We start from the raw sequence: 144,179 nt of genomic DNA, 5'->3' as shown, positions 1-144,179 counted from the left end.
TCCAGAGATCTGAACCAATCTTGTGATGGTTTGTTAGGGATCATCAAAAATAAGTAATTTATTTTTGGCAAGATCATCATTTTTATAGTGGCGACCATTCCCATGAGTGATATGGGTAAAGATTTCCATCTAGTCAGATCGCCTTCTACTTTCTTTAGAAGTGGGATGTGGTTTAATTTAGTTAAGTCTGAAAGCTTAGGAGAAACATTAATACCTCAATATTTAATATTTCTGGATTGCAGTGGGGCAGAGGAAGAATTATGGAAGGAGCAGTTAATGGGGAGAACTGTAGATTTTGGCCAGTTAATTGAATAATCTGAAACTCTTGAAAACCAGTTTATTAGCGTAATTACCTCAGAGAGGTTGGTTTGTGTGTTTTGCAGAAAAAGCAACACATCATCCGCATAGAGACAGATTTTATGTTCTATGTTCTTACATTTTATGCCCTTAATTGTTGTAGCCTGTCTAAATGCTGCTGCTAGAGGTTCGATAAAAATTGCAAAAAGTGAAGGGGAGAGTGGGCATCCCTGCCTGGTGCCCCTCAGGAGACAGAAGCTGGAGGATGTCTGGTCATTTGTTCTGATACGAGCTGTTGGGGAATTGTATAATATTCTTATCCAGTTTATAAAAGAGTTTCCAAAACCAAATTTGTGTAAAGTTGCGAATAAAAATTTCCAGTTAACTCTGTCAAATGCTTTTTCTGCATCTAGAGATAATATTATGGTTTCGATGTTGACATTCCTGCTGTCAGCATGCCAATTGCACGCTCCCTCATTGCTTGTGGCATCTGTGGCATTTTGCTGTGAGACAAAACTGCACATTCCAGGGTGGCCTTTTGTTGTGGGCAGTCTGAGGTACACCTGTGCACTACTCATGATGTCAGATCAGCATCCTGATGTGGCACACCTGTGAGGTGGGATGGATTATCTCAATATAGCAGATGTGCCCACTACCACACATTTGGACTGATTTGTGACCACTGTTTGGGAGGGATGGTTATATTGTGTATCTGGAATGAATTTTAGGTCTCTACGTCCATCCCATGGGGAATGGGAGCAAAAACAAAAGTGTTGCGTTTATATTTTTGTTCAGTGTAGTTGTGTTTTCTTTATTTATTTTTAACTGGTTAGCTAGAAATCGACCTGATTTGTTACTGTGTTCAAAATTCTGCAAGCGAAGTCTTTGTATAAGGAATTGTGTTTTTTTATTAATAGTTTCATTTAATTCTAGTTTTGTCTTGCATATTTTGTTCAATGTTTCCTGATCTTGGTCGCACGTGTAGGCTTCTTCTAGTGATTTGATGTTTTTTTCTAATTCCTGAATATTTTTGTTTTCTTCTTTCTTTTTGTGTGATGAGAAAGAAATTATTTTACCTCTCATCACAGCTTTCCCTGCTTCCCATAGAACAGAAGCAGATATTCCGGGAGTGTCATTAAAGTCTAAATATGAAGTCCATTCCTTTTTAAAATATTTAATAAAGTCTTCATCTTTAAGCAGTGATGTATTAAATCTCCAGTTTTTACTTGGCGTAGTATTATTCTTGTGCATTAGTTTTAAAGATACAGGAGCATGATCGCTGACAGCTATAGGATGAATCTCAGTGTCTGAAATGTCACACAGCAGTGAGCTGCTGACCAGAAAATAATCCAGACGAGAGTAAGAGTGATGAACATGCGAGAAAAAAGTATATTCCTTACTGTTGGGTTGAAGGGAGCGCCATGCATCACAAAGGCCAAAGTCGCTCATATACTGTTTGATTATATTTGTGGATTGCCAATTGCGCTGAGTTCCTGTTGTGTTGAGCCTATCGATTTCTTCATTTAGTCCAAGGTTGAGGTCACCGCCAAGAATGAGTGTGCAATCGAGGTGTTCAGAGAGTGTACTAAAAAATCCGTGGAAGAATGAGGGTTCATCAACATTTGGACCATATATACTTACAATACATAGTTTTTTGTTCAATATTGATAGTTTAATAATTAGAAATCTACCCTCTGGATCTATAACTGTATCGAATACTGTAAAATTAACATTTTTATGTATTAAAATTGCTACTCCCCGTTGTCTAGAATTATAACAGGCTGCAAACACGTTAGGAAACTCAGGTGTTTTAAGTTCGTTTAAACCTGTGACAGGTCTGTGAGTTTCTTGTAATAAAACAACATCTGCCTGTAGTTTTTTAAGCTGGTTAAATATCTTTAACCTCTTTCCTCTGGTGCCAGCTCCATTTACATTCCATGTGACAAACCTCAGCATGCCCATAATTGTGTGTGTATGTCTAATGATGTACGCTGGGTGTTTCGTTTAGACAGGTGGAGAGAATGTGGAAACATCACTTGTTTGTAAATAGAAAGAGAGAGAGGAAAAAAAAGTGTGGTGAGAGGCTCCATAAGTCTGACTATGTGTGAATATTCACTAATATGAACAAGCGTGGCTTGCTTATGTGTCCTGCAAGTCTGTGCGTGCTGTGGAGCCTTTCTGGATGAAGCTACGTCGAACTGGGAACAGGACCTTGCGTCGTTCCAGGATCTCTTTGGGGAACTGGTCGTTCACGCTGAAGTCCGTTCCTTTCAGCTCTCTGCCGCGACTCTTCACCTGTTCCTTCTGTTTGAATTGACCGAATTTGGCCACAATAGGCCGTGGTCTCCCGGTCCGCGACCGCACGCCTCCCAGGCGATGTACTCTATCGAAGTCGATGTTCTTTACGGTGTCCTCCGGTAGCTTCAGGTGGATTTTGATGAAGCTTTTCACCGTTGCCTCCGCGTCCTCTCCGGCAGATTCTGGAATACCAGAAAACACAAGATTATCTCTCATGCTACGGGCTTGTAGATCGATAACGGACTCTTTTATTTTTTTATTTTCAATGTTTAGCTGGGTCACGTTATCGGTGAGAGATTTGACCGACTCCCGTAGCGTGGTATTTTCAGCGGCAAGCGTTTCCACCTGCTGCTGGCTGAATTCCAGGGATTCTTTTAGAGATTTAAATTCCCGGTGTAAAATCTCCACCAGGGCCAGCCTCGCATCGAAACTGGACAATCGCTTGTCGATTGACTCCAGGATGTCTGCGATGTCTTTGCCGGCAGGCGATGTTGTACCGGGGGAGTCTCCCGGCGACATCTCTTCGATGATGGCGTCTCAATTTTGGTCGGGGAGGATGTACTCTGGGCCTTCTTCATTACTAAATCTTGAAAACAGCGGTCGATGTAATCTTGGAGAGCGTCTAAACTCTCCCCGTTGTCCTCCAGGGTGTTAGAGATGATAGAACAGATGTTGTTAGTTATATGACAATTGATTAGTATATTTGGTAATACTGAAGCTTGAAAAACCTTTGTTAAACTCTATGCTACCATTTGCTTTTTTTTTTTTTTATTCCGCCAATTCTGCGGCGTTCTGCGTCTACAACAAGCGACCCATGTTGTAGGTGACCTACAACATGGGTCGCTTACCTTACTCGTCACTTCCGTCACTTACCGTCTCTCAAGCTTTCCAAAGTTCTACAAGTGCCTCCATCGCTTGTGTCCAGATCACACGCTGCACTGCACGTGCTGCTCCGTCTTTTTCACCGACGTTTATGTGTTTGCGCGTGCGCAATGTGAGCAGCTGCAGTGACACCCTCACGACGGTCATGAGGATCTCAAACCTCCCAACCAAGTGATTGATGATCGGGAGCTGGTCGTGAGGTGTTAATCGCTTCTTGTTACCCCACGTATACTACAGGATGCATGAGGCACGATGAAGGCCAAAATTGGGCCGATCACCAAAACGGTCGCACAACTGAAAATGGGCCAAAAATCGCACAGAGTAAGCCCAGCTTTACGTTGCTTGAAGATGTTTCACCCGTCATCTGAGAAGCTTCTTCAGTTCTAGGGTCAAATGGTGGAGAGTCCTAGATTCAAGCTCTGTGAGGCCCTCCAGCGGAGACGAGGAGGTGCTAGCCGGGCTGACCAGAGCCCCCAGCGGAAACGAGGAATGGCTGGAGAGGTTCTCCTGAACCCCCAGCGGAAACGAGGAATGGCTGGAGAGGTTCTCCTGAACCCCCAGCGGAAACGAGGAGCAGCTGGAGAGGTTCTCCTGAACCCCCAGCAGAAACGGATGCAGAGCCAGCAGGTGCGGGGACCTCTGGCCCAGCGGATGCTAACTGTAGCGGCACAGGGCACGCAGTCGGCTTAGGATGCAACGGCTGGGGCTGTGCAGGGCAAACAGTCTGTCCAAAGTGTGTCAGCACCATGCAGTCCCCAGCTGGCGGAGAAAGTTCACAAAAGCTTCCAGCTGAGGTGGGCAGTGTCTGAACGGGTTGCTGAGCAATGAACTGAGCTGATGACGGAGTTAATAACTGAGCTGATAACTGTGCTAGAGACTGACCTGAAGACAAAATAGGAAACCGGGCCGATAACTGGGCTAATGACTGTGCTATCGATTGAAGTGCAAGTTGTAGTTGTGGTTGTAGTGATGGTGGGACAGCAGGTAGTTGAACCGGTGACTGAACAGGTGACTGACTCTTGGCTGCTCTCCTCCGAGGAACAGGAACGGGTGCTGGGCCCGGCTGACTATATTAATTTCTGTGTGGATAACACCGTACCTACCAGGACTGTACGGTGTTTCTCCAACAACAAACCTTGGATTACCCCAGAAATTAAAGCTGTCCTCAAGCAGAAGAGGAGGGCCTTCAAATCCAAAGACAAAGAGGAGTTGAAAAGGGTGCAGAGAGAGTTGAGGGGACTGATAAGGAATGGGAAGGACAGCTACAGGCAGAAGATGGAGAACCAGCTTCAGCAAAACAACGTTGGTGAAGTCTGGAGAGGCCTCAGAACCATCTCAGGCCACAAACAGCAGAACTCTCTGCCTGGGAGGGATGTGAGGTGGGCAAATGAACTGAATCATTTCTTCAACAGATTTGATTCAACCATGAGACAGTCTACAACATCGGCTGCAGACTCACCCACCCCCACTGCTGCTGTTCCACCTCTGACACCTCAGACACTTCACACCTCCTCTATTCACCCTGCTCACTCCTCCCCACCCCCAACAACAGCATCCAATACACACTCAACACAAGGCTCCAGCCTGTCTCTCTCAACCACCCAGGTTAGGAGGGAACTGAGGAGGATTAATGGCAAGAAGGCAGCGGGCCCAGATGGCATCAGCTCGAGGGTCGTCAGGTCCTGCGCGGACCAACTGTGTGGGGTGATGGAGCACCTCTTCAACCTGAGCCTGAGGTTGGGAAGAGTCCCACAGCTCTGGAAAACCTCCTGTGTTGTACCAGTGCCAAAGACTTCACGCCCCAAGGACCTCAACAGCTACAGGCCGGTGGCTCTGACATCCCACCTCATGAAGACCCTGGAGCGGTTGGTCCTGGCTCAGCTTCGGCGCCTAACAAGCTCATCACTGGACCCACTTCAGTTTGCCTACCAGCCCGGCATTGGAGCGGATGATGCCGTCATTCACCTCCTACATCGTTCCCTCGCTCACCTGGAGACCGCTGGAAGCACTGTGAGAATCATGTTCTTTGATTTCTCCAGTGCCTTCAACACTATTCTTCCCTCGGTTCTGAAGGACAAGCTGGAGAACTCTGGAGTGGACCATCACCTCACTACCTGGATTTTGGACTACCTCACCGACCGACCACAGTATGTGAGGACTCAGGGCTGTGTGTCGGACAGGGTCGTCTGCAGTACGGGGGCCCCACAGGGAACGGTTCTGGCTCCGTTCCTCTTCACCATCTACACTGCAGACTTCTCCCACAATTCCACCCAGTGCTTCCTGCAGAAGTTCTCTGATGACTCTGCAATAGTCGGCCTCATCACTGATGGGGACGACAAGGAGTACAGAGGACTGACTCAAGACTTTGTGGACTGGTGCCAGCTGAACTACCTCCAGATCAACGCCAGTAAAACCAAGGAGCTGGTGGTAGACTTCCGCAGGCACAAGCATTCTCCACTGCAACCACTGAACATCCAGGGTATGGACATTGAGGCTGTGGACAGCTACAGGTACCTTGGTGTTCATCTGAACAACAGACTGGACTGGACTCATAACTCAGACGCCCTCTACAGGAAAGGGCAGAGCAGGTTGTACCTGCTGCAGAGACTCAGGTCGTTTGGGGTGGAGGGCCCACTCCTGAAGACCTTCTATGACTCTGTTGTGGCTTCTGCTATCTTTTATGGTGTGGTCTGCTGGGGCGGCAGCATCTCTGCTGGGGACAGGAAGAGACTGAACAGGGTGATCCGAAGGGCCAGCTCTGTTCTAGGATGCCCTCTGGACCCAGTGGAGGTGGTGAGTGACAGGAGAATGGCGGCTAAGCTGTCATCCCTGTTGGACAACGTCTCCCACCCCATGCAGCAGACTGTGACAGCACTGAGCAGCTCCTTCAGTGGGAGACTGCGGCACCCACGGTGTGGGACGGAGAGATTTCGCAGGTCTTTCCTCCCCACTGCTGTCAGACTCCACAACAAAGACTTTAACTGAACAAACACACACATCCACACATGTGCAATAACACTAAGTGCAATAATCCTTTCTGGCATCGTTGTATTTTTACTCAGTTGTATATAGCATTCGTATTCTATTTTTATCTTATTGTATATTTTTATTCTATTTTATTCTACTGTATATAGTATATTATTTTATTCTATTCTGTACAGCTGTGTACTGTATTTATTCTTATTGTATTCTAATTTTTGCGTCATAACTTTTGCACTGTCCACTTCCTGCTGTGACAAAACAAATTTCCCACGTGTGGGACTAATAAAGGTTATCTTATCTTATCTTATCAACCCCACCCGAGGGGCAGGTATGGGTGCCGGGACGAACGGCGCCTCTGCCAGGCTGGGGACAGAAGCAGGGACCAGCTGGACCTCAGCCACCCTCCCCCGAAGAACTGGTACGGGAGCAAGGGAAAGCTGGGCCCGCGCTGCCCTGGTTACAGGAACTGGAGGCGGAGAGCGAAGCACAGGAACAGAAACAGTCACTGGGTGAACCAAGTTGGTGGGGCCAAACACAGTGTCAGCAAACCGCGACTCATGGTGCGCTGGTGCCAGCAACGCTGCTGTACTTAAGTTGTCCATGTCATGATTAGCAGTTTTAGAAAGAGTGAGTCCAGGAGCAGCCACAGGTACAGGAAAACTCACACAAGCAGCGTCCGGATAATCTGGATGTGGAACCACACTACTCACAGTCGTACAGGACGTAGCCCGAGACGTAGTGCACATAGAGTCCATGAAACCTGGCCGAAAAGCATGGCGCACAGAGTTAAACCGACCTGACCGGGGAACAGAAAAGTTAACCTGTGCAAACAGCTCTGCAGTGCTCAAACTAAAATCTTTTGCCAGTCTATGTATAGCGGATGAAATCCTGCGACTCTTAACCTTAGCAGGCCTTGAATACACAGTTTCAGTGGGTATGTGTTTCTCAGCATGCACCGTCACATCTAGAGCTGATGATGCTAACGGTGTGTGGCTGAGCTCAGACTGGAAAACCTTAGAGTCTAAGGGCTGAAATAAACAGTTCTGCGGGGCTACGATGCTAGTAGCAGTACGTAGATGAGTCTGGTGTGAAGCAACAGTCCTAGGTTCAGTTAAATCAAAGAAAATACTGTGAGCATTACCAGAATCAGAGGGCTCAAAAACACAAAGGCTACTAGCGAGAGCAACCGGTGAATGATCTGACACTGAGGTGCCTCGCTGTACAGTGTCTATGGAGTCCAAACAAAAGGTGACGGAATTATCCAAGTCAGGTAACACAAAAACAGAGCCACTCACAGTAGTGCATAAGTCATGAAGTCCGGGTGCATAAGTCATGAAGTCCGGGTCCAGAAAACTTGGGCTGAGTATGTGACGCACGGTCACTCTCACCCAGGGATGAAAACTGCTCCGCTGCTCGGGAACGCCGTCGGCGTGAAAGCCGTTTTCTCCGGGAAGGGGAAGGAGGCAAGCCAGGCCGCGAATCCGTCAGCGGACCGGGCTGAACATCCTCCGGCTCTTCATACTGGAGCAGCTGCTCCAGGCGGATGCCTACAGTGGAGATGAGAAAGTCCTGGATGTGGGGGCGTAGCACGCCGAATAGCCACGGGAGTCCGGACACCATCCGCTGCAGACGGACGGCTACGATCTCCCGGTATTCGCCTCCTGGCAGCGCCACCCACTCCTGACAGTGATACTCCACTGTAAAAATCAAATCCTCCCGGAGCTCAGCGGAGGGGTTGTGAGTTTCTGGGTCCATTACTGGTTGCGTCGTACTGTCATGAACTGGCTGTGTGGAGGCAGAAGAGGACCCAAACGCAAAAACTCACGGAGACTGGAACTGAACTCAAAAATGCTGCTTTATTGCAGAAGTGCAAAGTAACAGAACAAAAACCGGGAATATAAACTGAAGACCGAGGGAACAGAAAGCCACACAGGTTCGGGGAAGACACATTGACGACGCAACACTGGACTGGGGGAGACATGCACATAAATACACAGAGGGTTAACGAGGGAAGTGGGAACACACGGGGACACAGCTGACACAGATAACCATAACGAGACAGGGCGGGGTGAACATAACATGACGTATACAGGCGCGAGAGTCACAAAGTAAAACAGGAAGTACACAGGGGTTCAGACAGGAGGAGAGAGAGAGCACAGGGAGAACATAGACATAACGGGCAGGGGAAACATGGAATAAACACAAAGAGAGACGAGGGCCCCCTGGCTGGGGGGCTCCCTGTTATAGTGTTTCCTCACTTGGCTCATGCGAGCCCAGCCCAATTTTTACTCTTTAAGTGTGCGCGTGTGTGTATGTGTGTGTGTGGGGGGGGGGGGGGGGATATATGTGTATTGAGAGTGTGGGGAGTGAGTTGGAGGGTGGGGTGGGCTGCTTTTAACTATGTAAAGCACTTTGTGCTACATTTTTTTCTGTATGAAAAGTGCTTTATAAATAAAGATTGATTGATTGATTGATTGATTGATTGATTGATTGATTGATTGATTGATAAATACACAGAGGGGCACATGGGGGTAAGAGTCACGAAGGGAAAACACTTAGGGAACAACACAACAAGGCAACTCAGGAAACATGGCCTAAATAAGGAACAAAATACAAAAATACAAGAAACTAAGAATACTGGGCCAACATAGCCCAGGATCATGACATGAGGACCCGGCCTTTGCGTTTTAAAGAAAGCCGGGCAGTACCTCACGAGCTCCCTCGGTGGAGTGAAACTGCCGTCTGCTCCTTGCTATCCAAAATATAACCATGTGCTGACTTAAATTCTTGACCATCTCGCACTTCTGTTTAATCAGTTTTCTTTTTGACGTTTATTCAGCTGTGTGAAAACCCCGGAGGAACCTCCTGAGGGATTAATAAAGTTACATTTAACTTAATCTAATCTAATAACTTTAATATCAGCCAAACCGATTTACCCACAAACAAATAAAACACTGAAAAAGCCAAACAATAACATTTTTAAGTTATCAAAGTGACTTATATATCATGTTTAACCCGAGTAATGCCGCGGGGGTTTGAAAACGATGTGTCGGTCGGCTCAGATATTTGAAGTTTACACAGCTGCATTCTTACCTGCAAATATGTTAAAAGTTTTTTTGCGACCCAGAAAGAGAAATAAGAGTAATATTAAAACTAAGTCGCTGCCTCCAAACTGGAATTGGCTGGGCCGCGCTATGAATTCTGCGATATGGATTTTCAACTTTGTTGTCCAGGTGGAAAATCGGGAAAAATTCGGGAGAATGGTGGCTCCGAGAGATTTTCGGGAGGGGCACTGAAATTCGGGATTCTCCCTGAAAAATCAGGAGGGTTGGCATGTATGGTTGTGGCAACATCACTAACCTTGTCAAACACCTCAGAGTAAAACATATGACAGAATATGACGAGCGTATGTTGAGGTGAACTGAAGAGAAGAGGACAGGTGCTGCTAGGGCGAGACAGACGTCTCTCATGGAGTCCTTTAGTGCTGCAGGCTGGCAACGTGTTCAAATAGCGCGCAACTTCAGTTTTTGTCACAGGCTGGGTCTCCGACCCAGCACTCTGAGTTTTCTTTGTATTTTTTGATATGTTATTAGTTTTTGTGTTATTTCCTATTTTGCCTTTAGTTTAGGCAGTTATTGGTTATTATTCCTGGGTTTTCTATGTTTTGGGGTTTGGTATTTATTCATCACGTATTAGGTCTGTTAAGTTGTGTTGTCATGTTTAGTTAGTATTTCCTGTTTTATTCTGACAGTGTCATGTGTTCTCTGTTTATTGTATTTAGCTTTTCTCTCCTGGTCCTGTCATTAGGTTTATGGCTGTCAGCTGTTTCCCCATATGTTTCCACTTCCCCTGATCACCTCATGTCTGTATTTAAGCCTTTTGTTTTCTTCATGCCATTGTCGGGTCGTCTGTTTATTCTGCCCTAGTTCTAGCCTGGTTCTGTTTATTTGACCTCAGTCTTAGTTTCGGTTTTCGTCTGTTATGTATTATTAGTCTTAGTCGTGGTCTTTGCTTGTCATTTTCCACCACAGTCATAGTTTAGGTTTTGGTCTCAGTACCGTTTTAGTATTTTGTTTCTTAGTGTCTTGTCAGTTTACTTTGGTTTCCTGGTTTACTTCTGCCGTCATTTAAATAAAGCCTCACCTTTCTGTTAAAACCTTACTACTCCTCGTCGTCATCTGCTTTTGGGTCCTGTTTCCACTCACATCGGCGCACCCCGCCGTGACAGAACGACCCGACCAGTATGGACCCAGCGGATGCAGCTCTCGTCGAGTGTCTGGAGGAGACGGCTCGTATCCAAGCGATCCTCGACCGCATCTTTATAGCGCCCGATTTGAAGAGCAAGCTGGTGATGGTTAACGTTGCTGAAGCTATTATGGAGAGGGATCCCCGCCTTCTCCAGCTCCCGGACTCACCTGCCATAGTTGCTGCCTTTACCAGGATAAAGGAGATGCTGCAGGCCCAGAAACTGTCGAGTCAGGAAATGGCTTCCAGCACCCACCAGTCACAACAACCCCACAATCAGTCATCTCCATCGCTGCCTCCGGAACCTGAGAGTGTTCGTGTCGGTTCGCTGAGATTCGCCACAGCGTCACCACCTCTCAGCTCACCAGTTTCCACGCCCTCATCACAGTCTCGCCATACTCCTGTCACAGTTCAGCGAGAGGTAGCACTGGACACCATAGACTTAGACCACGACGAGCGCCAGTCAATATTCTGCGCTCTGTTGGAGGAGGAGCTCCGGTGGAAGCCATGGCTCATTCCGGAGCACGAGCCCTCTTTCCGGGGAACTCGACTGGCTCTCGGGGGACCTCGGAGTTATCAGGGACTTCCACCCATCGCTCCGCCGTCTGCCACTTCAAAGAAGAAACGGCGTGCGCGCCACCGACGCTCCGTATCACAAACGCAAGTGAGTGATTACATTTTGGCTCCTCATGTTTTCTCTCAGGAGGTTGTTGAATTTGACACTACTTTTCTGGTTAATGAGCCCGGCTATAAAGAGACTGTTTGCCCTGGAAATGCTAGCCCTCAGGCTCAGCTAAGCTGCTGTGGGACTGCTATCCAGGCCGGTTTGGAGCCGGAGATGGAGGTACAGCTGGTGCAGCCAATTTCAGTGTCAGCCAGAGGGCCCGGGGAGCCCGTCCAGCCTCATGCTTCGTCTGCTGGAGGTTCAGAAGAACCCAGCCAGCTTCATGCTTCGTCTGCTGGAGGTTCAGGAGAACCCAGCCAGCTTTACGTCTCGTCTGCTGGAGGTTCAGGAGAACCCAGTTGGCTTTATGTCTCGTCTGCTGGAGGTTCTGGAGAACCCAGCCAGCTTTATGTCTAGTCTGCTGGAGGTTCAGGAGAACCCAGCCAGCTTTATGTCTCGTCCGCTGGAGGTTCTGGAGAACCCAGCCAGCTTTATGTCTCGTCTGCTGGAGGTTCTGGAGAACCCAGCCAGCTTTATGTCTCGTCCGCTGGAGGTTCAGGAGAACCCAGCCAGCTTCATGTCTCGTCTGCTGGAGGTTCGGGAGAACCCAGCCAGCCTCACGTCACGTCAGCTGGAGGGCCCGAGGAGCCCGTTCAGCCTCACGCCACGTCAGCTGGAGGGCCCGAGGAGCCCGTTCAGCCTCACGCCACGTCAGCTGGAGGGCCCGAGGAGCCCGTTCAGCCTCCTTCTGCTTCACCACCTGTGGCTGCAGCGCCACCTCCTGCGGCTCCCATGCCGCCACCTGCAGGACCACCACCTGCTGCACTACTGCTTGCTGCTTCTACGCCTCAGCCTGAGGACGACGCCTCGCCTGGTTCTGCCACACCTCAGTCTGAGAACACATATAAACTCATTTCACCCAATATAGACTGTGTATTGCTGCAACTTACGCAGCCTCCTGCCATGTCGGCTGGGGGGCCTGAGGAGCCCGTCCAGCCACCACCTGTGGCTGCCTCACTGTCACCTGGTTCTGCCTCTGCTACGCCAGGACCAGCTCCGGTCTGTGCTTCGCCTGGTCCAGCTTCAGCCTCAGCTTCTGCTTCGCCTGGACCAGCCTCAGCCTCGGCTTCTGCTTCGCCTGGTCCTGCTTCAGCCTGGGCTTCGTCTGCTGCAGCTCCAGCCTGTGCTTCGTCTGCTGCAGCTCCAGCCTGTGCTTCGTCTGCTGCAGCTCCCGTGTCTTCATCTTCGTCTGCTGCAGCTCCCGTGTCTTCATCTTCGCCTGGTCCGGCTCCCGTGTCTTCATCTTCGCCTGGTCCAGCTCCCGTGTCTTCATCTTCGCCTGGTCCGGCTTCTGCTTCGCCTGGACCAGCTTCAGCCTCAGCTTCTGCTTCGCCTGGACCAGCTTCAGCCTCAGCTTCTGCTTCGCCTGGTCCAGCCTCTGCTGCTGCCTCGTCTGGTCCAGCCTCTGTTGCTGCCTCGTCTGGTCCAGCCTCTGTTGCTGCCTCGTCTGGTCCAGCCTCTGCTGCTGCCTCGTCTGGTCCAGCCTCTGCTTTGACTACGCCTGGTCCAGCCTCTGCTTTGCCTCCGCCTGGTCCAGCTTCGGCCTCTGTTCCTGCTTCGCCTGGTCCGGCTTCAGCTTCTGCTTCACCTGGTCCGGCTTCGGCTTCTGCTTCACCTGGTCCGGCCTCGGTATCAGCTCCTGCTTCGCCTCTGTTTCTATGTTGGCCTCGCCTGGTTCTGCGGCTGTGTTGCTGCCGCCCAAGCCACGTTTTGCCCCTCGGAATCGCCGGCCGCTTTCCGGGCCGTCAGCTGGACTTCGTTGCCATCAGGGTCGGCCGCCTGAACTGATGACCTATGACCTGCTGTGCTCTCGACCTCCGGGTCGGCCCCCTGAGCTCATGGATTTTGGACTGCTGGACCGTTGGCCTCCTGGTCGGCCTCCTGAACTTTTGAACTTTCTTTTATTTTGCTGTCGACCTCCGGGGCGGCCACCTGAACTGCTTCGCCATTCGCTCCTGTTCTGCCGGGTTCATGGTCGCCCTCCTGAAGATGGGTCTCGGACTTTTTGTGCCTTTGTTGTGTTTGCTCTGGGTGTTTTCGCTTCTTTGTTTTTTGTGGTTTTGTTTCCAGATGTTAGAAAACTTTGTTTTTTATTTTAGTGGACACTCAAATGTTACAATAGACAGCTGCTGGGGTTTGGAAGAGAACTGAACAAATATTTAAAATAGAATCTGATCATTTTGAAGCAGCCTTCAAAATCTCCACGTATTAACATGCTGTTTTTGTTCCTGGTGAAAATGTTTCTGTTGGGTCTGTGCTTCAGCAGACCCACTAGTTCAGAGACTTATCACCCATGAAGAAAACAAGACAATAATGTAGCCGGGTTTTATTTGCTAGCAAGGGAGGCTGATCGGAACCTGGCTCTTCGAGCTGAATGCTCCTCAATGTGTGTGTGTGTACATGACTTCCTGCCACACAATATTTCCTTACAATTGTTTAACCACATTTCCTAGTTATCCAAATGTCATCTCCCCACACCCGTACACGGCTTAACTTTAATGGTTCACCATATGCAAGTATAGGTGAGCCCCTAAATGGCCGGGGTGGACATCCCTCAGAAGATAAGGAAACCAGAATCTCACATGGAATGTACCTGCAGTTAAACAGCTACAGCTAATTACTCCCCCAGCACCACAGATGTGTAGGGGAGGAACAGATGAATATCTAACCATGCAGTTTAAGGCATGGTTTACAAATTTGAGGGTACCTTCTGGAGTAGCACATGGAATAGACTCGTTCCCAGATGCTCCTCCGTGCAAAACTTAGAAACTTATTTTAACGGTCTCCTAATTCATCTTTCTCTTCGCAAAAAAGTCAACTATTGAAGCTTGTACTGTATACAACAAAAGATGCCCAGAAAACCTGTTAAACAGATTAACTCTTCATCACGAATTATGACTTCAGCCAACACTGCTAGCGCTGTGGCTAACCCTACTGTTAGCATTGGCTCTCCTGAGGGCAGAGATGACAACAATACTGAAGAGATGCCGCTATTATGGGAGAAGATCTCCAACAAAATTCTCCGTCATATAAACAAAAGGTTTGACAATTTGGAACATAATCTTCATGCAGTACAGGAATCCCAAATAGAACTGCTGGAGAAAGTTAAATCTATGGAAGAGCAGGCTCTAGATCAGGAAAATCGTCTGTCCCGCTTGGAGAAAGTGGTCTCCAACTTGGAAAGCAAGAATAAAGCACTGAAATTAAAAGTGGATGACTTGGAGGGTCGTTCGAGCTGAAACAACATTATGATCATTGGCATCCCTGAGAAAGCAGAGGGACCTAGACCGCATGAATTTATTCAAGATTTGATCCCTAAACTCCTCGGTGAGGATCATCTCAAATCCCCGGTTATTGTCGACCGAGCACACCGCTCGCTGAGACCTCTACCTGAAGGTCTTTTCTACACTGGGTGAGGTGTCCGTGTTTATAAACTCCGAGCTGAATAGTTTGGAATAGAGCTGTATGATTTATGCTTCTTCTGTAAAATACTCTTTAATGTTCTGAGAGACTAGTATATTGCATTTTTTTTACTATTTAATAGTTTGTTTGAGCACGGAGTCAAGCGTAGTAATTCTTTTTATTTCATTAGACACTCTGTGGAGGAATGTGTTGAAGGCCGTGTGCCCAGTGGCCTCTGGCAGAGAGGGACGCCAGTACTTCATCTCAGAAGTGCTTTATGCGGGGGTGGGGAGAGGATGGGGAGTGGGGGTTTTTATGGGTTTGTTTTAGGCTGCTTAAGTGTGTTTGGTTTTTGTGTGTGTGTGTGTGTGTGTGTGTGTGTGTGTGTGTGTGTGTGTGTGTGTGTGTGTGTGTGTGTGTGTGTGTGTGTGTGTGTGTGTGTGTTTGTGTGTGTGTGTGTGTACGCGGATGGGGATGGAAGTTGATATCTCATGGAGTTGATACATGATGTTTGGGTCAAACAATGAGGTGTGTTCTGAGGGAAACAATCTAAAAATAGTTTATTGGAATGTAAAAGGTCTCGGATATATAATTAAGAGGTGAAGTTCTCTCACACCTTAAATCAATCAGTGCAGATATAATATTCCTTCAGGAAACTCATATAAATATTAATAGGCAACAAAGATTAAGAGCGAGTTGGATATCTCAAATGTATCAAGCTCCTTTTACCAGTAAGGCCAGAGGAGTTGCAATTCTCCTTAAAAAGAATGTTTCATTTTGTTCAGACTTTGTGATTGCTGACCCATATGGCACATAGCTTATAGTCACCGGTCAAATTAATTCACTACCGATAACCTTGCTTAACATCTATGCTCCAAATGTGGATAATCCTGATTTTTTTTAAAGAAAGTTTTCAACTTAATGTCATGGTCCTGGGTTGGTGACCCAGTGCTTTTAGTTATCATTTTCTAGTTTATTATGATGATGATTATTATTATTGTTTGAGTTCTATGTGTTATATTCGGTCTGCCTTTGAGTCTGTGTCTCTGTCTGTCTATGGTGTCACCCCATCTATTTGTGAAGCTGTCTGTTTAGATCTGTGTCTTGTTTGGTTCCTCGTGTCTGAGTTCCCTGTTTTATTGTGAAGGTCTCTGTCTGATGTGAGTGTGTTCAGTTTACATTTCCCCTGTCCCATCAGCTCTGATTTCTCCCAGCTGTGTTGCCCTCCTGTCTCTCATCCCCTGAGAGATAAAATTTTTATCATTAGAGAAAAAATTACCAATAATCATCCCACAGATGTAATATTATCTACAGCTACTCTTAGTACCATTGATGTTAAGTTAGACTCTTTTTCTCCAATTGATCTTTCTGAGTTAACTTCAATAATTACTTCCTCCAAACCATCAACGTGTCTTTTAGACCCCATTCCTACAAAACTGCTCAAAGAAGTCCTGCCATTAATTAATTCTTCGATCTTAAATATGATCAACCTATCTCTAATAATCGGCTATGTACCACAGGCCTTCAAGCTGGCTGTAGTTAAACCTTTACTCAAAAAGCCATCTCTAGACCCAGCAGTCTTAGCTAATTATAGGCCAATCTCCAACCTTCCTTTCATATCAAAAATCCTTGAAAGAGTAGTTGTCAAACAGCTAACAGATCATCTGCAGAGGAATGGTTTATTTGAAGAGTTTCAGTCAGGTTTCAGAGCTCAGCACAGCACAGAAACAGCTTTAGTGAAGGTTACAAATGATCTTCTTATGGCCTCTGACAGTGGACTCATCTCTGTGCTTGTCCTGCTAGGCCTTAGCGCAGCGTTCGATACTGTTGACCATAATATCCTATTAGAGCGATTAGAACATGCTGTAGGTATTACAGGTACTGCGCTGCAGTGGTTTGTATCATATCTATCTAATAGACTCCAATTTGTGCATGTAAATGGAGAGTCCTCTTCACACACTGAGGTTAATTATGGAGTTCCACAGGGTTCAGTGCTAGGACCAATTCTGTTTACATTATACATGCTTCCCTTAGGCAGTATCATTAGAAGACATAGCACACATTTCCACTGCTATGCTGATGACACCCAGCTCTATCTGTCCATGAAGCCAGATGACACACACCAATTAGTTAAACTGCAGGAATGTCTTAAAGACATAAAGACCTGGATGGCCGCTAACTTTCTGCTTCTTAATTCAGATAAAACTGAGGTTATTGTACTCGGCCCTGAAAATCTTAGAAATATGGTATCTAACCAGATTCTTACTCTGGATGGCATTACCTTGGCCTCCAGTAACGCTGTGAGGAACCTTGGAGTCATTTTTGACCAGGACATGTCCTTCAACGCACATATTAAACAAATATGTAAGACTGCTTTCTTCCATTTGCGCAACATCTCTAAAATTAGAAATATCCTGTCTCAGAGTGACGCTGAAAAACTAGTTCATGCATTTATTACTTCCAGGCTGGACTACTGTAATTCATTATTATCAGGATGTCCAAAAAACTCGCTGAAAAGCCTTCAACTAATCCAAAATGCTGCAGCAAGAGTGCTGACAGGGACTAGAAAGAGAGAGCATATTTCTCCTGTTTTGGCTTCCCTTCATTGGCTTCCTGTTAAATCCAGAATTGAATTCAAAATCCTGCTCCTCACATACAAGGTCTTAAATAATCAGGCCCCATCTTATCTTAATGACCTTGTAGTACCATATCACCCTATTAGAGCACTTCGCTCTTGCTCTCCAGGCCTACTTGTTGTTCCTAGAGTATTTAAAAGTAGAATGGGAGGGAGAGCCTTCAGTTTTCAGGCCCCTCTTCTGTGGAACCAGCTTCCAGTTTGGATTCAGGAGACAGACACTATCTCTACTTTTAAGATTAGGCTTAAAACTTTCCTTTTTGCTAAAGCATATAGTTAGGGCTGGACCAGGTGACCCTGAATCCTCCCTTAGTTATGCAGCAATAGACATAGGCTGCCGGGGGATTCTCATGATGCATTGAGTTTTTCCTTTCCAGTCACCTTTCTCACTCACTATGTATTAATAGACCTCTCTGCATTGAATCATATCTGTTATTAACCTCTGTCTCTCTTCCACAGCATGTCTTTGTCTGGGGGTGGGGGCTGGTTGTTCTCCTGCCCTGCACCCAATCCTTTTGTTCATATTCAAAGACTGTTTTTCTGTATGTATTCTTACCCCCTAAAAGCCATTATAATGTTGCAAGCAATCACAAACTCTACAGTCTAACTCCAGTGTATACCAAGCAATCTATTATCCTCAACAGAGCTAAACTCAACATAAACTGCACCCACATTAAAGTTAGCTCGGTGCTTACCTTTAGATGAGCCCACAAACCGAGAGAAACTTCGTGATGAAGCTGGAAGTTTTTCCAAACACAGGGAGCAGAGACCCACGTGATTCACGCTGATCTCAGCTACGATCCAGGAGACAAGGGTGTGCAGATCGATGCAGATATCGATCCAAACGTTGCTAGTGGTATATGTTCCTGTAAGTTCACTACTTTACTCCCGTTTCATGAAAAAGCAGCTCTCTCTGCTCGACTCCTCCGCCTCCTTTCTTCTTCTTCTGTGTGTTTAACGGCGGTTGGCAACCAACGTAAAGGAGCATTACCGCCTCCTACTGTTGGGTCAGACCAATGGCTGTATCCCAATTCAGGGTCTGCAGCCTTAAAGTACGCAGCCCCAACGATCCTCAAGGGCCGCGTACTTAAAGACCGCTAAGGCCGGAAGTCCGAGCCTTGTGAAATGGGACGGTCTCCGTTGCGCTGCCCAGGTTGCCTAGCAACCATGATACTAACAGCTGGAAACGTGTCATACAGCTTTGTTTGACAGAAATGAAGGAGAAAATCTTTTGTTCATTTGTTTGTTTTTTTCTACATGAGCTTAGAGCTGGGCGATAGAACGATAACGATATGTATCGCGATATAACTTTTACTCGATAGAGAAATTAAGCTATCGCGATAGACCTCGCCGCTCTTGTCCTCTTAAAAAAAAAAAAAAAAAAGGTCAGCCAATCCAAATTAAGTAGCGCAGAGCCGAACCAATCACAGCCGCAGCGTCACGTCGCGTGACTTGTTACGTACAGCACAAGTGCCAAGCCGCACGTGCATTTGTTTGGGAAGCGGCCAGCGACCGTACCGCCTGGGTAATGGAGGAAATGAGTGTGCCGACTAGAAAAATCAACCGAGCTTGACTGAAGGTTACCGAAGAGAAAACAGATGATGGTTCCAATGCCGGAGAGATTGTCGAACGGAAGAGCCATAGAAGTTCCGTAGTGTGAAGGTATTTCGGCTATTTCAAGTCTGACAAAAAACAGAGTAGCGTGCACTGTAAATTGCACGCTACTCGGCACGAAAGCAAGTCTGGAAATACAATAAACTGGTGCATGCGTCACACTGTGCGCCACGTTATTGTTTCAGTGAAATGAATTTCTACAATACTGTTACTGTTAATTCTACTCTCTGCAGTGTTTAAATGCTTACATATACACACAGTTACTGTCCCTCCACACATACGACTCGGTTCTTCTTCTCTGCCCCAGCTTTGTTTACTTTTTCCCACCGAGGCTTCTAGACTTCTGATTGGCCAACATTTCTGCACGGTTAGGAATCTAGCTCCACCTGCTGATTTGGCATGTTCATAGCATCGTTTTCCTTCATTTCTGCCTTTATGTGTGGACGGGATTATTTTTTAAAATGAAAATGGAAAATCTCCGTTTTCAAAAATACCCGTGTACGTGTGGACGTAGCCTCAGTCTCTGACTGGAAGCGCTAATTCGTCATTTGGCTTTTGTCAGACTAAAGTAACTGTTAAAACTGTTTGAAAAGCTCAGCTATACAACAAGGAGAGATTGAGAATTTCCTTTTAGTTCTCAGTTTATTTGATATTGACAAAAGTTAGTCAGTTTTGTCTGTTCTTCTGTAAAACAAACTAAGATTTATTTTTAGAATTAATATTTTGTTTCTAAGTGGAATTGACAATTTAGTAGTCTGTTTCGTTTGGTCTATTTTGAAACGTAAACGCTTTAGCGGCTGCCTTTTGTGTAGTTTGCAATATTTGCCTTTATTTATCTGAAAAAGTCTCATGTTCCTTAAGTACATCTACCCTGTTGAACTTATTATGGGAAATAAATATTTAAATAAAAACAAGCTGCTGATTATTTCACATTTTACTTGTGAGCAACGGCACATTTAAATCTTAGAAATATAGTTATTTGGCTTATATCGTGATAGATATCGTTATCGCCTGAAATGAAAAAAAACATATCGTGATATGAAAAAATCTCATATCGCCCAGCTCTACATGAGCTTTGATCATTCTCTGTAGGATTAAGCTCAGCTATTGAACGGCGTATATTTTAAAGTAAAGGCTTTAAAACCAAGTACAAATGTCACTAATGTCAGATAACTTTGCCGACATGTGGCCAACAGTAATGTTTTAATGTTCTTTGTTAATAAACATTTGCACATAAATAAGTGACATAATATTCAGTACTTAAAGGTTCACTCTTCGGGCGCCCCTCATCCACCGTTTTTTTCGGCAAAAAATTATCCACACCCACCGCCGCGCTATGCATTCTGGGATATGTTGGGTCTTGAAGTCTACACCGCCACGTCCTTAAAATTCAGGGAAAGGAAGGACGCATTTGAGGGCCCCATTTCGAGCAGCCTTCGAATTGGGACAGCCTTCGTTGCGTCACGGTGACGTAATCGGCCTTAAAATGCGGCCTTCAAGGCTGCAGACCCTGAATTGGGATACAGCCAATGGCTGTGTCCCAATTAAGAGACTGCACACGGTCGATTTCCCCAAATATCAAGCGTGGTCCGGTGCACGCTTCGTGGTCCCATATATCTCACAATTCATAGCGTGTCGGTGGGTGTGGAGAATTGTGTCGCAAAATACGGCAGAAGGGAGCGGCCGAAGAGGTTTTTTTTTTTCCAAACTTTATTGAAATCATAAAGCGAACAGTCAGTCATTCCAGTTCAGTTTGTACAGTAGACATACAAGGCAAATAAGAGTAACAATATACAGTACAATGAAATAAGAAGGATAAATAAATAAAGGAGAAAAAAAGGGGGGAGGGGAATGTGACAGACAGTTGTGACAGGTCATTCGTTAAACATTACTGAATGAATTTCAATCAATGATAAACCTTTTTTATTGGAAGTTAATTTAAGAGAGTTTAAGTAATATTCAATTTCAATCAAAAACAAATTAAATGATGGGGTTGAGTTTTGAAATTTACATTTATCTATATGGCATTTCCCTAATAAGATGGAGCGGATGAAGAGTGAACTGTCAAAAGTACCGAATATGACGTCACTTATTTATGTGCGAATGTCTAATAATTAAAGTCAGTCATATATCCACCAACACAACATATATATATATATATATATATATATATATATATATATATAAGGAGGTGGCTGATATCCAGAAATCCTACCAGTGGCTGGACAAAGCTGGACTGAAAGACAGCACAGAGGCACTAATCATGGCAGCACAAGAACAAGCTCTGAGCACAAGATCCATAGAGGCTGGGGTCTATCACACCAGGCAAGACCCCAGGTGCAGGCTGTGTAAAGATGCCCCAGAGACAATCCAGCACATAACAGCAGGGTGCAAGATGCTAGCAGGCAAGGCATACATGGAACGCCATAACCAAGTGGCCGGCATAGTGTACAGGAACATCTGTGCGGAGTATAACCTGGAAGTCCCGAGGTCAAAATGGGAGATGCCCCCAAGGGTGGTGGAGAATGACCGAGCTAAGATCCTGTGGGACTTCCAGATACAGACGGACAAAATGGTGGTGGCTAACCAACCGGACATAGTGGTGGTAGACAAACAGAAGAAGACGGCCGTAGTGATCGATGCATAGTGCCTGTTCAACATCTAGCCAGGGCTCATCTAAGAAGGTATGTTTTGACCATTCTGAGATGAACTGAAGCCTGTTGGCTAAGAAGTATTGGTGAAAATCAGGCAGATCTAATCCTCCTCTACCCTTGGTTCTTTGTAGCGTTTTTAAGCTGATACGTGGGGGTTTATCTTTCCAAAGGAATTTGGAAATATATGAATCCAGAGATCTGAACCAATCTTGTGATGGTTTGTTAGGGATCATCAAAAATAAGTAATTTATTTTTGGCAAGATCATCATTTTTATAGTGGCGACCATTCCCATGAGTGATATGGGTAAAGATTTCCATCTAGTCAGATCGCCTTCTACTTTCTTTAGAAGTGGGATGTGGTTTAATTTAGTTAAGTCTGAAAGCTTAGGAGAAACATTAATACCTCAATATTTAATATTTCTGGATTGCAGTGGGGCAGAGGAAGAATTATGGAAGGAGCAGTTAATGGGGAGAACTGTAGATTTTGGCCAGTTAATTGAATAATCTGAAACTCTTGAAAACCAGTTTATTAGCGTAATTACCTCAGAGAGGTTGGTTTGTGTGTTTTGCAGAAAAAGCAACACATCATCCGCATAGAGACAGATTTTATGTTCTATGTTCTTACATTTTATGCCCTTAATTGTTGTAGCCTGTCTAAATGCTGCTGCTAGAGGTTCGATAAAAATTGCAAAAAGTGAAGGGGAGAGTGGGCATCCCTGCCTGGTGCCCCTCAGGAGACAGAAGCTGGAGGATGTCTGGTCATTTGTTCTGATACGAGCTGTTGGGGAATTGTATAATATTCTTATCCAGTTTATAAAAGAGTTTCCAAAACCAAATTTGTGTAAAGTTGCGAATAAAAATTTCCAGTTAACTCTGTCAAATGCTTTTTCTGCATCTAGAGATAATATTATGGTTTCGATGTTGACATTCCTGCTGTCAGCATGCCAATTGCACGCTCCCTCATTGCTTGTGGCATCTGTGGCATTTTGCTGTGAGACAAAACTGCACATTCCAGGGTGGCCTTTTGTTGTGGGCAGTCTGAGGTACACCTGTGCACTACTCATGATGTCAGATCAGCATCCTGATGTGGCACACCTGTGAGGTGGGATGGATTATCTCAATATAGCAGATGTGCCCACTACCACACATTTGGACTGATTTGTGACCACTGTTTGGGAGGGATGGTTATATTGTGTATCTGGAATGAATTTTAGGTCTCTACGTCCATCCCATGGGGAATGGGAGCAAAAACAAAAGTGTTGCGTTTATATTTTTGTTCAGTGTAGTTGTGTTTTCTTTATTTATTTTTAACTGGTTAGCTAGAAATCGACCTGATTTGTTACTGTGTTCAAAATTCTGCAAGCGAAGTCTTTGTATAAGGAATTGTGTTTTTTTATTAATAGTTTCATTTAATTCTAGTTTTGTCTTGCATATTTTGTTCAATGTTTCCTGATCTTGGTCGCACGCGTAGGCTTCTTCTAGTGATTTGATGTTTTTTTCTAATTCCTGAATATTTTTGTTTTCTTCTTTCTTTTTGTGTGATGAGAAAGAAATTATTTTACCTCTCATCACAGCTTTCCCTGCTTCCCATAGAACAGAAGCAGATATTCCGGGAGTGTCATTAAAGTCTAAATATGAAGTCCATTCCTTTTTAAAATATTTAATAAAGTCTTCATCTTTAAGCAGTGATGTATTAAATCTCCAGTTTTTACTTGGCGTAGTATTATTCTTGTGCATTAGTTTTAAAGATACAGGAGCATGATCGCTGACAGCTATAGGATGAATCTCAGTGTCTGAAATGTCACACAGCAGTGAGCTGCTGACCAGAAAATAATCCAGACGAGAGTAAGAGTGATGAACATGCGAGAAAAAAGTATATTCCTTACTGTTGGGTTGAAGGGAGCGCCATGCATCACAAAGGCCAAAGTCGCTCATATACTGTTTGATTATATTTGTGGATTGCCAATTGCGCTGAGTTCCTGTTGTGTTGAGCCTATCGATTTCTTCATTTAGTCCAAGGTTGAGGTCACCGCCAAGAATGAGTGTGCAATCGAGGTGTTCAGAGAGTGTACTAAAAAATCCGTGGAAGAATGAGGGTTCATCAACATTTGGACCATATATACTTACAATACATAGTTTTTTGTTCAATATTGATAGTTTAATAATTAGAAATCTACCCTCTGGATCTATAACTGTATCGAATACTGTAAAATTAACATTTTTATGTATTAAAATTGCTACTCCCCGTTGTCTAGAATTATAACAGGCTGCAAACACGTTAGGAAACTCAGGTGTTTTAAGTTCGTTTAAACCTGTGACAGGTCTGTGAGTTTCTTGTAATAAAACAACATCTGCCTGTAGTTTTTTAAGCTGGTTAAATATCTTTAACCTCTTTCCTCTGGTGCCAGCTCCATTTACATTCCATGTGACAAACCTCAGCATGCCCATAATTGTGTGTGTATGTCTAATGATGTACGCTGGGTGTTTCGTTTAGACAGGTGGAGAGAATGTGGAAACATCACTTGTTTGTAAATAGAAAGAGAGAGAGGAAAAAAAAGTGTGGTGAGAGGCTCCATAAGTCTGACTATGTGTGAATATTCACTAATATGAACAAGCGTGGCTTGCTTATGTGTCCTGCAAGTCTGTGCGTGCTGTGGAGCCTTTCTGGATGAAGCTACGTCGAACTGGGAACAGGACCTTGCGTCGTTCCAGGATCTCTTTGGGGAACTGGTCGTTCACGCTGAAGTCCGTTCCTTTCAGCTCTCTGCCGCGACTCTTCACCTGTTCCTTCTGTTTGAATTGACCGAATTTGGCCACAATAGGCCGTGGTCTCCCGGTCCGCGACCGCACGCCTCCCAGGCGATGTACTCTATCGAAGTCGATGTTCTTTACGGTGTCCTCCGGTAGCTTCAGGTGGATTTTGATGAAGCTTTTCACCGTTGCCTCCGCGTCCTCTCCGGCAGATTCTGGAATACCAGAAAACACAAGATTATCTCTCATGCTACGGGCTTGTAGATCGATAACGGACTCTTTTATTTTTTTATTTTCAATGTTTAGCTGGGTCACGTTATCGGTGAGAGATTTGACCGACTCCCGTAGCGTGGTATTTTCAGCGGCAAGCGTTTCCACCTGCTGCTGGCTGAATTCCAGGGATTCTTTTAGAGATTTAAATTCCCGGTGTAAAATCTCCACCAGGGCCAGCCTCGCATCGAAACTGGACAATCGCTTGTCGATTGACTCCAGGATGTCTGCGATGTCTTTGCCGGCAGGCGATGTTGTACCGGGGGAGTCTCCCGGCGACATCTCTTCGATGATGGCGTCTCAATTTTGGTCGGGGAGGATGTACTCTGGGCCTTCTTCATTACTAAATCTTGAAAACAGCGGTCGATGTAATCTTGGAGAGCGTCTAAACTCTCCCCGTTGTCCTCCAGGGTGTTAGAGATGATAGAACAGATGTTGTTAGTTATATGACAATTGATTAGTATATTTGGTAATACTGAAGCTTGAAAAACCTTTGTTAAACTCTATGCTACCATTTGCTTTTTTTTTTTTTTATTCCGCCAATTCTGCGGCGTTCTGCGTCTACAACAAGCGACCCATGTTGTAGGTGACCTACAACATGGGTCGCTTACCTTACTCGTCACTTCCGTCACTTACCGTCTCTCAAGCTTTCCAAAGTTCTACAAGTGCCTCCATCGCTTGTGTCCAGATCACACGCTGCACTGCACGTGCTGCTCCGTCTTTTTCACCGACGTTTATGTGTTTGCGCGTGCGCAATGTGAGCAGCTGCAGTGACACCCTCACGACGGTCATGAGGATCTCAAACCTCCCAACCAAGTGATTGATGATCGGGAGCTGGTCGTGAGGTGTTAATCGCTTCTTGTTACCCCACGTATACTACAGGATGCATGAGGCACGATGAAGGCCAAAATTGGGCCGATCACCAAAACGGTCGCACAACTGAAAATGGGCCAAAAATCGCACAGAGTAAGCCCAGCTTTACGTTGCTTGAAGATGTTTCACCCGTCATCTGAGAAGCTTCTTCAGTTCTAGGGTCAAATGGTGGAGAGTCCTAGATTCAAGCTCTGTGAGGCCCTCCAGCGGAGACGAGGAGGTGCTAGCCGGGCTGACCAGAGCCCCCAGCGGAAACGAGGAATGGCTGGAGAGGTTCTCCTGAACCCCCAGCGGAAACGAGGAATGGCTGGAGAGGTTCTCCTGAACCCCCAGCGGAAACGAGGAGCAGCTGGAGAGGTTCTCCTGAACCCCCAGCGGAAACGGATGCAGAGCCAGCAGGTGCGGGGACCTCTGGCCCAGCGGATGCTAACTGTAGCGGCACAGGGCACGCAGTCGGCTTAGGATGCAACGGCTGGGGCTGTGCAGGGCAAACAGTCTGTCCAAAGTGTGTCAGCACCATGCAGTCCCCAGCTGGCGGAGAAAGTTCACAAAAGCTTCCAGCTGAGGTGGGCAGTGTCTGAACGGGTTGCTGAGCAATGAACTGAGCTGATGACGGAGTTAATAACTGAGCTGATAACTGTGCTAGAGACTGACCTGAAGACAAAATAGGAAACCGGGCCGATAACTGGGCTAATGACTGTGCTATCGATTGAAGTGCAAGTTGTAGTTGTGGTTGTAGTGATGGTGGGACAGCAGGTAGTTGAACCGGTGACTGAACAGGTGACTGACTCTTGGCTGCTCTCCTCCGAGGAACAGGAACGGGTGCTGGGCCCGGCTGACTATATTAATTTCTGTGTGGATAACACCGTACCTACCAGGACTGTACGGTGTTTCTCCAACAACAAACCTTGGATTACCCCAGAAATTAAAGCTGTCCTCAAGCAGAAGAGGAGGGCCTTCAAATCCAAAGACAAAGAGGAGTTGAAAAGGGTGCAGAGAGAGTTGAGGGGACTGATAAGGAATGGGAAGGACAGCTACAGGCAGAAGATGGAGAACCAGCTTCAGCAAAACAACGTTGGTGAAGTCTGGAGAGGCCTCAGAACCATCTCAGGCCACAAACAGCAGAACTCTCTGCCTGGGAGGGATGTGAGGTGGGCAAATGAACTGAATCATTTCTTCAACAGATTTGATTCAACCATGAGACAGTCTACAACATCGGCTGCAGACTCACCCACCCCCACTGCTGCTGTTCCACCTCTGACACCTCAGACACTTCACACCTCCTCTATTCACCCTGCTCACTCCTCCCCACCCCCAACAACAGCATCCAATACACACTCAACACAAGGCTCCAGCCTGTCTCTCTCAACCACCCAGGTTAGGAGGGAACTGAGGAGGATTAATGGCAAGAAGGCAGCGGGCCCAGATGGCATCAGCTCGAGGGTCGTCAGGTCCTGCGCGGACCAACTGTGTGGGGTGATGGAGCACCTCTTCAACCTGAGCCTGAGGTTGGGAAGAGTCCCACAGCTCTGGAAAACCTCCTGTGTTGTACCAGTGCCAAAGACTTCACGCCCCAAGGACCTCAACAGCTACAGGCCGGTGGCTCTGACATCCCACCTCATGAAGACCCTGGAGCGGTTGGTCCTGGCTCAGCTTCGGCGCCTAACAAGCTCATCACTGGACCCACTTCAGTTTGCCTACCAGCCCGGCATTGGAGCGGATGATGCCGTCATTCACCTCCTACATCGTTCCCTCGCTCACCTGGAGACCGCTGGAAGCACTGTGAGAATCATGTTCTTTGATTTCTCCAGTGCCTTCAACACTATTCTTCCCTCGGTTCTGAAGGACAAGCTGGAGAACTCTGGAGTGGACCATCACCTCACTACCTGGATTTTGGACTACCTCACCGACCGACCACAGTATGTGAGGACTCAGGGCTGTGTGTCGGACAGGGTCGTCTGCAGTACGGGGGCCCCACAGGGAACGGTTCTGGCTCCGTTCCTCTTCACCATCTACACTGCAGACTTCTCCCACAATTCCACCCAGTGCTTCCTGCAGAAGTTCTCTGATGACTCTGCAATAGTCGGCCTCATCACTGATGGGGACGACAAGGAGTACAGAGGACTGACTCAAGACTTTGTGGACTGGTGCCAGCTGAACTACCTCCAGATCAACGCCAGTAAAACCAAGGAGCTGGTGGTAGACTTCCGCAGGCACAAGCATTCTCCACTGCAACCACTGAACATCCAGGGTATGGACATTGAGGCTGTGGACAGCTACAGGTACCTTGGTGTTCATCTGAACAACAGACTGGACTGGACTCATAACTCAGACGCCCTCTACAGGAAAGGGCAGAGCAGGTTGTACCTGCTGCAGAGACTCAGGTCGTTTGGGGTGGAGGGCCCACTCCTGAAGACCTTCTATGACTCTGTTGTGGCTTCTGCTATCTTTTATGGTGTGGTCTGCTGGGGCGGCAGCATCTCTGCTGGGGACAGGAAGAGACTGAACAGGGTGATCCGAAGGGCCAGCTCTGTTCTAGGATGCCCTCTGGACCCAGTGGAGGTGGTGAGTGACAGGAGAATGGCGGCTAAGCTGTCATCCCTGTTGGACAACGTCTCCCACCCCATGCAGCAGACTGTGACAGCACTGAGCAGCTCCTTCAGTGGGAGACTGCGGCACCCACGGTGTGGGACGGAGAGATTTCGCAGGTCTTTCCTCCCCACTGCTGTCAGACTCCACAACAAAGACTTTAACTGAACAAACACACACATCCACACATGTGCAATAACACTAAGTGCAATAATCCTTTCTGGCATCGTTGTATTTTTACTCAGTTGTATATAGCATTCGTATTCTATTTTTATCTTATTGTATATTTTTATTCTATTTTATTCTACTGTATATAGTATATTATTTTATTCTATTCTGTACAGCTGTGTACTGTATTTATTCTTATTGTATTCTAATTTTTGCGTCATAACTTTTGCACTGTCCACTTCCTGCTGTGACAAAACAAATTTCCCACGTGTGGGACTAATAAAGGTTATCTTATCTTATCTTATCAACCCCACCCGAGGGGCAGGTATGGGTGCCGGGACGAACGGCGCCTCTGCCAGGCTGGGGACAGAAGCAGGGACCAGCTGGACCTCAGCCACCCTCCCCCGAAGAACTGGTACGGGAGCAAGGGAAAGCTGGGCCCGCGCTGCCCTGGTTACAGGAACTGGAGGCGGAGAGCGAAGCACAGGAACAGAAACAGTCACTGGGTGAACCAAGTTGGTGGGGCCAAACACAGTGTCAGCAAACCGCGACTCATGGTGCGCTGGTGCCAGCAACGCTGCTGTACTTAAGTTGTCCATGTCATGATTAGCAGTTTTAGAAAGAGTGAGTCCAGGAGCAGCCACAGGTACAGGAAAACTCACACAAGCAGCGTCCGGATAATCTGGATGTGGAACCACACTACTCACAGTCGTACAGGACGTAGCCCGAGACGTAGTGCACATAGAGTCCATGAAACCTGGCCGAAAAGCATGGCGCACAGAGTTAAACCGACCTGACCGGGGAACAGAAAAGTTAACCTGTGCAAACAGCTCTGCAGTGCTCAAACTAAAATCTTTTGCCAGTCTATGTATAGCGGATGAAATCCTGCGACTCTTAACCTTAGCAGGCCTTGAATACACAGTTTCAGTGGGTATGTGTTTCTCAGCATGCACCGTCACATCTAGAGCTGATGATGCTAACGGTGTGTGGCTGAGCTCAGACTGGAAAACCTTAGAGTCTAAGGGCTGAAATAAACAGTTCTGCGGGGCTACGATGCTAGTAGCAGTACGTAGATGAGTCTGGTGTGAAGCAACAGTCCTAGGTTCAGTTAAATCAAAGAAAATACTGTGAGCATTACCAGAATCAGAGGGCTCAAAAACACAAAGGCTACTAGCGAGAGCAACCGGTGAATGATCTGACACTGAGGTGCCTCGCTGTACAGTGTCTATGGAGTCCAAACAAAAGGTGACGGAATTATCCAAGTCAGGTAACACAAAAACAGAGCCACTCACAGTAGTGCATAAGTCATGAAGTCCGGGTGCATAAGTCATGAAGTCCGGGTCCAGAAAACTTGGGCTGAGTATGTGACGCACGGTCACTCTCACCCAGGGATGAAAACTGCTCCGCTGCTCGGGAACGCCGTCGGCGTGAAAGCCGTTTTCTCCGGGAAGGGGAAGGAGGCAAGCCAGGCCGCGAATCCGTCAGCGGACCGGGCTGAACATCCTCCGGCTCTTCATACTGGAGCAGCTGCTCCAGGCGGATGCCTACAGTGGAGATGAGAAAGTCCTGGATGTGGGGGCGTAGCACGCCGAATAGCCACGGGAGTCCGGACACCATCCGCTGCAGACGGACGGCTACGATCTCCCGGTATTCGCCTCCTGGCAGCGCCACCCACTCCTGACAGTGATACTCCACTGTAAAAATCAAATCCTCCCGGAGCTCAGCGGAGGGGTTGTGAGTTTCTGGGTCCATTACTGGTTGCGTCGTACTGTCATGAACTGGCTGTGTGGAGGCAGAAGAGGACCCAAACGCAAAAACTCACGGAGACTGGAACTGAACTCAAAAATGCTGCTTTATTGCAGAAGTGCAAAGTAACAGAACAAAAACCGGGAATATAAACTGAAGACCGAGGGAACAGAAAGCCACACAGGTTCGGGGAAGACACATTGACGACGCAACACTGGACTGGGGGAGACATGCACATAAATACACAGAGGGTTAACGAGGGAAGTGGGAACACACGGGGACACAGCTGACACAGATAACCATAACGAGACAGGGCGGGGTGAACATAACATGACGTATACAGGCGCGAGAGTCACAAAGTAAAACAGGAAGTACACAGGGGTTCAGACAGGAGGAGAGAGAGAGCACAGGGAGAACATAGACATAACGGGCAGGGGAAACATGGAATAAACACAAAGAGAGACGAGGGCCCCCTGGCTGGGGGGCTCCCTGTTATAGTGTTTCCTCACTTGGCTCATGCGAGCCCAGCCCAATTTTTACTCTTTAAGTGTGCGCGTGTGTGTATGTGTGTGTGTGGGGGGGGGGGGGGGGATATATGTGTATTGAGAGTGTGGGGAGTGAGTTGGAGGGTGGGGTGGGCTGCTTTTAACTATGTAAAGCACTTTGTGCTACATTTTTTTCTGTATGAAAAGTGCTTTATAAATAAAGATTGATTGATTGATTGATTGATTGATAAATACACAGAGGGGCACATGGGGGTAAGAGTCACGAAGGGAAAACACTTAGGGAACAACACAACAAGGCAACTCAGGAAACATGGCCTAAATAAGGAACAAAATACAAAAATACAAGAAACTAAGAATACTGGGCCAACATAGCCCAGGATCATGACATGAGGACCCGGCCTTTGCGTTTTAAAGAAAGCCGGGCAGTACCTCACGAGCTCCCTCGGTGGAGTGAAACTGCCGTCTGCTCCTTGCTATCCAAAATATAACCATGTGCTGACTTAAATTCTTGACCATCTCGCACTTCTGTTTAATCAGTTTTCTTTTTGACGTTTATTCAGCTGTGTGAAAACCCCGGAGGAACCTCCTGAGGGATTAATAAAGTTACATTTAACTTAATCTAATCTAATAACTTTAATATCAGCCAAACCGATTTACCCACAAACAAATAAAACACTGAAAAAGCCAAACAATAACATTTTTAAGTTATCAAAGTGACTTATATATCATGTTTAACCCGAGTAATGCCGCGGGGGTTTGAAAACGATGTGTCGGTCGGCTCAGATATTTGAAGTTTACACAGCTGCATTCTTACCTGCAAATATGTTAAAAGTTTTTTTGCGACCCAGAAAGAGAAATAAGAGTAATATTAAAACTAAGTCGCTGCCTCCAAACTGGAATTGGCTGGGCCGCGCTATGAATTCTGCGATATGGATTTTCAACTTTGTTGTCCAGGTGGAAAATCGGGAAAAATTCGGGAGAATGGTGGCTCCGAGAGATTTTCGGGAGGGGCACTGAAATTCGGGATTCTCCCTGAAAAATCAGGAGGGTTGGCATGTATGGTTGTGGCAACATCACTAACCTTGTCAAACACCTCAGAGTAAAACATATGACAGAATATGACGAGCGTATGTTGAGGTGAACTGAAGAGAAGAGGACAGGTGCTGCTAGGGCGAGACAGACGTCTCTCATGGAGTCCTTTAGTGCTGCAGGCTGGCAACGTGTTCAAATAGCGCGCAACTTCAGTTTTTGTCACAGGCTGGGTCTCCGACCCAGCACTCTGAGTTTTCTTTGTATTTTTTGATATGTTATTAGTTTTTGTGTTATTTCCTATTTTGCCTTTAGTTTAGGCAGTTATTGGTTATTATTCCTGGGTTTTCTATGTTTTGGGGTTTGGTATTTATTCATCACGTATTAGGTCTGTTAAGTTGTGTTGTCATGTTTAGTTAGTATTTCCTGTTTTATTCTGACAGTGTCATGTGTTCTCTGTTTATTGTATTTAGCTTTTCTCTCCTGGTCCTGTCATTAGGTTTATGGCTGTCAGCTGTTTCCCCATATGTTTCCACTTCCCCTGATCACCTCATGTCTGTATTTAAGCCTTTTGTTTTCTTCATGCCATTGTCGGGTCGTCTGTTTATTCTGCCCTAGTTCTAGCCTGGTTCTGTTTATTTGACCTCAGTCTTAGTTTCGGTTTTCGTCTGTTATGTATTATTAGTCTTAGTCGTGGTCTTTGCTTGTCATTTTCCACCACAGTCATAGTTTAGGTTTTGGTCTCAGTACCGTTTTAGTATTTTGTTTCTTAGTGTCTTGTCAGTTTACTTTGGTTTCCTGGTTTACTTCTGCCGTCATTTAAATAAAGCCTCACCTTTCTGTTAAAACCTTACTACTCCTCGTCGTCATCTGCTTTTGGGTCCTGTTTCCACTCACATCGGCGCACCCCGCCGTGACAGAACGACCCGACCAGTATGGACCCAGCGGATGCAGCTCTCGTCGAGTGTCTGGAGGAGACGGCTCGTATCCAAGCGATCCTCGACCGCATCTTTATAGCGCCCGATTTGAAGAGCAAGCTGGTGATGGTTAACGTTGCTGAAGCTATTATGGAGAGGGATCCCCGCCTTCTCCAGCTCCCGGACTCACCTGCCATAGTTGCTGCCTTTACCAGGATAAAGGAGATGCTGCAGGCCCAGAAACTGTCGAGTCAGGAAATGGCTTCCAGCACCCACCAGTCACAACAACCCCACAATCAGTCATCTCCATCGCTGCCTCCGGAACCTGAGAGTGTTCGTGTCGGTTCGCTGAGATTCGCCACAGCGTCACCACCTCTCAGCTCACCAGTTTCCACGCCCTCATCACAGTCTCGCCATACTCCTGTCACAGTTCAGCGAGAGGTAGCACTGGACACCATAGACTTAGACCACGACGAGCGCCAGTCAATATTCTGCGCTCTGTTGGAGGAGGAGCTCCGGTGGAAGCCATGGCTCATTCCGGAGCACGAGCCCTCTTTCCGGGGAACTCGACTGGCTCTCGGGGGACCTCGGAGTTATCAGGGACTTCCACCCATCGCTCCGCCGTCTGCCACTTCAAAGAAGAAACGGCGTGCGCGCCACCGACGCTCCGTATCACAAACGCAAGTGAGTGATTACATTTTGGCTCCTCATGTTTTCTCTCAGGAGGTTGTTGAATTTGACACTACTTTTCTGGTTAATGAGCCCGGCTATAAAGAGACTGTTTGCCCTGGAAATGCTAGCCCTCAGGCTCAGCTAAGCTGCTGTGGGACTGCTATCCAGGCCGGTTTGGAGCCGGAGATGGAGGTACAGCTGGTGCAGCCAATTTCAGTGTCAGCCAGAGGGCCCGGGGAGCCCGTCCAGCCTCATGCTTCGTCTGCTGGAGGTTCAGAAGAACCCAGCCAGCTTCATGCTTCGTCTGCTGGAGGTTCAGGAGAACCCAGCCAGCTTTACGTCTCGTCTGCTGGAGGTTCAGGAGAACCCAGTTGGCTTTATGTCTCGTCTGCTGGAGGTTCTGGAGAACCCAGCCAGCTTTATGTCTAGTCTGCTGGAGGTTCAGGAGAACCCAGCCAGCTTTATGTCTCGTCCGCTGGAGGTTCTGGAGAACCCAGCCAGCTTTATGTCTCGTCTGCTGGAGGTTCTGGAGAACCCAGCCAGCTTTATGTCTCGTCCGCTGGAGGTTCAGGAGAACCCAGCCAGCTTCATGTCTCGTCTGCTGGAGGTTCGGGAGAACCCAGCCAGCCTCACGTCACGTCAGCTGGAGGGCCCGAGGAGCCCGTTCAGCCTCACGCCACGTCAGCTGGAGGGCCCGAGGAGCCCGTTCAGCCTCACGCCACGTCAGCTGGAGGGCCCGAGGAGCCCGTTCAGCCTCCTTCTGCTTCACCACCTGTGGCTGCAGCGCCACCTCCTGCGGCTCCCATGCCGCCACCTGCAGGACCACCACCTGCTGCACTACTGCTTGCTGCTTCTACGCCTCAGCCTGAGGACGACGCCTCGCCTGGTTCTGCCACACCTCAGTCTGAGAACACATATAAACTCATTTCACCCAATATAGACTGTGTATTGCTGCAACTTACGCAGCCTCCTGCCATGTCGGCTGGGGGGCCTGAGGAGCCCGTCCAGCCACCACCTGTGGCTGCCTCACTGTCACCTGGTTCTGCCTCTGCTACGCCAGGACCAGCTCCGGTCTGTGCTTCGCCTGGTCCAGCTTCAGCCTCAGCTTCTGCTTCGCCTGGACCAGCCTCAGCCTCGGCTTCTGCTTCGCCTGGTCCTGCTTCAGCCTGGGCTTCGTCTGCTGCAGCTCCAGCCTGTGCTTCGTCTGCTGCAGCTCCAGCCTGTGCTTCGTCTGCTGCAGCTCCAGCCTGTGCTTCGTCTGCTGCAGCTCCCGTGTCTTCATCTTCGTCTGCTGCAGCTCCCGTGTCTTCATCTTCGCCTGGTCCGGCTCCCGTGTCTTCATCTTCGCCTGGTCCAGCTCCCGTGTCTTCATCTTCGCCTGGTCCGGCTTCTGCTTCGCCTGGACCAGCTTCAGCCTCAGCTTCTGCTTCGCCTGGACCAGCTTCAGCCTCAGCTTCTGCTTCGCCTGGTCCAGCCTCTGCTGCTGCCTCGTCTGGTCCAGCCTCTGTTGCTGCCTCGTCTGGTCCAGCCTCTGTTGCTGCCTTGTCTGGTCCAGCCTCTGCTGCTGCCTCGTCTGGTCCAGCCTCTGCTTTGACTACGCCTGGTCCAGCCTCTGCTTTGCCTCCGCCTGGTCCAGCTTCGGCCTCTGTTCCTGCTTCGCCTGGTCCGGCTTCAGCTTCTGCTTCACCTGGTCCGGCTTCGGCTTCTGCTTCACCTGGTCCGGCCTCGGTATCAGCTCCTGCTTCGCCTCTGTTTCTATGTTGGCCTCGCCTGGTTCTGCGGCTGTGTTGCTGCCGCCCAAGCCACGTTTTGCCCCTCGGAATCGCCGGCCGCTTTCCGGGCCGTCAGCTGGACTTCGTTGCCATCAGGGTCGGCCGCCTGAACTGATGACCTATGACCTGCTGTGCTCTCGACCTCCGGGTCGGCCCCCTGAGCTCATGGATTTTGGACTGCTGGACCGTTGGCCTCCTGGTCGGCCTCCTGAACTTTTGAACTTTCTTTTATTTTGCTGTCGACCTCCGGGGCGGCCACCTGAACTGCTTCGCCATTCGCTCCTGTTCTGCCGGGTTCATGGTCGCCCTCCTGAAGATGGGTCTCGGACTTTTTGTGCCTTTGTTGTGTTTGCTCTGGGTGTTTTCGCTTCTTTGTTTTTTGTGGTTTTGTTTCCAGATGTTAGAAAACTTTGTTTTTTATTTTAGTGGACACTCAAATGTTACAATAGACAGCTGCTGGGGTTTGGAAGAGAACTGAACAAATATTTAAAATAGAATCTGATCATTTTGAAGCAGCCTTCAAAATCTCCACGTATTAACATGCTGTTTTTGTTCCTGGTGAAAATGTTTCTGTTGGGTCTGTGCTTCAGCAGACCCACTAGTTCAGAGACTTATCACCCATGAAGAAAACAAGACAATAATGTAGCCGGGTTTTATTTGCTAGCAAGGGAGGCTGATCGGAACCTGGCTCTTCGAGCTGAATGCTCCTCAATGTGTGTGTGTGTACATGACTTCCTGCCACACAATATTTCCTTACAATTGTTTAACCACATTTCCTAGTTATCCAAATGTCATCTCCCCACACCCGTACACGGCTTAACTTTAATGGTTCACCATATGCAAGTATAGGTGAGCCCCTAAATGGCCGGGGTGGACATCCCTCAGAAGATAAGGAAACCAGAATCTCACATGGAATGTACCTGCAGTTAAACAGCTACAGCTAATTACTCCCCCAGCACCACAGATGTGTAGGGGAGGAACAGATGAATATCTAACCATGCAGTTTAAGGCATGGTTTACAAATTTGAGGGTACCTTCTGGAGTAGCACATGGAATAGACTCGTTCCCAGATGCTCCTCCGTGCAAAACTTAGAAACTTATTTTAACGGTCTCCTAATTCATCTTTCTCTTCGCAAAAAAGTCAACTATTGAAGCTTGTACTGTATACAACAAAAGATGCCCAGAAAACCTGTTAAACAGATTAACTCTTCATCACGAATTATGACTTCAGCCAACACTGCTAGCGCTGTGGCTAACCCTACTGTTAGCATTGGCTCTCCTGAGGGCAGAGATGACAACAATACTGAAGAGATGCCGCTATTATGGGAGAAGATCTCCAACAAAATTCTCCGTCATATAAACAAAAGGTTTGACAATTTGGAACATAATCTTCATGCAGTACAGGAATCCCAAATAGAACTGCTGGAGAAAGTTAAATCTATGGAAGAGCAGGCTCTAGATCAGGAAAATCGTCTGTCCCGCTTGGAGAAAGTGGTCTCCAACTTGGAAAGCAAGAATAAAGCACTGAAATTAAAAGTGGATGACTTGGAGGGTCGTTCGAGCTGAAACAACATTATGATCATTGGCATCCCTGAGAAAGCAGAGGGACCTAGACCGCATGAATTTATTCAAGATTTGATCCCTAAACTCCTCGGTGAGGATCATCTCAAATCCCCGGTTATTGTCGACCGAGCACACCGCTCGCTGAGACCTCTACCTGAAGGTCTTTTCTACACTGGGTGAGGTGTCCGTGTTTATAAACTCCGAGCTGAATAGTTTGGAATAGAGCTGTATGATTTATGCTTCTTCTGTAAAATACTCTTTAATGTTCTGAGAGACTAGTATATTGCATTTTTTTTACTATTTAATAGTTTGTTTGAGCACGGAGTCAAGCGTAGTAATTCTTTTTATTTCATTAGACACTCTGTGGAGGAATGTGTTGAAGGCCGTGTGCCCAGTGGCCTCTGGCAGAGAGGGACGCCAGTACTTCATCTCAGAAGTGCTTTATGCGGGGGTGGGGAGAGGATGGGGAGTGGGGGTTTTTATGGGTTTGTTTTAGGCTGCTTAAGTGTGTTTGGTTTTTGTGTGTGTGTGTGTGTGTGTGTGTGTGTGTGTGTGTGTGTGTGTGTGTGTGTGTGTGTTTGTGTGTGTGTGTGTGTACGCGGATGGGGATGGAAGTTGATATCTCATGGAGTTGATACATGATGTTTGGGTCAAACAATGAGGTGTGTTCTGAGGGAAACAATCTAAAAATAGTTTATTGGAATGTAAAAGGTCTCGGATATATAATTAAGAGGTGAAGTTCTCTCACACCTTAAATCAATCAGTGCAGATATAATATTCCTTCAGGAAACTCATATAAATATTAATAGGCAACAAAGATTAAGAGCGAGTTGGATATCTCAAATGTATCAAGCTCCTTTTACCAGTAAGGCCAGAGGAGTTGCAATTCTCCTTAAAAAGAATGTTTCATTTTGTTCAGACTTTGTGATTGCTGACCCATATGGCACATAGCTTATAGTCACCGGTCAAATTAATTCACTACCGATAACCTTGCTTAACATCTATGCTCCAAATGTGGATAATCCTGATTTTTTTTAAAGAAAGTTTTCAACTTAATGTCATGGTCCTGGGTTGGTGACCCAGTGCTTTTAGTTATCATTTTCTAGTTTATTATGATGATGATTATTATTATTGTTTGAGTTCTATGTGTTATATTCGGTCTGCCTTTGAGTCTGTGTCTCTGTCTGTCTATGGTGTCACCCCATCTATTTGTGAAGCTGTCTGTTTAGATCTGTGTCTTGTTTGGTTCCTCGTGTCTGAGTTCCCTGTTTTATTGTGAAGGTCTCTGTCTGATGTGAGTGTGTTCAGTTTACATTTCCCCTGTCCCATCAGCTCTGATTTCTCCCAGCTGTGTTGCCCTCCTGTCTCTCATCCCCTGAGAGATAAAATTTTTATCATTAGAGAAAAAATTACCAATAATCATCCCACAGATGTAATATTATCTACAGCTACTCTTAGTACCATTGATGTTAAGTTAGACTCTTTTTCTCCAATTGATCTTTCTGAGTTAACTTCAATAATTACTTCCTCCAAACCATCAACGTGTCTTTTAGACCCCATTCCTACAAAACTGCTCAAAGAAGTCCTGCCATTAATTAATTCTTCGATCTTAAATATGATCAACCTATCTCTAATAATCGGCTATGTACCACAGGCCTTCAAGCTGGCTGTAGTTAAACCTTTACTCAAAAAGCCATCTCTAGACCCAGCAGTCTTAGCTAATTATAGGCCAATCTCCAACCTTCCTTTCATATCAAAAATCCTTGAAAGAGTAGTTGTCAAACAGCTAACAGATCATCTGCAGAGGAATGGTTTATTTGAAGAGTTTCAGTCAGGTTTCAGAGCTCAGCACAGCACAGAAACAGCTTTAGTGAAGGTTACAAATGATCTTCTTATGGCCTCTGACAGTGGACTCATCTCTGTGCTTGTCCTGCTAGGCCTTAGCGCAGCGTTCGATACTGTTGACCATAATATCCTATTAGAGCGATTAGAACATGCTGTAGGTATTACAGGTACTGCGCTGCAGTGGTTTGTATCATATCTATCTAATAGACTCCAATTTGTGCATGTAAATGGAGAGTCCTCTTCACACACTGAGGTTAATTATGGAGTTCCACAGGGTTCAGTGCTAGGACCAATTCTGTTTACATTATACATGCTTCCCTTAGGCAGTATCATTAGAAGACATAGCACACATTTCCACTGCTATGCTGATGACACCCAGCTCTATCTGTCCATGAAGCCAGATGACACACACCAATTAGTTAAACTGCAGGAATGTCTTAAAGACATAAAGACCTGGATGGCCGCTAACTTTCTGCTTCTTAATTCAGATAAAACTGAGGTTATTGTACTCGGCCCTGAAAATCTTAGAAATATGGTATCTAACCAGATTCTTACTCTGGATGGCATTACCTTGGCCTCCAGTAACGCTGTGAGGAACCTTGGAGTCATTTTTGACCAGGACATGTCCTTCAACGCACATATTAAACAAATATGTAAGACTGCTTTCTTCCATTTGCGCAACATCTCTAAAATTAGAAATATCCTGTCTCAGAGTGACGCTGAAAAACTAGTTCATGCATTTATTACTTCCAGGCTGGACTACTGTAATTCATTATTATCAGGATGTCCAAAAAACTCGCTGAAAAGCCTTCAACTAATCCAAAATGCTGCAGCAAGAGTGCTGACAGGGACTAGAAAGAGAGAGCATATTTCTCCTGTTTTGGCTTCCCTTCATTGGCTTCCTGTTAAATCCAGAATTGAATTCAAAATCCTGCTCCTCACATACAAGGTCTTAAATAATCAGGCCCCATCTTATCTTAATGACCTTGTAGTACCATATCACCCTATTAGAGCACTTCGCTCTTGCTCTCCAGGCCTACTTGTTGTTCCTAGAGTATTTAAAAGTAGAATGGGAGGGAGAGCCTTCAGTTTTCAGGCCCCTCTTCTGTGGAACCAGCTTCCAGTTTGGATTCAGGAGACAGACACTATCTCTACTTTTAAGATTAGGCTTAAAACTTTCCTTTTTGCTAAAGCATATAGTTAGGGCTGGACCAGGTGACCCTGAATCCTCCCTTAGTTATGCAGCAATAGACATAGGCTGCCGGGGGATTCTCATGATGCATTGAGTTTTTCCTTTCCAGTCACCTTTCTCACTCACTATGTATTAATAGACCTCTCTGCATTGAATCATATCTGTTATTAACCTCTGTCTCTCTTCCACAGCATGTCTTTGTCCTGTCTTCCTTCTCTCACCCCAACCGGTCGCAGCAGATGGCCGCCCCTCCCTGAGCCTGGTTCTGCCGGAGGTTTCTTTCTGTTAAAAGGGAGTTTTTCCTTCCCACTGTTGCCAAAGTGCTTGCTCATAGGGGGTCATATGATTGTTGGGGTTTTCTCTGTCCGGTTGTTCAGTCTGACGTCACTAGCCGTGTCTGGGTCTAAACTCCGCTGCAGGTGCATATATCAAACGATCACTATGGCATTACTGAGAGTTGAAAAACTGTCTAAAGTCTTTCATCTTTAATAAAATGATCAGCGTTCTGCTCTACCAGGTGTAACAATTGAGTTTAACATCCAGGCATCCATGAAAACGGAATTTATGACATTTAACGGAGTTAGAAGTTAGCAGGGAGTTAGCTCGCTAGCTTCTATCTAAATACAATATAGCATGTCCTGACTGCGGGGTTTTGGAAACAAATTAAAACGTACAGCTCTGCTATCACTTCCAGCATAAATGAAGACAGAAAACTAAACAGCAGTGACGTTTGTAGGGTTACTGAAGTTGGGCTAGCTGGTATATAATGATGTGCTACGTGACCGCTAGCGACACAGCTATGTTAGCATAATATAAACAAGCTAACTTTTTTTCCACTCGATAAAAGTTAGCGTGAGTGTTCTCGGTGGTCAGGAACAAATGTAATCGCATGGCAGGATGCTGTAAAAGGACCAAACTTCAGCCAGGAGAACAACTGAGATAATCCATCCACAATACGAGGTTAGTCATTCATATACTGCTGCATGGGCTGGGCTGTAGTTACATCCTAAGGTTTTAAAAACTGAGCTTAAATAAATGATTAGCGGTAATAAAAGCCGAGGGAGGTCAACAGTGATCACTGACTGTTTTAGGAGCTTTTTGAGATAAAATAGAAGAAAATACATAACATTAAACATGTTAACAACACAAAAGCCATATTAAACGCAGACTACTTTAGACCCGGAAGTAGGATTCGTTGCGTCATCACTGAACAACCGGGTATCTATGAAGCGCCTTGAGGCGACTTTTGTTGTGATTTGGCGCTATATAAATAAAATTGAATTGAATTGAATCTTAATGTGGGGGATGTTTTTCTCTATCCACGCTCTTGATACCATAGTCACTTGGGCCCCTTAAGTGGTACTCCATTGATGGCACATGAGACCATACATCTGTTCCCAATAAGCTGTGCAGTGGGTTTCCCTGGTGGTGCAGGACTGGGTGCATTTGATCTCACCACACTTGAAGTCTTAGTAAAACTGGTGTGTGCTGGGGACTCCTCGGCTTGTTCGATCACTGGCAGCCCCTCTCCAGTGACCTCACCCCGTTTCCCGACACCTTACGCCGCTGGCAGCCAATAGCCCGGTGTCCTGGCTGGCCACACGCAAAACAGTTGCAGCTCACTTTGCCTTGCTGTACACAATCACCACATCTGCCCCGGTTCTCAGCTGGAGGTGTTGGAGGGTGGTTCAGGGGCGAGCAGGAGTCTCCAGATGTCACACTATCAATCTGGCTCACCACTTTAGTTAGCTGTCTGGTCAATGAAGACACTTGGGCAGTCAGTTCTCTAATAGCTGCACGGTTAGCCTGTAGCTCAGTGTCAACTTTCGCTTGCTCAGTCAAGTCAGTATTAGCAAGCTGAGCGGCACTTATAGTCACAGGTCTAATTTTAGATGCTGTACCCAGTCGCCTCAGTCTCTCAGCTTCCTCACTGGTGGGCTTTGTAATCTGTTCAAGCAAAAAGTCGTCACTAACCTGCAAGTCATTAAGAAAAGGTTTGAGGTCTTGTCTCACATAGTTGTTTTTTTCATTGAACCCTTGATAAAGTGTGTGAAGAAATATGCCCTGCACAAGCTTTTTGTCATAGCTAAAGTCTGCACCAGGCTGTCGTGACTCAAATAGTACACGCTGTTTTAACCCTATAATTCTGTACAAAAACTGCTGTGCACTCTGTTTGTCTTGCTGCTTAGCATTACTTAGCTCTTGAAAGAGTTCAGCGCTATTCTTGTCTCGAATATGAGAGCGGAGAAGTTTCTTCAAACCATCAACTGTCAAATCATCTTTGTTGGTTAACATTTCCTTGAGAGTACCAGGCTTCATTATCTTTAGCACGGTTCTGATTATTTCACACTCAGTAAACCCTTCTTGTAACCCCTCATCAATTTGTTTGCACAGACTACTGTAGGACATATCCAAGCCAAGATCTGAAATTTGTCCACCATGCAACTTGAATTCTCTGCGTGGAAACAAAGCTGCCACATCACTGAGACTCAAAACTTGGTCATATCCTCTGGACGGACGACTCACCCTGCCAGGGGAAACCCCAGCAACACTAGGCGCCGGTGACACTGAAGCTGGGATGTTGAAGTTCTTGGTGGGCGTATCAGTGTCTCTTAGCATGGATGAGGGAAAGGTGGAGATGTCTCTGTCCTGCGGTAGAATGGGCTGTGTGTGAGAGTCTTTGTTAGGGTGTGATGGTAGAGTGGGGACGTGGTCAGCTGGCATAGCCAGGTGTCTGTCAGGATGTGTGGGGTCAGTGTGGGGTGAAGTAGGGCACTCCTGCTGCTGGTTAGGAATATCTTCCATCTCAAGCGGCACGGCCAGATGATCTCCAGCCCCTCTGACGTCCGTTGACAGCAGGTCACTCACGATGTCGTCGAGGAGCAAGAGCTGGGCCATACCTTCATCCTCCAATGCTCTCAACTTTTCACCTCTGATGTACTCAACGATCAGGTCATACAGTTCTGGTTCATCTAAGCCATCAAAATTGCGAGTCATACTGCCATCCTCCACTGAAGAAACAACAGTGCGCAGCTGGCTCACACTCAAATCTCAAAGTCTTTTCTGGATCTTTACTAACAACAACCGCCGTGGGGTAACAGTGGCCATCTTGACGTTTTGACTGTGACCTGGGCTCCCTGGATGACGCACTCAATGCAGCCTTCCCTGAGACTTTGGACACCAGTTCTGGTCGTTTGGCACACACGTCACCACTAGACGATCCCGGACGAGCCCCCAGTTGTTACCGGCACCAGACCTAGGGGAATCTGGACAGGCAGCAAGCAGCACACAGGCTAGAGAGCACTGCGTAGCCAAATATGAGCAAACTGTGGATTAATGGAGAGGACACTGAAGTTAGCGTCTTGCTCAGGCCGGAGCTCATTTATTTCTGCACATATACACAATACAAATCACACTAGGCCATGCATTCTTCCTATAAAATAACACACACACACACACACACACACACACACACACACAACTTCACTCGCTCATCTGGAGGATCAGCACTCAGGCTAATGGTGCTGATGGGGTTATTGCTCTGGGGTTTTAGCACGTGAGCTAAATCATGTGTAACATGTGAATTTCCTGAGTGTGGCATTAATAAAGTCTGTGTCTATGTCAAAGCTGACGTTTAAATTCCTTTTTAAATTTACCAACATTTCTCATTTGCAGTTAAGACTGTGACATGTTTTCACCATTTGAAAGCCAGAAGAGTGATCACTCTTGAAGCCTGGTTGCTGCAGAATACTAGGACTACTAGCACTAGTTCTAGTACTACTGCTACTGCACAAAGCATATTGTTCAGGAATTTCACAAATTTGCTTACGTCTAATGTGTTGGCTTACAGGTAAACTTGTTTTGCAGGTGGATAGGATGAAAACTTCCAGCATCACATAATGTTTTCCAATCAGTAGGTTTGGAGTAAAAAAGAACTGGACATATATTTGTCTTCTTTGGGCTACTTTTATGTCAAGAAAGTTAACTTATTTAGAACTGTGATCAAGGATAACACATAAACCCTTGCAAATGTGATGGTAAAAGAGTCTAACATCTAGGTGTTACATGGTGTTGCAGGTGATAAAGATCCATAAACTACTTCCATTTGTTTAGAGGTGATTGCCAGTTTTGTTGGGATTTTTAGAGATACAGAGATCCTGTTCTGCTTTACTTAAAAAAAAAAAAAAAAAGCATTTTTCAGAGCTGTTGATATATTAATCAGTGTTCATAGAAACATGGATCAACCCTGTTTTGACAGTGAGAGTGTTACATTGTGACAGTTTCCATAAAAGTCTGCAAATTCTCTGAACAGATAGCCATGAAGCAGCCATTTTTTTTAAGATTAATTAAACTTAATATTATTTGTATGGCCATATCACAACAACAGCATAGCCTTAAAGCCTTAAACCAGGTTTGGAGTAAAGAGAACTGGACATATAGTTTCTTTTTTGGGTTACTTTGAAGTGAAGAAAGTTAACTTGTTTAGAACTGTGATCAAGGATAACACGTGAAACGTTGAACGTTTCAATATAAAAACTGTACAAACTGTACAAAAGTGGCAACTGAGGTGGCAAAAGTGCAGGCAATTTTTACTTACATAGAAGTACAGCTGCTAGTGTCAAAAACATTCAAGTAAAAGTTTGATAAAGTATCGGGTCAGAAATGTGCTCAAATTGAGGAAGTCAAAGTAGTAACCTAACTGAACCTTGTGCTATAATAAAACATAAAATAATATTAGTAGATAGGACTACAAACTTAGTCTGGTGGTAAAAAGCACAAAGGCCTCAGGGGGGCATTTGGCAGCCAGGGTTAGAGCTCAGACACCTGGAGCCTGGGGGTTGGGGCTAACAACACTGACTGGTAAAAGAATCTAACATCCAAGTGTTACATGGTGTTGCAGGGCCCTATTTCAGGAAGCCGGTTTAGTGCAAACTCTGAGTAAGTACACCCTGAGTTAACGAAAACTCCGGGTTTTCGGTTTCACAAAGCGAGTTTAGATTAATCCTGAGTGAGTTACTATGACGACACACTCCGTGAAGCTAACCTGCTCCCTAGCAGGTTTACTCCAACTAACCCTGACGTTCTCCACCTCTGTGTCGGAAACCTGACTGTAGGAAGTGTCAGACATGGAGTGCCCCTTCCTTAAAAGAGCCAGTAGATGTTGAAGCCCAAATTCTCCGCAGAGCTCTCCGCCGGGAGAGAGTGATTAGAGCGCGTTTTTTGCAGGTAGCAGGATGAACAAAACTTAATTCATGATGTGGTGATACTTGAACTACTACTTAAATTTTATTTATTTATTTATTTTCAGGGTTCCCAGGCGTGATTGGCTGTATAGATGACACTCACATTCCAATCATTGCTCCTTCAGTAAATGAAGGAGACTATGTGAACAGGAAGTCTTTCCACAGCATTAATGTACAGGTACATAGTTCCCTGTAGCATTTCAAACTAACAAATTATTTCATTATAGTAATGGATGCTAATTTGTGTTCTCTGCACTGTGAAGATCATATATGATGCTGCCAACATTATCACAAATGTGGAAGCCAAGTGGCCAGGCTCTGTGAGTGGTGGTGGTGGAGGACCCCCACTCTGCTTTTTTTCTAGTGGCTATAACAGGTCACATTTGAGCATACAGAGTAAGCAAATATGTACTTGTAATGTGCTCAGATAATTTCAATAAGTGCTTACAGAAAGAAAATTAATGTAGCCTCTAACTGCAATTGATTTACGTGGGACAAACAGACCAAGCACTATGGCTCATAATACAATTACACCTTACCTGTTTGGACTATATTTTTATATTTCATTTTTACTTGCTGCCAGGAACATTTGGGGCCTGTTGGGTTGCACCTGCGCTCACATCACGTCACAGAATAAAATGTATAAAATAAAAAATAAAATATAATAAAATAACATGTTAAATGGGTGGAAATCCCTAGATCAATGTTTAAATTAACACTCACGCATTGACTCTGTCGGCTATGTTTTGCCATGCATGCTCACTTTGTTTTGCAGCTGAGGCTGTGTTACTTTTTTCCTGCAAAATTTGCATGTTATCGGCATATGCTGCCATCAGAATTTCGGCCTCAAGCGCTGTAAAATACATTGACCGCGCCTTCTTTCCCTCCGTCTCCATGGTGACTCGCTTAATCTGTGCTCCACTAATCAGGGCTTTATGTATCCTCGTGCGCGCGCTTAATTTGGGGTTAAAGCAACTCCGCGTAGATTGAACTACTTGTTATCAGCCTTTCTGAAACTGAATATTCTGAGTTGGACAGTTCGGGGTTACTCAACCCTGAGTATCGTTTTTCACTCTGAGTTTTCTAAACCGGCTTCCTGAAATAGGGCCCAGGTGACAAAAAGCCATAAACCACTGTTTAGAGGTTGTTGTGGAAGTTTTCCATTTAATAAAGCCAAGCGATGAGCGGTAGCTAACATTCTTTAATCAAGACAAAGAACAGAAATCAAGCTTGGTGAGGGACTGCCATCGCTGGGACAGAGGGTGAGCAGAGTTTCTCACTGAGCCTAGCATGGTTCTCAGTTAAATACCTCCTACAGAAAAGAAGGCAGGACACAGCTGTTTTCACACCTTTCGTCTTTCCCACAAAGAAAGTTTCACACTGCCTTGCTATCTTTTACAGTGGAGAAAAGACAAAAAGACTCTTCCTGTGGAGTTGTCTGCTTCCCCCCAACTTCCTTACCAGACCCCACTATAGGGCTTTGGAGTTGACGTCACGCCGCAATGCATTGTGGGAGCGCAGCGCCATTTTCGGGGTCTACGAATCAAAAGAAACACACTGTGTTGGAACGACGACTGCAAGAAAGATGCTTAAAAGCAGCTCAAAAGAGAATGAACTGTATAGAGACCGATTGCGTCCAGAGGCGAAGCAGCGGTACTTGCAGAAAATAGCTGCATTGGAAATGTGGACCCGTATGAAATACGGCCGTGGAGTAGAAACTCCGAACACCTAGCGCTATTGACGTAGCCTGATATATTTTCATACCTTGTCTGTGGAGTCAGCGCGTACAAGTCGTCATTCAAACAAAGGTAAGTCAGCTTGAGTACTGCGAGTGAAACGCGTTTGATTTCCCTGCAAACATTCACATTAGTGTAGCATAAATTCATTCATGAGGGGAAATTACAGTGAGAACATGTGGAGGCTGTTAGAGGGATAACATAGTGAGTTCAGTGCATTGATGAGACATTGTCCTGAAGGATTGTTATTCTTTATGGTTGAAGAAATTGCACTATTCATATTTATTATAAATAATCCTAATTACACATCTTGCTTCCATGTTTGTATCCTGTGTCACTAAAAATACATTTTATTTTAGTTTTATACTTTGATCAATGACCTGCAGAATCTCCTTATCATATTAAGGGATTCATAATTGTCACTTTATGCTTTCTCCATCTCTAAAGTGATGACATCCTTGCATTACATACTTTAGGTTCATTTTCTGCAGGCAGGTTTGTGACCGAGAACAGACAGATTTACACTATAAGATGCAGCGTTCTATAGATGGACACATAAAGAAATGAAAAATGACATGTATGTGCTAACTTTCTAAACACTTTGTTACATTTATGATAAAGTAGATAAAACACATTTGTGTCGGCCTTGGCTCATAGTTCTTGTCTTCAAATGAACTTTGTCTGTGTGTGTTTCAGGTGCTGCACTCTAAGACTGAATGAACCAGCATTGCAGCCATGGGTCACTGTGAGCATCGCAGGGAAGGTTGAAGCCGCCCACTGCAGCTGTATGGCCAGAGTCGCAGAGACCTGCAGCCATGGTGCTGCTCTTCTGTTTAATGTAGAAGCAACAGTGTTGATCTGTGGCACAAGGACTGTTACAGATGAACCTGCATACTGGGTTTTGCTGGGTAATGTGACCAAGATACAGCCAGAGGTTGGCCATAAGATAGACTTCTCCTCTTCAGCTGCCCAAAAAAAGGCTCTTGATCAAAACATAAACAGACCATCTGTAGTGACAGGTAAAAGGAGCCTCAAAACAGAAAAATCCCCCCTGCTACTGTGGAGGAGTTGTCACTGCTATAATGCCATAATGTTTTATCTAGGGGTCTAGATTTATGCCTGTAGTGCACTGCTGTGTAAATAATTTGCATTTACTGAATATGTACTGACTGAGTCCCGCTGTTCAAAAGTTGAATAAAGAAACTAAATTATTTTGCCTTTTTTTTTTTTTTATTAAAACCACTTTATAGAGCATCACATCAGTTACAGTGTAGAATCATGTCATTTATAGTTTACAAATGACAAAATGTTTACACCAAATCATGAGTGTTTACATGATATCACCCACTACTAACATTACTTTATTTACTGTATCTTTTGAAAAAATAACAGCACAAGACTTAAGAACATTTAACAGGAGCAGGTTTAATTCTTCCCTGGTTTTATTATCACACTGTTCACCAAACGCAGCAAACCTTCACCATCTTATCCAGGAGGGTCACCTCTTCACCCTCACATGGAAGAAGTAATCTGATTGGCATGGTGGTATGTTTGAAGCAGGTCCCTTGTGTAGCGCTGGAACCCAGTCCCGATGTTTCATCCATTTAATATAATTTCATCGGCTGGTTTGCTGCAATAATGGCAAATAATTAGCAACTCTATAAATAGAAGGTAGTTCTGCACTCAGTAGGATGTTTGTTCTAATTTGCTATGAGCTCAGAGCGCATCGAAAATGAAACTTAATAGGCTATAAAGAGTGATATGAACATATTTAGAACTTACTGTAATGAAAATGTCTGGAGCACCAACAGATATCTGGAGATGGAAGAGAACTGGATATCAGCTCGTCTCACAGCTGCTCTCCAGGCTAGACGCCTTCGTTTGGTAACATCGATACACGAGCTGCCTCATGTTGCTTCCAGGTTGGGAAAGAATGAAAAGATAAACCATTTTCAAGCTTATTTTCTTGCCGGTCGTGCGATCGAACATTGCAGCCGACCACACAGCAAATACGAACCATGGCTGTTGTGTGTGCCTTCGCTCCCTTTTCACTTGCGCTAGACCCCCAAAATGGCGGATCGGGCCAAAATCCTTTCCACGCCCACCCCCGTGACATCACGCTCCAAAGCCCTATCTGTCAAACTGTTTAAATGGGGTGTGAGGCAGACATGCTAAAACAGTGACTTAAAAGCATTACCAATAAACAATGTGATCAATACATAAATGAAAGAAATGCAGCTGATAAAAAAGCCATAAACGACTTCCATTTGTTTATTGGTGATTGCCAGTTTGGTTGGGTTTTTTTGAGACACAGAGAGTGAGAGATCCTGTCCTACATTGCTTTAAAAAAACAGAAGATATTTTCAGAGCTGTTGATATATGAAGCTCTGAGCATTGAGTGTTGCATTGTGAGAGTTTCAGTAAAAAGCCTGCAAATTATTGCATTTATACTGGAGAGCAAAGAAAAATTAAAATTCTACTTGTACGATGGAAAATCAGTTTCATAGAAGCTACATAAACAGAGCTGAAGAAGACTGAGCTCGTAAAACTAGCGGTAACGTGTGAGAATTATAAGTTATAAGACTGTTTCTGCTATCGATACAATTTGTGTTGTTAATCCTAAATGATTCACGGTGACAACATCATAAGAACAAGGCCATTTTACTCCACACACACACACACACACACACACACACACACACACACACACTTGGAAAATCACATAGTTTGACCATAAAAATGCCCAGAACAATTAGTATTTGAGATTGCTGAAGCAACATCACTAAAGAAAAATATCCTTGCATGTCACTTTGCTTTCATTTGAAAATCTAAAGGTTTTTTTTAATGTAAAACATAAAAACAACAAAAACTTTAGATGTTAGAGATGTCCTGATGAAAATTGTGAATATCTAGATCAATGGTGTTTCCATGTGAGTCTATAGGGCATAGACTGAGGCGGGGTTTTAGAAATACATGATGGTAACATGAGACATGTTACCTTTGAGAACACTAACATCTAGATTAAGGTGTGAGAAGTAAATGCATCACAGAAGCTGAAAAGGAGTTCCTTGTCTCTAGATTAGTTGAAATAAATTGAAAATAAACTGATTTGAACAGGTTTGATGCATTATACAAAAAAAAAAGGTTCATGAAATAGTTCACATGATCTAAGCAAGAGTCACTCGGAATCTCAAATGTTAAAGTACACTTACTGATTGTACTTTTACTACATGAGCTAATGCAGATGCTCTAAAAGCAGGCTGACTGAAAAAGAAGCACACACTTGGAGAAGGTGTGCTGTAACTTCTCATACTGTGAAGTTTTCTGACAAAAGTGTATTGAAAACTTATGCTGTACAGCTTACTAAGGGGTCCTGTGATGGGCCATGTGCAATTACACAAAAGAACAAGTAAAATTTCACCATACCACTGACTGGAGAAAAGCCAGTTTGGTATTCTAATTGAGATTACAACCGTAATCAGTAAAATCAGTGCTGTGATAGTTAGTTTAAGATCAAAACCTGATTTAAAACACAGTCTAACCTCAACATTCTTGCCCCTGAAAATAGGTCAGGATGGCCGAAAAATGTACTTTAAAATGAGATTTTCTTTTTGTTTCATTGGAACAGTAAAGTACCATAACAAAGAAATGAGTACACCTTTGTAGATATCACTGATATGGAGTTTTTCCTGTTTTACATAAAGACTTAGAGCTGCTAGTTTCCTAGTGGCATTTTCTCATTTAAACCATGGTGACTTAAAAGTTTAGCAGCAAGACACTTGTTTCCTTTGTTCCATCAAAACATTTCTTTCAGAGATCTGTGTTTATCAGAGCGATATGTGACTCATTTTTTATTGAATCACCAGGAAGTACACAAATACAAGATTAAATATTTTATTTATTTATCAAAGATACATAATTACACATTGATACAATGAACAAGGTGTTTATAAAAATTACACATGGTGTAAGAAAAACATTATAACATACAAATAAGTGCTTTATGATAATCTGACATACTTTAAAAGCATACGAATAAAAGTTTTTAAAAAAATCATGTTCTTTGATGATCACATTACATGTATCATATTTTTAAAGCATAACATCAGGCACGTGCAGGGGGGGGGGGGGGGGGGGGGGGGCTAGAGGGGCTTGAGCACCCGCATTTTTAGCGGTCCGGAGCTGTAAGAGAAACACAAGTTAACTCAGAGACACAGACTGATGCGACAGAACCAAAACCAGTAAGTAGGTGTACAGCGTACACTGTAGTGTATAGCACACAGGAGTATTAGCTTATTACGTACACGTTGGTAAGCTGTCTTGTTGCAACTGACGAACTGAAACAAACGAGCGTGCTGTGTGTGCAACAGCGCGACAAACATTACCTGTCCTTGTATTAACTGCACAAGTAGTGCTGGTCATAGCTGCTGGCTACCTGTGTAAGGCTGTCATGGGTCTGTAGCTCTGTCACCGTTTTAGGGAACATATTTAGTTTTAAAGTAAGTTTCCGTTCTTTTCCTGCCTTTCTGGAGGGATTATATTTCACTAAAAAACAATCTAATATGCATGTCCACATAATTATGCATTATTATAATTATAATATATTTAAAACACGCTGTATTTTAAAGAACATACATTAAGAAGCAGATTATATTAGATTTATATTTTAAATAAGACAAAAGTTGGATTTTATAGCAGTAAAATTATTGTATCTCTACAGTTTAAAAATATAACAAGCTTTGCCCTGCACAGAGTGGATAGTGAAACAAATGGAATCATCATAAATACATTATTTCATATTTATTACTTCCCCCTCCTCTTTGCTTTATTATTGTAGCTCTAGTAATAAATATGTAAGGATTCTGGATCAGCACCATGATGCCCATAGTATATACAGTATTCTGAAGAAGGTCTAAAATGTCAGTGTGTGTGTTTTATTTAGATGGATTTAAAAAAAAAAAATTACTCATGATATAACATTGTCCAGACATGGCTGGTAAGGACATGAGGAGGAAACAGTAGGAGCTGTGTGAGGCTACTAAAGGCAGTGCTATAACATTTTTCTGTCATAATTTTATTTTAGATTAAGTGCAAGAGTTGTTAGGTGTGGATAATTAGATTATAGTTTATTGCAATAGCAAGTTGTGCCTTGTTCTCAGATAGAAAGCAAGTGGAGAGTGATATATGAAATGATGGGAAGGAAGGAAGAAGAGAAGCAAAGAGTGATTCACAGGCAGAGCCTAAATTATTTCTCACAGTTTTTTGTTGCCTTATGGTTCCAAGCGCTGTCACCAATCTTTGCATTTTGTTATTATCTCATGACACTTGTTTAATCAGCTACCATCTCTCCTATGGACTTTTTAATGTCTACAGTCTCAGATCAACACAGCCCTGCCCTCCAGCACTATCCACAGCAACCCCTCAACAGCAACATTGTACCCATCAGGTAAAGCATCGGCTACGTTTGCTCTGCCTTTTTGCCCATATTAGATTCTTGATGAATGTGTGTTGTTGTTATTCAGCCTGGTTCAATGTGCCCCTTTTTAACTTTGAGCACCCGCCCCTTTAAACCTCTCTGCACAGCCCTGCATAACATAGGGAGCAAAGTGCTCACAAAAACAGTTTTAGAGGACTTAAACACGATCATTTTTTCCACAGTGCTTGTATGCCTCTTGCAAAACTATGTACTTTTCACCATAAGACACAATAACTCACGATTATCTAAGACCAGCCATGAACATGGACAATCGCTTCATTACAATCATTTGTCCCCGCTGCTGCCCTCAGATCCAGATGCAGTCTTCTGTACTGGGGGGTAAAATGGCTCTTTTGGTGGTTCATAAAAAATATCTCAATAAGTTCGTGAGGGGACTAGAAACTAGAAACACTGGGTTGCAGAGCAGTTGGTAAGGACTTGTATATTTCTGGAGAGTCTGCAAAATCTGTATTCCTCGTGCTCCTGATTGGATATGTGGAGCCCGGCTCTGATATCTCACTGGTGGCAGCTAAAGATATGCATGCCTTGGAGGCGGAGTTGGTCTCGGGCGCAATCTTTCAAATGAGCCTCACGGCATTTCAGGAAAACTCAGGCCAGAAACAACATCCGGTCACTCGCGGTCAAAATCCACGCAGAGCTGATCTAGCTTAGAGAGCAGAGGCTGTCTATCGCGTGTGGAGAGACGGATGTTCTTGCCTGTGGATCGCTCAAGCACTGGTGGAGAAGAATTTGGCGAACTCGAAAAAATAAATGTGTGCAAGTCTGAGATATCTGCTGTGACAAAACAAATTTCCCACGTGTGGGACTAATAAAGGTTATCTTATCTTATCTTATTTTCCACCCTAATTTACGAATAAATTCTTTACAAATCCTACCATGTGGATTCATGGATTTTTTTTTCACATTCTGTCTCTCACAGTTGAAGTGTACCTCTGGTGCAAATTACTGACCTCTGTCATCATTTTAGGTGGGGGAACTTGCACAATCGGTGGCTGACTAAATACTTTTTTGCCCCACTGTATATTTTTGAAAAGTGTATTCCAAGTGTTACAGAGCCTATTTTGCATGGCTTTTGAAGATGAAAAAGCTTTTTTTGACAGAATGGTAAAAAGGAAAATGCGAAAATGTAGTTAGAGGGGGAAGATTAACACTTACTGAGTGATATGCACATAGGGCAAGCGAAGGCAGTTGTTGTTGATCCCTGGTTTCGTGGCTGTTGCGAGCTCGCAAGCAGTCTGAGCGGCGCGAGTTGTTGATATGTCTGAAGTCAGAGGTCTTCTGGGAGCTCGACGGCAGTTTTAACCTCAGCGGGATATCATAAAATCGGACCTGCAGCAGATTGGCTAACCGGAGTGCGAAGGGAGCCGCCCGATTGTTATGTGATTGGCAGCGGGGCGAAGTCAGGGGGAGTTGGTCTCCAGCGGAAATTTTCAAACAAGGTAAGCAGCGCATTTGGGAGCAGAGCGGGGAGCGAACAAGCAGGAAAAAATTGTGCTCTGCTCTGGAAGCAGTTGCGGGTCGGCGATTAAGAGCGAGGTAGAACTTAGACTGTGCGTTGAATTTTAGAGGTTGCTAGTAAGAGGGAAGTTTTTGAAGAAAAAAGACTAAGGAGTTTTCCCCCTGTTTTGGATTATAAGATTTTTGGGAATAGAGGGTAGCTAACAAAGTTATTCTAGGGATTTTGGAGAAATCGCGGAGGATATTTTAAAGGAGTTTTGGCTTTGTTCGGTGGGTGGGAGCCGCGGGGCAATTTGAGAAAAGACTAAGGATTTTTTCAGGATTTACCCTGTTATTGAATATAAGGTTTTGGGAATAGAGGGGGTACCTAACAAGTTATTCTAGGGTTTTGGAGAAAACGCGGAGGGTTTTTTAAGGAGTTTTCCCTGCTTATGTTTCTAAGGATTAGGTTAAGGGGGCTGCGGGGATCGCGAGTTTTTTTCTGAGTATGAGTTTTATTCTAAATGAACAAATGCATATAAATCGAAATAAAGTTTTGCCCCAAGGCATGCAGCCTGTATTTCCGGCCATACTGAACGTTACAAAAGCACAAGTTAAACTAAACAATTTTAAAATGGTTTAACAGATTTTTAAACACATAAGCACGGAGCCCGAGAGAGCACGGTCCGGAGACACGGGCGCACCCGTGCACGCCGAGGCACACAGTCTCGGGCATACACACTGACCCGCCACCAGATGGCGTTTTTTGAGCATAAAAAGTAAAAACTTTTTAATGGCTTAAAAAAAATAAAAGAATGCTACTTGATATATAAGAAACTTTGAAAATAATCAATTAGTTGTTTTTGGGGGGGGGGGGGGGGGGGAGGAAGCAATGAGCTATGAACTAGCATATTTTTATGAATATCATATTTTTATTACTTCCTTTATTACTTCCTACTTCCTGAGCTCATGAATAATTTATTGGGGGGCCATAAATCACTCAGTTTGACATAAGGGGTATAATATCACTCTCTCATGAGACCTTCACTTTGTGACAATCATCACAGAATCGTATAAAACCCTGCACTCACTTCTTAATTACCTGGAAGCACCTTAAAGACAACCGGCCCCTCTCAACTGCGACAAATCATCTGGAGAAAAGGTAAGCATAGGAGACCAAACACTGAGGAACAAATCCTCATTTCATCCTATGATAACAGCATTTTCACCATTTCAGCCAATTCCTTTTGCACAATTTGTCTCTTGTGCTTAGGCAACCTGTAGGGCCATGAACGCACTTTCCAGGCTGCGTTTCAAATTGGTGCTGCATGAGAGTCTTGCAGATGGTCGGGGGATGAACACATCTGCAAACTACTGTTGCAATGCAGGAACATCTGCTTTATTGGAACGTGTGAGATGCTAATCACAATGCATCTTAAACACACTCATGTTAAAACTTCATGCCCACATCTTGTTTTTAAGAAAAATTAATCATCTTTTCCTTGAAGATCATTTCAGAGTTTTTAATGAGCTGCAGGAACCGTGCCGAGAGCAGCCAAGTCTCCTCCTCTGATAAACCTCCACATGTACCACTAAAAATGGATGTGGATCAAAATGAATTCATTAAAAAAACAACGTGGACTTCAAGGATACAGTAAATACACTAAAGTGAAAGGAGGAGCCAAAAATAGATGTTTAATAGGGTTTGAATTAACTAAAAGTAGTCACCTGTAATCTTTAAAATGGTTCTGATGCGTGCTGCTGTTTTTAACTTTTAACAGTTCTTTGCTGCCACTGTGAATATTGTGTTCTTTCCCTAATTAAATAAAGGTTACACAGCATCACTGCTCCATCTTCTGGTAAAAAAAAAAGAAAAAAAAAAGGTATTACATGGAAGTACAGCCCAAAACCAGTTCAGCTTGAGTTTCTTTTTTCTGGACATAAAGTCACAGCAGGTGTTGTTTCAAAGCTGGTGGACAGATTTAGTTCATTTTGGAAGTTTTAAGAGCAACTGCTGTGAAAATATTTGCTTGTTTTGGGAGAAAAGGATTTAAGAGAAGATTTTACCACAGCAAAAGTTTAAATATGAATGAAGGATTGAAATTTAACTGAGGTGAAACATGCAATGAATACATAAAAAATAAGTTAATTTTGGAAAAGCTAAAAAAGTTCAAATAAAAGAAATGATTTACATATCCATATTTGATTTTTGATAGAATACCAGTTTGGTTAAAAAAAAGAAAGAAAAGACATTCCTATAACTTTAATAGTACAACTACTAAACACTACTGTGTCCTAAGGGAACAAAGGTTAAAATGTAACAGGGATAACATTTTAGAGAATTAAAATCCCTCAAAGGAAAAAACATAAACTTGATATACATATCTATACATGCAGCTTCCTAAATGTAACATTCAGAATTATTCACTGCAGCTCCAGAAATCAGAGCTACCTCATCAGATCCAAGTGTGGCATCAGCTGACACTCTTTACAGGAGATTCCATCTGAACTCTGTGGAGCCTGATCTCAAGGTTTTTAAGTCTGAGCCTGAAACCAGAAGAGGATCTTTCTCTCTCTTCAGATTCATTGTGATCCAGTGATTTCAGTCCTGCATGATCAGGCTGATGTTTGCACAGAGCAGATAATGAAGTGAAGGTTTTTGCACATTGGTAACAGTGAAACAGTTTATTTACAGTGTGGGATCGTTTGTGTTCGGAGTATGAACTGAGATTCCTGAAACTCTTGTCACACTGGTCACAGCTGAAGTTCACTTCCATGTGTGTATGTTCATGTTTGTTACGATGACCTGATTGTGAGAAGCTTTTGTCACAGTGTCTGCACTTGTATGGTGTCTCTCCTGTGTGGATTCCCTTATGCTTTTTCATTTCATGTGCTTTTTGAACACACTGTGGAATAGTTCATGTATTTTTAATGCACTTGGTGCGTGGAAGCCTCTCCCACATTCTTTGCAGTAGTTCATTTTTTCTCCAGTGTGGCTACGTTGATGTGGATTTAGGTCCCGTTGATGATTGGAAGTTTTTCCACAAAGGTCACAGAGAAACGTTTTCCCACCACCACAGTGACGACAGGGCTGAGAACTGGATCCATCTGTGTTGCTCTGCTTTATTTATTTTTATCCTGAATGTCGCCTGAAACAAAGAGCATCTCTGCCAACGTCCAATTACTTTTACTGTTTACATTATAACACTCAGCTTACTGAGAGAAAATGAGTCTTCATTTTCCCAAACAGTTCATTCAGTATAACTCCATGAGTTTACTGATCAAACTTGTTCCAAACAATCAGGTTAAAAATACAGGATAAAAAGGTAAATACATCCTCACAGTAACTGCACTTGTAGAGTTACTTTCTGGTGTGGATCTGTTGGTGTTTATTCAGCTGATGTGGAGATTTAAAAGTCTTCTCACACAGGTCACATTTATAAGGTCTCTCCTCAGTGTGGCTAAACATGTGTTGTTGTAACTGTGCATCTGTTGTAAACAGTTTCCCACACTGGTCACAGCAGGAAACATCATTTCCAGTGTGAATCCGTAGGTGACTATTTCGGTACTGTTTTTCACTGAAACCTTTTCCACAAAAGTTGCAGCTGTACGCCTTAATTCCAGAGTGGGTAACTAGATGCTTCTGTAAGTTTCAACTTTGACCAAAAGCTTTACCACACAACTCACAGTAGTGTGCTTTAACTACAATGTGGATGAGTTGGTGTTGTTTTAAGCCCTCACGATACGTAAAAGACTTTCCACACAAGTCACAGCTGTAAGGTTTAAATCCACTGTGGATGATTTGGTGTGTTTTTAAGCTTCCAGCCTGGGTAAAAGACTTTCCACACAAGTCGCAGCTGTAAGGTTTAACTCCACTGTGGATGATTTGGTGTGTTTTTAAGCTTCCAGCCTGGGTAAAAGACTTTCCACACAAGTCGCAGCTGTAAGGTTTAAATCCACTGTGGATGAGTTGGTGTTTTTTTAAGCCTTCAGCCTGGGTAAAAGACTTTCCACACAAGTCACAGCTGTAAGGTTTAACTCCACTGTGGATGAGTTGGTGTGTTTTTAAGCTTCCAGCCTGGGTAAAAGACTTTCCACACAAGTCGCAGCTGTAAGGTTTAAATCCACTGTGGATGACTTGGTGTTTTTTTAAGCCTTCAGCCCGGGTAAAAGACTTTCCACACAAGTCACAGCTGTAAGGTTTAAATCCACTGTGGATGAGTTGGTGTGTTTTTAAGTGTCCAGCCCGGGTAAAAGACTTTCCACACAAGTCGCAGCTGTAAGGTTTAACTCCACTGTGGATGAATTGGTGTGTTTTTAAGCCTTCAGCCCGGGTAAAAGACTTTCCACACAAGTCACAGCTGTGAGGTTTAAATCCATTGTGGATGAGTTGGTGTCTTTTTAAGCCTTCAGCCCGGGTAAAAGACTTTCCACACAAGTCACAGCTGTAGGTTTTCTCTCCCTTTCTTCTGTGAGGTTTGTCGGCCTCCTGAGAGCGCCGACTTCTCGCTCCATGTTGGTCCTGCAGTGACAGAGATACAAACACAGGCAGTGAGTGAAATGCAGTCGTGGAACAAACTGAAACTCCCTCTATTAGCGGAATCAAACATGTCAACAAACACATTGTAGGTGTGTTTCCACCACCTTCTGGTCATAGTATCACATTTCAATGATGTGCTACAATGACAGTCGTAACGAAAAATACATATTGAAGAAATATTGATAAGTGGAGAAAATATTTTACTCATAAAAAATTGAGTTCAATTTTTGTTATTGTTGTTTCAATGTGTGCCGATAAAAATTATGTTTGTATCTTCTTGTAACATCTGAGTTTTTTGTTTGTGAATGTAGATTCTGTGTATATATGGAGGAGCCCGGGATGGAAAAGATAAAGCTGCTGTTAACATGTTTTTAAAAACCAACAAGCTGTGCAGTTTCAATAACAGTGTAACTGTGATATTTTTCTCACCTTCTGTGTTGAAGTCATTTTTTCCTCTGTAGTGGCTGAGCTGAGTCCAAATGGCTGAAATTGTTCCTCTGTTGCTCCACCAGACTCTTCTCCTGTTACTCAGCTGGGACACAAAAAGTATATGTATTTTATCCCTGATAAAAAAAAAAAAGCAGAGCAAATAAACATGACTAAACTCCTCAGTGACAACAATACCTATGAAACTTCAATGTGGAAACTGAGAAGCAGCTACAACAAGAAAGTCATCAGTTGTCACAAGAACCTGAAAGGGAAAAAGCCACTGACCCCCCTGCATATCACTGCCTTTACCCAGTGGATGCTACACCCTGTATATATGGACTTCTATAGATCCACAAGTCCGGCTCACACTCAATGGTAGCAGTACCACCTGAAGCACCTCATTAGATTCCACCTACTCCACCCAGACAACCCACATGGAAAGGATATATATAAATCTTATAAAGTTTGTATCCGTCTTGTGTGAAACTTGTATGAAAAGCATACAAGAGTGAAAACAGATATAAGACCCCTTGAAAATTATATAATGAAACTTCTATGTTTTGGATACTTACTAAAACAATACATGAAAGTAATGAGAAAGTGGCCGCTTTCATGAGTAAATCATATAATTTTTTACTATTTCTTTTCCATATGGGAAGGTAAAGGGTGGTTGTATGTAGGGATGGGTATCGCTTAGGTTTTATCCGATACCAGGGCTGCACGATTAATCGTTAGAAAATCGCGATCTTGATTCATACTTTTGTGCGATCTCATTTCCAAATGACAACGATTTTTTAAAAAGAAGAAAAAAAAAGACGACGACTGTACCGCATTTTGATCCGGGATGTAATCTGCATGAAAACAAGCGCTCACTGTTCGTGCTGAACAAATGACAAGGGCGGAGCCTTATACCACGTGATACAGAAGCTGTGCCGTGTGATGCTAAAATTAGTAGTGAAAAAACAACGGAGAGCACGTCAGGGAAGACAAGAAAGTGACAGGAGAAAATCCATCCCGGTCAACCACTCAAACATCAATAACGGGAACCTTATACAGCGCTTCCCTATACCCGTCGAACTCCCGCAGGCACAAAGAAATTACAGAGGCCATTACTTATCACCTGACCAAAGATATGGCTCCCATCAACACTGTGCAAAATGAGAGATTTAGGGAAACGATCAACACCCTAGACAAACGCTACACAGTGCTGTCCCACAACTATTTTTCTATTGTTGCACTACCTGCTCTATACACGCAGTGTCGAGCAACGGTGGAGACGGAATTTCAAGCAGTACAACATTTTGCAGCAACGACAAATGTGAGACATTTGTTGTTTTTATGTTTATTTATTGTTTTTATGTTCAGTCTCAACTGTTACGAAGTTGATGTGCAGTTAATAAGTGCAATAAATATTTATATTGGAAAAGAAAATCGTGAGAGAATCGTGATCTCAATTCTAAGGAAAAAAAATCGTGATTCTCATTTTATGCAAAATCGTGCAGCCCTATCCGATACCAGTACCAAACTGGTACTTTTGAAACGGTGCCAGTGCTTAAACGGTACTCAAACTGGTGCTTAAAGAATGGAGAACACAAAATTGGTCCAAAACCCTCTCATGTTCAGCTGTTTTTTTTGTAAAAAGATAACAATGTTAGCCTTTTCTGCAGCCATAGGGCATATATGGTATCACTCTTGGCTGGAAGCAGTGCTTAAACAATGGAAAAAACACAAACTCTGTCCAAAACCCTCTCATGTTTAGCCGTTTTCCATTTTTTCTTTGGTCATTTTAGCCTTTTTGGCCAGGGTGAAGGGAGTATCTGCCATCAGACAAGAAGAAAGCCATGTAACTATGACGGTGTTTGCTAGTTCACCTTACATGCATTAATGTAATAACGTGGTTAGCCTACTCAACGTAAATTACACACGAACAACATTAATCTACATATATTGTTACAAATATATGTAAGAACTGAGCCAAATTTAGTAATGCCAACAAAATGAAATAACAATATTTGTATCTTATATATGATACATTCTTCCACAGGAGCTGCTGATCCAGTTCTACACTGCGGTCATTGAGTCTGTCCTGTGCTCCTCCATCACCGTCTGGTATGGAGCAGCCACTAAACAGAACAGGAGCAGACTGCAGCGGACTGTACGGGCAGCAGAAAGGATCATCGGCACCCCCCTGCCCTCCATCCAGGATCTGTACCTCTCAAGAACCAGGAAACGGGCAGGGAAAATCATCACAGACCCCTCACACCCTGCACACAGACTTTTTGATCTGCTGCCCTCTGGCAGACGGTACAGAAGCCTGCAGACCAGGACCACCCGACACAGGAACAGTTTCTTTCCCCTCGCCATCTCCCTTCTTAACAGTTGACCTGTCACACTGCTCCCACTGCCAGACTGCAGCTGCACCTTATGTACATTTTGTAGTATTCATTCCACCTCATTCATTTCTGTATTTTATGTATATAAGTTTAGGTTCGTTATTTATAGTTGGTTTACACAGCTTTGTGTATGTATGTGTATATATAGACACGTGTGTGTGTGTGTGTGTGTGTGTGTGTGTGTGTGTGATTTACATTGCTGTGCTTGAGAGCCACCATCTACTGAAACCAAATTCCCTGTATGTGTCTGCACATATACTTGGCCAATAAACACTATTCCGATTCCGATACATCTATATATACACTGTAGGGCTGCCACGATTAGTCAACTAGTCACGATTACGTCGACTATCAAAATCGTCGACGACTGATTTAATAGTCGACGCGTCGTTTGAAGCTTTGTAAGATCCCAAAAGACGCAGGAATAAGTAACAGGATTTAAGAGTGTAATAACGGACTGAAACAGAAGATGGCAGCACTGCATGTACAAGGATGCCAGCTGCCGTTAAACCCCGAAGAAGAAGTAGTAGCTCCGTCCCAGTCAGAATTCATAGCGCAGCCCAGCCAGTGTTGCCAACTTAGCAACTTGGTCGCTATATTTAGAGAGTTTTCAGACCCCTTAAAAAAGACGTGAAAGCGCTACTCTCAACAAGCAGCGGGTGCTGTAACGCAGTCAGTTCTTCTTTTACTCTTATGCTGTTTTGTGAATCACAAGGTTTAAAACTACTTATAAACACACACACAAAGTAACTCCACCAGAGTGCCTATTTCGGGTTACTTTTGCCGGTCCAAGCCCGGGCAAAGGAGCAGGGTTGGAATTGTGACATTAAAAAAAACAATAATTGCTAAAAGAAATTTAATTTGTAGTTCTAAATAAACTAACTGCATTTAGGACGTTTTTACTCACTTTATGTCTCTTCCATGATGTTATTTCTCTCTCCAACAACATAGGTTACAATTAGATTAGCATGACCAATTATGCAAATTAGGCGATGACATAATTTAGCGACTTCTAACGACTTTTTTGGACAACCAATAGCGATTTTCCTTACTGAGGAGTTGGCAACACTGAGCCCAGCTCAGTTTCCAACAATGGCGGCAGCTAGTTAGCTTTAATATTACTCTTATTATTCTTTCTGGGTCACAAAATAAACATTTAACATGTTTTCAGGCGAGAATGTAGCTGTGTAAACCTCAAATATCTGCTCAGTTTATCAAGACACCACATATTTTCAAAAGCGCTCCGACGTTTTCGGAGACGTCTGTTACCCACTAGCTCGATAGCTAGCCGGGGGCAAGGCTCGCTAGAGCCATGAGATCACTGGACTCCCGGCAAATCGTTTTTAAACCCACCGCCGTCTTTCGCTACTCAGGTTAAACATGATATATGAGTCACTTAGATAACTTAACAATGTTATTTTTTGGCTTTTTTCAGTATTTTATTTGTTCCTGAGTAAATCAGTTTGGCTGAGATTAAAGTTATAGTTCTTACACAGCTGAATAAACTTCAAGCAGACAGCTGATCATCAGAAGTGTGAGATGCTGGAGAATTTACTCCGGTGTCCTGTTATATTTTAGATAGCAAGGAGTTTATTAAACTTCACTGAAACAATCTGCAAATTTCATTAAAATTTAATAAACTATCATCTTGTCTTTATTTTTAGTTAGCACCTTAAAAGCTTAAAGCTGTAAGCTAATGATAGTTATATAAGAGCAGATGCTGCTGGTGCAATAAGCTGTAGTTTTACGTTCAATGGATGATGATCTGATTAGTTGACTAATCGCAAAAATAATCTGTGACTAGTCGACTATCAAAATAATCGTTTGTGGCAGCCCTAAAACACTGTCAAAGATACTTGTCTTTGAGTGAAGATTTAAGGTGATAGGACATAAATAAATGCAACTTGAATCTTTACTGAAGCTCAGTATTTGACACAGAGTTCAAGTTCAATGCTGTAATAACTAATAATGATTAATATAATAATAATAACTGTAATATTGGCTGTATAATATTTACATCACCAACATGAGATAACTTTAGTCTCATGAACAACATTAGCTAATTGTTATTTACTAGCTAATCTTAAAATGACTGTTCAGTACAGAAATGAAGCCCAACAATCATGTTTTTACAGTCCCGCGGTCTCAGCCTCAGATACTCAACAAATCAAACAAAGCTCATAAAAAAATAAACAGATGAACAAAAACTGTTTCTCTTCCATTTCAAACAATGCTGTATGAAACGTTTCAGCGGTTAGTATCATGGTTGCTAGGCAACCTGAGCAGCACCATGGAGGCCAGACCGTCCCATTACACAAGCATTTCACTTTCGGTCTTTGAGGACGATTCCCGCGTGGCCCGCATCCTCCAAGGCTGCAGACCCTGAATTGGAATACAGCCTATAAAGGTGTGTGTATGAGAAGTACTTCTCAGAACCACTTGGTGTTTGCTGTGACTGCATGTAGTGGGATCAGTGGTAATAAAGCTTTGAAGAAACATACTTCAGCCTCATCTGACCCTTCTTCTCCAGCAGGAATATCAAAAGAATCGGTGAAGTCAAGAGAAAGTGAACCTCAACAGCACCTAGCCACATGAGAAGTCCGATCATTTTCTCTCTAAGCTTCTTAGACTCAGAACAAAAGTTGTCCGGCTTTGTGTGTCTGGCAAAACACTTTTTACAAATCCTGCTGGAATAGGTCTGGTTACAGCCGCAGTCAAAGCATGATGGAAATAATTGAACAAGCAAGAAAATGTAGCCCTTTCGCACCCTTCGCGGTAGGCTTCCACTACTCTCTCTATAGGGCTTTGGAGTTGACATCACAGAACGCTGGGAACGCTGCGCCATCTTCCGGGGAAATGAATCAAAACAAACACACTGTGTTGTAACGACGACTACAAGAAAGATGCTTAAAAGTAGCTCAAAATAGAAGAGACTGTATAGAGACTGATTGCGTTGTGAGGCGAAGCAGCAGCACTTGCAGAAAATAGCGTGCGTTGGAAATGTGGACCCGCATGAAATACAGCCGTGACGTAGAATCCCCGAAGACCTACCGCTATTGACGTAGCGTGACATTTTTTCGTACCTTGTCAGTGGAGTCAGCGCGCACAAGTCATTAGATATCGTCATATCGCCCAGCACTATCATGTGGACAATAGAAAAGTGTCTAGTGCCATTTGTCTTCTATCGTTTTTAACCCAAATTTTATAAATTATTACATAAAATATATAATTAACCCTTTACAACCGGTCGGAGAAGGCACTCCGTTTTACCTATTTTTAAATCCCTGTAGAACTGGAACCAAAAATTATTTTTTTGGCATGTGAAACCGGAGGAGTTGTACTTACATCTTATGCCATTAGCTTGTCCTAGGTCACGGTTTCCTTCCACATACAGGGAGTGCAGAATTATTAGGCAAGTTGTATTTTTGAGGAATAATATTATTATTGAACAACCACCATGTTCTCTATGAACCCAAAAAACTCATTAATATCAAAGCTGAATGTTTTTGGAAGTAGTTTTTAGTTTGCTTTCAGTTTTAGCTATTTTAGGGGGATATCTGTGTGTGCAGGTGACTATTACTGTGCATAATTATTAGGCAACTTAACAAAAAACAAATATATACCAATTTCAATTATTTATTTTTACCAGTGACACCAATATAACATCTCCACATTCACAAATATACATTTCTGACATTCAAAAACAAAACAAAAACAAATCAGCGACCAATATAGCCACCTTTCTTTGCAAGGACACTCAAAAGCCTGCCATCCATGGATTCTGTCAGTGTTTTGATCTGTTCACCATCAACATTGCGTGCAGCAGCAACCACAGCCTCCCAGACACTGTTCAGAGAGGTGTACTGTTTTCCCTCCTTGTAAATCTCACATTTGATGATGGACCACAGGTTCTCAATGGGGTTCAGCTCAGGTGAACAAGGTGGCCATGTCATTAGTTTTTCTTCTTTTATGCCCTTTCTTGCCAGCCACGCTGTGGAGTACTTGGACGCATATGATGGAGCATTGTCCTGCATGAAAATCATGTTTTTCTTGAAGGATGCAGACTTCTTCCTGTACCACTGCTTGAAGAAGGTGTCTTCCAGAAACTGGCAGTAGGACTGGGAGTTGAGCTTGACTCCATCCTCAACCCGAAAAGGCCCCACAAGCTCATCTTTGATGATACCAGCCCAAACCAGTACTCCACCTCCACCTTGCTGGCGTCTGAGTCGGACTGGAGCTCTCTGCCCTTTACCAATCCAGCCACGGGCCCATCCATCTGGCCCATCAAGACTCACTCTCATTTCATCAGTCCATAAAACCTTAGAAAAATCAGCCTTGAGATATTTCTTGGCCCAGTCTTGACGTTTCAGCTTGTGTCTTGTTCAGTGGTGGTCATCTTTCAGCCTTTCTTACCATGGCCATGTCTCTGAGTATTGCACACCTTGTGCTTTTGGGCACTCCAGTGATGTTGCAGCTCTGAAATATGGCCAAACTGGTGGCAAGTGGCATCTTGGCGGCTGCACGCTTGACTTTTCTCAGTTCATGGGCAGTTATTTTTCGCCTTGGTTTTTCCACACGCTTCTTGCGACCCTGTTGACTATTTTGAATGAACCGCTTGATTGTTCGATGATCACGCTTCAGAAGCTTTGCAATTTTGAGATTGCTGCATGCCTCTGCAAGATATCTCACTATTTTTGACTTTTCTGAGCCTGTCAAGTCCTCCTTTTGACCCAGTTTGCCAAAGGAAAGGACGTTGCCTAATAATTATGCACACCTGATATAGGGTGTTGATGTCATTAGACCACACCCCTTCTCATTACAGAGATGCACATCACCTAATATGCTTAATTGGTAGTAGGCTTTCGAGCCTATACAGCTTGGAGTAAGACAACATGCATGAAGAGGATGATGTGGACAAAATACTCATTTGCCTAATAATTCTGCACTCCCTGTATAGCTTTAGAAAAATTTGCATAAGAAGCACTTGCAGCAACAAAAACATAATATTCCAGAAACACGCGTTGCCGATGTTCATAACACTTCTTACGTTGGCATATACATCAGTGCAAAGTATTGCATGTCCGCCATTACCTGCCCGAAACCGGAAGTGACGTCATTTTTGTGGGCCTTATAAGCCTATGTTGATGTTCATAAAAGTCATGTGCATATTAGTATTGTACAACACTTTGGTCAACCAGGTGTGTTTTTAAAGTGCTATATAAATAAATAAATAAATAAATTGATGATGATGATGATGATGATGATGATGATGATGATGTTTGACTTTATGCTTTTCCGTATTGTTTCTGGGATCCTTAGAACTGAAATTACACTGTTGGAAATATTATAATGCATCAAAATAAACTATTTATTTTCATTTTTCCTGTAGTATATAAAAGGACTGTTACAGATGAACTTGGATACTGGGTTTTGCTGGGTAATATGACCAAGATACAGTCAGAGGTTGGCCATAAGATGGACTTCTCCTCTTCAGGTGCCCAAAAAAGGCTCTTGATCAAAACATAAACAGACCATCCGTATGGAAAGGTAAAACTAGCCGTCAACAAAAATAGAAAAATCCTACCTGCTACCGTGGAAGAGTTGTCACCGCCATAGGGCTTTGGAGCGTGATGTCACGGGGGTGGGCGTGGAAAGGATTTTGGCCTGATGCGCCATTTTCCGGGTCCAAACAAAGCGCAAGCAAAAAAGGAGCGAAGGCACACACAACAGCCATGGTTCGTACTTGCTGTGTTGCCGGCTGTGGAATAAGCTTAAAAAAGGTTTGTCTTTTTTTTTCTTTCCCAACCTGGAAGCATCATGAGGGAGCTTATATAGCGGACCTTACAAAACGAAAGCATCTAGCCTGGATAGCAGCCATGCGACAGCTTGATATCCAGTTTGCTTCCATCTCCAGATATCTGTTGGTGTGCTCCAGACATTTTTACTCCGGCAAGTTCTGTACGTTCATATCACTCTTTATAGCTTAATAATATTATCGTTGGGGTTCTTGGAGATTATAGAAATTGCAAACAAACATAGAATTGAGTGACTGTGGAGACAGACATACGTGCTATGTAACGATTTGCTAACTCTTTCGCACAACTGTAGGGAAGCCTGCCTATGAAATGAATCAAACAAATCCAGACTGGTTACCAACGTTAAACATAGGGCACTCCGAAATCCGAACGTGAGGGTTAGGGTCAGGGTTAACAAGATACGTGAAGATATCGGGGTAGGACAGTGGCGGTAAGTACTCTGGGTCTTTACTCCACTGCCGTATTTCATTCGGAAGCAGACATCTGAAACACCCGGGGCTTAGCCCTAAAGGGTAGTATGGATGTGGGATTCTTTTTTTCTTCTTCTTTTTTTTTGGGGGGGGGGGGGGGGGGTAGACATTACTGAAAGATTAATTGGAGCATAACTGAGCCACTGTGTGAGAGCTGAGCAGCAAAAGGAAATTAAGTGAGGGTAGAAATGACTGAAAGATTAATAGGCTTTCTTATGAATTTTGTTCAAAAAAGAATGACTTCATATAGGAGAAAATATGTATCACATATGCAGGACACCTTAAACTAGTTTTTTAATTAAGCAGCAAGGCAGAACAAAGTTGGGGCTGCATCAAGACACGAGGACTAAACCACAATTCAACCAGATCCAGAACTGATCCAGAATTAAAACAGGACTACAACAGTTCAAAATCAGGACCACTTAGGACTTAACCAAGACAGAACCAGAATCAGAACTAGATGATAGTAGCACTAAAAATCATCATAGACCCGCACTACACTTATTTTTTTAATTCTACCAAAAGTACACTATTTAGATTCAGAAAAGTTTATTTAATTATTTAACCTTCATATGCCTGCATAACTTAATAAATATATAACTTGAAAAATAACAAACCTGAAAAGAAACACTAGGGGCCCGTTCTTCGTACGTCGCTTACTACATCCAAGATCAAATGACACATCCAAGATCAAATCATCGCGCTAACCGTGAGCTCGCTAATCCGGTTCCCCGAACACACCTGCTGTTGACGATTACTACAGCTGGACGCAGGAATGTGACATCACTGGGTGTCGTAAAAGGGGCTACGCATCGATAGTAGAAACATTGATCGGCAACCCGCTGATTGGTCGGCGAAAATGTCGAAGGGGCGTGCTCGGTATTTTCCGGCAGCAGAGCAAGAACTCATGAGTGAGGGATTTCAGGAGTTTCAGAGTTTAATTAAAACGCAAGAGAACACTGCAAAGGCTGCAAAAGCAAGGAGAGAGGGCTGGCAGAAAGTTGCTGACAAATCAAACTCGTAGGTAATTTAATAATAATAATAATAATAATGGATTGGATTTATATAGCGCTTTCCAAGGCACCCAAAGCGCTTTACGATACCACTATTCATTCACTCCCACATTCACACACTGGTGGAGGCAGCTACGGTTGTAGCCAGGCTGCCATATCGCGCCATCGGCCCCTCTGGCCAACACCAGTAGGCGGTAGGGTAGATCTATCATATGACACTATATTGTCCAATATCATATGGCATTATATTATATTATAATATGTTATATTATATCCCCTTTCACATTAGAGCCACAACAGGACCCACAAGAACATGGGAACAAGTAAAAGTGGAATACAGGAGTATTCTACAGAATGGTAATATTTATCTCTTAGATTGCTTTGCGTCTCTTGGCAAGGTAATACTGGCCTGTAATACTCTGTTAGTTTGTTCATAACAGCAACCAAGAAAAGGGCAGAGGAAAAAAAGACAGGTGGTGGTCCTGCACCCCCTCGTCAACAAGTTGGTTAAGTAAATAATACCCTCACGGGAATATCGATATCTCTCTATGAGCACACTGTCGCGCTGAGCTAAAGGATCCTGTCTATCCCGCAATATACGCTGAATTCTGAGGACTCTCCTTATCAATCTTGCACCTTCCGCAATGGGTTGGTCGCGTATACGGACAGGACATGGCTGCGACAGGCTTCCCAAATCCACCTTCGCTTTTATAGCCGTGGTCTCTCATCTTGATTACACGAAGTAATTTACAATTACTACTCTGAAATATGAATTACATCTGTAATAATCACATACATGTAATAGAATGTTAATAGTTCATTTCCCTTTTTTAGGAAATGACCTGTATGTATCTGTGTGACATCAATAAAAGGATCAAGTGCTGCATTATCTTTAGTTACATTGATAATATTTATTTATGGTGAAACAGTGGAGAAATATCGCTGTTGCTTTCGTATAAATGAAGCGGACATACCTGCGTGGCCGCGATCTAATCCTGTTTACATAAAGTAAACCTGCTCCAGAGCAGGTTTACGCTTACGGCTCTGTTGCTATGACAGCAAGTCCCGGATGAGCTTCGGAGAACCGACTGATCCAGGATCACGCGAAATCGTCAACAATCTAATCCGGCTAACCTACTTAGCGAGGTACGAAGAACAGGCCCCAGGTACGAGATACACAAGTACCTATGATACGGATTTTGGTAAACAACCATTTGACTAACATGTGTTTCTCACCTGTTCTTGTTCCCTTACTGTTCTGTCCTCATTCTCCTCTCTCTCCCTCTTTGTGCTGACAATCATCAAATATACAGTTGAAACCAGATATTTACATACTCTTCAGATCAAAACAGATACACTTTTTTAATTGTAACATCAAATCAGACTACCGTAATTGTCGGGCTATAAGCCGCTACTTTTTGCACAAGCTTTGAACCCTGCGGCTTTTAGTCAGGTGCGGCTTTTCTATGGATTGTCCATGATTTTTATCATATCGTAAGACAATTTGTTTTGTTTGTTCCGCTGTTGTACGGCACTACGTTGCCTGGCGGAAGGGCATGTGATCAGACACACAGTATCGGGGTTCAAGAGTGGTATGTTGGTCACGTGTCCATCCGCCAGGCAACATAGTGCTGTACAAGTAGCACAAAAAACAAACTTCAAATTAACGCTACGCGTTCAGCGGGAGTCGTGGATGACGAGCGGCGATAAACTTGCGAAAAGCAAGTTATGCTCAACTCCACCATTGGAATCTGACAGCGTGGAAAAGTGTGAAAACATCCATGATCACCAACGGATGTCGAAGGGCTGGACTGCTTGTGTATAAATACATAAACAATACACACATGCTTTCAATTGTGTAATTTAAGTGATCTAGGTAGCGGTTTTGAAAGTTCAGTTAACGCTAGAAATGTGTTTTGGAGTTTGTACATGCATATACATCCGCATATATTTATATATAAACATATATAAATAAAACCACTTCTTTTTTTTACATTAGTAATTCCTTTTGTGCATAATTTTATATTTTTGTTAATAATAAATTAATTAAAGCAACAAAACAACCGAAAAGAGCCGGTTCGGAGCCGAAAGAGCCGGCTCTTTTTAGTGAGCCGAGCTGAAAGAGCCGGAAATCCCATCACATCGTCACTGCGGGGCGATTGTGGCTCAAGAGTTGGGAGTTCGCCTTGTAATCGGAAGGTTGCCGGTTCGAGCCCTGGCTTGGAAAGTCTCGGTCATTGTGTCCTTGGGCAAGACACTTCACCCGTTGCCTACTGGTGGTGGTCAGAGGGCCAGTGTCGGCAGCCTCGCCTCTGTCAGTGCGCCCCAGGGTGGCTGTGTGTGTGTGAATGGGTGGATGACTGGATATGTAAAGCGCTTTGGGATCCTTAGGGACTAGTAAAGCGCTATATAAATACAGGCCAACAATCATGTTTTTACAGTCCCGTGGTCTCAGCCTCAGATACTCAACAAATCAAACAAAGCTCATAAAAAAATAAACAGATGAACAAAAACAGTTTTGTAATAGAGTGAATTGTTGCCCCCCAGTGGTAAAATACAGAAGTGCCTGTTACAGGGCTAGTTCTTGGTTGACCAGTAAATGGACTGGTTCTTATATAGCGCTTTTCCACTCTTCTGAGAACTCAAAGCGCTTTACACAACTTGTGCATTCACCCATTCACACCCATTCGCACAAGCACAACTGACATTCACACACATTCATACTCCGATGAATGCATCGGAGAGCAATTTCGGGTTATTATCTTGCCCAAGGATATTTGGCATGCAGACTAGGGGAAGCCGGGAATCGAACCACCAACCTTCCGATCAGTAGATGACCTGCTCTACCACCTGAGCCACAGCCACCCTACATAACATACCCTATATAACAACAAAAAGGGTAGTTTTCTGCACGCTAAGAAAACAACAAGTTAGTGTGTGATGTCCTGCTGTTCAATAAAGGCACCTATCCACGTCCTTCTGTCCTGATCTTTTTAAAGAGCCTAATCCAGAATATCACAGTTTCTCTAAATACAGGCCATTTACCATTCACTAACTCGCAGGCAGTAGCTGCCCCGTCCTGCTTAGTGCCTGAGCTCAGATCATACCAATATTAGGGGGGATTTACGCACAGTCGTAAACACATACACATACAAATCCTGATTTACAAGTACAAAATATTTATGATCACATTTTGAGCCCATATTTGAGCTTTGCCCCAGAAAATGGCGCGTCAGGCCAAAATCCTTTCCACGCCCACCCCTGTGACATCACGCTCCAAAGCCTTTTGGCCTCCTTCTCAGCAAGCTTCCACTACTGCGCTCCCCCAGGCTTGTACCTGTGGCTTCATGTCCTGGGGTGGGGGTTGGTTGTTCTCCTGCCCTGCACCCCATCCTTTTGTTCATATTCAAAGACTATTTTTCTTTATGTATTCTTTCCCCCCAGCAACCGCCATATTATGATGTTGCAAGCAATCACAAACTCTACAGTCTGTCTAACTCCAATGTCTACCAAGCAATCTATTATTCTCAACAGAGCTAAACTCAACATAAACTGAACCCACATTAAAGTTAGCTCGATGCTTACCTTTAGACGAGCCCACAAACCGAGAGAAACTCCGTGATGAAGCTGGAACTCTTTCCAAAAACAGGAAACAGATCAGGGAGCAGAGATCCACGTGGTTCACGCTGATCTCAGCTACGATCCAGGAGACAAGGGTGTGCAGATCGATGCAGAAATGAATCCCAACGTTGGTAGTGGTATATGTTCCTGTAAGTTTACTACTTTACAACCGTTTCATAGAAAAGCAGCTCTCTCTGCTCGACTCCTCTCCTGCACACACAGTTTGCTCCGCCCCCTTTATCTGACTCCGCTGTGATTTGTTGCTGTGCGGTCACGTGACTCAGCTGCACAACGTAACCCAGTGGAGTGTTATTTCAAAAGTAGCGCCAATCTCCTTTTCCTAAACTCTTTTCCTTGGCCTCGATGAAAACGTCATCGTGGGGAGGACAATATGGAATCAGAACGATGCCACCTTGAAGCGAAAACGAAAAAAAATATTGAAACCGAAAAAAAATATTGTAACTGAAATAAATGTACTGAAAAATCTTGTTTTGAAACCGAAAAAAAATTGATAGTGAAAAACAATTAATTGAAACTGTAATTTTTTTGTTTTCGCTTACATTTTTTTTTTCGGTTTCAAACCATTTTTCAGTTTCAATCCATTTTTGTCATTTTTGTCATCCACATTGTCAGATGTAGCCCCCAAAATTTTTACATACTGTAGTCAAACACCTGTTTAAAAAAAACCTGTTCTTGATCTTACGATTCTTGCAAATTACAGGCCTTTCTTCTAACTACCTTTTCTTTCCAAAATTCTTGAAAAGAGAGTTGACAGTCAATGAATGACCTTCCTGAAAAAGCAAAATGTTTTACACGTTTTCCAATTTGGTTTTAAACCCTTTCATAGCACTGAATCAGCCATTTTACAAGTTTTTAATGACATATTTTTAGCCACTGATGCTGGGGACTGTGTTGTTCTTGTACTTTTAGATTTGACAGTTGCATTTGATACAGTGGATCATGCATTTTACTCTGTCATTTGGAGCACTGGGTGGGCACTTGAGTGGTTCAGGTCCTACTTGGCGGGGCAAACATTTTGTGTCAGTCTCTGTGACCATGTGTCGTCCTCCGCTCCTCTCTTGTGTGGTGTCCCACAGAGCTCAGTTCTAGGCCCCCTTCTCTTTTCTTTGTATCTGCTCTCTCTTGGATCTATACTGAGAAAACACAGCATTGCATTTCACTTCTATGCTGATGACTGTCAGATATATGTCCCTCTACATAAAAAAGGCACATATTCCATACAACCATTACTTCAGTGTCTTGATGACATTAAGGCTTGGATGTCTCTTAACTTTTTAAAATTCAATGATAAAAAGACTGAGGTGATGATTTTTGGTGGCCCCACTGAGATGCCAAATGTATATTTAGATTCCTTGGCTCGGTATGTTAAGCCAACTGTCACAAACCTGCTGGTCAAAGTGGACTGTAATGAGAAAAGATGACATTATATGCCACTGTAAATGCACTGCTGAATTGTTACCTCTCCCCACTGCCTTCAGTGGCAGGCAGCAGGAAACAGATCAGGAGGCAGAGATGATATTTAAGTTTAACATTACTCACAATATTGCCAAAGAGTCATATGGAATTTAAGCACAAGTGCGTTTCAGTAACTTATCTTTCTTGTAGATCTGTGCTCCAAATAAAGAACTTTATGCTGACAAGATTATTAGTTAAAATAACAAATTTTAAGTTACAAATCAATATTGTCTGCATGGACAGATATTCCACATTCCATATATCATCATTCAGGTCCTGCATCAATACATTTCCATATTTTTATATCTATAAAAAAAGCTGACACTTGCTAGACTCTATCAAAGGTGTGAGCATCACAGCAGATGCCTTTGTGTCAAAGTAGCTGAGGATAAAACACAGAAAAACACGAAGTTGATTTTCCTGGCCTGGGATTTTATAAAAATATTCAGCAGTACATCGAAAACGAAAGAAAACCATTAATCAACATATGAACCTTAGCTGATGCTGCTGAAGTGAAGCAGAGCAAAGTTACAGAGGTTTTATTAGAGACACAGCTAAGCGTTTTGAAATTTCGCATAATTTTAAAAAGTTTGAATTTGTTCAGTAGCCTATTGAACAGCAGAAATGAGACTTTCTTTTCAAAATTAGGTAAAAGGGAAAAAACAGAGGCCGACAGCGCTGTAAACAACGGTAGACTTGTGCGTAATAAACAAGCGAATAATGCAGAAAACTGATTTTTTTTGACGGGAAACTGTTCTTGAAGTACACATAGACAGAAAGACAGAGAGAGAGGGAGAGAGCTGTGCATGAAGTGTGATTTTATTGTTGTGGAAGTAAAACAGCAAAAGTTCATGACGATGTTTATGTGAAGGGTTGGATCTTCTTTAGCTGCTGGTTTAGTCAATATTGTTTGGAGAGAGACAAAACCTGCAGCTTCAGAATCTAGTGGAAAAAGGCCGTGAACTCAAAGCACGGATCAGCGAGCTGTCGGCTTTCAGCCCCGACCGTGTCCGTGCTGTCGTGAGAGAAAGGCGACATCTCGCTGATTCTGATCCGTCGGTGGATCCACGCTTTGTGTTTACGTCTTTGTGCAGAATCGTGTTCCTGCTCTCATTTACTATTTCAGCTGTTTGGTTGTTGTTATTTGTTGAAATTTTCTGAGGTTTAACCTGAAATTCTGGCATTTTTGTCAAAATAAATTTGTATTAAAAAATCATTTCAGGATTTTAATGAATCGATATCACATTATCCACGCTAGAACCGATTTTAATCGATAAATCGATAATTAAAAACCCACCCCTATACATAACTTTGTGGACATGTAGCCAACAGTAATGTTATAACGTTCTTTGCAGATATATAAGTGATCTAAACTTTAATACTTGCTTTTAAAAGTTTATTCTTTGGCCACCACGCTTCAGCCATCTGCTGGGGTTTTTTCTTTTTTGAAAAAAATAGCCACAGCCACCACTGCGCTATGAATTCTGGCCTATGTTGGGACATAATCAGCCTTCAAATGGGGCCTCGAGGGATGCAGACGAAGTATAGATAGATACTTACATTTTTTTTTTATCCTTTATTTATCCAGGTTAAAAATCTCATTGAGATTAAAAATCTCATTTCCAAGAGAGACCTGGCATCATAGCAACAAAAGTCACATACCACATAGGTATATAACATTTAAAACAAATACAATATCGCATACAAACATGTGTAAAATATACAATAACAGATCAAATACAAAAAGAGTACATTAAAAACAATCACACTGAGTAAAAGAGCTGTTCTCTCGTTCCTTTAAGACAGACTTAAACTCTCCCAAGGTAACCAATTCTGATAATTTCAGTTCCTTCTGCAGATTATTCCAGGAAGCAGGGGCAGCGTATTTAAAAGCCCTTTTCCCCCATTCTGTTCTGATTTTTGGGACAATCAATTGTATGATTTTGTTCGAACGAAGGTTGTATTGGTTGTGGTTTTTACCCATATAAACACATAAATAAGATGGAACCAGCCCAAGGAGAGATTTATAGATAAAAATCAACCAATGGGAGAGTCTACGAATATGCAAAGATGGACATTTAGCAGCAGCATACAGAGAACAATGATGTACACGACTTCCATAGCCAGTAATAAAACGTAAAGCACAATGGTACACAGTATCCAACCTCTTTAGGTAGTGGGCAGGTGCATTCATAAAAAGCAGGTCACCATAATCCAATAAAGGTAAAAAGGTTGAATGAATCAAATGTTTTCTCACTTGGAGGGAGAAAACAAACATAATAACTTCATACTGTCACTGGGTTTAAACTAAAGGAGTGTTCACAAGAAATCATCAGTATCAAACTGTGACAATAACAAAATGTTCATTAAAGCAATCAAGAATGAGTTTGATGTGAATCTTTGGTAATGCATGGGGGAAGCTCTGTGCCAATTTTATCAACAGCTATGGATTTTATTCTTTTCTGGATGCAATACCTTGGCCTCCAGTAACACTATATGGAATCTTAGAGTCATTTTGACCAGGATTTCTCCTTTAATGGAAATATTAAGCCAATATTTATGACTGCTTTCTTCCATTGCTGCAATATCTTGAAAATCAGAAATATCCTGTCCCAGAGTGATGCTGAAAAACTCGTTCATGCATTTATTTCTTCTTGTCGGGAATATTGTAATTCATTATTATCAGGATGTTATTTTTTTGCGTTGGGACACAGGCAGGATGCGATGGCTGCTGTTTTATCCATGTGTGGATGCACATACCCAGCTCCCAAATTGTACCCAAATACTGTACGTCCCTCCATCCAACCACACACTTTAGGGACTGTGACCACCCACTGCACATGCTCCACCGTGGTATCACTATGAATGGCAACATCATCCAGGTGGCAAACAGCATATGCAGTGTGAGGACGCAGCTATCGCTACAGCAGGTGCTGAAAAATGCCCGAGTCTTCAAACAAACCTAACAGAAGTGTGATGAATGGTACAAACCCTGCACTCACTTCTTAATTACCTGGAAGCACCTTAAAGACAACTGGCCCCTCTCAACTGCGACAAATCATCTGGAGAAAAGGTAAGCATAGGAGACCAAACACTGAGGAACAAATCCTCGTTTCATCCTATGATAACAGCATTTTCACCATTTCAGCCAATTCCTTTTGCACAATTTGTCTCTTGTGCTTAGGCAACCTGTAGGGCCATGAACGCACTTTCCAGGCTGTGTTTCAAATTGGTGCTGCATGAGAGTCTTGCAGATGGTCGGGGGATGAACACATCTGCAAACTACTGTTGCAATGCAGGAACATCTGCTTTATTGGAACGTGTGAGATGCTAATCACAATGCATCTTAAACACACTCATGTTAAAACTTCATGCCCACATCTTGTTTTTAAGAAAAATTAATCATCTTTTCCTTGAAGATCATTTCAGTTTTTAATGAGCTGCAGGAACCGTGCCGAGAGCAGCCAAGTCTCCTCCTCTGATAAACCTCCACATGTACCACTGAAAACATTTAAATTAGTTTGAATCGGAAATCATGGCTCAAACTACTTGCTGTGAGACCATTTCTTTATTTTTCACACCAAACTGTTTAATAAACTTTACACAGAGTTCATCAAATATAACTGATGCTTTAACAGTATCAGGATTTCATAATGCAAACTTCAAATCAAAAGGAAAACAGCTGCAGAACATGTGGATCAAAATGAATTCATTAAAAAAAACAACGTGGACTTCAAGGATACAGTAAATACACTAAAGTGAAAGGAGGAGCCAAAAATAGATGTTTAATAGGATTTAAATTAACTAAAAGTAGTCACCTGTGATCTTTAAAATGGTTCTGATGTGTGCTGCTGTTTTTAACTTTTAACAGTTCTTTGCTGCCACTGTGAATATTGTGTTCTTTCCCTAATTAAATAAAGGTTACACAGCATCACTGCTCCATCTTCTGGGAAAAAAAAAGGTATTACATGGAAATACAGCCCAAAACCAGTTCAGCTTGAGTTTCTTTTTTCTGGACATAAAGGCAAGGCAAGGCAAGGCAAGTTTATTTGTATAGCACAATTCAACAACAAGGTGATTCAAAGTGCTTTACAGAGACATTAGAAACAAAAACAAATAAAAAGCATGATTTAAAATTGATTAAAACAAGCAAATAAACTAACTAACTAATTAACAAACAAACAAACAAAACAGTATATAAAATCAAAACAGATAAAATCAGAACAGTAGATAAAATCAGTAGTTAAATGTAAGTTTTGAAATTTAAGCTTAAAAGTGTGGATTTGGTGCTTTATTCAAATGCAGCTGAGAACAGGTGAGTCTTCAACCTGGATTTAAATAAACTGAGTGTTTCAGCTGATCTGAGGCTTTCTGGGAGTTTGTTCCAGATATAAGGAGCATAAAAGCTGAATGCAGCTTCTCCGTGTCTGGTTCTGACTCTGGGAACTGATAAATTTCATAATAAAGTGTTGTTTCAAAGCTGGTGAACAGATTTAGTTCATTTTGGAAGTTTTAAGAGCAACTGCTGTGAAAATATTTGCTTGTTTTGGGAGAAAAGGATTTAAGAGAAGATTTTACCACAGCAAGAGTTTAAATATGAATGAAGGATTGAAATTTAACTGAGGTGAAACATGCAATGAATACATAAAAAATAAGTTAATTTTGGAAAAGCTAAAAAAGTTCAAATAAAAGAAATGATTTACATATCCATATTTGATTTTTGATAGAATACCAGTTTGGTTAAAAAAAAGAAAGAAAAGACATTCCTATAACTTTAATAGTACAACTACTAAACACTACTGTGTCCTAAGGGAACAAAGGTTAAAATGTAACAGGGATAACATTTTAGAGAATTAAAATCCCTCAAAGGAAAAAACAAACTTGTTATGCATATCTATACATGCAGCTTCCTAAATGTAACATTCAGGATTATTCACTGCAGGTCCAGAAATCAGAGCTACCTCATCAGATCCAAGTGTGACATCAGCTGACACTCTTTACAGGAGATTCCATCTGAACTCTGTGGAGCCTGATCTCAAGGTTTTTAAGTCTGAGCCTGAAACCAGAAGAGGATCTTTCTCTCTCTTCAGATTCATTGTGATCCAGTGATTTCAGTCCTGCATGATCAGGCTGATGTTTGCACAGAGCAGATAATGAAGTGAAGGTTTTTGCACATTGGTAACAGTGAAACAGTTTATTTACAGCGTGGGATCGTTTGTGTTCGGAGTATGAACTGAGATTCCTGAAGCTCTTGTCACACTGGTCACAGCTGAAGTTCACTTCCATGTGTGTACGTTCATGTTTGTTACGATGACCTGATTGTGAGAAGCTTTTGTCACAGTGTCTGCACTTGTATGGTGTCTCTCCTGTGTGGATTCCCTTATGCTTTTTCATTGAGCTCACGTGCAGTGGTGAAGGATGACCCACACTAGTCACAGATGTGCTTATTGAACACACTGTGGAAGAGTTCATGTATTTTTAATGTACTTGGTGTGTGGAAGCCTCTCCCACATTCTTTGCAGTAGTTCATTTGTCTCCAGTGTGTCTACGTTGATGTGGATTTAGGTCCAGTTGATGATTGGAAGTTTTTCCACAAAGCTTACAAAGAAACGCTTTCCCACCACCACAGTGACGACAGGGCTGAGAACTGGATCCATCTGTGTTGCTCTGCTTTATTTATTTTTATCCTGAATGTCGCCTGAAACAAAGAGCATCTCTGCCAACGTCCAATTACTTTTACTGTTTACATTATAAGACTGAGCTTACTGAACAAAAATGACTCTTCAATTTTCCAAACAATTCATTCAGTATAACTCCGTAAGTTTACTGATCAAACTTGTTCCAAACAGTCAGGTTAAAAATACAGGATAAAAAGGTAAATACATCCTCACAGTAACTGCACTTGTAGAGTTACTTTCTGGTGTGGATCTGTTGGTGTTTATTCAGCTGATGTGGAGATTTAAAAGTCTTCTCACACAGGTCACATTTATAAGGTCTCTCCTCAGTGTGGCTAAACATGTGTTGTTGTAACTGTGCATCTGTTGTAAACAGTTTCCCACACTGATCACAGCGGGAAACATCATTTTTAGTGTGAATGCGTAGGTAACTATTTAGGTACTGTTTTTCACTGAAACGTTTTCCACAAAAGTCGCAGCTGTACGCCTTAATTCCAGAGTGGGTAACTAGATGCTTCTGTAAGTTTCGACTTTGAGCAAAAGCTTTACCACACAACTCACAGTAGTGTGCTTTAACTACAATGTGGATGAGTTGGTGTTTTTTTTTTTAAGCCCAAATGCTACGTAAAAGACTTTCCACACAAGTCACAGCTGTACGTTTTAACTCCACTGTGGATGATTTGGTGTGTTTTTAAGCTTCCAGCGTGGGTAAAAGACTTTCCACACAAGTCGCAGCTGTAAGGTTTAAATCCACTGTGGATGATTTGGTGTGTTTTTAAGCTTCCAGCCCGGGTAAAAGACTTTCCACACAAGTCGCAGCTGTAAGGTTTAACTCCACTGTGGATGAGTTGGTGTGTTTTTAAGCTTTCAGCCCGGGTAAAAGACTTTCCACACAAGTCGCAGCTGTAAGGTTTAACTCCACTGTGGATGAGTTGGTGTGTTTTTAAGCTTCCAGCGTGGGTAAAAGACTTTCCACACAAGTCGCAGCTGTAAGGTTTAACTCCACTGTGGATGATTTGGTGTTTTTTTAAGTCTCCAGCCTGGGTAAAATCCTTTCCACACAAGTCGCAGCTGTAAGGTTTAAATCCACTGTGGATGAGTTGGTGTTTTTTTAAGTTTCCAGCCTGGGTAAAAGACTTTCCACACAAGTCGCAGCTGTAAGGTTTAACTCCACTGTGGATGAGTTGGTGTTTTTTTAAGTCTCCAGCCTGGGTAAAAGACTTTCCACACAAGTCGCAGCTGTAAGGTTTAACTCCACTGTGGATGAGTTGGTGTGTTTTTAAGCTTTCAGCCCGGGTAAAAGACTTTCCACAGATGTCGCAGCTGTAAGGTTTAAATCCACTGTGGATGATTTGGTGTTTTTTTAAGTCTCCAGCCTGGGTAAAAGACTGTCCACACAAGTTGCAGCTGTATGGTTTAAATCCACTGTGGATGAGTTGGTGTGTTTTTAAGTGTCCAGCCTGGGTAAAAGACTTTCCACACAAGTCGCAGCTGTAAGGTTTAACTCCACTGTGGATGAGTTGGTGTGTTTTTAAGCTTTCAGCCCGGGTAAAAGACTTTCCACACAAGTCGCAACTGTAAGGTTTAAATCCACTGTGGATGAGTTGGTGTCTTTTCAAGTCTCCACCCCGGCTAAAATCCTTCCCACACTCATCACAGCTGTAGGTTTTCTCTCCTTTTCTTCTGTGAGGTTTGTCGGCCTCCTGAGAGCGCTGACTTCTCGCTCCATGTTGGTCCTGCAGTGACAGAGATACAAACAGAGGCAGTGAGTGAAATGCAGTCGTGGAACAAACTGTAACTCCCTCTATTAGCGGAATCAAACATGTCAACAAACACATTGTAGGTGTGTTTCCACCACCTTCTGGTCATAGTATCACATTTCAATGATGTGCTACAATGACAGTTGTAATGAAAAATACATATTGAAGAAATATTGATAAGTGGAGAAAATATTTTACTCATAAAAAATTGAATCAATTTTTGATATTGTTGTTTCAATGTGTGCCGATAAAAATTATGTTTGTATCTTCTTGTAACATCTGAGTTGGTTTTTAAAAACCAACAAGCTGTGCAGTTTCAATAACAGTGTAACTGTGATATTTTTCTCACCTTCTGTGTTGAAGTCATTTTTTCCTCTGTAGTGGCTGAGCTGAGTCCAAATGGCTGAAATTGTTCCTCTGTTGCTCCACCAGACTCTTCTCCTGTTACTCAGCTGGGACACAAAAAGTATATGTATTTTATCCCTGATAAAATTTTTTAAAAAAGCAGAGCAAATAAACATGACTAAACTCCTCAGTGACAACAATACCTATGAAACTTCAATGTGGAAACTGAGAAGCAGCTACAACAAGAAAGTCATCAGTTGTCACAAGAACCTGAAAGGGAAAAAGCCACTGACCCCCCTGCATATCACTGCCTTTACCCAGTGGATGCTACACCCTGTATATATGGACTTCTATAGATCCACAAGTCCGGCTCACACTCAATGGTAGCAGTACCACCTGAAGCACCTCATTAGAGTCCACCTACTCCACCCAGACAACCCACATGGAAAGGATATATATAAATCTTATAAAGTTTGTGTCCGTCTTGTGTGAAACTTGTATGAAAAGCATACAAGAGTGAAAACAGATATAAGACCCCTTGAAAATTATATAAATGAAACTTCTATTTTTTGGATACTTACTAAAACAATACATGAAAGTAATGAGAAAGTGGCCACTTTCATGAGTAAATCATATAATTTTTTATTATTTCTTTTCCATATGGGAAGGTAAAGGGTGGTTGTATGTAGGGATGGGTATCGTTTAGGTTTTATCCGATACCAGGGCTGCACGATTAATCGTTAGAAAATCGCGATCTTGATTCATACTTTTGTGCGATCTCATTTCCAAATGACAACGATTTTAAAAAAAAGAAAAAAAAAGACGACGACTGTACCGCATTTTGATCCAGGACGTAATCTGCATGAAAACAAGCGCTCACTCTTCCTGCTCAACAAATGACAAGGGCGGAGCCTTATACCACGTGATACAGAAGCTGTGCCGTGTGATGCTAAAATTAGTAGGGAAAAAACAACGGAGAGCACGTCAGGGAAGACAAGAAAGTGACAGGAGAAAATCCATCCCGGTCAACCACTCAAACATCAATAACGGGAACCTTATACAGCGCTTCCCTATACCCGTCGAACTCCCGCAGGCACAAAGAAATTACAGAGGCCATTACTTATCACCTGACCAAAGATATGGCTCCCATCAACACTGTGCAAAATGAGAGATTTAGGAAAATGATCAACGCCCTAGACAAACGCTACACAGTGCTGTCCCGCAACTATTTTTCTATTGTTGCACTACCTGCTCTATACACGCAGTGTCGAGCAACGGTGGAGACGGAATTTCAAGCAGTACAACATTTTGCGGCAACATTTTGCGAGACATTTGTTGTTTTTATGTTTATATATTGTTTTTATGTTCAGTCTCAACTGTTACGAAGTTGATGTGCAGTTAATAAGTGCAATAAATATTTATATTGGAAAAGAAAATTGTGAGAGAATCGTGATCTCAATTCTAAGGAAAAAAAATTGTGATTCTCATTTTATGCAGAATCGTGCAGCCCTATCCGATACCAGTACCAAACTGGTACTTTTGAAACTGTACCAGTGCTTAAACAGTACTCAAACTGGTGCTTAAAGAATGGAGAACACAAAATTGGTCCAAAACCTTCTCATGTTCAGCTGTTTTTTTTGTAGAAAGATAACAATGTTAGCCTTTTCTGCAGCCATAGGGCATATATGGTATCACTCTTGGCTAGAAGCAGTGCTTAAACAATGGAAAAAGGCAAGGCAAGGCAAGGCAAGTTTATTTGTATAGCACAATTCAACAACAAGGTGATTCAAAGTGCTTTACATTGACATTAGAAACAAGAACAAATAAAAAGCATGATTTAAAATTGATTAAAACAAGCAAATAAACTAACTAACTAATTAACAAACAAACAAACAAACAACAGTATATAAAATCAAAACAGATAAAATCAGAACAGTAGATAAAATCAGTAGTTGTGAAGTAGCATAACATAAGCAGCATGAAAGGTGATAGGAAGACAGCATCTGCAGACCGTTCAAGTTTCTTTTAAGTGTTCTTTATTTTCTGGCGTCGCCCTTCAACAATTATCTCAAAAAACATAAGAAACCCTGAGTCAAAATCTCACCTGCTTTATATAGAATTCCTACTCACACCTGGATCTCATTAACCTCTACATTGGGAAAACAGGGTAGACTAAATAACACGGTCTAGACAAAGAAACAGGAATAAAATCATTTTTCCACTTAACAAACTCATTCACCCAACTAAACAGTTTGAAAAGTCAATCTCTTCACCTAATCTGATTCATGAGGTTATTTTAAATGAAATAAACAATTTTACACAAAATAAACACCCCTTCATTTGGTTACACCCAATTGACATGATCAGTGACATCATATCCTATAAAATCAGGAAGTACTGGGGCGGCTCTTCCCACATACCTGCTTTACACATAGGACCTGTCCTAAGGAACACACAATGGTAAGTATAACCAAACTACATAAACAAATGAAAGATTCAAATCAATTAATGATGAAGTGACATTTAGCTTTAAGTACATTTGCACTGATGACATAAATATAACCAATGCTACCACAAACAGACCCGGGATAGTATGTAGAGCTAAGGTTACATGTGCTGTGTTTACATTAAAGCATTATGATAGACTATGGGATAACAGAACACAAAATAACAATATATGCAAGTGACAAATGGCAAATGAATTCTGTCCTAGCCACTTTGTCACATTCCCCCCCCCTTAAGTCCGTTACTCTTCATAGGAACGGGAAAGAAAGTCTGCCACAACATTCTTTTTCCCCGCTCTATACCGAATCTTAAAACAATATGGCTGCAGTGAAAGATACCACCTCGTGATTCTTGCGTTGGTGTCTCTCATTCTGCTCATCCACTGTAAAGCTCGATGATCGGTTTCCAGCACAAATTCACCTCCCAGTAGATAGTATCTCAGAGTGTCCAAAGCCCATTTTATTGCCAAAGCTTCTTTTTCAATTGTGGAATACTTCATTTCTCTGGGGAAGAGCTTACGGCTTATGTACTGCACAGGTCTTTGGTCCTCTCCATCACCTTGCAGCAACACAGCTCCCAGCCCAACTCCTGAAGCATCAGTCTGTACAATAAACGGGCACGTAAAGTCTGGACACTGCAACACAGGCTCATTACACAAACAGTTTTTCAAATCCATGAATGCAGCCTCACACTCTGGAGTCCATTTAATTTTGTTGGGGCATGATTTACAAGTTAAATCACTAAGAATAGCTGATCTGGTAGAGAAATTAGGGATGAAACGACGATACCAGCCAGCTAAACCCAGGAAGGATCTCAACTTTTTCTTTGTAGTCGGAGGAGGACAAGAGGCAAGGTTCTCGACCTTACTCACCTGAGGGCGGATGACCCCACCCCCAATGACGTATCCCAGGTACTCCACCTCGGTCTGTGCAATGTGGCATTTCCCAGGGTTGATGACTAGTCCAGCTGTTCTGATGCGTTGCAGGACATCAGCCAGATGTTTCACATGGTCCTCCCATGTCTCGCTGAACACCACAATGTCGTCAATATACGCTGCTGCATAGCCATCAGCTCCTTTCAGAACCAAGTCCACCAGCCTCTGGAACGTGGCTGGAGCTCCATGTAGTCCGAAAGGCATAGTTCTGAAACGATAAAGTCCGCTGGGAACCCTGAATGTAGTTAAATCCCTTGAGGACTCTGTTAGGGGGACTTGCCAATAACCTTTACAAAGGTCGAGTGTTGTGAGGTACTTGGCATTACCCAAGCGCTCAATCAATTCATCCACTCTTGGCATAGGATATGCATCAAAAGCAGAGACAGCATTAAGTTTTGAGAAGTCAACACAAAATCTCTGTCTTGCATCATTTTTCTTGGGGACGAGTACCACAGGGCTACACCACTCACCTCTAGATGGCTCTATAATCCCTGTTGCAAGCATTTCTTCCACCTCCTGTTTCAATGCTGGCATTAGCTTTGCTGGAACTCTGGAGGTGGTATCCCTGATGGGTGGTTGATTCGAACAACGCAGGTGTATGTCATGCTGAATAAGATGGGTGTAGCCTGGCTTTGTGCTGAAAAGCTCCTGTGGCATTATGGCCGCGAGCTCCTCCTGCTGTTCTGGTGATAGATGGCTCAAATCCGGAAATAGCTTTTCTTCAGTACTGGTGGGAAAGAATTGCTCTTGAGGCTCTTCTTCCTGCAGTACAACACGAGCCCACAACTGAAGTGATTGCTCTGGCTTCTCAATCCACTCCCTCAACATGTTGACATGAAACACCTGTTGCTTTTTCCGACGATTCGGCATGTTGAGCTCATAAGTGACAGGACCTGCTTTCCTGTTTATCACAAATGGCCCCTGCCATTTGGCTAAGAGACTGCTTTCAGTGGTTGGCAAAAGGAGCAACACTTTTTGTCCTTCTTTAAAGGTCCTCCTGCGAGCTGTCTTATCATAGTTCTGTTTTTGACGTCGCTGGGCACTTACTAGGTGACAATGAGCCAGTTCCTGAAACTGTTCAAGCTTGTCCCTCATTTTCAACACATAAGAGAGGGAAGAGCACTGTTTTTCAGGGCTAGCTTCCTCCCAAGCTTCCCGAAGTACATCCAGTGGACCTCTGACATTATGGCCGTACAAGAGCTGAAACGGAGAAAATCCAGTTGATGCTTGTGGTACCTCTCTATAGGCGAAAAGCAAAAATGGAAGCCATTGGTCCCAGTCTTTTCCCGATTCTCTTACGAACCTCCTCAGCATTGATTTCAGGGTTTTATTAAACCTCTCAACAAGTCCATCAGTTTGTGGATGATAAGGGCTCGTTTTGATTCCGGTAATTCCCAGAAGTTTGTAGACTTCTTTCAACAGGTTGGAAGTGAAGTTTGAGCCTTGGTCTGTCAAGATTTCTTTGGGAATACCCACCCTTGAAAACATCTGTATCAGACAATTAGCTATTTGGCGGGCTTTGACCCTTCTCAATGGGAAAGCTTCAGGATACCTTGTTGCATAGTCACAAATCACTAGAATGTACCTATGCCCTGAACCACTTCTCTCCAATGGGCCAACAATATCCATGGCAACACGAGAAAAGGGGACGTCTATTACAGGCATAGGAATGAGTGGGGCTCTGTCTCCTTTCCTACTTGGGGCTGTCAACTGACACTGTGGACATGATTTGCAAAACTGGGCAGTGTCTGAAAATTGCTGTGGCCAAAAAAAACGAGTTACCATTCTGGAAAAGGTTTTAAGATGTCCTAAGTGGCCTGCCCAAGGAACTGAATGAGCCAACTGCAAGACTACAGGTCTTAAGCTTTTGGGAACAACCAACTGGTCACCAACTTTGCTACGACGATATAGTCGTTCATTCTTAACAATGAATACTTCCCGTACTCTGTCTGTAATCTGTGTTGATTCTTGGGTGCTCTTAGCAAACAGAGGTGCTAAAGAGGGGTCCTCCCTTTGGAGTTGGACAATATTGCTCGGGACAACCAGGAGCTCATCGATCTCTGGTTCAGGAAGTGACTCAGCAATTTCTGTCCCCCTCACTTTTTCCTGTCTTCTCTGCATTTTACTTTTCTTTATATGCGGCCTACTTGGTCTGTCAATATCTGGAATTTCACTGTCTGCATAGGGCAACTCACTCAAACCTGGCTCTGACTGAGAAGCTTTATTACCAGACCTAGTGACTACTAGCAGACCTTCACATGCAACATGCAGATTCTTCTCTTCTCTGTCCTTCTCTGTCTTTGCTAATAACTCCCCAAGAATTGGCATGTCCCGGCCCAACACAATCTGGTAGGGAAGTTTATCCATTACTCCAACTGTAAGTACGTACTCCTTTTCATTAACTTGAAGGCAAACATTGGCAATAGGATAATCAACATTATCACCATGAACACACCAGACTTTAACTTTACCACAAAATGTGGTGTCGCTAGGGAGGCAATCTTGCCTGACAAGTGTGCGGCTACTGCCTGAATCCAAGAGGGCAACACACGGTTTTCCCTCAATGAAAACACAGATGGTGTGCTCCTGATCACTGGAGGGTACTAGAGACTCTGTTTCTTCCTCTAGCAAGTCAAAACACTGTGGTGAAAGACACATGTAAGTCTTACTGACTTGCTGACCTGGGCAATCTGCCTTAAAGTGACCTGCTTGACCACAGGCATGACACACCAACGGGCCTCTCTGCTTTACTTCTCTAGCGCGGCTACTGCTAGTGATTGGGGAACTTTGTTTAGGGCTTTTAGCTTTGTACCCATTCCCACCCCCTGACCTACCCACAAAAACATTGGCTGAACTGGGTTTTCCTACCATGTACCCTTTTTGTGGGCGTCGGGCTGCAAGAAAAGCCTCTGCCATCTCTGCAGCTTCTTTTGAAGTGGTGGGGTTGCGCTCTTTCACCCAGGTCCTCAGCTCTGGGTTAAGAACTCTGAGAAACTGTTCCATCACTATGACATCTCCTATTTGGTCCTTTGTCTTCTCCTTTGGAAGCATCCACTTTTCATATAGGTCTTTAAGGCGGGTTCGCAGCTCTTTGGGTGTCTCATCATCCTTCACCGTCATGTTGCGAAATCTGGTTCGGTAAGTCTCAGCACTTATTTCAAATTTTTCAAGAACGGCGGTTTTTACCTTATCATAGTCCATTGTTTCTTCAGTGTCCATAGCAACATATGCCGCACGTGCTTTACCACTAAGAAGTGGAGCCAGATGCAGTGCCCATTCTTCTTGTGGCCACTGACATCCTGTTGCAATCCTCTCAAAAGTGGTTAAATAATGTTCAATATCTTCATCCTCACCATAGGGCTGCATCTTCGGGCCTTTCCAACCGCTTACTCTGCCCAGATTGGATGAATGTGGTGCTGCGGAAGATTCAGGGGGGTTTCCTCGCTGTTGAACAGGTTGCTGCACCTTTTGCCGCACTGAGGAACTCAGAGGCACTCCGGAATCAGCTACTGCACCTTCCCACAGCATCTGATGCTCCCGGCGCTCCGACTGGACCTCCTGCTGCAGTTGGCTGAACTGGTGTTGCATTCTATGCCACCGTTCATCCTGGCGTTGTCTGTCCTGCTCCCATTTTGCCTCACGGTCAGCCTGCTGTTGCATCAGGCCTTTTAATAAAGTTGAGAGCTCTGAGAGACTTTGTGCTTCCGTGCTGTGCTCACCCGTAGCTTCTAGCAGGTTGCCATCATCTTGGGCCTCCTCTGGGGGAAAATCTGTTGGCCCTTGAGGTTTCCTTGACTTGGTTGATTTCTGCATTGTTATCACCTATTGGCCTGGAGCCACTGCTGCCACCATTTGTGAAGTAGCATAACATAAGCAGCATGAAAGGTGATAGGAAGACAGCATCTGCAGACCGTTCAAGTTTCTTTTAAGTGTTCTTTATTTTCTGGCGTCGCCCTTCAACAATTATCTCAAAAAACATAAGAAACCCTGAGTCAAAATCTCACCTGCTTTATATAGAATTCCTACTCACACCTGGATCTCATTAACCTCTACATTGGGAAAACAGGGTAGACTAAATAACACGGTCTAGACAAAGAAACAGGAATAAAATCATTTTTCCACTTAACAAACTCATTCACCCAACTAAACAGTTTGAAAAGTCAATCTCTTCACCTAATCTGATTCATGAGGTTATTTTAAATGAAATAAACAATTTTACACAAAATAAACACCCCTTCATTTGGTTACATCCAATTGACATGATCAGTGACATCATATCCTATAAAATCAGGAAGTACTGGGGCGGCTCTTCCCACATACCTGCTTTACACATAGGACCTGTCCTAAGGAACACACAATGGTAAGTATAACCAAACTACATAAACAAATGAAAGATTCAAATCAATTAATGATGAAGTGACATTTAGCTTTAAGTACATTTGCACTGATGACATAAATATAACCAATGCTACCACAAACAGACCCGGGATAGTATGTAGAGCTAAGGTTACATGTGCTGTGTTTACATTAAAGCATTATGATAGACTATGGGATAACAGAACACAAAATAACAATATATGCAAGTGACAAATGGCAAATGAATTCTGTCCTAGCCACTTTGTCACAGTAGTTAAATGTAAGTTTTGAAATTTAAGCTTAAAGTGTGGATTTGGTGCTTTATTCAAATGCAGCTGAGAACAGGTGAGTCTTCGACCTGGATTTAAATAAACTGAGTGTTTCAGCTGATCTGAGGCTTTCTGGGAGTTTGTTCCAGATATAAGGAGCATAAAAGCTGAATGCAGCTTCTCCGTGTCTGGTTCTGATTCTGGGAACTGATAAAAGACCGGATCCAGATGACCTGAGGGAGCTGGATGGTTCATACTGGGTCAGGAGGTCATTGATGTATTTTGGTCCTAAACCATTCAGAGCTTTATAGGCCAGCATCAGGACTTTAAAGTCTATCCTCTGACGGACAGGCAGCCAGTGTAAAGACCTCAGAGCTGGACTGATGTGGTCCACTTTTTTGGTCTTAGTGAGGACTTGAGCAGCAGAGTTCTGAATGAGCTGTAGTTGTCTGACTGATTTTTTAGGTAGACCTGTAAAGATGCTGTTACAGTAATCAAGCCTACTAAAGATGAATGCATGGACTAGTTTTTCCAGGTCCTGTTGAGACATCAGATCTTTTATCCTTGATATATTCTTGAGGTGATAGTAAGCTGACTTTGTTATTGTCTTAATGTGTTTTTCTAAGTTTAGGTCTGCATCCATCACTACACCCAAATTTCTCGCCTGGTTTGTGGTTTTTAGATGTATAGATTGAAGTTCTCTGGTGACCTGTAATCGTTTTTCTTTGGCGCCAAAGACTATTACCTCAGTTTTGGTTTTGTTTAGCTGGAGAAAATTGTGGCACAACCAGTCATTAATTTCCTCAATGCATTTACCAAGAGCCTGTACAGGGCCTCGGTCTCCTGGTGACATTGTGATATATATTTGTGTGTCATCTGCATAGCTGTGATAGTTTATTTTGTTGTTGTTTATAATCTGTGCCAGTGGGAGCATGTAGATGTTAAACAGAAGGGGTCCCAAGATGGAACCTTGGGGAACTCCACATGTGATACTTGTCTGCTCAGATGTGAAGTTACCTATTGATACAAAGTATTTCCTGTTTTCTACGTATGTTTTGAACCAGTTTAGTACAGTTCCTGAAAGACCTGTCCAGTTCTCCAGTCGTTTGAGTAATATGTTGTGGTCAACTGTATCAAATGCTGCACTGAGATCCAGTAAAACTAAGACTGACATTTTTCCACTGTCTGTATTCAGACATATGTCATTGAACACTTTGGTCAGAGCGGTTTCAGTGCTGTGATTCTGTCTAAAACCTGACTGGAAGGCATCGTAGCAATTATTCTGTTTTAAGAAGTAACTGAGCTGTTGAGAAACTGCTTTTTCAATGATCTTACTTAAAAACGGGAGATTTGAGATCGGCCTGTAGTTGTTCATTTGTGTCTTGTCAAGATTGACATTTTTCAGTATAGGTTTGATTACAGCAGTTTTTAGTGATGCTGGAAACACACCTGATAATAAAGAAAAGTTGACGATCTGTAACAGGTCTGACTCTAAAGTCTTTGAGACCTTTTTGAAAAAACTTGTTGGCAGGACATCTAAACAGCAGGAGGAGGAGTTCAGTTGACCTAAGATGTCCTCCAGGTCTTTGCTGTTAATAGGTTGAAACTGTTTCATGGTGTTTAAACAGTTTTTTGGTGGACACAGTACATATCCTGGATCTGCTGTTGATGTACCAATTGCTTGTCTAATTTTTTGGATTTTTTCAGTGAAGAATTTGGCAAAGTCATTGCAGGCCATGGTTGAATGAAGTTCAGCTGCCACTGACACAGGAGGGTTTGTTAGCCTGTCAACTGTAGAAAATAAGACCCGAGCATTATGGCTGTTTTTAGTGATGATGTCAGAGAAGTAGGACCTCCTTGCATTCCTCAGTTGTAAATTATAATTGTGAAGTTTCTCTTTATAAATGTCATAATGAACCTGGAGGTTTGTTTTTCTCCATCTGCGCTCAGCTTTCCTACACTCTCTTTTTTCATTTTTCACCAGTGTGGAGTTTCTCCATGGAGACTTTTTCCTTCCAGAGATAACCTTCACCTTAATGGGAGCAATAGTGTCCATTACATTTAACATGTTAGCATTGAAGCTATTGACGAGCTCATTGACTGACCCTCTGGACAGGTCAGGTGTTAATGGGAAGACCTGGTTAAAAATTGCACTACTGTGTTCAGTTATACACCGTTTTGTGATCACTGTTGTTGATATATTTGTGTGGGCTGAGATTTTACTTTCAAAGAAAACATAGTAATGATCAGACACGCCCACATCAGACACAGTAACCTTTGAAATGCTCAGGCCTTTGGAGATCAGTAGGTCAAGAGTGTGTCCTCTATTATGTGTGGCCTCTGTTACATGCTGAGTCAGCCCAAAGTTGCCCAGAGTGTTACTCAGGTCTTTAGTCCCTTTGTCCTGAGGGTTGTCCACATGAATGTTAAAATCCCCAGCAATAATTACACAGTCAAAATCAACACAGATCACAGACAGCAGTTCACTGAGGTCATTAAAAAAGTCTGTGCAGTATTTGGGAGGCCTGTAAACATTAAGAAACACAACTTTGGATGGGGCCTTCAGCTGTAAAGCCACATATTCAAAAGACTGAAAACTTCCAGGAGATAGCTGCTTACATTGAAATGATTCATTAAATAAGACAGCAACCCCTCCTCCTCTCCTGCTCACCCTGACCTCACTGATAAAACTGTAGTTAGGAGGGGTCGTCTCGATGAGAACAGCTCCACTGTTACTTTGGTCCAACCAAGTTTCAGTTAAAAACATAAAATCAAGGCTGTGCTCAGTGATTAAATCATTAATTAAAAATGTTTTCCCAGCTAGAGATCTAATGTTTAATAAAGCCAACTTAAGTGTTTTAGAGGTATTACTTGTCCCCTCGTGTTTGGGAGCAGTCTGTGGCACACAAGGTATGTTTACTATGTTTAAAGATCTTTTAGAGTGCAGCTCTCTGTGTTTTGACCAGGCCACATGTCTCCTGTCACCTAAAAGTACAGAAATTTTAAAACCTTCTAGTAAACAGGGTCCCAGCTTCTCCTGGGAAAAGTCATCACTGCCATAATCCTCACAGCCCGGACCCTCCACACATCACACATCAGACTGCGGAGACAGGGCATGAAGAGGAACTAAGGGGGGCGAGGCTGGGCAATGTGACTTCGATTGCTCTGTTGAGGGTGGGGCTCGATGGCGAACCTTTGGCCGCTCTGGTGGGGGGTTTATGGGGGACAAAAAGGGATTGGGACGGGGGGTAGATCTGAGCCCAGCATTGACCCGCTCCATCATCTCCTCAGTGAATTTCAGGTGTGGGGAGGAGGGAGAAAGGGAGGGGGAGGAGGGTGATGGCCTGTCAGGGGTTTGGGGGACTGGGGAAGGTCGTGGTCCCTTGTCCTGGTCGTTGGTGTTGTTGAGAGAGTTGGAGGCAAATAGGGACCCCTCTTCTTGCCTTAGATGTCTCTCCTTTCTGAGGCTCTTCCTCAGATGCCATGGATGTCTCTCCTTTCTGAGGCTCTTCCCGGGTGGGGGCAAATGGAGCTCCTCCTCAAGGTTTCTGCTGGGCTTTGTCTGTTCTTGGAGTACTGTTTGTTCCTCTTTATGAGATAACTCCTCGTTTATCTCAGCCTTGGCACCAAGCACAGATGGATGACGTATGGAATAAAACAAGTTGGAGGTGAACAGTTTCACCCCTGACTTGTTAAAATTAAATCCATTTGCTTTGAACAGATGCCTGCGTTCCCAAAAAATATTAAAGTTGTCGATAAAATGCACTGAGTGGTCAGCACATGCTGATATAAGCCATTTATTCAGTGTAAACAACCTGCTGAATCTCTCGTCTCCTCCTCTGACCGGCGGTACAGGTCCACTGATGAATACAGCTGCATTCAGAGAGTTTACAGTATTTAGTAATCCAGTAAAGTCCCATTTCAGAACCTCCGACTGTTGTTTGGACACATCGTTTGACCCTGTATGCAGAACAATGTTTGTCACAGTTGGATATTCATCTGCAATTTGAAGAATTCTCTCCTTCAGGTTGTTGACCATATCGTTAGGAAAGCAGAGGACTTTAGTGTTCTTACCGCACATCCTTTGTACATCCTTTACGGCAGAGTCACCCACAATCAGAGTTTCAGGCCTAGCCTTTAGCTTTCCCTGTGGCCTTTCACTTTTCAACAGATTTTCAGACCTTATTTCGCTGCTTTTAGATGGATGGTTGTCCGATATAGATCCAGGGTCCTTTGATAGTGGAGCAAATCTGTTCTGCAGTTTCACATTCAGTTGTTTTGGAGGTTTGTTGTTAACCTTCCTATTCACGGTTGTCCAGTCCTGTTTCCTCCCGTATACAGGGGTAGAAGAGCTTCTCTGTCTCGTAGGAAGTGAAGGCCAGTCGGTTTCAGAGATTTCAGCTCGCTGTGCCCTGCCTGTGATACGTCCTCCCCCTTCCAGGAGACATGATTTATGTCTTGGTTTTGCACCAAGACAGTCTAAGGGGGGATTATCACTTGAGGATTTATAATAATGCACAGAGTCTACTTTCTTGGTCATGTTATCTGTGCTCCTTAGCTGTGTACTAGCTTGCTCATCGCCATTGTTTTGAATCAAAGGCAAGGTTGTTTCATTTCCACACAGTCCATTTACCTCCACGTTTACTTCTAAGCGATGAATTTTTGTCTCCAGTACTGCAATCTTCTGCAGGAGGCTGTGGTAGTCATCTGTGGAGAGGGAAGGCATCTTGTTGCTAGTTAGCCTAGCGGTTAGCACCTTTCCAGGCTATTGAGGCTGCTCGGTGCCCAGACGCTGTAATCAGGCTTCAGCTGTGTCTAGGCCACAGACACACGGAGCGCTGAGGACAAGGTAACTGTAAAAATGTTGCTGTTTCTGTTAAGAACACTTTAGTCCTAATGATCTATAAGTGTCCAGAAGTTATCGCAGGTAAGCTCACACGGAAAAAAGGGAAAAAAGGGAAAAAAATCAGCATAAAAATCAATAAAAATCAATATAAGAAGCAAAGCATTCAAGAGCAAAGAGATGAAGCGTCCACACTCACAAAGGGAAGGAGCAAAGTTTGTCCAAAAACCTCTCATGTTTAGCCGTTTCCCATTTTTTCTTTGGTCATTTTAGCCTTTTGGCCAGGGTGAAGGGAGTATCTGCCATCAGACAAGAAGAAAGCCATGTAACTATGACGGTGTTTGCTAGTTCACCTTACATGCATTAATGTAATAACGTGGTTAGCCTACTCAACGTAAATTACACACGAACAACATTAATCTACATATATTGTTACAAATATATGTAAGAACTGAGCCAAATTTAGTAATGCCAACAAAATGAAATAACAATATTTGTATCTTATATATGATACATTCTTCCACAGGAGCTGCTGATCCAGTTCTACACTGCAGTCATTGAGTCTGTCCTGTGCTCCTCCATCACAGTCTGGTATGGAGCAGCCACTAAACAGGACAGGAGCAGACTGCAGCGGACTGTACGGGCAGCAGAAAGGATCATCGGCACCCCCCTGCCCTCCATCCAGGATCTGTACCTCTCAAGAACCAGGAAACGGGCAGGGAAAATCATCACAGACCCCTCACACCCTGGACACAGACTTTTTGATCTGCTGCCCTCTGGCAGACGGTACAGAAGCCTGCAGACCAGGACCACCCGACACAGGAACAGTTTCTTTCTCCTCGCCATCTCCCTTCTTAACAGTTGACCTGTCACACTGCTCCCACTGCCAGACTGCAACTGCACCTTATGTACATTTTGTAGTATTCATTCCACCTCATTCATTTCTGTATTTTATGTATATAAGTTTAGATTAGTTATTTATAGTTGGTTTACACAGCTTTGTGTATGTATGTGTATATATAGACACGTGTGTGTGTGTGTGTGTGTGTGTGTGTGTGTGTGTGTGTGTGTGTGTGTGTGTGTGTGTGTGTGTGTGTGTGTGTGTGTGTGATTTACATTGCTGTGCTTGAGAGCCACCATCTACTGAAACCAAATTCCCTGTATGTGTCTGCACATATACCTGGCCAATAAACACTATTCCGATTCAGATACATCTATATATACACTGTCAAAGATACTTGTCTTTGAGTGAAGATTTAAGGTGATAGGACATAAATAAATGCAACTTGAATCTTTACTGAAGCTCAGTATTTGACACAGAGTTCAAGTTCAATGCTGTAATAACTAATAATGATTAATATAATAATAACTGTAATATTGGCAGTATAATATTTACATCACCAACATGAGATGATTTTAGTCTCATGAACAACATTAGCTAATTGTTATTTACTAGCTAATCTTAAAATGACTGTTCAGGACAGAAATGAAGCCCAACAATCATGTTTTTACAGCTTTAGATACTCAACAAATCAAACAAAGCTCATAAAAAAATAAACAGATGAACAAAAACTGTTTCTATTCCATTTCAAACAATGCTGTATGAAACGTTTCAGCGGTTAGTATCAAAAAACAAGTTACCAGGTTTGACAGGCTCATGCCCACTCACGTCAGACCACTGGCTTGTGCCTGTCCGTTCGACAACCTCGGACCGTCCAAACCTCTAACTTCCACCCCAATACCACAGGACGAGCCCCCAAGCTGTTACGAGTTCAAAATTGGGGATGGAGACAAGAGAAAAAAACCACAATAACAACACTGGTCTGGCCGGGTTAAGTCAAACGATGATTTTAATGATCTACCTGTTGAATTATTTCCAAAGTGTGCCAAATTGGACATGATTAAATTAAAAGTCTACTCACTGAAATTACTGGTAGAGGGTCTGTTTTGATTTTGATGAGGATCCGCGTGTGTCTAATGCAGTTAAAGTCGGTTAAGAGTATTTAATGAAGTTGAAAAAGTATGAAAGAAATGCTGGGTTAGAGTCCCAAGAAATTGAGTTAAAGGCTCAAGTAGTTTGGTAGGGAATTGGTCATGTTGTTGGTTAAAGTCCAAATTGGTTATAAGTGTGGACCTGTGTGATTATAAGTGAGGGAAAGGCTCCATTGACCTCTAGGTTGCACTTGCCTTAGTCAGACTCTTGTTTTAGGGTGTTGACTGTTGTTTCAAAGTGTTATAAATTATTATAGGACGGCAGTCGGAAACTGCTAAGAAGCGCATAGCCCGGAGGTTACGCTCCCTCCTGGCCATGGACGCGCGGTCTTGACCTGTCGGCGAACAGGGTTAGTTCAGTTTGGCTTATCTGTGGGGTACAGGGCATCATGGAATAAGCTAGGAGTTAGAGTCTCCTCACCGTTTGAAACGGTGTGATGTGCTTTTTTGGACACAGTTAAATTGAGTTAGGAACTTTAGAAATTAGGCCATAGGTTGTTCTGGAGGAAACAGATACTGGTTAATTGATTACAAAAAAGTTAGACTTTCTTCGGTTGGACCCGTTAACTTAAATTTGTCGAAATTTGTTAGGTGCTAAATCTGTCAGGCCTGTCAGTGATTGTAAATATAAGACGTCTTTGTAATATAAAATAACAGAGCTTTGTGTGAGACTGTGTGTGGCGTGCAGCTGCAGCGCTGCGAGCTATTTTTAGACTGTGTGTGAACATGCAAATGAGGTGGCTGCTGTGAAGCGCACAGAGGAGTTTTGCTTGCTGTTTAGCGTGTTATTGAGTTTTATAATTATGATTTGTAAATAATGATACATGCCTGTAATTAAAACGCTGATTTTGCTGATTATAATATTACAAATAAGGTTTTGAATGACTAGGGTGAATGTTTGATGTTTGGCTGGGTTTTGATATAGAAGAGACAAATCATGTATGATTTAGACCGGCACTTCAGCCGGCATAGTAAGATTGTGATGAAAATGATATTAAATAAATCTCTTAGTGTGTTGATACAGGTGGCTATGGGCCTGGACCAACTGCCCCCACAAGCACAGCGGCCGAAGCAAAATTATAGTAATGGAAACCACACTCAGCAAGAATCAGCAGCTGTGGAAAAGACAGCAGCTAGCAGAGAATTAAAGGAGAAATTAAGAGAAGTTTTTAACACATAAAATTGGGGCCAACAGACTTGTGGAAGTTGGGAAGGTGTCCGGAGCATCACAACAAAAGGTGAAACAAAAAACACACACAAGCAGAGTAATGTGAGAGAGGCACGTGCTAGAGGAATGCCTCGTTTGAAAAAAAAAAAAAAAGAAAAAAAAAAAGTTAAATTAACCCACCTACAAACGCACACACGTGCAATGAAGAAACAGCTTAAATTCATGAACACGTGAAGATTTTCCAGCAAGTTTAAAGCAGCGAAACTTAACATACACCTGTTGTTAAATAATAAAGTTTATCCACTACTAACAAATAAACTCTCTGGGTTGCAGGACAACAACTTAACTTCAAAAAAGACACTGGCCCAACCCGGGGTAGCGGTCATGTCCGGTTGGGGGCTCTTTTCTGACCGTTTCCTCGTGGCTGCGTGCAGCGGGGCTAGGGGAGGGTTTGTGCTGACTAGGGCTGCCACAAACGATTATTTTGATAGTCGACTAGTCACCGATTATTTTTGCGATTAGTCGACTAATCAGATCATCATCCATTGGACGTAAAACGTACAGCAGCATCTGCTCTTATATAACTATCATTAGCTTACAGCTTTAAGTGTTTAAGGTATGTGCTAACTAAAAATAAAGACAAGATGATAGTTTATTAAATTTTAATGAAATTTGCAGATTGTTTCGGTGAAGTTTAATAAACTCCTTGCTTTCTAAAATCTAACAGGACACCGGAGTATATTCTCAGCATCTCACACTTCTGATAATCAGCTGTCTGCTTGAGGTTTATTCAGCTGTGTAAAAACTATAACTTTAATCGGGCCTCGGGGACTTGGGTCCTGGTTTGTGTGTTGCTGGGGTTGTGGGCAGGTGGGTGCGTGGGGGCCCATCCCTGGCACATGGTGCCGCCGGTGTGTCGAGTCACCTGGGGGGCTCTTCAAATGGTGGGGGAGATTGTCACACCTTGCAGGAGCTTTCCTCCTTCAGCCTCTCCTCAGGAACTCTCTGCAGGAGGAGGAGATACAGGAGAGGTGGAGGAAGATCTCAGCCTGGGCGTCTATCGTCTCATGTAATCTGGAAGATGAGTGGATGGGGGGGGGGGGTGCAGTTTTCTCTGTGGGTGGGGTTGGGTGGACTGTCCCGGGCTCTGTGGGGCCGGGGGGCGCTGCTGCGCTGGGCCCCGGTCTGGATGGGCCTGGGCCCCCTTTACCTGGCGGGTCGCAGAGTATGGGAGTGCCTACTGGGGTCAGCGGGGGAGCTGGCCCCAGGGAGGGGTCACCTGCCGCTCCCTTCCTTCTCTCCCCATCTCCAGCTGCCTCCCTCTTCCCGCTCCACCACAACCACAGCCTCCCTGCTGCTGCGGAGTCGGGGCGGTCTGCCTCTCCCCGCCGCAGGGAAAAGGGTAACACCACCTGGGTCTGGGTGCAGTTCCCCCCTCCAGGGGCAAGGGTACCTAGACCCGGTTTGTAGAGTACGCTTGGGGAGTGTGATCGTGTATACAGCGTCTCTTTATGTCTGTCTCCACATCGGTTGAGTGTGAAGTGCACATGAGAGCATGAGGGTGGGAATGGATGTTTGTGTCTGTGTGTGCCTGTATGTTTGTATCTATATGTCAAGTTGGGTATCAGACGCCACCTCTCTGGGGACATCTCAGGCCTCCAAACCTTGGAGGGCCTATCTCCACCCACCACCACTTCCCCTGCCGGTGGCGTACTCCCTCAGGTGTCGGTGCGTTGGTGGTTCTTTGTGTCTGGGGGTGGGCATCCAGGTACACACCGGCTCACTCCTTGGCGGCCGCTTATCGGGGCCTGGAGCCTGGGGCTCGCTCGGACCACTTCGGAGGTGGGGTGCCCCCGGCCTCTCGGCCTGGGGCTCGGTCACTCAGGCACAGCTGGCTGCCAGCGGAGCTCACGGGCACGTCACTGCAACTCCCCTGGCTTCTGCTCCGCGGCTGCTGAATGAGCCCTCATCTGGGACTCTCCTCAGCTCTTACTGGGACAGTGGCGCGGCTGCCCCTCTGTGGGTCTTCCTTGGTCTCTTGTGTTCTGGGGGCCTCTGGATGTCTGGAGTTTTGATCTCCTCCATACCTGCTTGATACCATAAAGGATAGGGCTGTGGCTCCCCACACTCCCTAGCAGATCATTACATGGAGAAACCTTTGGAATGCAAGCATGCTGATCCACACAGGTATGCACACAGGTGTACACATGGGTATTCACAGACGCGGACTACAGCTTTCTTGGCTGCTGCCTCAAAGCACATTGTGCGCTGTCTATCTTGCGTGCTGCACAATATCGTTTATTATTTAGTAACTATTGATATTGATTGCTAGCTAGTTTATTGTGATGGTGCTTTTTTTTTTCTTATTATGTTGCTGCAATGCGTCCTGTCATAGAACCCTCCAACGCATAGTGAGGGCTGCAGAGAGGATCATTGGTGTCTCTCTCCCCTCCCTCCAGGACATTTACAGCACCCGTCTCACTAAAAAAGCCCTTTGCATAGCGGCTGATCCCACGCACCCAATGCAAAGCTTCTTCAAGCTGCTGCCGTCGGGGAGGAGACTGCGGAGTCTCCAGGCCAGGACCAGCAGGCTGAAGGACAGCTTCATCCATCAGGCTGTCAGGAAGCTAAACTCCCTCCCGATTCTGCCCCCTCTCCCCTCTCTCCTCCACGGTCTCACTGAACTCTGTCACACACACTCACACACACACACACACACACTCTCTGACTCACTCACTGGCCTGCACCAGTTACCAGTCACTTTGTGGAGCATTGGACTGCCATTACCTCATAAGACTTTGTGATACACTATCTCTTACCGTACATTACTAAATCTCCATTTGCACTATTTGCCTATTTGCACTACTCTGCCTGGTTTGCACTCAATGTCATTTACCCTTATATTGTATATTGTATAGCTTTCTTGTTATATGTAAAATTGTATTATATTATTTAATTTTTTTTACTTTAAAATATTTTACTTGCATTTTTAATCACTCTTATATTTAAATGTTCATTTTCTATTTTATCTAGGGATTGAGAGTAACGAAGTTTCTATTCTCTGCATGTCCTGTACATGTGGCAGAATTGACAATAAAGTTGACTTTGACTTTGACTTTGTGTTCGTTTTGTTTTTTCTCTTTATGCTTGATTACAGGCTGCTTTGTCGGCCCGGAAAGCCGAGGCTGACCTGGACTCCTGCTCTCCCCCCTACCATCTTTGCTCTCTCCTCTACCATCTTTGATGTGACCCTGACCAAATGCTACAGCAGCTGGACCCACAACAACAACCTGAAAATGTCAACAGTGCTGCAGGAAAACGATCTCATGCAGCGGAGACGGAGAGCGTTAAATCCAAGGCCCGTTTCACTACACGGGGAGATTTCCAGACAGCTTCAGCTGACAGAGCTGTGACGAGACGCCCATTAAGCCCAGATGAAAAGTGAGGCCGAGCAAAAGAATGCTGACCTTAACAACTCTGCATTAAAACTGTGCAGGACAGTGACGGACCAACACGGACGTTCGGGCAGCAAAAAGGGCGTGCCAGAGACAGGAGGAGGTCAGGAGGCACCTTGGAATGAACAAAAGCACCAGGAGAAAATAAGCTGAAGGCACAGGTGTCGGGGCTCGGCCAGGAGCTGACCTCTGAGAAGAGCCGAACAGCAAAGCTGTAGAAGGCCGTGGAGCAAAGCAAGGGAAACATCAATGGACTTCATTCTGACTTGTACGGAGAAGACTCTGAGGTTTCTGCCCTCAGTAAGAGCTCAAGGCATCAGAGCAGGAACTGAACATGGCTCAGGAGGAGCTGGCTGATAATCGAACCCATCAGGCTTGGAGTCCCAGACACAGGACTTCGAATCAGGCCGGAGCTTGCTGGAGCAGGAGGTCGCCAAACCTGACGAAAAAGCTCCAACAGCAGGAGCAAGCCCTGAAGGAGCTACAGAAGCAAAAGGGTCAAGTTAAGGAGGAGCGGAACAAGGAGAAGATGCAGGATACTGGAGAAAAGGACTGCCTCAATTGGGGCCAGAACCAGTATGGACAGAACTTTGAGCAGCAGCACCAACGGATGCAAACGGACTGAAAAGGAGGAGGGCAGGACCCCAGGGCACGCTTCAGGCCGTGGTTTACCCAGAACACCAGAACAGGAAAGTGATGAACATAAACACCCACATCTACATGCACTGACTCAGAATGAAGAGAAACACACATATGCACATATGCACTTGTTGATTGAGTGAGAAATGACACACACACACATAAATCGAAATGCTGATTCAATTCACTGAGAAGTGATCCACACACACACGCTGATGCAATGAAGAATGCTTTACTAACAAATGCTGCACATGTAACCCACATAAAAATAAAAAGAACTGCATCTTAAATTCCAACCGGAGTGTGTCCGTGAAGGCATCGCGACGCGTCGTGACGCACGCCACGCCGCGAGTCTGCACGTGCCTGTTGTGACCAATCATATTCGCGAGGCACCGATATATGCCTTCCGGGTTGTCGTCTCGAAAAGACGCGGGGGAGAGGCGTTAGCGGATGGAAGCAACAGGTACGTGGGGCGAGCGCTTTTCGCTGTTTACTAGCTTGACTTGTTTTTGAATTAATTGTGGATTGCGTTCAACAGTATTTTGATACCGCCGCGGGTAGATGCGTGGGGCTCGTATGTGACATCGCACGTAGTGAATGGTGAGTTGAGCCTGAATGTTTGTTTGTATTTGTAACCTGTATCAGTATGCCAGTGCTATTAGCTGATGGGATAGCTAAGGCTGAGGCCTACTACATTACTACTACTCTCACTTTACGTGGCTGTAGTTTTGTTATTAGAGATTGTTATTTATTTTAATTTATTACAATGGTTGGATATGTATTTGTTGTATATTGGTATTTTCTCATGAACTTTATTGTGTACACTGGAACTAAAGCTAGCTTGGGAAATTTAGATGAATTTTGCTAATAGTGGTCCTGTGATTATAGTGCAGGCTAGTGGTGCCCTGGAGAGACCACAGCGACACCACTACCTTGGATGGCGAGCTAGGCCCAACGAGCCAGAACCCCAGCTACAACTTCCTGCGGTCTGGTAGGAGGCTGCTGCGGCCTACACTCTCCCCCCTGGTTTTCAGTCCCCCAAATCTCACTTTCGAGATCTCAGTCTTGGAATCTCAGTTCTGATCATCACACTTCCAATTTCAACCTGTTACAGACTGTCATACGCGTTGGACTTATATCAATCATGAAATAGCAACTTTATGGACATTGTCTGCCGGGGGTTGGAGGAGGTTGCTGCACCGCTGTGCAGCGGATATTTTACAAGCTTGAATTATGTTTTATCTTTTTCCTGTCTGCAGAATTTATAAATATTGGTATTTGGTAATTGCACTTTATTTTCACTATAAATAATAACTGTAATCACAATATCTGTGGTTGTATGTTTATTGTACTTCACTCACCTCCTAGAGCCGAATCTGATATCTTCTGAATTAGCCCAACTACTCATAACCAACTTAAATTATTTTAGCTTATGTACTTGCTACACACACAAACATCCAAATACGGAGTCTGTTACAACAACAAGAACCCATTGATTGTTTATTGGTTAAATGGATTTCATGCCACCCAGAGGGCATCTGTGTAGATTTAGGGGACAAGGATTAGTGAATGTCCACAAACAATTCACCAAGCCTGTAAAAGAAGGGTGGATGTTTTGTCTTGCTTTGTTTTGTTTTTGCAAGAACAGAAGGATGATAGAGACTAAGGGGGGAGGCTGTAGCTTCACAGGAGTGTGAACTGCAGACTTAACCCTTTGGTTGCTAATTTTGAGTTACTGATGTTTACATTAAGAAAATTGTGTTTTATTAGCTGTATTTCGATTAATGTATCATATTATATGGTTGGGAATGTTAAATGCTAAAGTGAAGAAAAGGTTTGATTTCACTCATAAGTGAGCAGATTATTATTAACCATAGCGGGTCACTGTAAAGAGTCAATCAACTTTTATAGAGATAAAAAACAAAAAACCCTAATAAGCCTAATTCTTAAAGACCCCTCAAATTATTTACTAGATGTTTATTTTTGAAAATTAATAAAAATCTGAGTTTAACAAAACATTTTAAATGTAAATATCAAGCTTACCTTTCTTTCTTCCATAAAATGTGCTTGTGGGCATGCCAGCCATTTTGAAAAGGTGGGAAAAACAATTGGCAAGGCCACACCCACACATGTGATATAATGTTAAAGGTACTGTTGTCCTCTCTAAGAAACATCAGGACTTAGAGGAGTGGCAAGTAGAGTAGGAGAGCTACAAGCAAAAACTAAATGTGTACTACAGTGCGCAAAAATGAATTACTGGGTCAAAAGGGGTTTATGAGGGACATTTATAAAACTAAAAATCCCACAAACTTTAAAGTGCACTTGAAAAGCTCACACAAGAAGGTTAACCTAGCTTACCTTGAAGAGCTCATCAGGGGGAGCACACTCCCCCTCCTTGAAGAGCTCCCCCACTTAACCAGCATCCCCAGAAAACAGCTAACCCCAGATAAGGCAGCGTGATGCATCCCGAGACAACAGGACTGGGACATCTAAATAAATGTGTGAGTCAATCGCCTTCAAAAAGGTTATCAATTCATTTGAACTAAAATTAGGACCACTCGGTGCTGCAAGAGTTAATAGTCTCAATACCCAAGGATAAGCGGAAGAGCATGATTGATATAATGGAACTAGGATTTGGTTACACTTAATTTTTGCAAAACACAACTAAAACTATAACTGAAACTAATCAAAACTAAACTCAAATTAAGGACTTTCTGAAAATAAAAACTAGACTAAACTAGCAAAGAATTGGTAAAAAAAACTAATTACGACTGGTATAAAATTGAAAATCTGGAGTCGAAACTAAATAAAACTGAAAACTAATGAAAATGGCAAAACGATTAAAACCCCGGTGCAGAGATTGGCAAATCTGACCAGGAAATGTTATAAAATGAATTGTCGGAACAGTCAGCGTTAAAGTCACCTTTGACAGTCCAGACTAAGATGGCGTTGAACATCTTCAGGGCGGAAAAGGGTTGGTGTGACCAAGGTGTGGTTTGGCTTGTTGTATGTATATTTTGAGATGATGTGGCTCTGGAGGGACCAGTTACCAGGGCATGGAAGGAGGACAGACTCATTAAATGAGGAGAAGGAATTTCCTGGGATTGGAGATCCTCTGGGTGAGTGGTTGACTGAGAGCATGTATAAAATAAAAGTTATCTGTTGTTATTGATTGGTAATAGATTGATAATTGGCCACATTTACAGCTGTATTGACTTGTTGTGGACGTAGTCGACTTCAGGTTTAAGCACTCTAATCAACAGGTTGAAAATAGTGATATTAAAGGAAGAGTATGCAGCGCCACCCTGTCAGACGCCAGTGACGGTGGGGCTCACTGATGAATCAGGTGAGCTGGATTCATGGCTGATTCAAAACTAAGATTCCCCTGCTGTGGTCAGTAAGGGGAAGACAGGGGGAAATAGAATTTAAAAGAGGCATTTATAAACGTTTATGTGCCAAGTTAAATGGGATAAAAGGGGATGTTTTTACGCTTATCTTGGCATCAGCTTTATTATTGCATCAGAATCATATAACAAGCATTGCATTAAACATTTATTGAAGTTTTTGACATTGTACTAACGTTTGTCTTCCAGTGATTGTTATAACCGCAGGTTAATCTTCTATTCTTAATCGTATATTCACAGGTGTCAGGATAATCATGTGATCTTCTATTGCAGGTGTAACCATGATCATTTTTATACATATTGCAGTTTGTTGCTCATTATAGAGTTGTGCACAAGTTAATAAGGGTTAAAAGCTACAGTCAGCGCGATGTTTGGCTGATCTATGGTGTGGAGTGACTTCGAGCATGGAAGGCTGCACGTGCTTACATAACACTGATATCATGTTATTCTTTGTGATCTTTTATTCAATTATATCTTTAAGTCAAGTTTTAAATAGTGGTAGTTAATTAAATGACATTCATTTAAGATCATATTCTTGGGTCAGAGCATCACACGCAGATCAACTTAACAACCTGGGAGACCTTGTAGCTGCAATATTGTGTCTCCATATGGAACAGTAGGCGGAAGCAAACACATGATTTTTGGGGGGCAAAGGTGAGGATTAAAAAAAAAAACGGCTAATTTGTTTTTGATGTCTTCTCTTAATATGAGTGGTTTTAGTAATCTTCAGACACACCTTGCAAATGTGCTTATAATGAGTTTGCACTCGGCCTTTTGAAGGTCATAAGCTTTGTTCGGCGTGATGGTCCGGACTGATAAAGTGTAGGAAATGCCTTGAGTGCAGAGGGCTAAATGCAAACACGCGTACACACATAGGATATGATTAGAATAAGTCCCTGGGACATTCTGAATATTCTAAACCAATTCTGAATCACTAGAAGGTCAGTAGATAACAACATTAGATTATTAGGGTTAGGAAGAGAGGTGTTTTGGTTTTCTGTCTCTTACAGAAAAAGGAACAGACACCAGATGAGGTCACAGAGATGCGAGGATCCTCCGCAGCAGAGACAGACACAGTGACTGCCGAGACACCAACTGGGTCCAAGTGTCATGGCGTTTGGGCTCCAGCTAGTCACCTCAAAAGGATGGATCCCATAAACACAGCAATAACCATGAAGGGGTTGGCGGAAATCCAGGAACACCAGACCAACGAGGTTCGAGAGGCTCTGCTATTGTTGGAATAATTGTTTTTCTTACATTTGAACTGCGCAAACACAGAGGTCATCTCACCTATGGTTCGCTCATCAGGGGGACAAAGGACCTCAGGAGTGAGAAGAGATGAACCCGGCCACACTGGGTTATAGGGTGTTGGTGAGCTCATTATTCTAATGACCTCATCAGGGGGAATTGTTAGATTATAATATTATTTTATGCCATGTTATACCCTTAATTAAAGATTATGAATTATTATGTAGTTTTAGTTTGCATTATTCTCCTGAATTAGAAGAAGCTGATAACTATTGCATTAGTTAAACTGATTTGCATTACATTAGACTGCTGATTTATTGTGGATAAATGATATTGTTTTATGATGTTATCAGAAATACTGTTTGCAGAAAGGCATCGCCTTATTTGTCTGATTAGAAGAGAACGGAACATGCTGGAGTTTTCTGCCCCATCTCAGCAGGAGCAGATAAACGGGGAGCCAAGGTCGTAGCTTAGGCGCCGTGTGAGAGAAAAGCATGTGAATGTTTAGGCTTTTATGATAAGGTGGGGGCACCAGAGGCTATAAGAGTTTGATCAATGCTCCACCATTTTGAGATCTGAGGCTGTCTGCATACAGTGTCCATCTCCCACATGTGTGATCATTAAAATCATTGTTTGACTTAACCCGGCCGGACCAGTGTTGTTATTGTGGTTTTTTCTCTTGTCTCCATCCCCAATTTTGAACTCGTAACACTGGTGGCAAGTGGCATCTTGGCGGCTGCACGCTTGACTTTTCTCAGTTCATGGGCAGTTATTTTGCGCCTTGGTTTTTCCACACGCTTCTTGCAACCCTGTTGACTATTTTGAATGAACCGCTTGATTGTTCGATGATCACGCTTCAGAAGCTCTGCAATTTTGAGACTGCTGCATCCCTCTGCAAGATATCTCACTGTTTTTGACTTTTCTGAGCCTGTCAAGTCCTTCTTTTGACCCAGTTTGCCAAAGACAAGGACATTGCCTAATAATTATGCACACCTGATATAGGGTGTTGATGTCATTAGACCACACCCCTTCTCATTACAGAGATGCACATCACCTAATATGCTTAATTGGTAGTAGGCTTTCGAGCCTATACAGCTTGGAGTAAGACAACATGCATGAAGAGGATGATGTGGAGAAAATACTCATTTGCCTAAATTCTGCACTCCCTGTATAGCTTTAGAAAAATTTGCATAAGAAGCACTTGCAGCAACAAAAACATAATATTCCAAACTTGCAGCAACAAAAAGATAATATTCCAGAAACACGCTTTGCCGATGTTCATAACACTTCTTACGTTGGCATATACATCAGTGCAAATTATTGCATGTCCGCCATTACCTGCCCGAAACCGGAAGTGACGTCATTTTTGTGGGCCTTATAAGCCTATGTTGATGTTCATAAAAGTCATGTGCATATTACTATTGTACAACACTTTGGTCTACCAGGTGTGTTTTTAAAGTGCTATATAAATAAATGATGATGATGATGATGATGATGATGATGATGATGTTTGACTTCATGCTTTTCCGTATTGTTTCTGGGATCCTTAGAACTGAAATTACACTGTTGGAAATATTATAATGCATCAAAATAAACTATTTATTTTCATTTTTCCTGTAGTATATAAAAGGACTGTTACAGATGAACTTGGATACTAGGATATGTATCCTGTGTCACTAAAAATACATTTTATTTTAGTTTTATACATTGATTAATGACCTGTGACCATGGGTCATTGTAGCATCACAGGGAAGGTTGAAGCCGTCCACTGCACCTGTATGGCCGGAGTTGCGGAGACCTGCAGCCATGTCGCTGCTCTTCTGTTTAATGTAGAAGCAACAGTGCGGATCTGTGGCACAAGGACTGTTACAGATGAACTTGGATACTGGGTTTTGCTGGGTAATATGATCAAGATACAATCAGAGGTTGGCCATAAGATGGACTTTTCCTCTTCAGCTGCCCAAAAAAGGCTCTTGATCAAAACATAAACAGACCATCCGTATGGAAAGGTAAAACTAGCCGTCCTCAAAAAAAGTAAAATCCTACCTGCTACTGTGGAAGAGTTGTCACCGCCATAGGGCTTTGGAGCGTGATGTCACGGGGGTGGGCGTGGAAAGGATTTTGGCCTGATGCGCCATTTTCCGGGTCCAAACAAAGCGCAAGCGAAAAAGGAGCGAAGGCACACACAACAGCCATGGTTCGTACTTGCTGTGTTGCCGGCTGTGGAATAAGCTTAAAAAGGGTTTGTCTTTTTTATTCTTTCCCAACCTGGAAGCATCATGAGGGAGCTTATATGGCGGACCTTACAAAACGAAGGCGTCTAGCCTGGATAGCAGCCATGAGACGGCTTGATATCCAGTTTGCTCTCCAGATATCTGTTGGTGTGCTCCAGACATTTTTACTCCGGCAAGTTCTGTATGTTCATAACACTCTTTATAGCTTAATAATATTATCGTTGGGGTTCTTGGAGGTTATAGAAATTGCAAATGTAACCCATATCAACTACTCCCTGTCACATGACCCATGTCAGCTGATTTGAGGCCCCTCTTCTGATTGGCTCCTTCCACGTCGCGGCAACTCTGAAAACCGGCTGTGAAGGGATACTTCCGGGTTCGACTCCTGCTGTGGCTGTGAGCTTATGGCATTTAGAACGGCGTTGGAAAACAAAGCGTTTTCTCCTCAATTCATCTGTAACCTCATTTCACCTCAGCGGTAAATGTCCTTAATATCTTTCAACCTTTGGTTGTCAGTAACCAGCCGATCGTTTTCGCGATTAAAAAATGACTTTGTGCGGCAGTGTTCCCACCGCGAGCAGAACTCCGGTTCAAAAAGCACTGTTTTTGAACACTTTTATTTACTTAAGCATTTTTATGGGCTTACTTTGAAACAAAGTGCGATTGAATGATTATTGTTATGTGTTGCCTTGAATTCGGCTATGCTGTCTGTTAGACAGTTGTTTTTCTTTATTGTTGTTTTTGTATTGTTTGTAGCGAACGCTACTGGAATGTATAGATTAAGCTACGTAGCCAAGATGATTAATAATTTAACTGTTGTACATTGATTGATGATGATTTATGATTTGCATTATTACATAGACTTGCAGAAAAATATATTTGTTTTCCGGTAAACTGAATCGAACTTGATGTGCTAATGGACATTTTTCTGACCTACAGGTCAGGTTTTTTTTCCCCTTTGAATTGATCTTCTTCATATTGAAGTGGCGAGCCGGTAGGAACATTCTTTGTTTTCCCCCACTTAGCCGTCTTTGGATTATGGACATATTTCCCCATTGTATGCAGCTGGACCCTAAGGAGGAATACCTTAAAAGTGAACTTTAAAAAGAAAAGGACCAAAAAAAGGACTCTTAGCAAAAGGACTCTTGCACAGAAAAAAATCCCAGCATTGATTTATTATTTAATTGTGGACATTTACGTTGTGTGTTGTATTAATTATTTTGTTCCCTTTCCCCTATTTATTCAATATATTTTTGGTACAAGACATTGCAGTCTTTGGTCTCATCATTCACACCATCTAGGCTCCATAAAGAAGTATTTCTTCTGCGCATCAGTCAGTAAATTCATCCATTGACATAAACTAGTCCTTAAATAACTTTGCGTTACACAAACAAACATAGAATTGAGTGACTGTGGAGACATACGTGCTATGTAACGATTTGCTAACTCTTTCGCACAACTGTAGGGAAGCCTGCCTATGAAATGAATCAAACAAATCCAGACTGGTTACCAACGTTAAACATAGGGCACTCCGAAATCCGAACGTGAGGGTTAGGGTCAGGGTTGACAAGATACGTGAAGATATCGGGGTAGGACAGTGGTGGTAAGTACTCTGGGTCTTTACTCCACTGCCGTATTTCATTCGGAAGCAGACATCTGAAACACCCGGGGCTTAGCCCTAAAGGGTAGTATGGATGTGGGATTCTTTTTTTCTTCTTCTTTTTTTTGGGGGGGGGGGGGGGGGGGGGGTAGACATTACTGAAAGATTAATTGGAGCATAACTGAGCCACTGTGTGAGAGCTGAGCAGCAAAAGGAAATTAAGTGAGGGTAGAAATGACTGAAAGATTAATAGGCTTTATTATGAATTTTGTTCAAAAAGGAATGAATTCATATAGGAAAAAATATATATCACATATGCAAGACACCTTAAACTAGTATTTTAATTAAGCAGCAAGGCAGAACAAAGTTGGGGCTGCATCAAGACACGAGGACTAAACCCCAATTCAACCAGACCCAGAACTGATCCGGAATTAAAACAGGACTACAACAGTTCAAAATCAGGACTACTTAGGACTTAACCAAGACAGAACCAGAATCAGAACTAGATGATAGTAGCACTAAAAATCATCATAGACCCGCACTACACTTATTTTTTTAATTCTACCAAAAGTACACTATTTACATTCAGAAAAGTTTATATAATTATTTAACCTTCATAAGCCTGCATAACTTAATAAATATATAACTTGAAAAATAACAAACCTGAAAAGAAACACTAGGTACGAGATACACAAGTACCTATGATACAGATTTTGGTAAACAACCATTTGACTAACATGTGTTTCTCACCTGCTCTTGTTCCCTTACTGTTCTGTCCTCATTCTCCTCTCTCTCCCTCTCTCTCCCTCTTTGTGCTGACAATCATCAAATATACAGTTGAAACCAGATATTTACATACTCTTCAGATCAAAACAGATACACTTTTTTAATTGTAAAATCAAATCAGACTACCGTAATTGTCGGGGTATAAGCCGCTACTTTTTGCACAAGCTTTGAACCCTGCGGCTTTTAGTCAGGTGCGGCTTTTCTATGGATTGTCCATGATTTTTATCATATCGTAAGACAATTTGTTTTGTTTGTTCCGCTGTTGTACGGCACTACGTTGCCTGGCGGAAGGGCATGTGACTCCGCCACGGCCCTTCTGAGGGTGTTCGACTCCGACACTGACAACAAGGATTTCTTTGGTTTTGAAAGTGACAACGAAGGAAAGAAGCTGAGAGTGGATGACGTAGCAATCCTGAGCCTGTTCGTATCCGACACTGGAGAAGAGGAATTTGGTGGTTTTAGTGCGCAGGAAGATGAGAAAGATGGTGGTGAATGACTGACTTTTCTTCTTGTTAAAGCCGTGTCACTGCACCTGAGCCTAAAAGGTAGTCTGAATCTATTTTTCTGGTGTGCTGTAGGTTATTGTTATGTACTACATTTGTTACTCATTCATGAAGCACAGTACATGTTTCGTACTTGTAATTACCGCTACTTGTACATATACCTAAAAAGTTATGCAAATATGTACCCATAACTTGTTTTTCAAAATATTAATAAAAGGGGTGTTTCTCCAAACAGCCATCTCTTTCCTGACAATTCGCTTTGTGCATATTCTCTTACATATGATAAGTCAACATTGAAACACCTGCGGCTTTTGGTCAGGTGCGGCTAATGTATGTACAAAACAGGATTTTCTCCTGATTTTAGCTTGTGCGGCTAATATTCAGGTGCGCTTTTATAGTCCGGGAAATACAGTAAATGTTTATTTTTTTAGATTGATAAATATAAAAAACATATTTGTTAACTTTAAGAGTAAATAGAGAAACTATCTGTATTTCTTAATTTTAAATGGCACCAAATTGTATTCAAAATTGAGCCACACTTATGGAGCTCCACAATCCTTTTCCTGGTGTTTTGGTTGATATCTCTTAATTTTCCCATTTCAAAGAAACAGGCTCTGTGTTTTGTCTTATATGCATCCACAGCTGCCCCACCAATTTACTCACATGGACTCTACTAACCTATCAGAAGCTTCTTCAGCGCAGAATGGAATCGTCTGGAGTTTTCTTATTAATTAACAATAAACTTAGTGTATATGTACTCCTAAATTTGATGAAAGTGATTAAAATAGACAGCCCTGTCTCTCTTTATTCTGACATTTAACTAAGTCAAAAGATATTTCAATATTTATTTATCTAAAACAAAACAACTTTACTCTAAATTGATGTTGTACAGTAAAAAAATGTTCTTGTGTTTTCCATAAAGTGTATGTAAATATCTGGTTTCAACTGTGAATATACTGCTGTGTATTGAAAGTCCTCTTGTTTTGCATAGATATACTGAACAACATACAAAGCATAATATATAAAATAACATCTACCTGAGTTTTTTCTTTGAAAGAAGCTCCTTATGTCCATTCTTGTATATCAGTGCATTACTGAAACAGATTTATTTAACCGTGGAGGGAAACAACTGAAAATATGAAATAAACACACATAAGCTAAGACTCTCTAAAGAAACAGCATTGTTGTTGTTCAGCTTTTCATTTCGCCATTTGTTGATTAACTTGAAGAGCAAGTAACGTAATATTGGTCAAGTGATCAGTTTCATATCAATGAAACTCATATCAATCTTTCGTGATACACCGTCATATTTACATTTTTTGTACAGTATGAATGATTTACTTTGGTACCTGGTCAATCTTCAGTTCTCCTCTGTCTGCCTAGCTCCGTTTCTCCAACAGCGCACTTGCAGTAGTGATGTGTCGGTCGCGAACGAAATGGCTCTTAGAGCCGGCTCTTTGGAGTGAACGACGCGAGCCGGCTCCTTATTGGGAACCGGGTTTTTTTCTCTCTCTCTCTTGCACTTTTTTTCCGGAGCCGGAGGGAAACAGCCAGGGACATCAACGTCACATTAGAAAGGTATAGTAATCATCCAAAACTATATTCAGTTGCGGATGATAAAGGATTCAGAAAGTTTATTCATGCAGGCCCAAATGGCAGAGAATGTGCATGTTCTTTTTGTTTTCATATTTTAATTTATATTTAATTGTGTTGTGGTTTGCAGTGTTTTGTGTTCTTTCACTTTAAATTTGTTTAAAAGGAAAAAAGCTGAAAATTTAAATAGTTAAAAGTTGAAATGTAAATAGTTGGTTTTTGTATTATATTATTTATTTATTACATTTTGTGTGGAGTGAATAAATAAAAGTATATTTACAGTGGCCCCTAGAGACAAAGCACGTAAAAACTCCAAAACACGTACAAAACACAACAGAAGTGCTCCAGGATGCTCGGGCGCAGTGTTGAGCTTTTGTTACCTAGTGGCCACACACGCCAGCAAGTACCAACGACCGGATTTGGTGTGTGGTAGTAACAGGTAAATGAACTTTTTTTTTTTATTATTTGAATATATATGAGTGCTTGTGTATAAATACACAAACAATACACACATGCTTTCAATTGTGTAATGTAAGTGATCTAGGTAGCGGTTTTGAAAGTTCAGTTAAGGCTAGAAATGTGTTTTGGAGTTTGTACATGTTTTGTCTCTAGGGGCCACCGCATATATTTATATATAAACATATATAAATAAAACCACTTCTTTTTTTACATTAGTAATTCCTTTTGTGCATAATTTTATATTATTGTTAATAATAAATTAATTAAAGCAACAAAACAACCTGAAGAGCCGGTTCGGAGCCGACAGAGCCGGCTCTTTTTAGTGAGCCGAGCTGAAAGAGCCGGAAATCCCATCACATCGTCACTGCGGGGCGATCGTGGCTCAAGAGTTGGGAGTTCGCCTTGTAATCGGAAGGTTGCCGGTTTGAGCCCCGGCTTGGAAAGTCTCGGTCATTGTGTCCTTGGGCAAGACACTTTACCCGTTGCCTACTGGTGGTGGTCAGAGGGCCCGGTGGCGCCAGTATCGGCAGCCTCGCCTCTGTCAGTGCGCCCCAGGGTGGCTGTGGCTACAATGTAGCTGCCATCACCAGTGTGTGAATGTGTGTGTGAATGGGTGGATGACTGGATATGTAAAGCGCTTTGGGGTCCTTAGGGACTAGTAAAGCGCTATATAAATACAGGCCAACAATCATGTTTTTGCGGTCCCACTTGCAGATACTCAAAAATTCAAACAAAGCTCATAAAAAAATAAACAGATGAATAAAAACAGTTTCTCTAAATACAGGCCATTTACCATTCACTAACTCGCAGGCAGTAGCTGCCCCGTCCTGCTTAGTGCCTGAGCTCAGATCATACCAATATTAGGGGGGATTTACGCACAGTCGTAAACACATACACATACAAATCCTGATTTACAAGTACAAAATATTTATGATCACATTTTGAGCCCATACTTGAGCTTTGCCAGAAAGGCCAGGCGTCAGGCCAAAATCCTTTCCACGCCCACGCCCACGCCCACCCTTGTGACATCACGCTCCAAAGCCTCCTTCTCAGCAAGCTTCCACTACTCTCACCCTGGGGTTGCGCTCCCCCAGGCTTGTACCTGTGGCTTCATGTCCTGGGGTGGGGGTTGGTTGTTCTCCTGCCCTGCACCCCATCCTTTTGTTCATATTCCAAGACTATTTTTCTTTATGTATTCTTTCCCCCCAGCAACCGCCATATTATGATGTTGCAAGCAATCACAAACTCTACAGTCTGTCTAACTCCAATGTCTACCAAGCAATCTATTATTCTCAACAGAGCTAAACTCAGCATAAACTGAACCCACATTAAAGTTAGCTCGATGCTTACCTTTAGACGAGCCCACAAACCGAGAGAAACTCCGTGATGAAGCTGGAACACTTTCCAAAAACAGGAAACAGATCAGGGAGCAGAGACCCACGTTGTTCCTGTAAGTTTACTACTTTACTCCCGTTTCATGAAAAAGCAGCTCTCTCTGCTCGACTCCTCTCCTACACACACACTTTGCTCCGCCCCCTTTACCCGGCTCCGCTGTGATTTGTTGCTGTGCGGTCACGTGACTCAGCTGCACAACGTAACCCAGTGGAGTGTTATTTCAAAAGTAGCGCCAATCTCCTTTTCCTAAACTCTTTTCCTTGGCCTCGATGAAAACGTCATCGTGGGGAGGACAACTGCTGAGAAGTCAGGGAAAGAGAGGAGCGGTGCTGAGAATTGGAACAGCCTTACGCTCGTCTCTCTGTAACAACGTGACACCGGATGTCCGCCTGTTGAAACTACATTGTGCAGAAGATGGACTACAAAACAAACATCTTACTTCGTCACAATGTGTTCTAACCCTGTTGTTTTATGGAGGTTATATAAACAGGAACAGCCTGTTAAAAATATTGCTTCATTATTGAGTTTGAATTTTAAAGAAGAACAAACAGTTAGGGTCAGATTTACTAACATCTGCAGCAGGTCAAACACGTCTTTTGATGTTAAAGAGCTGCTAGGTTTACTGAAGAGACTGTCTTAAAACTCTCCAGTCAGTCCTCAAGCTGTGTTTTGAGGTGAGCCCCACTTATTTTTACTTATTTATAGCACAGCAAAGAGTCAGCTGTTCACAGCTGCTCTCCAGCTGATTTTTACTGAACTGAAGTGGCTTCTTCATAGAGAGATTAAAGCACACTGTTAGTAGATCATCCTGTAATTGTGACATCACAATAATTTGCCTCACTTTACAAATCTGTAACTTCTATAACATATAAAATTAAATATATAATACAATAAGTACTTTGTGAAGGACTTTGCTGACATCTTGGCTGAATACATGCCAAAATATGATTGTGTTCCTATTGTTGGGGGCTTTGATATTCATGTGTGTTGTCCTGATATGCCCATTGCAAAGGGCTTTTAAGGCCTTACTGATTCTTTTAATGTGGTGCAATGTGTGACCTGTCCCACACATGAATGTGGACACACACTTGATCTTGTTTTATCTCATGTTTTGTTTTGGTTTTTTTTGTTTTGTTTTTAATGTAGAGATTTGTGATGCTGTGTTTTCTGACCACAGTCCTGTGATGGTTGAAGTTCCTCTTGCCTGTACCTCAGTTAAACCTCACGCTGCTGCTCGGCGCTGTCGAGTTTTTAACTCCTCCCTTGCTGAGCAGTTTTCATCAGTTTTAACCAGAACTGCAAAATCCCAGATTTTTAATGCAGCCAGAACTGAGCTCATGATTTTATTCCACCTGCCAGACTGCTTTGGACTGCTTTGCACATGGCTTAATTAAAATCCAGCCATTCTAAAACTAAATCTGAGCCCTGGCTGAACGACACGACCCGAGCTGTAAGACACGAGTGCCGTCGAGCTGAGCACATATTCAGATGTAGACCCCAAAATTTTTACATACTGTAGTCAAACACCTGTTTAAAAAAAACCTGTTCTTGATCTTACGATTCTTGCAAATTACAGGCCTTTCTTCTAACTACCTTTTCTTTCCAAAATTCTTGAAAAGAGAGTTGACAGTCAATGAATGACCTTCCTGAAAAAGCAAAATGTTTTACACGTTTTCAAATTTGGTTTTAAACCCTTTCATAGGCAGCACGGTGGCACGGTGGTTAGCACTGTTGCCGCACAGCAAGAAGGTCCTGAGTTCAATTCCACCATCAGGCCGGGGTCTTTCTGTGTGGAGTTTGCATGTTCTCCCCGTGTTTGCGTGGGTTCCCTCCGGGTACTCTGGCTTCCTCCCACCGTCCAAAGACATGCAGCTTGTGGGGATAAGTTAATTGGAAAATCTAAATTGCCACTAGGTGTGAATGTGAGTGTGAATGGTTGTCTGTCCTTGTGTGTTGGCCCTGCGACAGACTGGCGACCTGTCCAGGGTGTACCCCGCCTCTCGCCCTGTGACAGCTGGGATAGGCTCCAGCGTCCCCGCGACCCTGAAAAGGATAAGCGAATGGATGGATGGACCCTTTCATAGCACTGAATCAGCCATTTTAAAAGTTTTTAATGACATATTTTTAGCCACTGATGCTGGGGACTGTGTTGTTCTTGTACTTTTAGATTTGACAGTTGCATTTGATACTGTGGATCATGCATTTTACTCTGTCATTTGGAGCACTGGGTGGGCACTTGAGTGGTTCAGGTCCTACTTGGCGGGGCAAACATTTTGTGTCAGTCTCTGTGACCATGTGTCGTCCTCCGCTCCTCTCTTGTGTGGTGTCCCACAGAGCTCAGTTCTAGGCCCCTTCCTCTTTTCTTTGTATCTGCTCTCTCTTGGATCTATACTGAGAAAACACAGCATTGCATTTCACTTCTATGCTGATGACTGTCAGATATATGTCCCTCTACATAAAAAAGGCACATATTCCATACAACCATTACTTCAGTGTCTTGATGACATTAAGGCTTGGATGTCTCTTAACTTTTTAAAATTCAATGATAAAAAGACTGAGGTGATGATTTTTGGTGGCCCCACTGAGATGCCAAATGTATATTTAGATTCCTTGGCTCGGTATGTTAAGCCAACTGTCACAAACCTGCTGGTCAAAGTGGACTGTAATGAGAAAAGATGACATTATATGCCACTGTAAATGCACTGCCTAATTGTTACCTCTCCCCACTGCCTTCAGTGGCAGGCAGCAGGAAATTTTAAGTTACAAATCAATATTGTCTGCATGGACAGATATTCCACATTCCATATATCATCATTCAGGTCCTGCATCAATACATTTCCATATTTTTATATCTATAAAAAAAGCTGACACTTGCTAGACTCTATCAAAGGTGTGAGCATCACAGCAGATGCCTTTGTGTCGAAGTAGCTAGAATAGAATAGAATAGAATAGAATAGAATAGAAAACTTTATTTGTCAATTTCTTCAAATGTACTTGCCATACAAAGGAATTGAAATTACGTTTCACTCTGTCCCATGCGTAGACATTGACAACAATAAAGTGCAGATGCACAACAGCTGAGGATAAAACACAGAAAAACACGAAGTTGATTTTCCTGGCCTGGGATTTTATAAAAATATTCAGCAGTACATCGAAAACGAAAGAAAACCATTAATCAACATATGAACCTTAGCTGATGCTGCTGAAGTGAAGCAGAGCAAAGTTACAGAGGTTTTATTAGAGACACGGCTAAGCGTTTTAAAATTTCGCATAATTTTAAAAAGTTTGAATTTGTTCAGTAGCCTATTGAACAGCAGAAATGAGACTTTCTTTTCAGAATTAGGTAAAAGGGAAAAAACAGTGGCCGACAGCGCTGTAAACAACGGTAGACTTGTGCGTAATAAACAAGCGAATAATGCAGAAAACTGATTTTTTTGACGGGAAACTGTTCTTGAAGTACACATAGACAGAAAGACAGAGAGAGAGGGAGAGAGCTGTGCATGAAGTGTGATTTTATTGTTGTGGAAGTAAAACAGCAAAAGTTCATGACGATGTTTATGTGAAGGGTTGGATCTTCTTTAGCTGCTGGTTTAGTCAATATTGTTTGGAGAGAGACAAAACCTGCAGCTTCAGAATCTAGTGGAAAAAGGGCGTGAACTCAAAGCACGGATCAGCGAGCTGTCGGCTTTCAGCCCCGACCGTGTCCGTGCTGTCGTGAGAGAAAGGCGACATCTCGCTGATTCTGATCCGTCGGTGGATCCACGCTTTGTGTTTACGTCTTTGTGCAGAATCGTGTTCCTGCTCTCATTTACTATTTCAGCTGTTTGGTTGTTGTTATTTGTTGAAATTTTCTGAGGTTTAACCTGAAATTCTGGCATTTTGGTCAAAATAAATTTGTATTAAAAAATCATTTCAGGATTTTAATGAATCGATATTACATTATCCAAGCTAGAACCGATTTTAATCGATAAATCGATAATTAAAAACCCACCCCTATACATAACTTTGTGGACATGTAGCCAACAGTAATGTTATAACGTTCTTTGCAGATATATAAGTGATCTAAAATTTAATACTTGCTTTTAAAAGTTTATTCTTTGGCCACCACGCTTCAGCCATCTGCTGGGGTTTTTTCTTTTTTGAAAAAAATAGCAACAGCCACCACTGCGCTATGAATTCTGGCCTATGTTGGGACATAATCAGCCTTCAAATGGGGCCTCGAGGGATGCAGACGAAGTATAGATAGATAATATAAGTGTAGATACTTACATGAAAACAAACATAATAACTTGATACTGTCACTGGGTTTAAACTAAAGGAGTGTTCACAAGAAATCATCAGTATCAAACTGTGACAATAAAAAAATGTTCATTAAAGCAATCAAGAATGAGTTTGATGTGAATCTTTGGTAATGCATGGGGGAAGCTCTGTGCCAATTTTATCAACAGCTACGGATTTTATCCTTTTCTGGATGCAATACCTTGGCCTCCAGTAACACTATATGGAATCTTAGAGTCATTTTGACCAGGATTTCTCCTTTAATGGAAATATTAAGCAACTATTTATGACTGCTTTCTTTCATTGCTGCAATATCTTGAAAATCAGAAATATCCTGTCCCAGAGTGATGCTGAAAAACTCGTTCATGCATTTATTTCTTCTTGTCGGGAATATTGTAATTCATTATTATCAGGATGTTCTTTTTTGCGTTGGGACACAGGCAGGATGCGATGGCTGCTGTTTTATCCATGTGTGGATGCACATACCCAGCTCCCAAATTGTACCCAAATACTGTACGTCCCTCCATCCAACCACACACTTTAGGGACTGTGACCACCCACTGCACATGCTCCACCGTGATATCACTATGAATGACAACATCATCCAGGTAGCAAACAGCATATGCAGTGTGAGGACGCAGCTATCGCTACAGCAGGTGCTGAAAAATGCCCGAGTCTTCAAACAAACCTAACAGAAGTGTGATGAATGGTACGAACCCTGCACTCACTTCTTAATTACCTGGAAGCACCTTAAAGACAACCGGCCCCTCTCAACTGCGACAAATCATCTGGAGAAAAGGTAAGCATAGGAGACCAAACACTGAGGAACAAATCCTCGTTTCATCCTATGATAACAGCATTTTCACCATTTCAGCCAATTCCTTTTGCACAATTTGTCTCTTGTGCTTAGGCAACCTGTAGGGCCATGAACGCACTTTCCAGGCTGCGTTTCAAATTGGTGCTGCATGAGAGTCTTGCAGATGATCGGGGGATGACCACATCTGCAAACTACTGTTGCAATGCAGGAACATCTGCTTTATTGGAACGTGTGAGATGCTAATCACAATGCATCTTAAACACACTCATGTTAAAACTTCATGCCCACATCTTGTTTTTAAGAAAAATTAATCATCTTTTCCTTGAAGATCATTTCAGAGTTTTTAATGAGCTGCAGGAACCGTGCCGAGAGCAGCCAAGTCTCCTCCTCTGATAAACCTCCACATGTACCACTAAAAACAGTTAAATTAGTTTGAATCGGAAATCATGGCTCAAACTACTTGCTGTGAGACCATTTCTTTATTTTTCACACCAAACTGTTTAATAAACTTTACACAGAGTTCATCAAGTATAACTGATGCTTTAACAGTATCAGGATTTCATAATGCAAACTTCAAATCAAAAGGAAAACAGCTGCAGAACATGTGGATCAAAATGAATTCATTAAAAAAAACAACGTGGACTTCAAGGATACAGTAAATACACTAAAGTGAAAGGAGGAGCCAAAAATAGATGTTTAATAGGATTTGAATTAACTAAAAGTAGTCACCTGTAATCTTTAAAATGGTTCTGATGTGTGCTGCTGTTTTTAACTTTTAACAGTTCTTTGCTGCCACTGTGAATATTGTGTTCTTTCCCTAATTAAATAAAGGTTACACAGCATCACTGCTCCATCTTCTGGAAAAAAAAAGGTATTACATGGAAATACAGCCCACATCAAGAGTTTAAATATGAATGAAGAATTGAAATTTAACTGAGGTGAAACATGCAATGAATACATAAAAAATAAGTTAATTTTGGAAAACTAAAAAAGTTCAAATAAAAGAAATGATTTACATATCCATATTTGATTTTTGATAGAATACCAGTTTTGTTAAAAAAAAAGAAAGAAAAGACATTCCTATAACTTTAATAGTACAACTACTAAACACTACTGTGTCCTAAGGGAACAAAGGTTAAAATGTAACAGGGATAACATTTTAGAGAATTAAAATCCCTCAAAGGAAAAATAATAAACTTGATATGCATATCTATACATGCAGCTTCCTAAATGTAACATTCAGGATTATTCACTGCAGGGGCCCGTTCTTCGTACCTCGCTAAGTAAGTTAGCTGGATTTGATTGTTGACGATTTCGCGTGATCCTGGATCGTTCGGTTCCCCGAAGCTCATCCGGGACTTGCTGTCATAGCAACAGAGCCGTAAGCGTAAACCTGCTGGGGAGCAGGTTTACTTTATGTAAACAGGATTAGATCGCGGCCACGCAGGTATGTCCGCTTCATTTATACGAAAGCAACAGCGATATTTTTCCACTGTTTCACCATAAATAAATATTATCAATGTAACTAAAGATAATGCAGCACTTGATCCTTGTATTGATGTCACACAGATACATACAGGTCATTTCCTAAAAAAGGGAAATGTACTATTAACATTCTATTACATGTATGTGATTATTACAGATGTAATTCATATTTCAGAGTAGTAATTGTAAATTACTTTGTGTAATCAAGATGAGAGACCACGGCTATAAAAGCGAAGGTGGATTTGGGAAGCCTGTCGCAGCCATGTCCTGTCCGTTTACGCGAGCAACCCATTGCGGAAGGTGCAAGATTGATAAGGAGAGTCCTCAGAATTCAGCATATATTGCGGGATAGACAGGATCCTTTAGCTCAGCGCGACAGTGTGCTCATTGAGAGATATCGATTTTCCCGTGAGGGTATTATTTACTTAACCAACTTGTTGACGAGGGGGTGCAGGACCACCACCTGTCTTTTTTTTGCTCTGCCCTTTTCTTGGTTGCTGTTATAAACAAACAAACAGATTATTTCAGGGTCTCTTTCCAAGAGACTAAAAGCAATATAAGTGATAAATATTACCATTCTGTAGAATATTCTTATATTTCACTTTTACTTGTTCCCATGTTCTAGTGGGTCCTGTTGTGGCTCTAATGTGAAAGAGGATATAATATAACATAATATAATATAATGTAATCTAATATTGGATAATATAGTGTAATATAATAAATCTACCCTACCGCCTACTGGTGTTGGCCAGATGGCGCGATATGGCAGCCTGGCTTCTGTCAGTCTGTCCCAGGGCAGCTGTGGCTACAACTGATTAAACTCTGAAACTCCTGAAATCCCTCACTCAAGAGTTCTTGCTCTGCTGCCGAAAAATACCGTGCGTGCTCCTTTGACATTTTCGCCGACCAATCAGAGGGTTGCCGATCAAGGTTTCTACTATCGATGCGTAGCCCCTTTTACGACACCCAGTGATCTCACATCATTTCATCCAGCTGTACTAATCGTCAACAGCAGGTGTGTTCGGAGAACCGGATTAGCGAGCTCACGGTTAGAGCGATGATTTGGTCTTGGATGTGTCATTTGATCTTGGATGTAGTAAGCGACGTACGAAGAACGGACCCCAGGTCCAGAAATCAGAGCTACCTCATCAGATCCAAGTGTGACATCAGCTGACACTCTTTACAGGAGATTCCATCTGAACTCTGTGGAGCCTGATCTCAAGGTTTTTAAGTCTGAGCCTGAAACCAGAAGAGGATCTTTCTCTCTCTTCAGATTCATTGTGATCCAGTGATTTCAGTCCTGCATGATCAGGCTGATGTTTGCACAGAGCAGATAATGAAGTGAAGGTTTTTGCACATTGGTAACAGTGAAACAGTTTATTTACAGCGTGGGATCGTTTGTGTTCGGAGTATGAACTAAGATTCCTGAAACTCTTGTCACACTGGTCACAGCTGAAGTTCACTTCCATGTGTGTACGTTCATGTTTGTTACGATGACCTGATTGTGAGAAGCTTTTTATTCTACTGTATTTAGTATATTATTTTATTCTATTCTGTACAGCTGTGTACTGTATTTATTCTTTTTGTATTCTAATTTTTGCGTCATAACTTTTGCACTGTCCACTTCCTGCTGTGACAAAACAAATTTCCCACATGTGGGACTAATAAAGGTTATCTAATCTTATCTTTTGTCACAGTGTCTGCACTTGTATGGTGTCTCTCCAGTGTGGATTCCCTTATGCTTTTTCATTGAGCTCACGTCCAGTGGTGAAGGATGACCCACACTAGTCACAGATGTGCTTTTTGACCCCACTGTGGAAGAGTTCATGTATTTTTAATGTACTTGGTGTGTGGAAGCCTCTCCCACATTCGTTGCAGTAGTTCATTTGTCTCCAGTGTGGCTGCGTTGATGTGGTTTTAGGTCCAGTTGATGATTGGAAGCTTTTCCACAAAGCTTACAAAGAAACTCTTTCCCACCACCACAGTGACGACAGGGCTGAGAACTGGATCCATCTGTGTTGCTCTGCTTTGTTTATTTTTATCCTGAATGTCGCCTGAAATAAAGAGCATCTCTGCCAACGTCCAATTACATTTTACTGTTTACATTATAACGATCAGCTTACTGAGAGAAAATGAGTCTTCATTTTCCCAAACAGTTCATTCAGTATAACTCCATAAGTTTACTGATCAGACTTGTTCCAAACAGTCAGGTTAAAAATACAGGATAAAAAGGTAAATACATCCTCACAGTAACTGCACTTGTAGAGTTACTTTCTGGTGTGGATCTGTTGGTGTTTATTCAGCTGATGTGGAGATTTAAAAGTCTTCTCACACAGGTCACATTTATAAGGTCTCTCCTCAGAGTGGCTAAACGTGTTGTTGTAACTGTGCATCTGTTGGAAACAGTTTCCCACACTGATCACAGCAGGAAACATCATTTCCAGTGTGAATCCGTAGGTGACTATTTCGGTAGTGTTTGTCGCTGAACCTTTTTCCACAAAAGTTGCAGCTGTACGCCTTAATTCCAGAGTGGGTAACTAGATGCTTCTGTAAGTTTCGACTTTGAGCAAAAGCTTTACCACACAACTCACAGTAGTGTGCTTTAACTACAATGTGGATGAGTTGGTGTCTTTTTATATCTCGACCTTGGGTAAAATCCTTCCCGCAGTCATCACAGCCGTAAGGTTTAACTCCACTGTGGATGAGTTGGTGTGTTTTTAAGTTTCCAGCCTGGGTAAAAGACTTTCCACACATGTCGCAGCTGTAAGGTTTAAATCCACTGTGGATGAGTTGGTGTGTTTTTAAGTTTCCAGCCTGGGTAAAAGACTTTCCACACATGTCGCAGCTGTAAGGTTTAAATCCACTGTGGATGAGTTGGTGTGTTTTTAAGTTTCCAGCCTGGGTAAAAGACTTTCCACACAAGTCGCAGCTGTAAGGTTTAAATCCACTGTGGATGCGTTGGTGTGTTTTTAAGCTTTCAGCGTGGGTAAAAGACTTTCCACACAAGTCACAGCTGTAAGGTTTAAATCCACTGTGGATGAGTTGGTGTCTTTTCAAGTCTCCACCCCGGCTAAAATCCTTCCCACACTCATCACAGCTGTAGGTTTTCTTTCCTTTTCTTCTGTGAGGTTTGTCGGCCTCCTGAGAGCGCTGACTTCTCGCTCCATGTTGGTCCTGCAGTGACAGAGATACAAACAGAGGCAGTGAGTGAAATGCAGTCGTGGAACAAACTGTAACTCCCTCTATTAGCGGAATCAAACATGTCAACAAACACATTGTAGGTGTGTTTCCACCACCTTCTGGTCATAGTATCACATTTCAATGATGTGCTACAATGACAGTTGTAATGAAAAATACATATTGAAGAAATATTGATAAGTGGAGAAAATATTTTACTCATAAAAAATTGAATCAATTTTTGATATTGTTGTTTCAATGTGTGCCGATAAAAATTATGTTTGTATCTTCTTGTAACATCTGAGTTGGTTTTTAAAAACCAACAAGCTGTGCAGTTTCAATAACAGTGTAACTGTGATATTTTTCTCACCTTCTGTGTTGAAGTCATTTTTTCCTCTGTAGTGGCTGAGCTGAGTCCAAATGGCTGAAATTGTTCCTCTGTTGCTCCACCAGACTCTTCTCCTGTTACTCAGCTGGGACACAAAAAGTATATGTATTTTATCCCTGATAAAAAAAAAAAAGCAGAGCAAATAAACATGACTAAACTCCTCAGTGACAACAATACCTATGAAACTTCAATGTGGAAACTGAGAAGCAGCTACAACAAGAAATTCATCAGTTGTCACAAGAACCTGAAAGGGAAAAAGCCACTGACCCCCCTGCATATCACTGCCTTTACCCAGTGGATGCTACACCCTGTATATATGGACTTCTATAGATCCACAAGTCCGGCTCACACTCAATGGTAGCAGTACCACCTGAAGCACCTCATTAGATTCCACCTACTCCACCCAGACAACCCACATGGAAAGGATATATATAAATCTTATAAAGTTTGTATCCGTCTTGTGTGAAACTTGTATGAAAAGCATACAAGAGTGAAAACAGATATAAGACCCCTTGAAAATTATATAATGAAACTTCTATGTTTTGGATACTTACTAAAACAATACATGAAAGTAATGAGAAAGTGGCCACTTTCATGAGTAAATCATATAATTTTTTACTATTTCTTTTCCATATGGGAAGGTAAAGGGTGGTTGTATGTAGGGATGGGTATCGCTTAGGTTTTATCCGATACCAGGGCTGCACGATTAATCGTTAGAAAATCGCGATCTTGATTCATACTTTTGTGCGATCTCATTTCCAAATGACAACGATTAAAAAAAAAAAGAAAAACAAAGACGACGACTGTACCGCATTTTGATCCAGGACGTAATCTGCATGAAAACAAGCGCTCACTGTTCCTGCTCAACAAATGACAAGGGCGGAGCCTTATACCACGTGATACAGAAGCTGTGCCGTGTGATGCTAAAATTAGTAGGGAAAAAACATCGGAGAGCACATCAGGGAAGACGAGAAAGTGACAGGAGAAAATCCGTCCCGGTCAACCACCCAAACATCAATAACGGGAACCTTATACAGCGCTTCCCTATACCCGTCGAACTCCCGCAGGCACAAAGAAATTACAGAGGCCATTACTTATCACCTGACCAAAGATATGGCTCCCAGCAACACTGTGCAAAATGAGTGTTAGATTTGTATTGTTGATTGTCATTTATGCTTAGAAATATTTAACCATAGATGCTTAGAGGTGTATAATCAATTGTGTAGTGATAAGTTGTGTGATCTTTAACAGGCTACAGAGGCTTGGTGTGCATTCCACACCTACATCCTGGGAGCATGAGAGAGGTCATACCTTCTCTTATTGTTTTATGGTAGGATTAACGTAGCTACGTCTGTTTTAGTCTAAGTGCTTTTCTGTTTAGATGAACTGCTGGACTTCCTCACCGGGGGGGGTCTAGTCTACCCTCTTCCTGACCAAGGATGTTTGACCCTTTGATCAGCAGTCTCCCCACACACACACACACACACACACACACACACACACACACACACACACACACACACACACACACACACACACACACACACACACACAGGCAAGGTACTCTTTGTTTGTATGTAGACGTCGTATGTTAATGAACCTATGCATATTCATGTAACCTCAATAAAAGGATAGTGTATGGGAGAACGGACGAGACCAACTGGAGTCAAGCGGTTGTCCGGTTCTCTCCCGTGCACGAGTAACATGAAGAACTTTGCCTACTTGTGTCTTGCTTAGCAGTGTAATTATATTGTCTTAACGTTCCAGCGAATAGGTTTATGCTACAAACCTATCAATGAGAGATTTAGGAAAATGATCAACGCCCTAGACAAACGCTACACAGTGCTGTCCCGCAACTATTTTTCTATTGTTGCACTACCTGCTCTATACACGCAGTGTCGAGCAACGGTGGAGACGGAATTTCAAGCAGTACAACATTTTGCAGCAACAACAAATGTGAGACATTTGTTGTTTTTATGTTTATTTATTGTTTTTATGTTCAGTCTTAACTGTTACAAAGTTAATAAGTGCAATAAATATTTATATTGGAAAAGAAAATCATGAGAGAATCGTGATCTCAATTCTAAGGAAAAAAAACTCGTGATTCTCATTTTATGCAAAATCGTGCAGCCCTATCCGATACCTGTACCAACCTGGTACTTTTGAAACTGTACCAGTGCTTAAACGGTACTCAAACTGGTGCTTAAAGAATGGAGAACACAAAATTGGTCCAAAACCCTCTCATGTTCAGCTGTTTTTTTTGTAGAAAGATAACAATGTTAGCCTTTTCTGCAGCCATAGGGCATATATGGTATCACTCTTGGATGGAAGCAGTGCTTAAACAATGGAAAAAACACAAACTTTGTCCAAAACCCTCTCATGTTTAGCCGTTTTCCATTTTTTCTTTGGTCATTTTAGCCTTTTTGGCCAGGGTGAAGGGAGTATCTGCCATCAGACAAGAAGAAAGCCATGTAACTATGATGGTGTTTGCTAGTTCACCTTACATGCATTAATGTAATAACGTGGTTAGCCTACTCAACGTAAATTACACACGAACAACATTAATCTACATATATTGTTACAAATATATGTAAGAACTGAGCCAAATTTAGTAATGCCAACAAAATGAAATAACAATATTTGTATCTTATATATGATACATTCTTCCACAGGAGCTGCTGATCCAGTTCTACACTGCGGTCATTGAGTCTGTCCTGTGCTCCTCCATCACAGTCTGGTATGGAGCAGCCACTAAACAGAACAGGAGCAGACTGCAGCGGACTGTACGGGCAGCAGAAAGGATCATCGGCACCCCCCTGCCCTCCATCCAGGATCTGTACCTCTCAAGAACCAGGAAACGGGCAGGGAAAATCATCACAGACCCCTCACACCCTGGACACAGACTTTTTGATCTGCTGCCCTCTGGCAGACGGTACAGAAGCCTGCAGACCAGGACCACCCGACACAGGAACAGTTTCTTTCCCCTCGCCATCTCCCTTCTTAACAGTTGACCTGTCACACTGCTCCCACTGCCAGACTGCAGCTGCACCTTATGTACATTTTGTAGTATTCATTCCACCTCATTCATTTCTGTATTTTATGTATATAAGTTTAGGTTCGTTATTTATAGTTGGTTTACACAGCTTTGTGTATGTATGTGTAATGTGTATATATAGACACGTGTGTGTGTGTGTGTGTGTGTGATTTACATTGCTGTGCTTGAGAGCCACCATATACTGGAACCAAATTCCCTGTATGTGTCTGCACATATACTTGGCCAATAAACACTATTCCGATTCAGATACATCTATATATACACTGTCAAAGATACTTGTCTTTGAGTGAAGATTTAAGGTGATAGGACATAAATAAATGCAACTTGAATCTTTACTGAAGCTCAGTATTTGACACAGAGTTCAAGTTCAATGCTGTAATAACTAATAATGATTAATATAATAATAACTGTAATATTGGCAGTATAATATTTACATCACCAACATGAGATGATTTTAGTCTCATGAACAACATTAGCTAATTGTTATTTACTAGCTAATCTTAAAATGACTGTTGATGTCATTAGACCACACCCCGTCTCATTACAGAGATGCACATCACCTAATATGCTTAATTGGTAGTAGGCTTTCGAGCCTGTACAGCTTGGAGTAAGACAACATGCATGAAGAGCATAATGTGGACAAAATACTCATTTGCCTAAATTCTGCACTCCCTGTATAGCTTTAGAAAAATTTGCATAAGAAGCACTTGCAGCAACAAAAACATAATATTCCAAACTTGCAGCAACAAAAAGATAATATTCCAGAAACACGCTTTGCCGATGTTCATAACACTTCTTACGTTGGCATATACATCAGTGCAAATTATTGCATGTCCGCCATTACCTGCCCGAAACCGGAAGTGACGTCATTTTTGTGGGCCTTATAAGCCTATGTTGATGTTCATAAAAGTCATGTGCATATTACTATTGTACAACACTTTGGTCTACCAGGTGTGTTTTTAAAGTGCTATATAAATAAATGATGATGATGATGATGATGATGATGATGAAGATTGACTTCATGCTTTTCCGTATTGTTTCTGGGATCCTTAGAACTGAAATTACACTGTTGGAAATATTATAATGCATCAAAATAAACTATTTATTTTCATTTTTCCTGTAGTATATAAAAGGACTGTTACAGATGAACTTGGATACTGGGTTTTGTTGGGTAATATGACCAAGATACAGTCAGAGGTTGGCCATAAGATGGACTTCTCCTCTTCAGGTGCCCAAAAAAGGCTCTTGATCAAAACATAAACAGACCATCCGTATGGAAAGGTAAAACTAGCCGTCAACAAAAAAAGAAAAATCCTACCTGCTACTGTGGAAGAGTTGTCACCGCCATTGGGCTTTGGAGCGTGATGTCACGGGGGTGGGCGTGGAAAGGATTTTGGCCTGACGGGCCATTTTCCGGGTCCAAACAAAGCGCAAGCGAAAAAGGAGCGAAGGCACACACAACAGCCATGGTTCGTATTTGCTGTGTTGCCGACTGTGGAATAAGCTTAAAAGGGTTTGTCTTTTTTATTCTTTCCCAACCTGGACGCATCATGAGGGAGCTTATATGGCGGACCTTACAAAACGAAGGCGTCTAGCCTGGATATTAGGGCTGGGCCATATTATACCGTTCTCAGTAATACCGGTATAATGTTAGGCAACGGTAGGAAAATGAAATATCGCGATAGAATATGAGTAAAACGCGCATGCGCAGTGCCTTTGTTTTCATACGCACATGGCCGATGTTGAATGAAACAGATGAACCAGTATTGGTTTGTAAAAATGGTGCAACTTCAGTGATGTGGAACTGGTTTTGTGTTTGTCCGTCAGATACACGACAAAGAACATTTTTTTTGCAGAACATGCAAACGGCCGTCGTTATTGTCGTATTTGTCGGACTAAGATGCTCTTAAATCTGGGAGTAATCTGGGTCCTAAACTCCGTATTTTCAGGTCAAACGAACACTGCAGCATCACTGAGAGTTAAAAACTGTCTCAATTCTTTCATCTTTAATAATACGATCAGCATTGCTGCTTAACCAGGTGAAACTATGAAGTTTAACTTCCAGGCATCCATGAAAACAAAATTTATTACATTTAACGGTGTTAGAAGTTAGCAGGAAGCTAGCGGAAGTTAGCTCGCTAGTTTCGCTAGTTACCTAAGCATGATATTGCATGTTCTGACTGAGAGATTTCTGAAAAAATCAAACGTACAGCTCTGCTATCACTTCCAACATAAATGAAGACAGGAAACTAAACAGCAGTGACGTTTGTAGGGTTACTGAAGTTGGACTAGCTGGTATATAATGATGTGCTACGTGATCGCTAGCGACACAGCTATGTTAGCATATCATAAACAGTGAAGCTGGAGGACGAACACTAAGGTTCCTGATAGTTAGAGACAAATGCAATCGCATGGCAGGATGCTGTAAACGGACCGAACTTCAGTCAGGAGAACAACTGAGATAATCCATCCACAATACAAGGTTAGTCATTAACCCTTTAAGACCTACCATAGAACCAAGTCCGCCAGAGCTTATATTATATTTTTACATGCTGTGAAGTCATTTTTGGGAGCATTTCAAGTTGCTATACATCAATACAACCATTATAGCCCAGATTTTAATAATATGTATTCATTAAGTGCATAGTAATTACATAAATTGCAAAAAAAGTGCAATAAACTACAAAAAAATTGAAAATCATTTTTGCTTTTTTAACATATATTTGTAGTTAGAGAAATTGAAGAGGCTTATCCCTCAAAACTGTAAATACAAAAAAGTTGCACAAGATAGTTTCCCACCACAGGAAATTTATTTTGAGTGTCTTCATAGTTTTATTTTTGAAATACACCAATTTTTATACACTGCAGGAAAAACGAAAATAAATATTATACTGCAAATTTGCAAAAAAGCAGCATATGCATCAAAATAAACTATTTCCAGCAGTGCAATATGAGTCCTAAGCATCCCAGAAACAACACAGAAAGTCATAAAGTCAAAGATAACTTTTAAAAAGACCAGTATATGCCCTGAGGCCCTGATGGTAAAAAAGACTACATTTCCGCGAAAATGACGTCACTTCCGGTTTCGGGCAGGTAATGGCGGAAATGCAAAAGTTTGCGCTGACGTCTATTCCAACGTAGGAAGTGTTATGAACAGCTGATCGGATCGGCAAAGCGTGTTTCTGGAATATTATGTTTTTGCTCCTGCAAGCGCTTTTTATGCAGTTTTTGCAAAGCTTTATGTGGAAGGAAACCGTGACCTAGGACAAGCTGATGGCATAAGATGTAAGTACAACTCCTCCGGTTTCATATGCAAAAAAAATTTTTGCGCTAGCTTACGTGGTTGCAGTGCTACTGGGATTTAAAAATAGTTACGCAAAACAGAGCGTGTCCGCTCCGATCAGCTCTAAAGGGTTAATATATTGCAACAACATGGGAATAGAGCAGCTGCCAGAGAATTCAACATTAATGAATCAATGGTACAGAAGGAAGCAAGAAGAATGAGTTTAAAAAAGTTTGATTTATCTGACTGCTTTGTTTCGCTTAATGTGCGTTATAATCCCGTGCACCTTATGGTCCGAAAAATGCGTACTGCACACTGCAGTTTAATGTTGCAAAGCACCTCTTTTTAACTTCAGTGGATATTATACATGGTTATGCTCAGGATATGTCAGCCCATTTCTAGTGGAAATGCCTTTTGTTTAAACTTTCAGCAAAGAATTTGCATTTGCACTGTTACATTTTTATAAAGCTTTAATGTCCATAAAAACCAGCTTCTTGTTTAAGTGAAACTAAATGGAAGGTTGTCTTTTTGCGCTAGTAATGTTGTGGAGTTGTATTTTGTCTCGCATCAATTATATCGTCAGTTATATCGTTATCGCAAATTTTCAAATATATATCGTGATAAATATTTTTGGCCATATCGCCCTGCTCTACTGGATAGCAGCCATGAGATGGCTTGATATCCAGTTTGCTTCCATCTCCAGATATCTGTTGGTGTGCTCCAGACATTTTTACTCCGGCAAGTTCTGTACGTTCATATCACTCTTTATAGCTTAATAATATTATCGTTGGGGTTCTTGGAGGTTATAGAAATTGCAAACAAACATAGAATTGAGTGACTGTGGAGACAGACATACGTGCTATGTAACGATTTGCTAACTCTTTCGCACAACTGTAGGGAAGCCTGCCTATGAAATGAATCAAACAAATCCAAACTGGTTACCAACGTTAAACATAGGGCACTCCGAAATCTGAACGTGAGGGTTAGGGTCAGGGTTAACAAGATACGTGAAGATATCGAGGTAGGACAGTGGCGGTAAGTACTCTGGGTCTTTACTCCACTGCCGTATTTCATAGTCCACACCAGAAACGGAAGCAGACATCTGAAACACCCGGGGCTTAGCCCTAAAGGGTAGTATGGATGTGGGATTCTTTTTTTTTCTTCTTTTTTTTTGGGGGGGGGGGGTAGACATTACTGAAAGATTAATTGGAGCATAACTGAGCCACTGTGTGAGATTTTGTTCAAAAAAGACAGACTTCATATAGGAAAAAATATATATCACATATGCAGGACACCTTAAACTAGTATTTTAATTAAGCGGCAAGGCAGAACAAAGTTGGGGCTGCATCAAGACACGAGGGCTAAACCCCAATTCAACCAGACCCAGAACTGATCTGGAATTAAAACTACAACAGTTCAAAATCAGGACCACTTAGGACTTAACCAAGACAGAACCAGAATCAGAACTAGATGATAGTAGCACTAAAAATCATCATAGACCCGCACTACACTTATTTTTTTAATTCTACCAAAAGTACACTATTTACATTCAGAAAAGTTTATATAATTATTTAACCTTCATAAGCCTGCATAACTTAATAAATATATAACTTGAAAAATAACAAACCTGAAAAGAAACACTAGGTACGAGATACACAAGTACCTATGATACAGATTTTGGTAAACAACCATTTGACTAACATGTGTTTCTCACCTGCTCTTGTTCCCTTACTGTTCTGTCCTCATTCTCCTCTCTCTCCCTCTCTCTCCCTCTTTGTGCTGACAATCATCAAATATACAGTTGAAACCAGATATTTACATACTCTTCAGATCAAAACAGATACACTTTTTTAATTGTAACATCAAATCAGACTACCGTAATTGTCGGGCTATAAGCCGCTACTTTTTGCACAAGCTTTGAACCCTGCGGCTTTTAGTCAGGTGCGGCTTTTCTATGGATTGTCCATGATTTTTATCATATCGTAAGACAATTTGTTTTGTTTGTTCCGCTGTTGTACGGCACTACGTTGCCTGGCGGAAGGGCATGTGACTCCGCCACGGCCCTTCTGAGGGTGTTCGACTCCGACACTGACAACAAGGATTTCTTTGGTTTTGAAAGTGACAACGAAGGAAAGAAGCTGAGAGTGGATGACGTAGCAATCCTGAGCCTGTTCGTATCCGACACTGGAGAAGAGGACTTTGGTGGTTTTAGTGCGCAGGAAGAAGAGAAAGATGGTGGTGAATGACTGACTTTTCTTCTTGTTAAAGCCGTGTCACTGCACCTGAGCCTAAAAGGTAGTCCGAATCTATTTTTCTGGTGTGCTGTAGGTTATTGTTATGTACTACATTTGTTACTCATTTATGAAGCACAGCACATGTTTCGTACTTGTAATTACCGCTACTTGTACATATACCTAAAAAGTTATGCAAATATGTACCCATAACTTGTTTTTCAAAATATTAATAAAAGGGGTGTTTCTCCAAACAGCCATCTCTTTCCTGACAATTCGCTTTGTGCATATTCTCTTACATATGATAAGTCAACATTGAAACACCTGCGGCTTTTGGTCAGGTGCGGCTAATGTATGTACAAAACAGGATTTTCCCCTGATTGTAGCTTGTGCGGTTAATATTCAGGTGCGCTTTGTAGTCCGGAAAATACGGTAAATGTTTATTTTTTTAGATTGATAAATATAAAAAAACATATTTGTTAACTTTAAGAGTAAATAGAGAAACTATCTGTATTTCTTAATTTTAAATGGCACCAAATTGTATTCAAAATTGAGCCACACTTATGGAGCTCCACAATTCTTTTCCTGGTGTTTTGGTTGACATCTCTTAATTTTCCATTTTAAAGAAACAGGCTCTGTGTTTTGTCTTATATGCATCCACAGCTGTTCCACCAATTTACTCACATGGACTCTACTAACCTATCAGAAGCTTCTTCAGCGCAGAATGGAATCGTCTGGAGTTTTTTTTATTAATTAACAATAAACTTAATGTATATGTACTCCTAAATTTGATGAAAGTGATTAAAATAGACAGCCCTGTCTCTCTTTATTCTGACATTTAACTAATTCAAAAGATATTTCAATATTTATTTATCTAAAACAAAATAAGTTTACTCTAAATTGATGTTGTACAGTAAAAAAAATGTTCTTGTGTTTTCCATAAAGTGTATGTAAATATCTGGTTTCAACTGTGAATATACTGCTGTGTATTGAAAGTCCTCTTGTTTTGCATAGATATACTGAACAACATACAAAGCATAATATATAAAATAACATCTACCTGAGTTTTTTCTTTGAAAGAAGCTCCTTATGTCCATTCTTGTATATCAGTGCATTACTGAAACAGATTTATTTAGCCGTGGAGGGAAACAACTGAAAATATGAAATAAACACACATAAGCTAAGACTCTCTAAAGAAACAGCATTGTTGTTGTTCAGCTTTTGTTGTTCACCAGCGCCTCTTCTTCTTGAGGACTCTGAGGAAGAACCACCTGTCCTCAGACATCCTGGTGAACTTCTATCGCTGCACCATCGAGAGCATCCTGACCAACTGTATAACAGTCTGGTACGGGAACTGCTCTGCCTCGGACCGGAAGGCGTTGCAGAGGGTCGTGAAAACTGCCCAGCGCATCGCCGGAGCACCACTTCCTGCCATAAAAGACATCTACAGGAAGCGGTGTCTGAAAAGGGCTGGGAAAATCATCAAAGACCCCAGTCACCCATCACATGGACTCTTCACCCTCCTGCCCTCTGGGAGGCGCCACAGGAGCCTCCGGACTAAGACCACCAGGTACCGGAACAGCTTCTTCCCCACAGCTGTCAGACTCCTGAACTCTGCCTCCTGACATCTGACCCACGTTAAACTCATGCACTGAACATACACACCCCCACAATGGACAACTGTACCCTCAAACACACAATAATAACATGGAGTTAACCACCACTCACAACCACCAGCACTTTATATAGCCTCTGTAGAAACTATCTACACCCTCACTTATCTTAACTGCACTACTGTATAGCTCTGTGTAAATAATCATTCTGTACATTCGATAATTTTTAATCCTACAACTGTTTACAACTTGCATAGTTCCCATTTCTGTATAGCTGTATATCCCAGATTCTGTAAAGTTATTTATTTCATATTCTGTATAGTTTTTCATATTTATATCCTGTTCATAGCCTGTACATAGCTTGTACTCACTACAGCCTGTACATACTTATAGTTATAGAATATTCACAACATACTTCATACCGTGTACATTATAACATACCATAATAGACCCATTTCTGTAATATACTTACATATCTATATTATTGCTAATATTTATTGTAATATACCTATATCACTAAAGCACTTCTGGATGGATGCAAACTGCATTTCGTTGCCCTGTACCTGTGCATGTGCAATGACAATACAGTTGAATTCTATTCTTTTCATTTCGCCATTTGTTGATTAACTTGAAGAGCAAGTAACGTAATATTGGTCAAGTGATCAGTTTGATATCAATCTTTCGTGATACACCGTCATATTTAAAAAAAAATTTACGGTATGAATGATTTACTTTGGTACCTGGTCAATCTTCAGTTCTCCTCTGTCTGCCTAGCTCCGTTTCTCCAACAGCGCACTTGCAGTAGTGATGTGTCGGTCGCGAACGAAATGGCTCTTAGAGCCGGCTCTTTGGAGTGAACGACGCGAGCCGGCTCCTTATTGGGAGTCGGTTTTTTTCTCTCTCTCTCTCTCTCGCACTTTTTTCCGCGTCACTCTGCACGCGAGCCTTGTGCTTTGCGCTGGAAAGAGGGGGGAGGGGCAGTAGTTACACTGGCAGTACCACAGGAACAGAGCCGGAGGGAAACAGCCAGGGACATCAACGTCACATTAGAAAGGTATAGTAATCATCCAAAACTATATTCAGTTGCGGATGATAAAGGATTCAGAAAGTTTATTCATGCAGGCCCAAATGGCAGAGAATATGCATGTTCTTTTTGTTTTCATATTTTAATTTATATTTAATTGTGTTGTGGTTTGCAGTGTTTTGTGTTCTTTCACTTTAAATTTGTTTAAAAGGAAAAAAGCTGAAAATTTAAATAGTTAAAAGTTGAAATGGAAATAGTTGGTTTGTGTATTATATTATTTATTTATTACATTTTGTGTGGAGTGAATAAATAAAAGTATATTTACAGTGGCCCCAAGAGACAAAGCATGTAAAAACTCCAAAACACGTACAAAAGACAACAGAAGTGCTCCAGGATGCTCGGGCGCAGTGTTGAGCTTTTGTTACCTAGTGGCTACACAAGCCAGCAAGTACCAACGACCGGATTTGGTGTGTGGTAGTAACAGGTAAATGAACTATTTTTTTTTATTATTTGAATATATATGAGTGCTTGTGTATAAATACACAAACAATACACACATGCTTTCAATTGTGTAATGTAAGTGATCTAGGTAGCGGTTTTGAAAGTTCAGTTAACGCTAGAAATGTGTTTTGGAGTTTGTACATGTTTTGTCTCTAGGGGCCACCGCATATATTTATATATAAACATATATAAATAAAACCACTTCTTTTTTTACATTAGTAATTCCTTTTGTGCATAATTTTATATTATTGTTAATAATAAATAAATTAAAGCAACAAAACAACCTGAAGAGCCGGTTCGGAGCCGACAGAGCCGGCTCTTTTTAGTGAGCCGAGCTGAAAGAGCCGGAAATCCCATCACATCGTCACTGCGGGGCGATCGTGGCTCAAGAGTTGGGAGTTCGCCTTGTAATCGGAAGGTTGCCGGTTCGAGCCCCGGCTTGGAAAGTCTCGGTCATTGTGTCCTTGGGCAAGACACTTTACCCGTTGCCTACTGGTGGTGGTCAGAGGGCCCGGTGGCGCCAGTATCGGCAGCCTCGCCTCTGTCAGTGCGCCCCAGGGTGGCTGTGGCTACAATGTAGCTGCCATCACCAGTGTGTGAATGTGTGTGTGAATGGGTGGATGACTGGATATGTAAAGCGCTTTGGGGTCCTTAGGGACTAGTAAAGCGCTATATAAATACAGGCCAACAATCATGTTTTTGCGGTCCCACTTGCAGATACTCAAAAATTCAAACAAAGCTCATAAAAAAATAAACAGATGAATAAAAACAGTTTCTCTAAATACAGGCCATTTACCATTCACTAACTCGCAGGCAGTAGCTGCCCCGTCCTGCTTAGTGCCTGAGCTCAGATCATACCAATATTAGGGGGGATTTACGCACAGTCGTAAACACATACAAATCCTGATTTACAAGTACAAAATATTTATGATCACATTTTGAGCCCATACTTGAGCTTTGCCAGAAAATAGCGCGTCAGGCCAAAATCCTTTCCACGCCCACCCTTGTGACATCACGCTCCAAAGCCTCCTTCTCAGCAAGCTTCCACTACTCTCACCCTGGGGTTGCGCTCCCCCAGGCTTGTACCTGTGGCTTCATGTCCTGGGGTGGGGGTTGGTTGTTCTCCTGCCCTGCACCCCATCCTTTTGTTCATATTCCAAGACTATTTTTCTTTATGTATTCTTTCCCCCCAGCAACCGCCATATTATGATGTTGCAAGCAATCACAAACTCTACAGTGTGTCTAACTCCAATGTCTACCAAGCAATCTATTATTCTCAACAGAGCTAAACTCAACATAAACTGAACCCACATTAAAGTTAGCTCGATGCTTACCTTTAGACGAGCCCACAAACCGAGAGAAACTCCGTGATGAAGCTGGAACACTTTCCAAAAACAGGAAACAGATCAGGGAGCAGAGACCCACGTTGTTCCTGTAAGTTTACTACTTTACTCCCGTTTCATGAAAAAGCAGCTCTCTCTGCTCGACTCCTCTCCTACACACACACTTTGCTCCGCCCCCTTTACCCGGCTCCGCTGTGATTTGTTGCTGTGCGGTCACGTGACTCAGCTGCACAACGTAACCCCGTGGAGTGTTATTTCAAAAGTAGCGCCAATCTCCTTTTCCTAAACTCTTTTCCTTGGCCTCGATGAAAACGTCATCGTGGGGAGGACAACTGCTGAGAAGTCAGGAAAAGAGAGGAGCGGTGCTGAGAATTGGAACAGCCTTACGCTCGTCTCTCTGTAACAACGTGACACCGGATGTCCGCCTGTTGAAACTACATTGTGCAGAAGATGGACTACAAAACAAACATCTTACTTCGTCACAATGTGTTCTAACCCTGTTGTTTTATGGAGGTTATATAAACAGGAACAGCCTGTTAAAAATATTGCTTCATTATTGAGTTTGAATTTTAAAGAAGAACAAACAGTTAGGGTCAGATTTACTAACATCTGCAGCAGGTCAAACACGTCTTTTGATGTTAAAGAGCTGCTAGCTTTACTGAAGAGACTGTCCTAAAACTCTCCAGTCAGTCCTCAAGCTGTGTTTTGAGGTGAGCCCCACTTATTTTTACTTATTTATAGCACAGCAAAGAGTCAGCTGTTCACAGATGCTCTCCAGCTGATTTTTACTGAACTGAAGTGGCTTCTTCATAGAGAGATTAAAGCACACTGTTAGTAGATCATCCTGTAATTGTGACATCACAATAATTTGCCTCACTTTACAAATCTGTAACTTCTATAACATATAAAATTAAATATATAATACAATAAGTACTTTGTGAAGGACTTTGCTGACATCTTGGCTGAATACATGCCAAAATATGATTGTGTTCCTATTGTTGGGGGCTTTGATATTCATGTGTGTTGTCCTGATATGCCCATTGCAAAGGGCTTTTAAGGCCTTACTGATTCTTTTAATGTGGTGCAATGTGTGACCTGTCCCACACATGAATGTGGACACACACTTGATCTTGTTTTATCTCATGTTTTGTTTTGGGTTTTTTTGTTTTGTTTTTAATGTAGAGATTTGTGATGCTGTGTTTTCTGACCACAGTCCTGTGATGGTTGAAGTTCCTCTTGCCTGTACCTCAGTTAAACCTCACGCTGCTGCTCGGCGCTGACGAGTTTTTAACTCCTCCCTTGCTGAGCAGTTTTCATCAGTGTTAACCAGAACTGCAAAATCCCAGATTTTTAATGCAGCCAGAACTGAGCTCATGATTTTATTCCACCTGCCAGACTGCTTTGGACTGCTTTGCACATGGCTTAATTAAAATCCAGCCATTCTAAAACTAAATCTGAGCCCTGGCTGAACGACACGACCCGAGCTGTAAGACACGAGTGCCGTCGAGCTGAGCACATATTCAGATGTAGCCCCAAAATTTTTACATACTGTAGTCAAACACCTGTTTAAAAAAAACCTGTTCTTGATCTTACGATTCTTGCAAATTACAGGCCTTTCTTCTAACTACCTTTTCTTTCCAAAATTCTTGAAAAGAGAGTTGACAGTCAATGAATGACCTTCCTGAAAAAGCAAAATGTTTTACACGTTTTCAAATTTGGTTTTAAACCCTTTCATAGGCAGCACGGTGGCACGGTGGTTAGCACTGTTACCGCACAGCAAGAAGGCCCTGAGTTCAATTCCACCATCAGGCTGGGGTCTTTCTGTGTGGAGTTTGCATGTTCTCCCCGTGTTTGCGTGGGTTCCCTCCGGGTACTCCGGCTTCCTCCCACCGTCCAAAGACATGCAGCTTGTGGGGATAGGTTAATTGGAAAATCTAAATTGCCACTAGGTGTGAATGTGCGAGTGAATGTGAGTGTGAATGGTTGTCTGTCCTTGTGTGTTGGCCCTGCGACAGACTGGCGACCTGTCCAGGGTGTACCCCGCCTCTCGCCCTGTGACAGCTGGGATAGGCTCCAGCGTCCCTGCGACCCTGAAAAGGATAAGCGAATGGATGGATGGACCCTTTCATAGCACTGAATCAGCCATTTTAAAAGTTTTTAATGACATATTTTTAGCCACTGATGCTGGGGACTGTGTTGTTCTTGTACTTTTAGATTTGACAGTTGCATTTGATACTGTGGATCATGCATTTTACTCTGTCATTTGGAGCACTGGGTGGGCACTTGAGTGGTTCAGGTCCTACTTGGCGGGGCAAACATTTTGTGTCAGTCTCTGTGACCATGTGTCGTCCTCCGCTCCTCTCTTGTGTGGTGTCCCACAGAGCTCAGTTCTAGGCCCCCTTCTCTTTTCTTTGTATCTGCTCTCTCTTGGATCTATACTGAGAAAACACAGCATTGCATTTCACTTCTATGCTGATGACTGTCAGATATATGTCCCTCTACATAAAAAAGGCACATATTCCATACAACCATTACTTCAGTGTCTTGATGACATTAAGGCTTGGATGTCTCTTAACTTTTTAAAATTCAATGATAAAAAGACTGAGGTGATGATTTTTGGTGGCCCCACTGAGATGCCAAATGTATATTTAGATTCCTTGGCTCGGTATGTTAAGCCAACTGTCACAAACCTGCTGGTCAAAGTGGACTGTAATGAGAAAAGATGACATTATATGCCACTGTAAATGCACTGCCTAATTGTTACCTCTCCCCACTGCCTTCAGTGGCAGGCAGCAGGAAATTTTAAGTTACAAATCAATATTGTCTGCATGGACAGATATTCCACATTCCATATATCATCATTCAGGTCCTGCATCAATACATTTCCATATTTTTATATCTATAAAAAAAGCTGACACTTGCTAGACTCTATCAAAGGTGTGAGCATCACAGAAGATGCCTTTGTGTCGAAGTAGCTAGAATAGAATAGAATAGAATAGAAAACTTTATTTGTCAATTTCTTCAAATGTACTTGCCATACAAAGGAATTTAAATTACATTTCACTCTGTCCCATGCGTAGACATTGACAACAATAAAGTGCAGATGCACAACAGCTGAGGATAAAACACAGAAAAACACGAAGTTGATTTTCCTGGCCTGGGATTTTATAAAAATATTCAGCAGTACATCGAAAACGAAAGAAAACCATTAATCAACATATGAACCTTAGCTGATGCTGCTGAAGTGAAGCAGAGCAAAGTTACAGAGGTTTTATTAGAGACACGGCTAAGCGTTTTGAAATTTCGCATAATTTTAAAAAGTTTGAATTTTTTCAGTAGCCTATTGAACAGCAGAAATGAGACTTTCTTTTCAGAATTAGGTAAAAGGGAAAAAACAGCGGCCGACAGCACTGTAAACAACGGTAGACTTGTGCGTAATAAACAAGTGAATAATGCAGAAAACAGATTTTTTTGACGGGAAACTGTTCTTGAAGTACACATAGACAGAAAGACAGAGAGAGAGGGAGAGAGCTGTGCATGAAGTGTGATTTTATTGTTGTGGAAGTAAAACAGCAAAAGTTCATGACGATGTTTATGTGAAGGGTTGGATCTTCTTTAGCTGCTGGTTTAGTCAATATTGTTTGGAGAGAGACAAAACCTGCAGCTTCAGAATCTAGTGGAAAAAGGGCATGAACTCAAAGCACGGATCAGCGGGCTGTCGGCTTTCAGCCCCGACCGTGTCCGTGCTGTCGTGAGAGAAAGGCGACATCTCGCTGATTCTGATCCGTCGGTGGATCCACGCTTTGTGTTTACGTCTTTGTGCAGAATCGTGTTCCTGCTCTCATTTACTATTTCAGCTGTTTGGTTGTTGTTATTTGTTGAAATTTTCTGAGGTTTAACCTGAAATTCTGGCATTTTGGTCAAAATAAATTTGTATTAAAAAATCATTTCAGGATTTTAATGAATCGATATTACATTATCCAAGCTAGAACCGATTTTAATCGATAAATCGATAATTAAAAACCCACCCCTATACATAACTTTGTGGACATGTAGCCAACAGTAATGTTATAACGTTCTTTGCAGATATATAAGTGATCTAAAATTTAATACTTGCTTTTAAAAGTTTATTCTTTGGCCACCACGCTTCAGCCATCTGCTGGGGTTTTTTCTTTTTTGAAAAAAATAGCCACAGCCACCACTGCGCTATGAATTCTGGCCTATGTTGGGACATAATCAGCCTTCAAATGGGGCCTCGAGGGATGCAGACGAAGTATAGATAGATAATATAAGTGTAGATACTTACATGAAAACAAACATAATAACTTGATACTGTCACTGGGTTTAAACTAAAGGAGTGTTCACAAGAAATCATCAGTATCAAACTGTGACAATAAAAAAATGTTCATTAAAGCAATCAAGAATGAGTTTGATGTGAATCTTTGGTAATGCATGGGGGAAGCTCTGTGCCAATTTTATCAACAGCTACGGATTTTATCCTTTTCTGGATGCAATACCTTGGCCTCCAGTAACACTATATGGAATCTTAGAGTCATTTTGACCAGGATTTCTCCTTTAATGGAAATATTAAGCAACTATTTATGACTGCTTTCTTCCATTGCTGCAATATCTTGAAAATCAGAAATATCCTGTCCCAGAGTGATGCTGAAAAACTCGTTCATGCATTTATTTCTTCTTGTCGGGAATATTGTAATTCATTATTATCAGGATCTTCTTTTTTGCGTTGGGACACAGGCAGGATGCGATGGCTGCTGTTTTATCCATGTGTGGATGCACATACCCAGCTCCCAAATTGTACCCAAATACTGTACGTCCCTCCATCCAACCACACGCTTCAGGGACTGTGACCACCCACTGCACATGCTCCACCGTGGTATCACTATGAATGACAACATCATCCAGGTGGCAAACAGCATATGCAGTGTGAGGACGCAGCTATCGCTACAGCAGGTGCTGAAAAATGCCCGAGTCTTCAAACAAACCTAACAGAAGCGTGATGAATGGTACGAACCCTGCACTCACTTCTTAATTACCTGGAAGCACCTTAAAGACAACCGGCCCCTCTCAACTGCAACAAATCATCTGGAGAAAAGGTAAACATAGGAGACCAAACACTGAGGAACAAATCCTCGTTTCATCCTATGATAACAGCATTTTCACCATTTCAGCCAATTCCTTTTGCACAATTTGTCTCTTGTGCTTAGGCAACCTGTAGGGCCATGAACGCACTTTCCAGGTTGCGTTTCAAATTGGTGCTGCATGAGAGTCTTGCAGATGGTCGGGGGATGAACACATCTGCAAACTACTGTTGCAATGCAGGAACATCTGCTTTATTGGAACGTGTGAGATGCTAATCACAATGCATCTTAAACACACTCATGTTAAAACTTCATGCCCACATCTTGTTTTTAAGAAAAATTAATCATCTTTTCCTTGAAGATCATTTCAGAGTTTTTAATGAGCTGCAGGAACTGTGCCGAGAGCAGCCAAGTCTCCTCCTCTGATAAACCTCCACATGTACCACTAAAAACATTTAAATTAGTTTGAATTGGAAATCATGGCTCAAACTACTTGCTGTGAGACCATTTCTTTATTTTTCACACCAAACTGTTTAATAAACTTTACACAGAGTTCATCAAGTATAACTGATGCTTTAACAGTATCAGGATTTCATAATACAAACTTCAAATCAAAAGGAAAACAGCTGCAGAACATGTGGATCAAAATGAATTCATTAAAAAAAAAACAACGTGGACTTCAAGGATACAGTAAATACACTAAAGTGAAAGGAGGAGCCAAAAATAGATGTTTAATAGGATTTAAATTAACTAAAAGTAGTCACCTGTGATCTTTAAAATGGTTCTGATGTGTGCTGCTGTTTTTAACTTTTAACAGTTCTTTGCTGCCACTGTGAATATTGTGTTCTTTCCCTAATTAAATAAAGGTTACACAGCATCACTGCTCCATCTTCTGGAAAACAAAAAAAAGGTATTACATGGAAATACAGCCCAAAACCAGTTCAGCTTCACTACAGTTCGCTTACCGTCCAAATCGTTCCACAGACGATGCCATCTCTCATCTCCTCCACACATCACTCACTCACTTGGACACTAGAAGGGGGAATTATGTTAAAATGCTCTTCATAGACTACAGCTCTGCATTTAACACCATAATTCCCTCCACACTCACCACCAAGCTGGAGCATCTGGGACTCAGCTCATCTATGTGTCAGTGGATCTCCAACTTCCTAACTGGCAGACCACAGGCCTACCTGAAGGAGATTAGGAATCTGGAGAACTGGTGCCAGAGGAACAACCTCCTTCTAAACGTCAGTAAGACAAAGGAGCTGATAGTGGACTTCAGCACTAAGCAGGAGAGGAACTACCAGACCCCCGTCATCAACGAGTGCCCAGTGGAGAGAGTGGACAGCTTCAAATACCTCGGAGTTCATATCACGCAGGACCTGTCATGGTCCTGTCACATCAACACCGTGGTGAAAAAGG

General features: G+C 42.6%; 1 protein-coding gene, 1 long non-coding RNA gene and 1 pseudogene across 3 annotated transcripts; all 3 read right to left on the bottom strand.

Moving 5' to 3' along the window:
• Positions 1–54,544: 54,544 nt before the first annotated feature.
• LOC112430730 (uncharacterized) lies at positions 54,545–71,898 on the bottom strand (annotated as a pseudogene). Its single transcript, XR_003022155.2, has 3 exons — positions 71,786–71,898; positions 58,509–58,611; positions 54,545–58,061 (listed from the first exon to the last, which is right to left on the bottom strand). The product of XR_003022155.2 is annotated as an uncharacterized LOC112430730 (transcript).
• Positions 71,899–76,776: 4,878 nt separating this feature from the next.
• Positions 76,777–114,569, bottom strand: LOC112430728 (uncharacterized). The gene is made up of 3 exons (XM_076878253.1): positions 114,416–114,569; positions 81,082–81,184; positions 76,777–80,708 (listed from the first exon to the last, which is right to left on the bottom strand). The coding sequence occupies exons 2-3, from the start codon at positions 81,097–81,099 to the stop codon at positions 79,593–79,595; spliced, it is 1,134 nt and encodes a 377-aa protein (XP_076734368.1). The 5' UTR covers positions 81,100–81,184; positions 114,416–114,569; the 3' UTR covers positions 76,777–79,592.
• Positions 114,570–120,025: 5,456 nt separating this feature from the next.
• LOC112430738 (uncharacterized) lies at positions 120,026–137,812 on the bottom strand. The gene is made up of 3 exons (XR_003022161.2): positions 137,647–137,812; positions 124,588–124,690; positions 120,026–124,214 (listed from the first exon to the last, which is right to left on the bottom strand). It is a non-coding gene; the product is annotated as an uncharacterized LOC112430738 (long non-coding RNA).
• Between the last annotated feature and the right edge of the window lie 6,367 nt (positions 137,813–144,179).

Source organism: Maylandia zebra, linkage group LG3, assembly GCF_041146795.1.
Source record: "Maylandia zebra isolate NMK-2024a linkage group LG3, Mzebra_GT3a, whole genome shotgun sequence".
In the NCBI taxonomy this organism is placed as follows: domain Eukaryota; kingdom Metazoa; phylum Chordata; class Actinopteri; order Cichliformes; family Cichlidae; genus Maylandia; species Maylandia zebra.
This window is presented reverse-complemented; position numbering and strand designations above follow the sequence as displayed.